This window comes from Tripterygium wilfordii, chromosome 1 (assembly GCF_013401445.1).
Source record: "Tripterygium wilfordii isolate XIE 37 chromosome 1, ASM1340144v1, whole genome shotgun sequence".
Taxonomy (NCBI): Eukaryota; Viridiplantae; Streptophyta; class Magnoliopsida; order Celastrales; family Celastraceae; genus Tripterygium; species Tripterygium wilfordii.
This window is the reverse complement of record NC_052232.1, coordinates 1788996-1927736: the sequence shown is the minus strand read 5'-3', so window position 1 is coordinate 1927736 and position 138741 is coordinate 1788996. Positions and strand designations below refer to the sequence as shown.

At 36.7% G+C, this 138741-nt stretch overlaps 19 protein-coding genes and 2 pseudogenes across 27 annotated transcripts; 9 read left to right on the top strand and 12 right to left on the bottom strand.

Moving 5' to 3' along the window:
• The first annotated feature begins 3006 nt into the window (after positions 1 to 3006).
• LOC119997574 lies at positions 3007 to 12045 on the top strand. Of its 4 annotated transcripts, none has more exons than XM_038844809.1 (8): positions 3007 to 3202; positions 5436 to 5896; positions 6842 to 7015; positions 7391 to 9430; positions 9524 to 9680; positions 10385 to 10500; positions 10855 to 10967; positions 11650 to 12045. In XM_038844809.1, exons 2-8 carry the CDS (start codon positions 5467 to 5469, stop codon positions 11755 to 11757), a joined length of 3138 nt encoding a protein of 1045 aa, XP_038700737.1. In that variant the 5' UTR covers positions 3007 to 3202; positions 5436 to 5466; the 3' UTR covers positions 11758 to 12045. The 4 variants fall into 4 exon arrangements, with proteins under 4 accessions (XP_038700737.1, XP_038700663.1, XP_038700881.1 ...); XM_038844953.1 differs by having other exon boundaries at positions 3008 to 3202; positions 5545 to 5592; positions 5682 to 5896; positions 7391 to 9680; XM_038844735.1 differs by having other exon boundaries at positions 7391 to 9680.
• A 1159-nt stretch (positions 12046 to 13204) lies between these two features.
• LOC120002941 lies at positions 13205 to 16697 on the top strand. Its single transcript, XM_038851808.1, has 9 exons — positions 13205 to 13283; positions 13385 to 13561; positions 13646 to 13869; positions 13959 to 14023; positions 15008 to 15220; positions 15463 to 15586; positions 15672 to 16003; positions 16087 to 16231; positions 16319 to 16697. Exons 1-9 carry the CDS (start codon positions 13274 to 13276, stop codon positions 16583 to 16585), a joined length of 1557 nt encoding a protein of 518 aa, XP_038707736.1. The 5' UTR covers positions 13205 to 13273; the 3' UTR covers positions 16586 to 16697.
• A 39-nt stretch (positions 16698 to 16736) lies between these two features.
• Positions 16737 to 17691, bottom strand: LOC120002948 (histone H1.1-like). The gene is made up of 2 exons (XM_038851818.1): positions 17492 to 17691; positions 16737 to 17406 (listed from the first exon to the last, which is right to left on the bottom strand). Exons 1-2 carry the CDS (start codon positions 17609 to 17611, stop codon positions 16891 to 16893), a joined length of 636 nt encoding a protein of 211 aa, XP_038707746.1. The 5' UTR covers positions 17612 to 17691; the 3' UTR covers positions 16737 to 16890.
• A 398-nt stretch (positions 17692 to 18089) lies between these two features.
• On the top strand, positions 18090 to 20393 carry LOC120015470 (40S ribosomal protein S15-4-like). The gene is made up of 4 exons (XM_038868280.1): positions 18090 to 18240; positions 18329 to 18477; positions 18582 to 18639; positions 19923 to 20393. Exons 1-4 carry the CDS (start codon positions 18238 to 18240, stop codon positions 20169 to 20171), a joined length of 459 nt encoding a protein of 152 aa, XP_038724208.1. The 5' UTR covers positions 18090 to 18237; the 3' UTR covers positions 20172 to 20393.
• A 1544-nt stretch (positions 20394 to 21937) lies between these two features.
• Positions 21938 to 23983, bottom strand: LOC119997734 (transcription factor bHLH92-like). The gene is made up of 3 exons (XM_038844920.1): positions 23558 to 23983; positions 23194 to 23481; positions 21938 to 22738 (listed from the first exon to the last, which is right to left on the bottom strand). Exons 1-3 carry the CDS (start codon positions 23867 to 23869, stop codon positions 22658 to 22660), a joined length of 681 nt encoding a protein of 226 aa, XP_038700848.1. The 5' UTR covers positions 23870 to 23983; the 3' UTR covers positions 21938 to 22657.
• Positions 23984 to 24592: 609 nt separating this feature from the next.
• On the bottom strand, positions 24593 to 30371 carry LOC119997724 (CRM-domain containing factor CFM3A, chloroplastic/mitochondrial-like). The gene is made up of 9 exons (XM_038844908.1): positions 29305 to 30371; positions 28389 to 28917; positions 28179 to 28309; positions 26603 to 26953; positions 26218 to 26374; positions 25843 to 26135; positions 25426 to 25485; positions 25242 to 25331; positions 24593 to 25148 (listed from the first exon to the last, which is right to left on the bottom strand). Exons 1-9 carry the CDS (start codon positions 30193 to 30195, stop codon positions 24855 to 24857), a joined length of 2796 nt encoding a protein of 931 aa, XP_038700836.1. The 5' UTR covers positions 30196 to 30371; the 3' UTR covers positions 24593 to 24854.
• A 137-nt stretch (positions 30372 to 30508) lies between these two features.
• On the top strand, positions 30509 to 33140 carry LOC119997743 (DNA-directed RNA polymerase V subunit 7-like). Its single transcript, XM_038844931.1, has 2 exons — positions 30509 to 30666; positions 32326 to 33140. The coding sequence occupies exon 2, from the start codon at positions 32339 to 32341 to the stop codon at positions 32864 to 32866; it is 528 nt and encodes a 175-aa protein (XP_038700859.1). The 5' UTR covers positions 30509 to 30666; positions 32326 to 32338; the 3' UTR covers positions 32867 to 33140.
• Positions 33141 to 33989: 849 nt separating this feature from the next.
• LOC120003226 (PRA1 family protein D) lies at positions 33990 to 36194 on the top strand. Of its 2 annotated transcripts, none has more exons than XR_005469313.1 (2): positions 33990 to 34689; positions 35753 to 36194. XR_005469313.1 is itself a non-coding variant. In XM_038852114.1 (2 exons), the coding sequence occupies exon 1, from the start codon at positions 34061 to 34063 to the stop codon at positions 34601 to 34603; it is 543 nt and encodes a 180-aa protein (XP_038708042.1). In that variant the 5' UTR covers positions 33990 to 34060; the 3' UTR covers positions 34604 to 34618; positions 35753 to 36194. The 2 variants fall into 2 exon arrangements, 1 of the variants encoding a protein (XP_038708042.1); XM_038852114.1 differs by having other exon boundaries at positions 33990 to 34618.
• A 4963-nt stretch (positions 36195 to 41157) lies between these two features.
• Positions 41158 to 42690, bottom strand: LOC120003219 (auxin-responsive protein IAA14-like). The gene is made up of 5 exons (XM_038852104.1): positions 42311 to 42690; positions 41942 to 42180; positions 41717 to 41855; positions 41494 to 41555; positions 41158 to 41421 (listed from the first exon to the last, which is right to left on the bottom strand). The coding sequence occupies exons 1-5, from the start codon at positions 42571 to 42573 to the stop codon at positions 41384 to 41386; spliced, it is 741 nt and encodes a 246-aa protein (XP_038708032.1). The 5' UTR covers positions 42574 to 42690; the 3' UTR covers positions 41158 to 41383.
• A 6987-nt stretch (positions 42691 to 49677) lies between these two features.
• LOC119999527 (auxin-responsive protein IAA4) lies at positions 49678 to 51073 on the top strand. The gene is made up of 3 exons (XM_038847178.1): positions 49678 to 49999; positions 50113 to 50412; positions 50510 to 51073. Exons 1-3 carry the CDS (start codon positions 49797 to 49799, stop codon positions 50583 to 50585), a joined length of 579 nt encoding a protein of 192 aa, XP_038703106.1. The 5' UTR covers positions 49678 to 49796; the 3' UTR covers positions 50586 to 51073.
• Positions 51074 to 54787: 3714 nt separating this feature from the next.
• Positions 54788 to 69103, bottom strand: LOC120003662 (alpha-mannosidase I MNS4). The gene is made up of 17 exons (XM_038852680.1): positions 68892 to 69103; positions 67204 to 67323; positions 67027 to 67119; positions 66064 to 66150; positions 64845 to 64935; positions 64262 to 64317; positions 63413 to 63485; positions 62055 to 62164; positions 61192 to 61242; positions 60615 to 60703; positions 60396 to 60477; positions 60190 to 60303; positions 58622 to 58701; positions 57518 to 57653; positions 56557 to 56627; positions 56197 to 56443; positions 54788 to 55679 (listed from the first exon to the last, which is right to left on the bottom strand). Exons 1-17 carry the CDS (start codon positions 69012 to 69014, stop codon positions 55428 to 55430), a joined length of 1875 nt encoding a protein of 624 aa, XP_038708608.1. The 5' UTR covers positions 69015 to 69103; the 3' UTR covers positions 54788 to 55427.
• A 928-nt stretch (positions 69104 to 70031) lies between these two features.
• LOC120013643 (rRNA-processing protein EFG1) lies at positions 70032 to 75069 on the bottom strand. Of its 2 annotated transcripts, none has more exons than XM_038865637.1 (8): positions 74872 to 75069; positions 73780 to 73900; positions 73549 to 73676; positions 73249 to 73387; positions 71829 to 71940; positions 71376 to 71439; positions 70941 to 71222; positions 70032 to 70339 (listed from the first exon to the last, which is right to left on the bottom strand). In XM_038865637.1, exons 1-8 carry the CDS (start codon positions 75007 to 75009, stop codon positions 70334 to 70336), a joined length of 990 nt encoding a protein of 329 aa, XP_038721565.1. In that variant the 5' UTR covers positions 75010 to 75069; the 3' UTR covers positions 70032 to 70333. The 2 variants fall into 2 exon arrangements, with proteins under 2 accessions (XP_038721565.1, XP_038721489.1); XM_038865561.1 differs by having other exon boundaries at positions 70941 to 71228; positions 74872 to 75068.
• A 998-nt stretch (positions 75070 to 76067) lies between these two features.
• Positions 76068 to 86254, bottom strand: LOC119981064 (putative ion channel POLLUX-like 2). Its single transcript, XM_038824079.1, has 24 exons — positions 86154 to 86254; positions 85825 to 85942; positions 85184 to 85302; positions 84797 to 85083; positions 83862 to 83933; positions 83655 to 83730; positions 83451 to 83549; positions 83206 to 83360; positions 83002 to 83106; positions 82714 to 82800; positions 81248 to 81332; positions 81013 to 81160; positions 80414 to 80490; positions 80244 to 80324; positions 78563 to 78748; positions 78376 to 78489; positions 77723 to 77815; positions 77503 to 77629; positions 77365 to 77441; positions 77194 to 77241; positions 77050 to 77119; positions 76891 to 76964; positions 76385 to 76495; positions 76068 to 76303 (listed from the first exon to the last, which is right to left on the bottom strand). Exons 1-24 carry the CDS (start codon positions 86187 to 86189, stop codon positions 76202 to 76204), a joined length of 2547 nt encoding a protein of 848 aa, XP_038680007.1. The 5' UTR covers positions 86190 to 86254; the 3' UTR covers positions 76068 to 76201.
• Positions 86255 to 88380: 2126 nt separating this feature from the next.
• On the bottom strand, positions 88381 to 89828 carry LOC120001709 (photosynthetic NDH subunit of subcomplex B 5, chloroplastic). Of its 2 annotated transcripts, none has more exons than XM_038850140.1 (5): positions 89550 to 89828; positions 89384 to 89444; positions 89108 to 89170; positions 88960 to 89018; positions 88381 to 88838 (listed from the first exon to the last, which is right to left on the bottom strand). In XM_038850140.1, the coding sequence occupies exons 1-5, from the start codon at positions 89802 to 89804 to the stop codon at positions 88608 to 88610; spliced, it is 669 nt and encodes a 222-aa protein (XP_038706068.1). In that variant the 5' UTR covers positions 89805 to 89828; the 3' UTR covers positions 88381 to 88607. The 2 variants fall into 2 exon arrangements, with proteins under 2 accessions (XP_038706068.1, XP_038706076.1); XM_038850148.1 differs by having other exon boundaries at positions 88381 to 88681.
• Positions 89829 to 94867: 5039 nt separating this feature from the next.
• LOC120001241 (CBL-interacting serine/threonine-protein kinase 7-like) lies at positions 94868 to 96433 on the bottom strand. Its single transcript, XM_038849465.1, has one exon. It carries the CDS (start codon positions 96359 to 96361, stop codon positions 95051 to 95053), a length of 1311 nt encoding a protein of 436 aa, XP_038705393.1. The 5' UTR covers positions 96362 to 96433; the 3' UTR covers positions 94868 to 95050.
• Positions 96434 to 101573: 5140 nt separating this feature from the next.
• On the top strand, positions 101574 to 104435 carry LOC119988987. 3 transcript variants are annotated; one of them, XM_038834452.1, is made up of 3 exons: positions 101574 to 101810; positions 102878 to 102990; positions 103891 to 104435. In XM_038834452.1, exons 1-2 carry the CDS (start codon positions 101682 to 101684, stop codon positions 102977 to 102979), a joined length of 231 nt encoding a protein of 76 aa, XP_038690380.1. In that variant the 5' UTR covers positions 101574 to 101681; the 3' UTR covers positions 102980 to 102990; positions 103891 to 104435. The 3 variants fall into 3 exon arrangements, with proteins under 3 accessions (XP_038690380.1, XP_038690306.1, XP_038690229.1); XM_038834378.1 differs by lacking the exon at positions 103891 to 104435 and adding an exon at positions 103503 to 103760; XM_038834301.1 differs by lacking the exon at positions 103891 to 104435 and having other exon boundaries at positions 102878 to 103362.
• Positions 104436 to 110148: 5713 nt separating this feature from the next.
• On the top strand, positions 110149 to 112468 carry LOC119991840 (3-ketoacyl-CoA synthase 11-like). Its single transcript, XM_038838369.1, has 2 exons — positions 110149 to 111088; positions 111555 to 112468. Exons 1-2 carry the CDS (start codon positions 110324 to 110326, stop codon positions 112344 to 112346), a joined length of 1557 nt encoding a protein of 518 aa, XP_038694297.1. The 5' UTR covers positions 110149 to 110323; the 3' UTR covers positions 112347 to 112468.
• Positions 112469 to 114928: 2460 nt separating this feature from the next.
• On the bottom strand, positions 114929 to 116706 carry LOC120002497 (3-ketoacyl-CoA synthase 11-like). The gene is made up of 2 exons (XM_038851270.1): positions 115960 to 116706; positions 114929 to 115666 (listed from the first exon to the last, which is right to left on the bottom strand). Exons 1-2 carry the CDS (start codon positions 116704 to 116706, stop codon positions 114929 to 114931), a joined length of 1485 nt encoding a protein of 494 aa, XP_038707198.1.
• Positions 116707 to 116741: 35 nt separating this feature from the next.
• On the top strand, positions 116742 to 117835 carry LOC120002486 (annotated as a pseudogene).
• A 2857-nt stretch (positions 117836 to 120692) lies between these two features.
• Positions 120693 to 122928, bottom strand: LOC119998578 (annotated as a pseudogene).
• Positions 122929 to 130625: 7697 nt separating this feature from the next.
• LOC120004071 lies at positions 130626 to 132904 on the bottom strand. Its single transcript, XM_038853306.1, has 3 exons — positions 131786 to 132904; positions 131501 to 131690; positions 130626 to 131421 (listed from the first exon to the last, which is right to left on the bottom strand). Exons 1-3 carry the CDS (start codon positions 132170 to 132172, stop codon positions 130871 to 130873), a joined length of 1128 nt encoding a protein of 375 aa, XP_038709234.1. The 5' UTR covers positions 132173 to 132904; the 3' UTR covers positions 130626 to 130870.
• Positions 132905 to 138741: the final 5837 nt, after the last annotated feature.

Genomic DNA, 138741 nt, shown 5'->3' with positions numbered 1-138741 from the left:
CATAAAATTCAAATGAATTTGTAGGCTGCACATATTTGAGATGATGCAAATAAAACTTATGCATACGATTCATGAAAACTATATATATCCCAACAAAAAAAAGTATCCCAACACCATCACAGTCTAGGTCGCACAGGTGACTCAACATGCCAACATGGAATTAATTTTAAAAAAAATTCTCTCTTTTTTATTTGACCCACAATGCCCTTTATTTCTTCGTACCCATTAGCCCCAATTTACCGCTCTCTTTTCATTAGGGTTTTTTGCAAAGCCAGTGATGTCGGCCGATTCCCACCCCCGAATTAACGGCGTCGATTGTCCCCACCAACGAAGGAGAATACGAAGTTGTCGGCGTCGCCGATGTTGATGGAAGACATCTGATGGTCTTTTTCAAAAACATGACCTATTCGAGAGAAGTTCTCCAGTAAACATCTCACAATACAATCATTTGCCTTTTGATCTCTCTCATGATTCCCGCAACAAGGTCTAATTGAGTCTTGGACTTCTTTTGTCAATTTGCTGTTAATATGAGTTGCTTACATCGAATTGTGATGTTCACTTGAGGTATTTAATAACTAAGTTAATATATACTCCATTCATATATGAAGACATTTTCTTGCAGGTAAAATTATTAACATTGTACTGATATGCTTTGAGAGTTTGAGTTGACCACGGCAGAATCGGATATAATCTGAGTAATTCAAAAATAATGTAATTATGTAAAAAAAAATGTAATTATAGTTTGATAATGAAAAATAGTGCAATTAATTGTTTTCAAAAACAATTTAATTAAAAACAATAACAAGTCTGTTTAATTCAAGACATTGTAATTAAAGTCTATGTAACTCAAAAAACAAGTAATTATAATAGCCACTGTTCCAGATTCTTATTACATTATTTTCAAAAATAATGTAATTAAGAATGACCCGATAAAGCATTCCGAATATGTAATTTTTCCAGAAATCTAACATGTATTTTGAAAGATAAAACGTTTTGAATTTTCGTTCAAAAAAAGAAAAAACAGTAATGTCATCACATGATGTCAACATATGTAGAAAAAAAATTAAACCAAGAAATAAGGATAATTTTGTCCAAAAACAACAAAAGATATATTTTCCATGTCACATGATGATGTGTCAATGCCACATAGATCGGGATGCTTTTGAGACAATGAGTCCGTTTGGTGGATAATTTTGACAGTAATATATATTGTAGCATATACAGTAGCAATATATGCTGGTAAAAAATGGTAGCAGATATGGTTCATGAAACGTTGGTAGGTGTTTGGTTGCACTTTTGTTGATAGCATAAATGGTAATAAAATTATTGTGTAAATTACGTGTTGGTGTATTTATGCATTAAAATTGAAACAAATTAAAATAAATTATAAAATAAATAACAAACCATTTATTTAATAAATACCTTTTATTTTATTTAATAAAAATAAAATAAAATAAAACAAAACCATTTATTAACAAAGAATTCTATTACTCGATCGTGCTTCCTTCCTTCTTGAGCTCTCCCATTATCTTCCACCAACTATCCACTTCCCCAATCAAACACTTAAATTATCCCTCAAATTACCAGCTCCCCCAGATCTAGTGAGCAACAATGGCGGTGATGATTTGTTCGTCTATCAATCCATTTGATCCGCGGTCTTCCGCAGCTTTAGGTGACAACAAGGAGGTTGAGTTCCAGATCGAGACTAGATGGGAAGGAGTTGGCGATGAGTCAAGGCAGGTCTACTGGTGTGTCATCCAGTAGTGCAAGGAAAAAGAAGAATGGTATAGAGAAGCTGAGGGTAGTTTTGTAAAAAAAAAAAATCAAATGGCAAGAAATTGTCTCAAAATTGTCCAATTCTCAACAATATGAGAATAACCATTTTATTGTCTTCAAATTGTCTCGAGTTTTGAGCTGTAAAATGACCGTTTGTTTGAGTAGAATAATTTATTATGTCAGAATAATATATTATAGTTGAAAAATGTTAACCAAACGGGCACAATATTTATTGGGATATGTAGTGCTACCGCACGATTTAGCATCGGATATAACTTTTCGCTGATGTGATGAATAGGCCAATCGGGGAATAAGACCAGTGAATCGGCTTAGTGGCTCCTGTCTTGTTTTCCTAATCTTTTTCAAGGAAGGAAGAAGCGTCTGGTGACCAACGATTCCTGATTAACTGGAAAAATCAATTATTGGGATTCCTACATAAATCATAAATGTACCGATATAGATGCTATTTAAAAAGTAAATAAGGTGGGCCCATTCCAACTTATCTAAACTTTATCGTAAGCATAGAAAACCCTTTTCATTTATCGATGTCAGTTAAGATCATATCAACTGTCAATACTGCAATTACTCTTCACCGTATTGCTTTAAGCCAAAAAAGAAAAATTCACGTACTATTCACCCTTGACCATTAGCATGTATTTAGGGGTGGTAAAATGGTGTTCGGTCTGAATGATCGAATTTATCCGATTAGAATTAAATCAAGTTTAGACATAAGTTATATATCTGAAATTCAGATCCAAACATAACATTTTTGTATGGTTTAAAATCGGGTCTGGATCCAAACAGATAAGTCTTGTTCGATTTACTTGTCCAGATCATAACCTGAATTAGATTATTGTCCGGTTTACTTATCCTGATGTAAATCAATCAGGGTTTGGTCAATTAAATACGTCCAAAATCTAATCTGTATTAGGGTCTGGACATATAACTATTTCATAAATTCGTGTTGTTATTCGACCCGGAACCGATCTGGCCCTGATTTTTTTTTTGTCACCCCTACATATATCCCATATATGCATGCGTCATCTTATTTTAGATTTTGTTTCTTTTGAATTTACCAGGAGCAATTTTTTTAAAATATTATATTTTTTGACTTGTTAGTTTGATTGGCATAGAATGTGTCCACGTGGCATCTCATGAACCTCATATCTGAGAATCTGGGGAGCGGCCATCGAGCTTCATGTAACGGCTGTACCCAGACGCACGGCAGTCTACTCTACTCCTTTAAGCCTGCACCTGCAGCCGACTGCCTCTCTCTCTCTCTCTCTCTCTCCTCTTCTCTCTCTTAAATTATGGGTTTAATTGATTTTTTGGTATCTCCTACCTGAAAGTAGAAGTAGTGCTGTTGTATTTGGGTAGTGAGAAGAAGAATCAAAGTCCCACGGATTTGGGAGACGAGACACAAAAGGTATGCGAATCTACATGAATTCTGCTTTTTTCTCTGTGATTTAATTTTTGTTTCTAGTTCTTAATTACTTGCTCTCGTTCTATACGATTCATTACGGTGTTCATATCTTCTGCATTTCATGCGAATTTCGTTCTTAGCTTTTAATTTTCCTTTTTCTGGCAGGTTCTGTTATTGAATTTTAATCACTTTTGCGTCATATTACTATTTTGGATTATCGAGAATTTTGAATAGAAAGTTAGTTTTGCGGTTTTAGTGTTGCCATTGTTCATCTGAATTATCGGAATCTGTAATCTTTCCCTACAAGGCTACAAGCCATGCAAAGATGAAAATTCGTCTTATTAGGGTTTCATTGTTTTTCTTCTTATTGGAAACATCGAGGGTTTCACTTGCTTGATGTGTTTTTCTCATGATTAATTAGTGATTTTAATTCTGGATGATAAAATTCGTCTTATCTTATCGGTTTTATCCATTGATTTGAAATGTTTAACGTGGTGATGAAGGTGCAAGCTTTTTTTTTAATTTGTTAACAAGATTGTAATGCACAATGGGGAAAATTTTGGCCAGACATACCTAGTTATTTGGGGTCGGCTACATGAATAAGAAATAGAAATTTTGTGGGTCCATATGAAATTTTCTTAATTACATCAGTTGGTTCAGTAATCACATGTCATCCACTATTCATATCCCATCCATAACCTTCTTGGATTTCTACCTATAAATCTGTACTTTTCCATACTTACTATGCACTAATCACATGTTGTTTATATCCTTCTTGGAGTTCCATCCCTTAATCCCTTCTTGCTCATATCTAGATGTATTACTTCTAGAAATATATGAACGGGATATGATTAGTGGATAGTGTAGCTTTCTACTGATATGAAACGTAAAAGGAATGGTGAAAGGAAATCCGTACTCTAGAATGTGTATGAATGTCATTATTGATCATGTTGTTATTACGTAAAACTTTGAAATGGAAAATTTTCAGGCTTCGGAGTAGAAAGCATTGTTATCGATATGAAGCCAAACTGAGGGTTTGAATCCTTTGTATCGTGTAACTTGCTTATCATTCCTCACACCATAAAAAGGAGGCATGTTTAGTGACTGTCCTGTTATTTTCTTTCGTTTTTCTTCCCTTATCTTTTGCTAGGTAGTGTATTCCAAATTTCTTATTCAATGTGCCCTTATGTGTTACTATGCTGATTGTGACATAAACTAATTTGAAAAATCTATGAATGACCTCTATCTTATTGAGAAAGGCAACTATTTCCTGACCGAACTTGAGAGCAGGAATAATTCCAACAGAAGCATTAATACATAGAGAAGTATGCATTAACCGGTGTAATTAAACGTTATGCTGTGATTGATAAAGATATTTTCCAAGCACTAAAAAAATTCATTAACACTAGATAGCATCTATCCCGCTTCAGGTTTGTAAGATGTGGGCTATGTGTACGTCAAGACGGTTGTAGTCGCATATGAGTGGTGTTCAATGGAGTTGATTGTGAACCATGTCACGATTGTTTTTTAAAAATTATGTGCTCTTTTCCATTCATGGGGATTATTTTTCCATGACATGTTTCTAGCATTGCCACCATATTTCTTTCGACATGTTGTCACTGAACTTAGAAACAAACATGTGACCGAGTGGTAGATTTGTAGGGGTACAACCTAAAGGTTACATGTTCAAATATTCCTATAAACAACATCTCCACATCTTATGTGGGGGTAAGGTCTGCCTATACCTTGTTTGTTCCCTACCCCGCCCATTACGGGAGCCTTGTGTACAGGCGCTATTTACCTATTTATAGGTGAACATGTAGCCCAACAATAGAGTTTTAGGGGTGCAACCTAGCGGTTATAGGTTAAATTCTTTGAAACAATATTTTTGCGTATTATGTGGGGGTAAGGTCTGCGTACATCCTGTCTATCCTCTACTCCGCCCACTGCGGGAGCTTTTTGTGCATGGAGTTGTTTAATTTATTTTTCTTTTTATGTTGTCCAGGAACTTGTTCAACTCTATCCCCTTGTCGAAAGAGAAATGTTTAGAGTGGGAATTATCATGTTCAAAGCTTTTTCCCAAACAAATTTGAGTGGGCTGTGTGAATCCATAAGAGAATGTTAGTTCATTAGAAGAGAAATTAATGTTAAATGTATTAAAAAAAAGCATCCAATCTTTTAGTAGCATTGTTGCTGAAACTTTTTGGATTAATATCGACCATTTTTCTGTTTACAGGATTGCCTGCTAAACAGTTAGTCTAACAAGGATGAATGTAGATAGTCAAAATATTGAACCGGTGACTGATTTGAGTCTTTCTTTGGGTTATTCGAATCAATGCATGCAGAGAAGATTGGACAGTGAATCAGGTGCAGGTGCAAATGCAGTTTCCACGGTAGATGTGACCTTTCTAGCGACTGATCCCCTATCTGAATTAGTTTGGTCTCCACAGAAAGGTCTGAGTCTTAAATGTGCTGATTGCAGCTTCTCTGAGAAAAAAGACTGTGTGTCGTGGGCTGCTGGTCCTAGCAATGCAGTTGCCACACCATATCAAACATCTGCAGCTGTGAAATATTGTGATGAAGGACCTCGTGAAGATAATGTCATCCCATTATCATTACCATATAATGAGAGGGGTGAAGATGCTGGGAGAGATACCCTTGCCCACCTGCCTAGCTCGAGTCATGAATACAAGACAGGTGAACAAAATTTTCTTTCAAGCAAACAATGGGATTTGTAATTTCGAATGATCCTGTTATAGAAGAAACAAATGAAGAATCATCACTAATCCTACATGTAAGGGAAAGTAACGTAAAATTTTAAATTCAAAGTAGAGGTTTATATATAGGTGAAGAGTTGGTTGAGTGGTTTATTGACAAAAAGAGTGGGAACTTGGTGTTTCAATGGTTGAAATTGTGATAAATGGGTTTCAATGAATTAAATAATTTTGGAAAAAATAGTTAATTTACAAATATCCAGCATATGCATTTTTAATTTATGGGAGTTGCATAGATCCATCTAATTGACGAAGGAACTCATGGAGATAGGCTCAATCATTATAATATACTAACAGTCTCCTCTAAACTCAACATGGTGATGTGAAGCCATCTTGAGCTTACAAGCAAGTTCTCAAAAGCTTAAGCGGATGGACGACATTTGGATTTACTTGGTTGAGATGGACAAAGTATTGAAAATTGTCGTAGTTCAGAGAAATTTAGAAAAGAGTAAAGCCATTACCAGATAATATTTGATTTGCAAGAATCCCGAAGGTCTCCAGAATCAAAGGAAAATATCAAGGAGATAGGTTATCAATTATGATAATGTATGTACAGATTTGTTAATATGTGCTGGAAAAATCATGAAAATATTTGTTATAAAAAAATTAGGAGTTAATTAAACAAAGGTTTTGCATAAATTGCACATTCTTTATCTTAGGCAGGAGTTCATGCATCCTTATTTTTTTCTTTGGAGTTGGAATGGTGTTTTACCTAAATCTAATTGAAGTTTTCTGTTATACTTTTATTTTAGATATGTACACGCACTCAGACGCACATAAATACATAAATATTATTCGTGGTATTAGGGTAACAGATTCTGTAGACTCAACTTTTTATGTCCTTAATACGTCTCCGTTTGTGTGGCAGGAAATGATGATAGTATGGATGAAAAGAACAAAGTATTTAGAATGCCTATTGAGCGTGCTAGTCAGGAGGACGATCTAATGAACGATAAAGGAAAAGAAATATTTTTTCCACTACTCAATTTTCAAGTGACCGAAGCATCGAAATCTAGAGAAAGCAATTTTTTAAGTTCACCAGGTGTGTGATACCAACTTTGCTACTTTGTTTTGTGCAGTTCAAAGACAAATTTGAATCAAGGTTCATTCCATTGAGTTGGTGCATCGTGAATTGCTTACTTGCTTACAACAATATTTAGATCATATTGCTCTACAACTTGGGGCATGGCCATTAGGCCGTCTATAATTTTCTGTGAGATGGAGAAGATTTAGGATAGTTCCTATGTGCTACAAGCACTAGATCCTTGCAGATTCTGAACCCTTATGCATCTTGTGCAAAGCAAGCCATGATTTATCATCGCTTCATTTAAAAAAAATAACAGTAAGGGGAGCCTTCCCATTTCTGTTCCAGTCACATTTGTATGCCTGCTAATCTGATCTTCTGCACTTAAAACAGATAAGCAATTGAAAGTTGTAGCAGAAAATGACCCATCGCCTGGCAAGCCTATTGGCGGAAGAAATGATATGGCTAGTGTGGATCAGCCATTAGAAATGGGAACTGTTTTGGCCTTGGAAGTCAACTCTTGGGATGACTGTGAAGCTTATGGTACTTCATCATTCAATATAGAGGCTCCAGGAAGAGGAGATCCCAAATCATCTTCTCTCATGGGAAAAGAAACTAATGATAAGACAAAGAGAACTTATTCTCCTTCTATTTGTCCTCGAGAAAAACTTGAGTCAACTGCTGAGAATAATATTCAATCTGTAATCAGTCAAAATGCTGGTGGGACGCATGAAGTCAAAATCAATTTGCAAATGAAAGAAGAGATTCTTCTGAAAGACAAGGATTCTGTTAAACATTCTTGCATGAGCAGTAGGATTCAAAAGCATCAAAGGAAAGGCAAGGCTAAGGCTTTATCTGATGTAGATGTTAATGAAAGAATGTCGAATGAGAATGATGACAGCCATGAGAGCGTTGAAAGCTGTAACAGTGCAGGGCTATTTTCAACAGGGAAAAAACGTTGGAGCTTTGAACATCAGTCGATTTCAGGAAGTAAAAGAGTGAAAAGGCAATTTGAAGAAAGTCCTGGCTCTTCATCATGCCTCAAACAGGACAGCTCCTTCCTGAATTGGATCTCAAATATGATGAAAGGGTTAAAATCAAGTCATGATGAGTCACCTTCACTTACTCTTTCCCTTACTCAATCCACTCACAGACGTGAGCATCGCGTTCAAAAGCTTCTTACATGCGACAGAACACAGGATCCTGGGAGTAAAACTATAGGTTTTCAATCTATTTTTCAGTCATTATATTCTCCAAGGACTAAGCCTCAGGAAACAACTATGTTGAATGGAAGCTATCAAGCAGGAGAAAGATCTAATGAAGCTGAGCTGGCTAATAAAGCATGTGACATTAACGCTAAGCCGATTGCCTGTTTTCGGTTAAATGATAACTTCTGCAATCAACTTATGCAATCAAATGAGAAGCCCAAAGATTCTGCATCAATGAGTGGAGAAGCTCCTGTAAGCCAGCTTAAGAGTATGCCCTTAAGTTTTTCTGCGAGTCAGGAAGACAGCAAGATGATCTCCGTGGAGAAAAAAACTTGTCACAATTTGACTACTGTGATGGAGAATGATGGAAGGAGCTCGAATTCCTCTCACAGTAAATCTAAAGCATTCAATGTTGACACTATTGACCCTGGATTGTCATCCAAAGTAAAACCAACTCAATATAGAGGTGATTCTTTATCAAGCTTGTGGATAACACGGTTAACTCCTAAAACTTCTGGTCCCCCGCAAACCTTGGATTCTTTCACCCTAAATAGAGTAAGAGCTCTTGAGTCGACATGTGGCACTATGAATTTTCCTCAATACCAAAATCGTATTTGTTCTTTCAATGAGAACAATGTTGTGGAGATTAAAGAGCACTGTGCTGAAGATCAACCAGTCATTGCAGAAAAAGAATTGGAGAATTATGTTGATAGTACTGATTGTTTCAATAGGGGCAAAGGCCCAAATGATCAGATGTTTATTTCCAAGAAAAATCACATTTCTCCGTCTACGAGTGTCAGAAATTCGAAGGCAACGGCTTCTGTCTTTTCCAGGAGATTAGATACCCTCAAACAGATAATTCCACTGGATGGAAGGGACAATGCCATTTGTGCAACCTTGACCTGTTTCTTTTGTGGCATAATAGGTCACCATTTACGAGATTGTCCACAAATAACGAATGCTGAGCTCCAAGATCTTCTGAAGAATACACATTCATATGATGCAGAAGAATATTCCAGTTTGTGTCTTAGGTGTTTCCAGACTGGTCATTGGGCTGTTGCTTGTCCTAATTCATCCTCAAGCGAACAATATAAATCAAAATATGGAGACTCATTTGTCAAGAATTACATTCTTAGAGAAACGCAGCTTAATATGAAAAATGAGGGAAGCCAAAAGCTGTTGGATGGTAAAGACAGCCAATTTCAAGCTACTGGTACTCATGCAGGTGGCGACAATGACTTAAAAACAAAGACTGATCATAATATGAACTTGACTTTGTATGATGTGGCCACCTCTGATAAAATGCGAACTGTTGCAGTAAAGAGAACCGATGCTTCAAGTTCTGGCGAAAACAAGTTGAAGAGAAATCATATTGTGCCACTGGGCAATGTTGTCAGCTGGCAGGTTTCAGATGCACCAAAAGGAATTTTTGATGCTGTGAGAAGCCTTCGTTTGTCAAGGATGAACATTCTCAAGTAAGTGGACCATACTAGCTAGCCTATCATTTGTAAAACAATTGTCTTATTTTGTCGTTGACAGGCCTTCACCTTCCATATTTCATTTTACTTGAATATAACAGTTTGACCCTGTTCTTGACCCGATATTGAGAAAGGTATATTCATTATACGCTTTATGACTTTTTTTTCTAATATCAAATTAAAGCCTTTGAGTCTTTGACCATGTTTGATGTTTCTGAGGTGTGAGTTGCTGGACCATATTGTCTTATTTGAAAACAATGTCATTACATGGTTCCAACTGTAGGACAAAATTCCACTACCTCATATTGGGTGTTGAGTAGAAAACATGGAAACCTAAGAAAAAGAAAAGAAAAAAGAACAATTCACTAGTGAAGGTTTGAAATATTAACAAATCTGTTGTGAATTGCCTCAAATATCTGAAAATGCTTCTGTCACACCCAATGGTTGTTGACATGTAATGATTACAATTATGAATTCTAGATTACTGAAGAATTCTGAATATATTTGTACTTTCTGTTTGATGGTTGTGAAACCATTAAACTTAATCTAAATCTACCTACATCTTTAACTCCATTTATATATGTAACATCTGCCCTTCAAGTCATTATTCTCGTTTAAAAAGCATGACACTTTATTTGCTCTGGTTTAAGTGATTCTGGCTATTATTATTATTATTATATTCTGTCTTCTGTGGGTATCAGATGGATGAGCTCCCAAATGCCAATCCCATCCCTTCATGGCTTTTTCCTGCGGTTGAGACTGGGGAAGTGGGAGGAAGGACTAGGGGGAACTGGATACTACGTGGCTTGCATAACTGGTAAGAGTAGACATATCCTGGTGGTTAACTTGTTGTGAGGCGTATATTTATAATGTAGATATGGTGATTTGTTAACAAAAAATTGAAAATATCTATGAGAAAACTAAAGGATTCTTTTAGGCATTGCTTGAAGGGTTTTTTTAATGGGTTTTGGTAGGTTAGTAATATGCCAACCCATACTAGGGAAGTGTTTTCTAGGTCAAAACCTTTCACTTGCTCTCTTCTCAAGGATTGGTTTGATGTAAAAGCCACCGAATACTTAACTACAAAAACCCATCAAACCCCATAACCCAAAACTCCCACGCAATGCTTTAATGTACTCTGATTTTTCAATTTTTGTCTCTTGAATTATAGGTGTACAGAGAGATGGTTCAACTGGGAATTCCAGACACTCTGTCTCTGTGAGTGTTGGTGGCATTAAGTGTTTGGTTGAGAGCCAATATATCTCCAACCAAGATTTCCTTGAGGTAAAAATATGGCACTGCTTATAAGTTAGAATTTCATTGAAAAGTAATGTTAAGTTAGATTTCACTGATCCAACATGTGAAATATATAATTTTATTGATATTTATATTGTCCATGCCACATATAGGGTTATATCTGCATGGATTCATTAGGTCAATGGAATCTTATAGATGTAAGAAGGTGTAACAACCTCAGTTGTTGTTATGAGTGCATGATTGCTCTAATGTTTTTAGTTTCAAATGAATGAAAGTGTGCACTTCCCTCTAGATTGAAGATCTTGTGAGGATGGTGATGCATGACAGTTATCTATGATAAAATTGAGACTAATCAATGTAGAGAAAACGGAGATGAAGTGTGAGAACTGTTTTAGATGGTTTGGGCTAGTATAATGTAGAGAGAGAGGTAGGACATTAGAATAATTGACAACATCAAATTTTGAGGAAGTTAAAAAAGACGAATGGCAAAAATGAAAGACATGGGTGGAAGTGATCAAAAAATGTGTGGCAAAAAAAAATTCACTTGGTGCATTGTAGTTGATTTCTCTTATGGACTTTTATATTCAAAGGCTTTGTTGATAATGACGACGACAGACAATTATCACTCGATGTAATTACTCATACTGAAAAAAACTAGTAGTATTTTTTTTTCCTTGACTGGTGTTTGCATCATACTCACATTTCACAGGATGAGCTCTTGGCTTGGTGGTCCATGATATCGAGGGATGGTGGTAAGATTCCTTCTGAAAACAATTTGAGACAGAAGGTGGAGGAGAAGAAAATGCTAGGCTTTTAGGCAACTCATGGATTCTGGGGCTGTTTGGTAAAATTTTGCATAAAGTTAATTTTAAATTTCGATTTGCACAAATGCAAATACAACAGATGATTACTACAAGAAATCTCAAACAAAGTTGAGGTTTCTTCTCTTGTATATAAAATTGTATGGTCTGTCTTCTCCTTTGTTTTGCTATTTACACTTTCAACAACAAATGTGAATTTCTGTAGTGGAGTGTATAATTAATGAACATCCTGAATGATAATAGAAGTTGAAAGATATTGACAATTTACATTCCTTCATGCTCAACTGTGGCATTTCTTGATAAGTCACTGCTCTGCTATGGCTGTTATCTTTTAAGTATTCAGTTGTCCAGGTTTTCCGTTTTCCGACTCCGAAAGAAGCAGAAAACTTGTGGTTTATGGGTTCAAATTCTTAAATAGTCACTCTTACAAGGAGGGTTTTTTTTTTTTTTTTACACTTCTTTATGTGTTGTTTTTTTTCTTTCTTTTTTACTTTTTTGCATTACATGGTGTGATGAGAAGATTGTCACAGGGATCTATTAGGTTACTACAATGCTAGGGATCTCTGTAATAAGTATCCTAAAAGCATCCCAGCAGGATATGACATGTATTCATTGGGTGTGGTGACATCATAGCAAGGGACCCATTGAAAACCACACCCAATAAATATATGCCACACATTATTGGGATGCTTCTAGGATAGTTATCCATGAGATCTTTATCATTTTTTTATCAAGTTATGGTTTGGCTCTGTTTTGCAGTTTGCACAAGCAAAACTCAAAAATTGATATAAATTCAACCAGGTCGCCACGGGCTATTATGAAAAAATATTTTTAAAGATTATCTATAACGTAATAAATCTCATAATCGCAAGTGAACCGTTGATTGAACGACAATCACATTGCATGTAAAGAATCATCCACTCATTGAGACGTGGGTTCGAATCTTATCCTTCCTCAAACTCATGTTTCAAAAAAAAATTAAAAAATCTCATAATCACTTCAATTAGCCACCACTGGTTGACACAAGAGATCAAGATTGAGAAAAGGAGAGCTTGAAAAAAAGATAAGCACCATTCCTCAGGCTTCTGCTTTTTGTAAGTTTTGGGATTAGGACAAGCCTGTTTTGTTTTCAAAGTTACATTAAATAATCATAGATTGAGTCACGTCCAATAATGTATTTATAAAAAAAATACTAATAAACCCCGCCGGGATAGCTCAGCCAAGGTTCGAGTCCCCAAAGGGGCCACTGGAGGCTTACATGGTCGTTAACTTTAGGACCCGTGGGATTAGTCGAGGTGCGCGTAAACTGACCCGGACACCACGATAATCAAAAAAAAAAAATAATAATAATACTAATAACTATAAATAATGCAAAGAAAGCATTTGCCGTGGGAAATTTGTTTTGTTTAAACTAAGTTGACCAAACTCTTTTTTCACTTTTCTCACAACATTATCTCCGACACAAGCAAAAGTTTCACTGATTCCCTCAGCCTTAGTACTTCTCCCAACATCATGAAGCAAGGTCTCCCTCTCCCTCTCTCTCTCTTTCTGATCTCTCTCTTTTGGATCATATGTTTCAAGACCAAGTAACTTTTCAAACTCTCCATTGAATTTTCTGTGCAGAAAAGGTAATGTTGGCACACATTCTTGCTGCCTCCTTTGTTGGACTAGTCGCTGCAGCTGCCACACATTATCGCCGGCGAAAGTCAAAACCTGGAAGAGATCAATCTATCATTCCACTCTTGGAGAGAAAAGAATCAGGCCGTGTTGCAAATCTTGAAAGATTTTCTTATTATGTTGGTCTGTATTACATCAAAACACTTGTCCTCCTTCACATCCTCTCTGTTTGTAGATCTGACTCTGTTTTTGCTTTATATGGTTCAGTTAGGCAAATGGGTTTTCAAGATCCAAGTGAGTGTCCAAGGATTTGCAAGTTGGCTTCTGATTATCTGAAGAAATCCAAAGGCTGTGAAGATGATATATATGAGTATTTTGCTAATGAACCAGAGGGTGAGTCTCTGTTTATGAAGCTGATTGAAGAGTTTGAGAGGTGTATCCTCACCTATTTTGCATTTCATTGGACTCAAGCTTCTCACTTGATAAGTCAGGTACATGTTAATAACCAAATTGAAAACTGGGTTTTGTTTGTTTTCTAAAACTGTGTGTTAATGGTGCTTTTTATGGATCAAAATGTTAGGTTTTGAGTGTTGAATCAGAGAAGAAGAAAACCATGCTTAAAGACCTTGTTTTGACAGCTACAAGGTACCCACCATTTGAGTCTTACTTAATTCTTTCTTTATGATCCACTTATCATCTTGTAATATTATATGTTTTTGCATTCATTATCTTTTTGTTTTTTTTTTTTGCTGAAAATACCAAATGGGTCCAATCAAGATTCCTTTTTTTTTTCAAAATTTTCGCCTTCCTTCCTTTTCCTTTCTCCTAATAAGTTCAATAATTGATCTGTCAAAGACTCAATGTAGAAGATAAAAAATCTACTTAAACTCGACATTCACTATCTGCTACAAATCACAATTTTCCAAGGTGAAATTGGAACGGTAATTTCCTTCTTCCATGGAAAAGTAATGATGGGTTTTACAGTGTTGCTTTTGCTTCATTTTCTTTCACTTCGAATCTTGAAGAGCAGCTTTATTATCGGCAAAAATATACATTTGGTCCCTCAACTATACCCTTGATTTCATTATCAACCCGTCTTGAACAATCTCATCTCATGTGAAGTAGCCCCAGTCAGACCATTATTTCACTTTATAACTATTTTCAGACTTTTTTTAAGGTTTTTTGTTTTTTCCTTTTAAGTTTTGGTTAACTGGATACCATACAAAAGAGTTTTATGAAGACAGAAAAATGAGAAAGTGAAATATCAGGACACTAACTCAAGTACTCAAGTGTGTTTGTTGCCATGTCTTGTTTCTTATCTGGTACTATAAATGCACCCATTAGCAGGAACAGTAATTATAATTATTAGATATGAATATCTAATCTATTTTCTAATTCATAGAATGTGAATCATTGTTACTAATCCAAATTATGAACCTTACCTCTCTAATTTGACTTCAAAGAAGTCATTCCCACATTGATCAGGACTGTATTTTTACCACTGAATTCTTTCCACTCTTATGATTTGAACCTTACTGATCAGAATGCTCATTAATTCGGGTTTTTTGTTTCTTTTTTATTCGTTTAAATTGATTATATGAGTCTGGAATTTGTTAATTATGCTGATAGGAAGCTGAGGTTTGAGAGGGTGACAAAGGATTTGAAGATGACAAGGATGTTCTCTACCTTAGTGGAGGAGATGAAAGCAATCGGTAAGGGTGACACGCAGTGTACAGACGTGATGGTGCCAGTGGCGCACAGTGAGAGGAGCCCTGTGCTGCTACTCATGGGTGGTGGTATGGGTGCTGGCAAGAGCACTGTCCTCAAAGACATCCTCAAAGAGTAATGCATTCTTTGTTAATCTCTCTATCATTATCAATGACAATGTTTTGCAGCAGAGAATTCAAAATCCTTGACTAAATGGAACTGAAACCATGAACATAAAAGAATTTTAACGCGTCAACGACAATGTAATGCCAAAGTCCACACCATGAAAGAAGAATTCCCATTTGAGTACAGTTGGCTGGACTATATATAAATGAAGTAACAAAAAACGGGTGCGTGTCTGCTTATGCAATTTGCAGATCATTCTGGTCAGGTGCAGCGGCCAACGCAGTAGTAGTTGAAGCAGATGCATTCAAAGAATCTGATGTTATCTACAGAGCCCTTAGCTCTAATCATGGAGACATGCTTCAAACTGCTGAACTGGTACATAATCCCTCACATTTCATAAAAGAGATTTTTTGCATTTCGTTGAACATTTAGACCAACATTTTATTTGATGCTAATTTAGGTGCACCAATCATCAACTGATGCTGCATCATCACTCCTAGTAACATCCCTGAACGAAGGACGGGATGTGATTATGGACGGCACACTATCGTGGGAACCATTTGTTAAGCAAACAATTGAAATGGCAAGAAATGTTCACAAATGCCGTTACCGGATGGGGGTTGGCTACAAAGTGGCTGAGGATGGCACCATTACAGAAAATTACTGGGAGCAGGTTGAAGAAGATGATCAGCAACTCAAAGAAAATGGAAAACTGCCAATGCGAAAACCATACAGAATAGAGTTGGTTGGTGTGGTCTGTGATGCTTATCTAGCTGTTGTTAGAGGCATCAGGTAATTACATCTCAAACATTCTGTGTAATGGTTTTTGATGTGGTATGGATAACGTTATTGCTACTGGTTCGGATTCTGAACAGGCGAGCAATAATAACCAGAAGGGCAGTGAGGGTGAATTCACAGTTGAAATCCCACAAGAGGTTTGCCAATGCCTTTCCAAAGTACTGTCAACTTGTCGACAACGCCAGGCTCTACTGCACCAGCTCTGTAGGCAGCCCCCCTAAGGTAAATGCTAAACCAAAAATCACTTTCCACTCTGTATGGAAATTTAATGAACAAAATAGTTCTTACCTCTCTTGCGTTAAAACACAGTTGATAGCGTGGAAAGATGGAGACAGCAAGCTGTTGGTGGAACCAGAAGAAATTGCTTGTTTATCTACAGTGAGCAGTGTCAACACTACGGCTGATTCAATATACGAGCTATACCCGGGACCAAGTCCAATTGACAAGCCTGGCTCAGCATGGCACGACAACATCTTGTCCCCTTCAAGATCAAGCATTCAACTCGAGCTCAAGAAGTGCATTAAACAGATTGAAAACCCAAAAGCCTTTAAGGATCCAGAAGTTTTCACAAAGTGATTCTGATGAAGGCCTTGAATTTGTATTGTCAGCTAATTACATATACTGCTGCAAAAGTTGATTGAACGATTGCTTGTGTAAGGCCATGAATGAAAATGTTCATTTGCAGAAACTCTTTCAAATTATCCACAATGAAAATCCTAAAAGAGAATTTGATTCAACACCAATTGCATTTCTGTGTAGAAGGAACTTTATAAACAGCTAGAATTGGAAAATTTTCCCTAGAAAATAAAACGAGAAATCTGGACTACACTGCATTCCATCAACACTCAAGCATAACCATACTCAACAACTAATTTACAACATCAATTCTTCTTCACCTTCTTGACCGGAGACTTTATGCTTTTGGGCTTCTTTGCCCCCTTAAGTGTTGTCTTCTTTACCTTCTTCACCGGTGACTTCACCTCCTCCGCCTTCCTCTTACCCAATTTGGGCATCAAATCAACTTTGGCTTTTGCCACAACCTTCGGCTTGGGATCAGCTTTCGCCTTAACCTCAATCTTCGCCTTGGAACCAGTTTTTGGCTTAGCCTCAGCCTTTGCCTTGGGATCGGCTTTTGTCCTTGCCTTAGAAGCGGTTTTTGGCTTTGCCGGAGCAGAATTCTTGGCATCACTAGTAGCAGTAGACTTTGGGGGAAGCTTGAAGGAGTTCTTGACCTTGATGAGTTTCTCTGCAGCGACGAGTTTCTTCAACTGGACAAGCAAAAGCTTCTTGAAATTCGGTGGTAGATTAGGCTTCTGCTTCTCCTCGATGAACTTCGCGATAGCAATCCGACTAGAACCAGTCCTCTCCTTCAACACCATTATGGCTTCCTTAATCATCTGCAACTCAACACAGATCCTATCACAACAACATCAAAGACAAACACAAAACGAAATAGACACAGATCGAATATTATCGCATTACCTCACTATAAGGAGGGTGAGACCGAGGCTTCTTCACAGCGGTGGTTGTTTTCTTCGAGTTTGGACCTTTGGACGCCTTAGTCTTCGCCGGTGCCGGCACTTCTAAGGCGGCGGTAGTCATGGCAGCAGAGATCCTGAACAGTAATTAGGGTTAAAGGGATGATTTGCTAGGAGTAAACGATGAATCTGTGACGAGAAAGACAGTTTGGGCGAAAGAATTTATTGGGGCAGGAGTGGGAGCAATGCGAGCTGTGATTGGTGGAAATTGGAGTACACGGATCGCAAAGCTCTGTAAAATGTTTTTAAATTTAACCCGTTGGATTTGAGACTATCTACGGCTCATAATAAATTGTTGCCGTAAAAAATGTGAACAGAAATTTTTTGTTTGAAATGAGAGCGGGAATTTCAGTCGTGTGTAGAGTTTGGGCCTCATATGGTGGGCCTTAATTGGGTTTAGGGCAAGGCATATTGGGCCAATTTACAGGTAAGGCGTGTTGCTAAACGGCAGCGCATGATGGTTCCCCATTTCGTAATATTGAAACGTTTTTGACCCCAAATAAAGTTTGTAATATTTTAGGTCCTAATTTGCAAACATTGTTTTACACTGACGTTAGGGCATCGCTGAAGCTCTTGATATAAATATCACACACACGGGGACCTAATTATCCTCTGCGCAAAAACCTAGCGGCCACAGAGTGAGAGAGGCATATCCAGACTGAGAGTCTGATTTCGGATCTTAATCCAACCATGGTGTGTTCGGATGTCATACGATTCCATCTTCGTTCCTATTTGTATATCTTTTGATAAGTGATTGCTGATATTGTTTTTGTATATATAGGCGGATGTTGAGACAGAGGTGGCGGCGACTGGACTGCCCAAGAAGAGGACATTCAAGAAGTTCAGCTTCAGAGGCGTCGATTTGGATGCTCTCCTCGATATGTCCACCGATGAGCTCGTGAAGCTGTTCCCTGCTCGTGCTCGCAGAAGGTAGTCTTCGATAATTACATTTAGCTTGGTTAATCTTCCCTCTTATTTCATTTTGTGATCAGAAATGGATTTAATTCATTTCCTTGTTGCGGTGTACTCCACAGGTTTCAGAGGGGTCTCAAGAGGAAGCCCATGGCCCTGATCAAGAAACTTCGCAAGGCGGTAATTATTCTTCTTATTTCACTGAACGATCTTTTTATGTTATGAGATCGTTTACAAAGAATGAATTAGGTTTATTTGGACTATGCCAATTATTTTGTCGATAAACCACAAAGGTCTTTTGACACTTACATTGTGATTTGTTTTTAATAATGGCCAACTCTTGAGGGTATTAGCTGGTGGAAATTTTCTTGATAGAAGTGGTTGTTAATTGAAAAAAGTCAATGCATGGTTTTGATGTTTGATCGAGTAGAGTAGTAAAAATTATTGTGTAATTTTTGGGAAACATTTGAAAAAATTGAATGCACAGTTTTGATGCTTGATGAGCAGAGTAGTAAAACTGAATGTTCTTTTTTTTCGTGGAAACCATTGAAAGAATTCAGTGCATGGTTTTGATGCTTGATGAGTGGAGTAGTGAAAATGAATGTGTTTTTACGGGAAACCATTTAAGATAATGCTTTGTTTAAGAGGATTTTATGTGGATAGCTGTATCATTTTATTTTCCCTGTGAAGAATGCTGTTTTCTTGGTTCTCTCTTCTACATCTCTGGCATGAATTTATTGTAATTGCTCTCTGTAGTCTGCTGGACCATATGACTTGTTGTTGAGACTTGAGATAATTATATGACCTCATTTGTTGGATATGTTTTCATTATATATTTGCATGATGAATGTACCATCCAATTTAATCATAATAACATAGGCTTCCTCCTCTTTGTTGGAATGAAACTTCTATTTCTATAAATATGTAAGCAGTATTTTTCCTCTTGAATTGATAAGACAGATAAATTCACTTGCAGATCACATGGTGTGAACTTTGTGACAAAACTACTGGGTTGCTAGTTATTTAGTTTATCTCCAGTGTTTTGGATGTGTTTAGATGTGTGCTTTAGCTTGGTTTTTCTCTGCTTGCTGAATAATAGAGAAATTTTGGATGCTTTTGATGTCAATTTTTCTTGTCACTAAGCAGAAGGTACTTAAGTTCAACTTATGTAAATTAGATTGAGTTCCACCACACCTGACTCATATATGGATTACCTGCCAATGAAACCATGCTTGATAAGAAATTGAGTGATTACTCTGGTGCATGCATCTTTAGTGCAAGTGCTGATTGGATTACTTTATTTGAATGGGGAGAGCATGGTTCAGAACTCACTAGTGCGTAATTAATTTTATTTCTTTTGAAGTTAAAGGATCATCTTATTTAATGGAAAGCTCTTTTGTGAATTATTTTGATAATTTTTATTAGAATTTCAAATTATCATTCTCTTTGATTTTCTAAATCAGAAAAGGGAAGCTCCACCCGGTGAGAAGCCAGAACCAGTCCGAACCCACTTGCGAAACATGATCATTGTCCCTGAGATGATTGGAAGCATTATTGGGGTGTACAATGGCAAGACCTTTAACCAGGTTGAAATCAAGCCTGAAATGATTAGTCATTACTTGGCTGAGTTTTCAATTTCATACAAGCCGGTTAAGCATGGTAGACCTGGTATTGGTGCTACCCACTCTTCAAGGTTCATTCCTCTTAAGTGAAGTCCTTTTGGCATTCTTGTCATTTTTTATTTCAAACTTCAATATCATGTTTGGGTAAACATTTACTTTGATGAAATTTTGTGCTACTGTCCCAGCTGATTGTAGGCTTATGAATTTGAGTTTCTTTACACTTTCAGCTCGTAGGGGTAATGTGCTGGTTTGAATTTGTTTAATTTCATAACATTACATTGACGTGTTAAATTTAGTAAGTTTTGGTCTGATGATGATGGTTTTGTATTTTTTCTCCTTTGTTGCATTAAGGAGCAAATCTATATGACAGACAACATACTGAGCCAACCGTGGCAGTTGGTTAACATGGACAGGGAAGAAATGGTTTTTAAGACGTCAACTCCCTTTATTTGTTGATAATTGTAAGGCAAAATAGAACCCTGCGAGATTGTGTAGTGTTTACTTTTGTATTTTGTAACTAAAAGATGCATGCATGAAATCAACGACGGCCAGCCTTTGTCCACAAGGAGATCAACCCTCGAAATTAACTAGTTTGATCATCCAGTAAACTGATGATACACCTAACTGAGAACAGAATTAAATAAATGCAGCTTGGTGATGGCAAAAAATTAATAATTGCAAGAATACATACATAGAGGGGCATGGAAATGGCACACCACACAGGCAGTGAGACAGGATGTAGACACAAAAGACAAAGCCAAATATATAACCTGGCAGTAATACTTCTTTCTCACCATACTTGCCAAACTTTCTCAGCGCAATGCATCGATCAGTTTAGAATATCTGGTACCTAAATGTTCAAAATTCAAATTCATCTTAGTACAGTCTTTAAAGAAAGACTAGAAAGTGCTTATCTGCATTTGAGGTAGTTTTGTCCGAGTAGAAGAGCCATCCCTGTGCATCAGTAAGATTGCAAATTTTTTCTATAAAAATATGAGACTTGTGCATGCAGATGAGAGAAGGTTTGCGTGATGAATATAATCCTCAAATAAGCATATTTAAACCCCAAGAAGAATTCTCGAAGGAAACAGCTTTATTAGACGTCAGAATTTCTCATTCCTGCAAGGGCAATTAAGAGATTAAAGTATGTCCAGCCTGAATCAGCATATTTTTCTTTTTATGTCTCCTCACTGTGGGCAGAATAGTAGAGCAAGTACAAGTAGATACGTTTGCTCGCAGTAATTGTGGACTCTCGGAAGAATCAATGACTTTTTAAATGCCCAAAATTCAACCCACAAAATGATTAGACTTCTGGAAAAGAAAAAAAAAATCCTATCTAGAAGTAGTACTATAGCTGAAATTGGAGGCCTAGTTGTGGTTGGAGGCCATTTTAGATTTTTCTTTTGATACAGGGAACCCCCGACTCAACGGCCCCTTCAGATATTTTGTGCTCCTATACACATCATACAAGAGTATCAAAGCAATATTTTCACCATTAAATTTACTATACAGTGCTTTGTTCTCTAACAATTAATCCTAAATCCCTCTGTCCATTTGCTCTCCCAATCATCCTTCATCATGTTAATGCTATTTCAATTCGTCTTTTACCTAAGCAGCTACTGCAGTCGGATAATGATCCAACCCCAATACCGAATAACTTAAAGCGGACAATATCTATGATGTGAGTAGATCTCGGGATTTTCAACAATTACTCCACTGAAACACCAATTTCACTTCTTTTCTTTTCCCACCCCATTCTCAGAAATTGAAAGACATATATCACATTAAAATCATTCTTGTGGCATGGAGACTGATAATCAAATAAAGTAGAACTATAAAAGAATCAGATGAAGCCCGATAATCAAAGTTAGAAATTGGCTTTCTCTTCCAATGTTCTCTTAGAAAACAATTGAGAAACTAAACCATAGCAACACCACGCCAGTTGAAATTAGAACAGCAATTAAGGAAAGGGAAATACAGAGTCAAATTGGGAATAATCAATCGAAAATCAAAAGAAATCGTGAAGGAAGAACATTCATATTGATGAAGCCCTTATTTTCCCCTCAATTACAAGTAGAACACATAAGAAGAAGAAGAAAAATCTAACGAATACCCATTTGAAAATGGTGTTTTGAGAATACCAGTGGTACCCAGATTCCTGAACTGATGAAGATGACCGTTGGGAATCCAAAAGGTGAAAGCAGAGCGTACATCGCTTCTTGTTTTGAAATGCTGCGATGGCGTCGAAAGAAATTTGACAAACGGTAACTTTCTCGATGGAGCTACCCACCGTTAGATTGAAATTGGATCCAAGGGCATAGAGTTAAAAAAAAATTTGACCGTTGCATTCCATTGAGAAACACACCCACTATTCCCATTTTGATTTGCTTTACAAAATATTAAAAGAATTACACAATTTCTCCTTTGTAGCTCTCGCTATTGCTTGGTGACTGGCTATTGCTGACTCGGTCAAAAACCACTTTCTTGTCGTTGTATAATTGTATATTACATTGTGGGCGCTCTTTCGTCTCCCATGCAAGAAATTCAAAGTTGATGACCACCCACCCACCCTCTCTTCAACTTTCTGGGAAATTCAAAAGAAGCTTCTTCCTTGCAGCATCTTTGAGTATTCTCGTCTTTACCTCAGCAGCTCCAATCTTTCAACACACAGAAAGAGACAATAATTAAAGCATGAACAAAACGTGCTCAAAGAAACTTCTACAGCTGACGTTTATGTCAGCTCTTTTCAGAACATTCCTAGCTGATACAAATGGTATGTTTGAATGGACTAATATTTCAAGCCCAACAACGACTTTCTGGCTGTGAAATTGTGTTAGCAGGGTAAAAAAAAAAAGAAAAAAGAGGAATTAGCTAGCTTTTCACCTCTTCGGAGCCCCTGACAACCCTGCAGTTTCCTGCAGCGTTGTCCGATCTGTTTAACAGTGTGAAACCCACGTTGTTTTTTTAATTTTTAAAAACAGATTGGACGGTGATACAGGAAACTGCTTGAGATGTGCAGGTACCGCCATCGGGGGCTTTTCACTGAGTGATGCTTAAGTTGGAATGAAACAATCCAAAGCATGAATTAAGGAATAAGAGAGAATTATTTTACCTCTGTTTCAATGTCCACTACTATTACAAGCTCCTGGTCATGGAGTTTTGACTGGATATTCCTAATTTTGAATCCCAAGCTCTTCAAGCATTTTAGAACCTCCAGCAAAGAATCAACCGCTGATGTTGGATTTGGCACACTTAGTCTTACCTTACTTCCTCCTCTGTTTTCTTCTATTGTGGCCAATTTTGTTTCAAGTTCATTGTTTTTTCTCTCCAGTGCTTCCTTATAGTTCTGCAGCTCTCGAATGCTCTTCTCCGCCATATCCACAATACCCTTCTTACAATTCTGCAATTAAAATCACCCAGTCAGACACTTGTGTCAATTTTGACAGAAACCATGAATGTATGGATTATGAACAAACCTTGGTTCCAGGAGGCAACATTGAATGCAGGGCTAGATAACCCTCTTTTTCTCTGTTTCTCCTTGTGCGCTCGCTCATCATGTGTCGTAGACCGCGTTCTCTTTCGGATTCTGGGGTTTCGATGATTCTTGCAGGAGGGGTCGGATTGCTTGTTCTTCTTCTCATGAAATCTATCATTCTCTTGTTCATATTGTGTCCCTTCACCACAGCAGTTTCAGTTGTTGTGGGCGTGGCCGTGTATGGCACAAAAGCGGTTTGAATCACAGGGAAAAGCTCAGACCATAAGAATTTATCTTCAGAGAACCAATCCATCTTTTCTGGTTCGCCGGGAATTTCAAAACTTCCATTACAATGGCTATTTATAATGATATTCTTGACAATGAAATGCTAAAACCGCACAATAAACATGTGATCCATTAAGATTGTAATGGCCTTCCACGACTTTTTCCTTGGTCCACTAGGACAACTTGCGAGTCCAAAGGAATCGTCATTGCCCATTAGGATTTAATTGGGAGTTGGACCCAGCCCTGATATATGCATTTTTTTAAATAGAGGAACCACTCACCATATCTTTTGAAGAATTGAGTGAGTGTAAATTTTGCGTCGTCAGAACAACGCGTACCATATTTACGACAGGTAAGACAAGACTGAAGCCCCATGCGGATAGGGGTCCAAAAGTAGAACAAACCTACAAAATTAGGATTTCACAAAAAAAATTCCAACTGATTGGTTATAAACTCCGACGACAGGTAAGACAAGGCCGAAGCCATGCGGGTATGACGTCGAAAGTGGGACAGACCCACAGAATTAGGATTCCACAAAGAAATATCCCCACGACTCTCGACCTTGGGCACAGTAGACCATAAGTTCGAAAAGATAACGAACTAGATTATCGCTAAGGCGTTGCTTGCCACAACCCTAACTGAGTATACACACAATGATCAAAATGCTTCCTTCTCTATGCTTCACTATCAATTGATGGATTTTGGTGATATTAGGATCCCATACGTCACAAAAATTGCCAAACATAAACCATTTAGTAACCTGGATTCTTCATATCAGAACTTGTAGCTTGACATTGCAAAGGTAATGGCAAGAAATGATGATAACAGTGATGGCATAGTTATCTACAGACAGACTGGTCTGATGCACACTTTGAATATTCATCAAAAAGCCTCCCTGTTCTGCTGGTGTGCACGATTCCTATTCTCCCTTTCTATTAATTTGACCATCGTCGCCACCTATTTTCTTTCATTTTCTCTCCACAAATCAGATAGAGAACATACGATTAGGAAACTTAGACGTTTTCACGTTCTACCTCTAGCATGTCGTAAGGAAAATTCGTTTTCAACTGGAGATTGTCAGTTGAGTCACCACTTCTATCTTCAACATCATTCCCCCCGTTGTATGTCTTAAGAGATGGCTCAGGTTCTGTTTCAGACTCTTCATGTTGCAAATCATCGTGATCGTCATTCTCATCATCATACGTACCTTGATCTTGCATGTGAAGATTGTTAATCGAGTCAATGTTTCCATCTTCACCATCAGTTTCAACATCGTATGTCTCAAGATAGGCCTCATCTCCTTCCTCCTAGAAAAACAGCGGAAAAAATATTGATTAAGGCGTTAAAATAGAAGGTATAATAGGCATAAGCACATCGACAGAATCAAGTAAAAAAAAAACCTCAGGCTCCTCCTCATCAGTGGAATAAGCAGAGTCTAGTTTGTCATACAACTCCACATCTTCTCCACCTTTCACAATGTCCATTTGTTCCTAGCAACAAAAATGCACAATTGGGGTAAGCATGAAAAATTGGCAATAGTATTATCTGCAATGGGAAGCGGGCTTGAAAGCTATGAATACGTACAAGTTCAGATTGTAGTTTCCCCACTTTGGAGTGCAGAGCTGACATATGGTTTAGGAGGGCCTGTTGCACAAGTCGTTTAATAAATCAGGAAATTATAAAATGCAACTTTTCCAAATAGTAAAATATTAAATGAAGACGGTTGATAAAATGTCCACATTAGGTCGTGCCACTAACGAGAACTTTTAAGAATAAACGGCCCGGAAATGTGTTTCCAAATGCAAGGTGATTGCTATCCCAACTCTAAATCAAATCACAATTGACTGATTAGTACCAGTCAGTTGCCATTACTCATTAGTGAACTTTGAAATTTTCAGATGAGGTGGATATGCTGATATCCATCCACATGGGACATACAACCTAGCTCTATGTGAATTTATAGGGCTCTACACTGATGGAATACACAGGATGTAGAGATACCTCGCGCCTCTGGAGTTCAATTGAACGTGCCAAGGCCTTCCTCTTCGTTAAGAGATTCTTTGGCCTCAACATTGAAGGTCGCTTATAGTCCTTTCCTCGGAAAACAAGTATGGCATATCCTTTAGACACTTTATCCACCGAAACCAAAACACCTCCACTTTCAGCTTCAAGCGCTAGTGCAATATTTTTGACCTGGTCAAAGGTTTTAACCTTCACAATGATCTTAACCAATTCTCGGTACTTCCAATGTAGGTGCATGTTCTCCACAGTACCATCAAAAACTCCACGCCTACCTGAAACCACAAATCACACCCCATAAATAACTAAAAGTTGGAAGAAGTCATGATCAAGTTGGAAGATAGAGAGATTGATTACCAAGAAGTAAGAAAGCTTTCATTCGCAAACCAAGCTTGCGAAACATAAACCTCTCCTCATCAGTAACGCTTTCCGTGTCAGCCTGCTTTTCAGCTGGTTTTAAAAAATCTTCAACCTTAGATAAGGCTCGCTCTGCTCTCATTAGTTTTCGTTCAGCCTGACATCCCAGAAAATGAGAGTTCAACCACAGGAATTCCCATGACATCAAATACACTATGGTTTGAAACATTATGCCAATTGATGCTTTAAGTTCTTTAAAGCAACTATATTGCAGACAATTTTACAAATCTAAGGTGCGAATTAGGTGCGTTACACCTACAGAAATATTTCTCATAATAAAGCCATTGATAAATAGAACGAAAGTTCCAGGTCATAAGATATTTACGAAAGCAAGTTTCTTCTGAAGCTTCCTGACAAGGTCTGCATGCCGAACCATTTTGGCATCTCTCATTATCTTTTCCTTATGATGATGATCCAATATTTTACCCCATCGCGCATCTGCATCTAAGGATTCTTCAAGAGTACCAGCCGTTCTAGATTGTTCATTTAAACCCATATTTGGCATAACCAAGGCTGATGCTCTTAAACGTGCCTGCTCCTCTTCATCTTGCATGGATTTCACCAATTTCTCCCTTTCCAGCAATGCTTCAGTGACCTCCCGTGATAAGAAATCCTTCCCTCTATAGAAGACCAAAAAGTCCTTGTTTCTAGAGAGCAGCATACCCCCTGTCAATTTCTGAACAGATAGAAGATTATATATTTGAACTTTCTAGATGGCATATCCAAATAACTAGTATGAACTTAATGCATTTTCTGATTAAAACTGACAAAGTAGCCATAAAATATCCAAATGATATGGCTATTAGTCATTGATTCAATCTTCATTCTGTTAGTCATTGACTCAATCAAGAAACGAAGATTCAAATACAGCCCTGGATCTCAAGCTGATTGCTAGTCACTATATTGAAAAGCATTTTCTAACTGATATGCGTACACCTATTTTTTGAAAGGGATAGACTTAGGTCGGTCATGAAGCAGAGGAATGTCAAACAATAAACAAGACATTAAATAGTACACTATTCTTCTGTGCACTGAAGCTTGACTATTTTAGTAACAAGAGAATACAATTTAAAACTCCATTTACAATCCGGGCATTATATGATTGACTGACTAGCACAATTAAGTTGAGAAAATGCCTCCCATCTAACACTCTCGAGTAAGAGCTAGGTCAGAAAGAGAAAATGTAGAGAAGGAATTGCAACAATAAAAGTTTAGCACATTTATTCTATGGCAAATATTTAGTTATCCTCGGATGAGGAATGCTTCAGAACTAGGCAACTTCTCTGCTAGGTTAGAATGGCAATCTTGAAGAGTCCCTCAATATCACTTTGTGCATCAGAACAACAGATACATTATCAAACTTTTTTAATCATTTATAGTTGAAAGAGGCTAAGAGAGAAGGAATAAGAATTTCAAACAAGATGTGTGGAAAATAAATGTTAACCACAAAAGTCATTCCTTAATAAGCACATGGCCGTATCATAGTGACAGAACTATTCACGGCCAAGTTTATGGAAAACATGAGCCCAAGGGCTCTAGGCACCTAATATTTCTCACATTGTCCATCTGCAGCATTTTCTCATAAATTATTCATAATTCATCTACAGCAATCTGAAAATACTATATAATGTTGCATTTGTCTTAGGGAAAAATGAAAAATGAATAGCATAATGTCAACTATATTTTCATTGTTGAAAAAAAAAAAAAAGAGACATGAATTGCTCCAAAGAATAATCACACATTCAGCAACAAAATTTTCTCTCTTTCCATAAGATGTGAAACTAAGACCTAGCTCAACCCCAACCAAGAATCGAAGAACGAAATCACATGCAACCAGGTCCAAAATGACCCAACAGTCATAGATATTGAGTCAGAATAGTAGAGCAGATGTCTTCCATTACCTTAATATCTTCTGCCATTCTCTCACTAGAAGTTAGCTGCACACCACGTTTGAGAGCAACTTTTGCAATTGAACTTTTTTCCCACAATTTAATCATGGCCACAGCCAAACCTTGAAGCTGCCTGCTTCTACCTGGCAACATAAAATTTTACATAAGCAACCAACTAAGCATCTTCAAAATTATATGAAGTTAAGAAGAAAGTTGCCATACCTAGGGCGAAGTGTGGAGGAAGAAATCTGGCAAGCCTTCGTAAATCTGTTGCCTCCTTTAGCCCCAGACTAGGTCGCACTCCATACGGAAGTACTCTAAATGGAGGCTGGTAACCAGAAACTGTACCGGGAAGCATATCAGCATCTACAGGTAATGGATCGCATCCCGACCAATCTGTGTACCTAGGACCCAGACCATCTAAAAGTTTGTCTACTTCATCCTCATACTTAACTTCTGGTGAAATTTCTTTGTTTACCTTTACCTCTGGCAATGATTTTGTGTCTTCTTTCCACTCAGCCTCAACAGTAGCTTCTGAGTTTGGCTGATGTGCATGCAAATCTTTAGAAGAACCAACTCTTGCAAAATCCTTGGTACTTTTACCATTAGAAGCTGGCAAGGGTCTAGTCGCTATTCCATTTCTCTTATGTATACGTTCATTTCGTTGCGCTGGAGGAACCTCATAGCTCACACCTCTATATAAAGAAACGGAAGCCCCAGACCTCCAAATTACCAACCCACCAGTTTTCCTCTAAACAGAATTACAGAAAGTGTTAATCAATGGATTGAAAACAAGAAGTTATTATCTCATTACCACTAATTTGAAATGAATATCACATTATAACCAAGTCTTATGTAATATTATCCTCTTAGAAACTGGATATATGAAATAATGACAGTATATTCCAGCATGAACAGCGGCGTAGCAGAGCAAATAAAACATACAAAAGAAAGCAAAATCTCTGCAGAACAAAATTTCTGCCTCCAAATCTTCCTTTGTTTCATGTTTAATCGGTGTACCCTTTTCTTTCATATAAAAAAGGTCAACAAGCCAGTGTCACTAACAAAAAAAAATCACTAACATCATGAATACTAAATTCAAACCACATTAGAAACTAGACAAAATTCAGAAACAAACCTCCAATATCTCGTGCATTCTCTTCATATCAAGAGCAGGGGCACCCTCAACTTTCACTCTTGCTATCTCTGACGTCTTCCACTTCTCATGAATTTTATTGACTACCTCCTGAGTAACACCCGCACCACCAACCTTTGTCCTGTTCTTTATCTGAAAAGTCAAGTACCTCAACCTCTTCAACTCAGATTCTGGCAGTGTCATTTCAGCAACTGAGAATCTTCTCTCCCTCCTTGCAGTCCATATCTTACCTTCCTCCTCTTCCTTGACCTTTGGCTTCTCCCATGGAAACCTCACCTCCCCACCACTCTTAAAAACACTCTCTATCCCCAATGGGGACTCCTTCGAAAACCCGCCACGTGTATTGGGCAACAATCCTTCCTCAACATATAATATATCCTCCACAGAACCTTTTTCAATCCGCCTCTCCGGGACCCCATCTTTCATCTCATTATCATCGTCTATGTATCCAAAATTCTTCAACTTCTCTATGATTTTCTCCATTGTACTATTACTACCATTGCCACCACCAGCACGAACCCCGCCATTGTCATTTTGATAATCTAATGCCAGCTGAGGTGATTTGGGACGGTTGTGTTTGTGGGGATTGTTCCAATTCGATAACCAATTGTTACCAGATACATTTGAAGTGGGGTTCTGTTGCTTGATGGTTTTGTTAGTGACAACATGCCCGGATTTCCTTGGTGGGTTTTGGCCAGGGAGTGAATTAGAGGTTATGGTACTATGAGTCGCATAGAAAGCATGCTTCTTGAGAGGGATAGAGCAACTGTACCTGAAGAACAGGAGGTGTGTGCCATTGAACCTGGAGAAGGAGCTTTGAAATGAGTCCAAGAAGTTCGTTGGGTGGAATTGGCGACTGGGAACTAGAGCCATAACGAGAGTATCATCAATCCAGCGAGTGAAATTGTTGAAAATTAAAACAAGTGCGAATAAGGCTGATTCAAGAAATTGTTGTTGAAGACTACTACGTAATTGAAAGAGAAATCTGCACTCCTCTTTTTCTGGTCTCAGGTTATCATCAACGGCTAAAAAGGGTAGAAGATATCAACAAGAAGTGAGCCAGAGATGCAGTTTCTTTCGGCCCAATTTTATAGTCCAAAATTATGTGCCTAAGATCATAAACTATTGGCCCAAGCCCATGCTCATGCCTTTATAATACACCGTTGGATTCAATTTGACCAGATCTCATATGTCCAATCTGTTCTTCGAAACATCCATCTCATTTGGGCTTCCTCCGGGCACCTTTGCCATCGACGGAATCTCAAACCCATCCGCCGCTTTCCCTGGACTCCACGTTCCACCGCAGCCGCGTCTAACTGCGTCTCGCGAGTCGTAAGCTTTCAGGTATCTCTCTCATCTTGTCCCAGTAGCAGTGCCGTGTGGTTTTGATTGGTTGGCGGAAATTGAGTTGGGGATGGCATTCTGAACTTGGATTTTTGTGGGTTTAAGTTTATTTGTCCAGTGGAGTGGAGATTTTATTTATGATCTATCTTGATTTGCGAGTTTGCATGTTTGGGTTCTGCGTGCTGTCCTCTAAGGGTTTGGTTGTTTCACTTACTCCTGAATTTTTCGATTCTAGTGCATGTGATTGGTAGAGAATGTTTCTGGCGTTATGCCGTTTTAGTGTGGATGAAAGAAGGCTATTGTGTTTATTGATTTTCTCTGATTTAACGTGGTGTTTGTAGACTGTCCTCTGTAATTATGGCATTGTTGCTGAGATTAGTCAAGTATTTGACTGTGCGAAATGCAGTTTAGATGGGATTAGATCAAGAACTAGTTCAACACATTGTCAAATAAAGTATGCCCTTTTGTTATGGTTAGGGTTTGTGGGGCATTTAAAGTTCGATGGTTACATGGGAGGGTGATGTATAGCTGATCTGGTTTAGAGTCTAGGAACTTTTCTATTTGGAATGGATATTACTTTTGTCGATGTTGATGATTCATAAAAGATCACATTTTCAAAGACTGACATTATTTCCTAATTCCTAGGTGCATAAGCTGTTGGTTGCATTATTGCAATTATTGTAATTGTGTTTACGCAACAAAACCTGACATTTAGTCTTCATTTTTAATGGGAAATAGGGTGTTTAACGTCTTAAATGAGCTTTCAATTTGACCTTAATTGCATTGGCAGTATCAGTTGGATTAAACTCAAGCCTAACAGCTAGACACCCTTATCTAGTTTAAACTTGAAAATAAAGTTGAATTGAACTTGAGGTCGACCTTGAGTTTGTATCAAGCTGAGTCAAAACATTTAAGGGTTCAGCATAGCTTGGCTAGATGATGCCATTGCAAGATACTTAAGTACAAACTGATGTCCTTGTCAATATTACTATTTAGTTTTTATCATCTACTGTATAAATTAAATCCCATATTGGTTCCATTAGGGGGTCATGGTTTTGGGCATCTCAGTCTTGCCTTCCAAATTTAAGGGTTTACAATATTTGGTTGTACATGGTTTGTTACTATAATAAATATCAAACTCTAGCACAAATTGTTTGCTGGTGGTTTTTTAAATACTATTGAAAGGCATGTGGGTTTCAAGACTGGGATTCTTTTTTTGTTTGCCCTAAAATCGGGTTATATCATTCTGTTGATGAATTTCTTATCTTTATAGCACAGCAGATGTGTAAAACATTGTGGAAGAAAAATTACACTCTAGCCAACCTGCACATGAACTGTTGAAGGGCTAGCTGGTGTGCTAAGAGCCTAGGACAACTTCTTAAATTTGTGATGTTGGTCTGTTCTCTCAATTGATTGGCAAACTAAGAGCTTTCTCACTGCTTTGTTTTAGTGGAGTCCATGGTCTATAGTTCTGAATGCCACTGTTGTTAATAACTAGATATGCTCAGAAGTTTTTAGCATTAAATACTTATATCCCTTTCTATACCCACCATCCATAATTTGCTTAAACTTTACTTTAGATGATTGACATGACATGATGGGTTATTTGTACATTCACTTGTTAAAAATAAGCAACTGAATTCTTTTGGGTTATGTCAGGTAGAAGAAGAAAATGTTTATTAGAGTACAGTTGCCTTGGAATGTGATTATTCCTGCTGAAAACCTTGATGTGGAAGGCCTGATGCTGAAGAAGTCAATTGTTAACCGTCTGTTAGATGAATTTGCTGGTAAGAAAGCCACCAAAGATTTTGGCTATTTTCTTGCTATCACAACTTTGGACAACATTGGAGAGGGAAAAGTTAGGCCGCAGACAGGGGATGTGCTTTTCCCTGTTGTTTTTAGCGCGGTCACCTTCAAAATCTTCAGAGGGGAGGTCATACAGGGGGTTGTGCAGAAAGTGCTGAAGCATGGGGTTTTCTTGAGCTGCGGGCCCTTGGAGAATGCATACCTCTCCAACACAAAAATGCCTGATTATAACTATGTAACTGGAGAAAATCCAGTCTTCCTAAGTGAAAAGCAATCTAAGATAGAGAAAGAGACAGTGGTTCGTGTCATGGTGATTGGCACAAAGTGGCTAGAGGCGGAAAGGCAATTTCAGGCGTTGGTAAGTTTGGAGGGCGATTATCTTGGGCCGTTGTGATTATCAGACTGTTAGTTTTTTTATGCAAAATATATTTTGTGAAGGAATGTTACGACGCTACTACTTTAAGAACTACTGGTAACTCCCATTTACTGTATTAGCAGATGATGGTGTAAGTTGATGGTTTAATGGCATGTGTAGATTGCAAATTGGAACATATATGTATCACTTAGAGAAGGTTTAATTTAGCACTGTTGTATGCCATTAGTCCTTTCCATCAATTTAGCTATATGCATGTGGTGGATCATTATCTCTGTCAGAAGATTTGAAAATTCACTACTCTTGTTGTATGTTTGTTCTCTGAAACCTGGGTGTGGTATGTGGTGAGACTTTCATGAAGTGTTTGATGGGGGTATAGGTTATGCATTATGATGTATAGGCAGTCAAGATAGACCTTGAGCTTGTTCTTCAATATAAACGACACAACCCTTGCTGCAGATTCTACCATGAATGTGAGTAATATATAGTCCTTAACAATGATTTGATATGAGAATGACATTCATTTGCATTAATTTTAACTACTCTTTTCAATCTAGTGCATGTAACAATCATTAACGACTCGAAGAGGGCATGGAAAAGATTCAGCCCCCGAATCTCTGTCCGAAGATGGCAATGTGATTTAAGAAATTAGGAGTTTGCGAGCGATATTATATAATTTCATGTTCAATTTGAATGATGGTAGATTTTTTGTCAAATGATTCTGAATAATATACGGTTCTTCCTTTTAAAAAATTAAGGCATAAAGCACTTACGAGCCTTTCTATTATATCTCATGTGAACTTTAAACTCTACTATTTTTTCGGGTCAACATTAAACCCTCCTATTATATCTCAAGGTGAACTTTAAGTTTTCCTACTTTTACAGGTCAACATTAAGCCCTTATACTAATTAATATCTTTGGATTAAATAAAATTTTTCTATAAAATAAATAATCTTATTAAGTAAAATTTAGAAAAATTATACTTTTTGTAATCCTTATTTTGTGCCTTTTTTGAGGTTACAAAACAGACACAAAATGGGTTTGGGATGCGGCCCATTGGAAGATTAGAAAGTCAAGCCCACTATGTTTACTGCTGAACCGCTGGTTTTTGATAAAGCCCATGACAATCTAAGCGGTAAACAATCCTAAAATCCGATTTGTCTCTCTGTTTCTCCCTCTCTCCTCTCTGAGAATTGTTTCTTGTTGTTGACTCGATGTCGAGCAATCCGGGTTTCTTCTCTCGCGTCAAGGAGGCCACCCAGTCTCTCGCTGCTGGCCGTCGTCCGTGGAGTGAATTCCTGGACCTGACCTCACTCAACCTTCCCTCTTCCGTCTCCGACGCCACAACCCGAATCACCCAAAACCTCACCCACTTCCGTGTCAATTACACCCTAATCGTCGTCCTGATTCTCTTCCTGAGCATCCTCTTCTACCACCCTCTAGCGATCTTGCCCTTCGTGATCGTCTTCTTGGGTTGGCTCTTCCTCTACTGCTTGCGCGATGATTCTGATCCTTTCGTTGTCTTTAATTGCAACGTTGACGATTCCGTTGTGTTCTCTGTGCTTGTCGCGGTCTCGATTTTTACTGTTTTCTTCACCCACACTTGGGCCAATGTGGCGGCCGCGGTTGTAATTGATCTCGCTTTGGTGGTTTTGCATGCTGTGTTGCGGAGTACGGACGATCTTGTTATGGAGGATTTTGTGTCTCCATATGGGGACTTGACTGATAGTCCGCGAGGATCTTATGCCGGTATTTGATTACGTGTCTCGAAGGTACTTCTGTAAATCATTTACGTAGCTGAGAACTCTTGGAACGAAAGAAGAAGTCCCTTTATGTTCAGTAGGTGGAGCTTAATTGAGATTCTTGTTACTTTGTTTGATATTGCAATTGTAGCATAATGACATGGTTTAGGTGAAAAGTATTACTGTGATTGGAGCGACTCTGTTCAGAGGTTAATTTTACTGGTCAGTGGTCCTTTTATGATATAGAAAAACTCCATTCGATTTTCATGAGTTGCTCTGGACAAGAAATGATATCCTGGTTTAATTTTGTGTTCATTGCTGAATTCTTCAGAAAATATTGATTTAATTTTCATGAGTTGGCAGAGTTGCTATCTCAGTAGTTGCAGCTTGATTGATATTCTTGACAGATACTGTATTGCAATTGTTGCATAGATGAAAATTTTAGGCTGATTTTACTGTGCAATATGGAGTGACTCCATTTTTTAGGTTAACTTTCTTGGTCATTGTATCATATGTTTTAGAAAGACTCGATTCAATGTTCATGAGTTGCTCTGGTCAAGAAATCATAGCCTGGTTTACTTTCTTGCTCATTGAATGATTTGGAAAGAGTATTTAATTTTAATACGTTGCTATGACATAGCCCATAGGAATCATTAGTTATTATCCTCTCATTGCCTTATATGTAGAAAATTTGGCAATCGCCTTTTCTATTAAGCCGGAGATTTGTCTAGGGTTGTCTTCAATTTGATTTTCTTGATTTGCTTTGGTCAATAAATCTTGGGTTGATTTCATCCCAGTATTTTATGTTTATTTCCCTTCTTTTTATACTGAGGCATGGCTTTGTAACTTTGTTTAGATGAGATAAAATCCAACATGTGTAATTTGTCTTTGTTTGTTAATATATGGCGGCGCATCAATGAGCTAATTTAGAAATGCACCGTTTCAGTGCTGATTATGCTGTGTTTGATATTTCTAAATTATAAGACCTAGAGTTTGTTCCATTTTAGTTCCTGCTGAATAACTTATCCCTTCAGTTTTGTTATGTAGAGTAATTTGGCCATCACTTTATTCTTTTAACCTGTGTTTTGTCTAGGAATTGACACAGTAAGTGCCTTAATTAGGACCCTTACCTATTTGTTTAACCTAGATTTTTTACTTTGGCAGATTAGTGATGCTTTTGTTATCTGGTCGTGGAGGAAATTCTTGTAGGTGTATGGTCCTTTGCCTCACTCTCGCCATTTCCACCACCATAACCACCTCCCTCCTCCCTAACCAGCCTGCTCACCCTCTGAGGATCCAACGCAAACCGGGTTCCTTGTGCCGTGGACTGGTCAAACTTCACTGCCTGCGGTGGGTGTCCTGCAGATGAGGTTTGTGATGAAAATGTTTTCTTAGAAGGGCTTGATGCCTTCATGCCTGAAATGTTGCATTAGAGGTTTTTTTTTTTTTTGTTATGAGAATAACATGTGTTCTCGTACAATACACATGTGCTTAGGTGGCTTACTTCTGTTGGCTAGAGTCGGTTAACTGTTCTGTTAATATGTGCTTAGGTGGCTAACTTTCATTAGCTAGAGTCGGTGCTTATATATGGTATATTAGCTAGTTAGCCGTGTTGCAAGTTTAGGTTCTGTTTGGTATCACTTTCAAAAATTATGAAAACAAAAAATAAAATATAAATATAAAACTGAAAATGAAAACATAAATTTGACTACTTGTTTGGTTGCGTATTTAAAATAGAAAATGAAAACATAAATAGATGAGATAGTCATGCGAGATGTCGTGAAGCTCTGCCCTTGATTTAAAGAAAAAGTGAATGCCCAAAGTCCGGCCCAGGCCAGATAAGACCCTGAAGCCCTCCTTGGGCCTGTAGACCACCCTGGAATCGACCTGACCCCGATGACTATCTTGGGCTCGTAGCCCAAGCTGGCCTCAAAGATGTTTTTGGGACAAACCCAACCCTGACGACTGTCCCAGGACAGACCCAGCCTTGAAGATCGTCCTGGGATCGACCAAACCCCGATGACGTCTTGAGACAAACCCGATCTCGAAGCCCGTCCAGGGATCGACCCTGGCCCGAAGCCTGTCCTGGGACGACCTCAACCCCTAAAATCATCTCAGGATCGAACCAACCTCGAAGATTGTCCCGGGACCGACCTAGCCCCAAAGACCGTCATGAGACCAACCCAACCTCAAAGAACAACTCGGGACTTATACCACCCCGAAGCCTGACCCAACCCCAGAGATCGTCCTAGGACAACCTAACCCAGACGATGGTCCCAAGATAGACCCGACCCCGAAGCCCATCTGGGGACCGACCTGGTCCCAAAGACTATCTCGGGATCGACTCGACCCCTATGACCGTCCCAGGACAGACCCGACCTAAAGATTGTCCTGGGGCATACTTGAGCTTGATGACCGTCCCAGGTCAGACTCTTCCCCGAAGTTTGTCCCGGGACCGACTTGGGCCTGAAGATCATCTCGGGATACAGCCAACCTTGACGATCATCTCGGAACAAACATTGCCCTGACGTCGGTCTTGGGATAGACCCTGCCCCGAAGATCGTTCCGGGACAGACTCGACCTTGATGCCCGTCCCAAGACAGACCCGGCTCTGAAGACCTCCAGGGACTGACCTGACCCTGAAGACCATCTTGAGACAGACCCGACCTTGACGACCTTCCAGGGAGAGACCTTGCGTCAAAGCCTGTCCAGGGATCGACCTGACCCCAAAGACCATCTCGGGACGGATTTGACCCGGAAGCCTTGCCCGAGACCGACCAAAGCCTGAAATTTTGACCGGGATAGACCCACGCCTAAAGCCCGAGTCGGACCCAACCCAAAAATGAGAAAATGATAGAAGGGTCGGTACGCATGTTGTGTGAGAGAGAAAGGAGATCGTCGTCTGTGTGGTGTTTTAAAAACTTTTGAAAACTTGTGTTTTGTGTTTTTAAAACTTTTTGAAAACTCGTAGGTTTTCATAGAAATGAAAACAAAAAATACAAACAAATATTATTTTTAATTTTTGTTTTCTTTTTTTTTGAAAACCAAAAAAAAAAAACAATTGTGATACTAAACAGGGTCTTACCTTAGTTTTTGTGATATTGATAACACTATAAAAAATTCTTCTTTCACTAATCACAACTTCCGCTGTACTCTCCTTAACGCCATTTCCATTTTTGTGCTAGGTTAGGTTAGGGACGTTGTCGATCATTATTTATTTATTTTTCCGTAGTCTTAATTAATGCCTCATAATATTCATTTTAAAGCAGACCCTAAGTGGCCCAAAATGAATAATGGGCCTGTATTGATGATGACCAGACTAGCATCCGAAGTGTAAGTCGACTATATGATTGGCTGGGGTATGCTCCAGTTTAACTACAGCGGGCCCCCCCGCTGTACTTGAGCCACACTGCCGATAATTTTTTTTTAAAAGGTCATCATTATCATTATGTTTTGATCAGTTTACGAGTTCAGATTATTTTTTTTTGTGCTGATCAAAAATTAAATTGAACAGAAAGTTCTAAACGGTTGATTATGGATTCGAAATATTCGACGTCTCTTTTATAATAAATCTGATTTTTTATTTAGGACATAATATATATTGTTAGACTCATAAACCCATCAAAATACATTGATAATATTTTTTGTAATTTTTTTTTATCTCCGGTGTAACTTAACTACAACGGGATCTATTGTAGTTAAACAACAACTTGACATTAGCCTAGTGGTTATATTGTTGAGCTTAGAGATGAAAGATTTCTCAGACTAGACGCTTGAACCGGTTTGATATAATTTCTTGGGTTTCCTAGGTTCCATGAGCTGATGGCACGGGTATGGTTCTTGTGAGGGGTAAGAGTTCTATTATGGGCCTCAGTCAATCGTATTTGTGCATTGGACTTCGGCTCAGGAATAAATTGATGGTCCACTGTGTGTACGAGATGATCATCTTGGGTTTAAAACTAGTCCAGGAGTCGCAAATAACTGTTGGGCTGGGGCATTCCGGTCTTCCAAAAAAAAATGTTGGTAGTTAAACTACATCAGCCCCGCGGCATCCCTTGACTATGCATGTTGGAAAGTGTGAATTTATTCTTAAAAATGAATTAAGTAAAAATGAATATTTTTTTTTTTGAGGAAAGTAAAAATGAATATTACAACAATATCAAATCCGTTTCTTGTATATAGGACAATTGATTGCATCAGTTGACATTTTTAGATTGGACCAGTACAATAATGAAGCCTGGATTTAAGGGTGTGGCTAAATGTTGCCAACTCTTCTTGTTGGGCACAATAATGTCTTGGGATCCAAGTGAGCTCCTTTTGATAACTATAGACTCTAGAGTAGAAAACTAAGTTGATAATATAATAAATAAACTTGAAAGGAACGGATATGAAGAATGAGGGTAACACCCAAGCCACTAGTTAAAATGATAAAAATTGTGTATATCATCCATCTTTGTGAAGTTGTGATCAGAGTTCGAATCCCCCTCTCGTTTCAAAAAATAAAAATAAAAATGAGGGTAACACCCAAATCATTAGTTAAAGTCATAAAGATGGCGTGTATCATTTTTGTGATTAGGGTTCGAATCCTTCTTCATCCGTTTCAAAACAAAAAAGAAAAAGAATGAGGGTAACAAGCTTCCAATTGAACTTCGTAACAATTGAACGTATTGAACCTGTATTCATGACTGTACTCTTGCATATTATTTTCAATTTTAAGTTATTACAAAATAAAAATATAATATACATGAACGGCAATAACATTAAAGATCAACACACAAGTTGGCTTCAGCTATCATTCCATTCCGTGACCAACTTGTACAAAAATAATATTTTCCAACATGAAGTTAAAACTAGATGCTGCCACAAGGCCCAAAACTCACGATCCAAGAAAAACTTTATTACTTAATTTAATTAATAAGGTCCAAAGAGATCATACCAGGGCTGGGAGGGGATCAATTATTAGTTACAATTCCCTTCCCTGTCAAAAACCATGTTAAATTATGATTTTTTTAAAAATGATATTAGAGTTAGTATTTAGGATTTAGGAACAATGAGTCGTTGGCTAAGATGGTGAACTTGACCGTGATAACTCTTAGTGTAAGTGGGAGGTTGTGAGTTCAAATCTCATTGATGTTTTGTTATCTGGTTGTGGAGGAAATTCTTGTAGGTGTATGGTCCTTTGCCTCACTCTCGCCATTTCCACCACCATAACCACCTCCCTCCTCCCTAACCAGCCTGCTCACCCTCTGAGGATCAATTATTAGTTACAATTCCCTTTCAAAAACCATGTTAAATTATGATTTGTTTAAAAATGATATTGGAGTTTAGGAGTTAGTATTTAGGATTTAGGAACAATGAGTCGTTGGTTAAGATGGTGAATTTGACCATGATAACTCTTAGTGTAAGTGGGAGGTTGTGAGTTCAAATCTCATTGCTGTTTTCAGTATCGTAATTTACAAGATAGACCATTGCTCGGCCTAGTATGTGAATGCCACCCTGCGTCATCTACTCATTGGGCCTCAATCCATGTCTCAACTAATCCATAAGGGGGTTGAAGGGTCTTCCACATGGCCCGAAGTATATCAGTCAGTTGTCCGATGGATAGTTGGATGAGTTCCACGTTATCAAAAAAGAATTTTGATTGGGATGGTAAAATTGACTACCGAAACTCCTTGCGAATGCAGGAGGTCGCAAGTTTTACCCCTACACCCAGCAATTTCAGCGTTATTTGCTTGCATGAGCCAAAGCCCATATATTGTAGGTTTAGTGGAATTAACTTTTCTTTGTGGGATTTGACCTCGTTCTCCTCGCATGAGTTTCGTTCTGGTCTTACCTGTCATTAGTATAGAGTGGATTGGATTAGCGGCTTGATTTTAGAGCTGGCCCAAGTGTTCGGTGGACATGTTGGATTAAAGAATTCTCGTTTAGCAAAAAAAATTTTAGGCTTCATTTTTTTTTTCAAAATATATTACATTCTAATATTATAAACATAAAAATATTCTATAATACATTTTAAAGCATGATTTAACATAATTTTGAGAGGAAATTGTAACTAAAATTGTAGGTAGCAATTGGAACCACTGTCCCATAAAATTCTTGGTGATGATCCATTAGTTATAAGTTCAATTTTCATAATATCATTAAATAAACACAAACATAACATGCTGTGTCAGTAACCACCTTATCATGATCGGCATTATAGAATTCCAACCACATTTGATTTTAACACCCTACATTCATACAATACATACATACATATATATACACACACACACACATGGTTATAAATGAAAGCCCCATTGGCATGCACATGGTCTTGTTCCCTCCTTCAGTTGGGTCAAGAATTTTAATATCTTCATCTCCAAAAACTGGCAAATAGAATAATAATGTACATCAAAAGGAGGGCATGATTGAGGTATATATATGTATATATATAGAATCTCTTGTGGTCCAAAAACAGATCAATGAAATAATTTATCAGAAACATATTCAAACAGCTAGCGAGGACAACAATGACAATTACAAATGAATAGAAATTATTAAGCAAATAATTAAGTTAAACAAAGCCAGACATAAAGCTAAGGTTTATTGCTTTTTTGTCCATTACAAATGTCCACATCTCTGAATTATATATCTATATACCACCATCATCAAATAAAAAATACAAAACATACATTCAATTAAAGAACACTCTCTTGCTTGATCCAATCTAGTTCCACAATACTCTCTAGGCCTTGTGGACACAATACTTATAAAGGACACGGCATGTAGATATATATATATATATGTTTCAATTCAGGCTCTGCTCTTGCATTTCTCCATGGCTCTTGGCGCTGCAAGTGTAACAATAATTTTGTGAATTAGTAATAAATATAAGAAAAATATACTTCAATATGTATACATACCAAGTCCAATTGCTTCAGATCCTTTCATAATGCGCAAGCGCTTGCATGAATCAACAAACATCCTGCATAAATTAAATTATAACCTAGGTTAATTACTTCACACACACACACACACAGACATATATATATATATATATATATATATTTGAGCAACTAGTAGTTGTAAGAAATATGAATAATTGTTTTGGGTTTTAATTTTGAGTTAGATGGAGGTAGTACTTACTCCCATGGAACATCGCCAACAAGCATCCAGTCACCATCCTTATCTTCGTAGGTTGGCACATAATCACTACTGTTGAGTAGATCCATCAACTTGCTCTCATTCATAAAATCTATCATTCCTTGTGCTCCATTATAATTACCTATTAATTCAACAAAAATCACGTATCATGACGACATTTTAATTAGGATTATTGATTAATTGAAATTAACATGTATACATACATACCCATAGTGAAGGAACTGAACATTTTGGCCAAGGCATCAGAGAGTTGTTGATAGCTTTTATACATCTTCAAGTCAACTTTGCGAAGATAAGGTGCTCCATCCATTGAAACCTTCACAAATGCTGCATTACATCCACCACTACTATCCTTCTCATGACTACTCTCCTCGCTAATACTGTTTTTTTGAGTCATAATATTCTTCCTGTAAGATCTCACTGGTGGCCAACCCACAACCTGTGCCCTGCAAAAATCAATCAAAACCCCCACTATTTATTAACTATATATATACTATACCAGTAACTTTGCGCTTGCTCAACAAGTTAGCTTATCGAGTTGAACTGGTAGTAAGAAAGAATAAGAATGGAACTCACTTGGCTGGAGGTTTTGAAGAGTCGTGGGTTTTGTCCTTTGAATTAACATTCTTGATCATCTTCTCATTCAGATCCAACATAGCTTCCTTGGATTCATGAAGCTTTAGCTTCAAGTCAACCGTCTCTGAAAACCCTCTCTTTCCGGTAACCTTTGTGATTTGATCACAATCACTAGTAACTTTACCACCACCACCAGGAAGCCCTAGACACAGCTCTGTCTCTTTCAAGTTCAAGTCTCTCTGGCCGACGATCGTATCCGCCATTTTCCAGCGATCTCTCTCTATGGATACCTCCCCAATCTCTTCTATCCTTACTTTGTTGTGCTGATGATGATGATGAGAAGTGTGAACTACCCTTCTTCTTTTTTTGTGTCCTCTAGCTAGCTAGTATACTTCTCTATTATATGACTCAATAATATAACTGTTGGGGGTTGTTTGTACAGCTGCATGTGTGTGATGTCGGATCTAGGCTTCGCAATTCATTTAAAATTGTAGAATCTAGAATTTGATTCCAATGGTTTGGGAGTTGTGTCACATCATAACACATTTTTATTTTTTCATTTTTAAAACTTGTCTGACTTTTTTTTCCACTATTAGATGTGAACTGTAGACTCTAAGGAATTATGGAACCTCCAAATCCGTATATGTCATACAAGTAGTCTTGTGATGTTTTGGGTTCTTGACACTTGTATAGATCTTGAACCGTTGGTCTTGGAGGAGATAAATCAAGTTGATAACATGGTAACGTGATAGGATATTTGGGGTGGCCATGGATATTGGTTTACCCTTGCCATAGCTTCTGAAGGTCAACTAGTGGAACATACTCACATGCATGACTTTTTTTGGCTGGTATAAAATTAGATAGTTTACACGTTCTTGTAAAGTAACATGATATATGTTTCCAATTTCAATATGCAATGAAAATTAATCTTGAACACCACACTCATATATGCTAGGTATAAAATAAACATGCCTATGATAACTAGTTATTTCGATTTTCTACTAGCGGCTTTAACTATAATCTTCGTTTTATTTATTGATTTCAGTATGGTACGACTCATGAATCATATGTACATAACATTTCATGTCGTATCATTTTCGTTAAGGAATAAAATTAAGGATCAACATTCTTCTATCGATATCATGAATTAATTACTATATTAATGATCAACCTTCCCTTCCCTTCCCTTCATTCATCTCTAAAGTCATTTTCGAATTCAATTCCAGCTAATTTAATTCTGCAAACAATTAATAACCACACACACAAAAAAAAATCTTTGTGGTCATGCATAAGAATATTTTCTTTTTCTTTTTCTATCTCCTATACTAGTATACTCTCCTTTCCGTGATTTAATGAGGTTTGCTGGGGTGTTGGGAAGGGAATGTGCCATAAAGCACGATCAAGTCTTAACTAATTCTTTTTATTTTTTATTATTATAATAAATAAAGAAAGTGTTTTCTAATTTAATTAGCTAAACTGTATAGTAGTTGGTTATAATATATAGTTTTCGATGAAGCTTCTTAAATTGAGTGTACTCACATGAATCAATAATTGATGCAAAATCTTATACAAGGTTAAGTTGGTAAATAACCAGCTGTTCATATCTTATAAATCGTTATTCCAAGACATTTTGACAATGATATATATCATTCCCAAAAGATGGGATAATGTATTTACACGTACTTACCTTCTTTGCTCCATGACAAAGTATTAATACGATGACCAATGAGAGGTGGTTCGGTTGACAATCGATTGAGTTAGGCATATGAATGCTCAATGTTCGATTCCAACTACAAACATATTTTTTTGTGATATTTAAAAAAAAAAGTATCAATATGATGAGTCCAATTTAAATTTTAAAATTGGAAGGTGATGCATTGGCGTATCAATTCTATATGGAATGAGATCGCAAATAAGACAAGTCTGCTCGAGCATATGGTGCTCGGACGCATTGGAAAGTCGCTCGAGCGGATCAGCGTGCCTCTTACGTTCAATCTCGAGCGAAAGGTGTAGCCGCTCGAGTAAACATGTGTGCTGAAGCCTCCCGTATGTCTTCACTAGCCGCATATCTTTCCACTCAATTGAAACTTCACAATTGCGTGTGCTTTGATTTTCTTAATGTCATAAATACATTTATTTAAAATTTGAATCTATTTAAGGTTTTTATCAGAAATTCACACCTCAAACAACCAACTATATTGTCCGTTATGAGGTTTCCGATTTCTATAGATACATCGGATTACCTTCATGGGTTGATTCCTCTCAAGCCTAGCAAATAAGCTAAACTCAACTCACTAAGCTTTGAGAAAAAGACATTTGTTTGTTAGGAGTGGACTTTGTCCATATTAACCCGTTTATAGAATTGTGTCTAGCCAACGTGGGACTTCTATGTTCTTAAAAGTTTCATTTGATTATTTACGGTTGTTAACTCTCATTAGAGGTCAATTCTTGTTGAATTAATAAAAAATCATAAGGTTTTCTCTTGTCCTACTTTTGTTAAGTTCTTGGTGGATTAAACCAATAAAAACTGTGTTCGCAATCGTGAATTTCTCTTTATTTAATCGCGCACTTCGTCAGAACGATTGGTTTTCAACATCCTGGATGAGCTATTTGAACTCTACCCCAAATGAAAGCATACACAGAACCAAAAAAATACGCCATTATCCTGTTAAAAGAATAAAGGGATGCCATGTATTTAGAAGCACCGTTTTGGGCTACAAGCCTTTTAAAGCCCATACAAGTAGGCCCATTAAGATAAAATCCAACCATAGCCCATTCGTCGCCATAGGCTTCAAAATCCAAAACCACGTGGGCCCAATACGAGCAAGACTAGTCAATACCATGGAACATTTTCCTCACCAGATGCTGCAGCGAAAAGCGGGTCCCAAATCTCTCTTTATTTCCGTATGGGGTCCCACACGGTTTGCAGTTCACCACTGAAGCCACGTAAGGTCGTATGCACATGCACATATATATGTACGTGGCTTCACCAACATCGCGTATCATGAATTGGCAGACCAAACTATTCTCAGTGAATCCCGGAGCTGACCTTGCCTCCCTGACTCCTTCTGATCACAGATATAGGTGGGACCGGGAACTCTACTGCAGCTCCCGTGTGATCAATATAAGGGACCCACAGAGCGCAAACACGCTTGAGTCTTTTCATCCAAAACTCAAGAGACAACCACGAGTTTATGAATTATTTAAAACATGTGAATCGGTCTATGGATTATGTTCTTGTTTTTTCCCTCTTAACAATTAATAGGTTTAGAATTTTAGTTCTTATCCTACACACAACGAGCAATTGATCGATAAGAAAATCTGACTACCTAACACGTGAAAATTCAATGTCCGTTAAGAAGTGTTCAAACATATGAGTCAACTTCTTAATAAAATTCAAAGAAATGTGAATTTATAAATTGTGAAAGTTTAGGTTTGAATTTAATACATCAGTTCTGATACAGTCTTATAATTTGTTAATTTGTCATGCAATTCAATAAATGAATTTGTTGAGTTGGGTCATTACACGTCATTTATATCATATTCTCAAAGGCTAAAATAATAACGCTTGAACAATTACAAATTAAGCCAAAATGAATTTATAGTAGAAGCCTTTTGTTGAGAAAAATAAGAGTGACCAAGGTGTCACTTATTGAGCATGCACAAAAGCTCCTTGCACTGTTAAGAACAAAACAAAACAAAATATATCACATTGTATATATGAGCAAGCCCACCCCTAACATTACAACAAAGCACTTTCTTAAGCTTAGTGAGTGTTGGGTTTTGATTCTCAATGAGCTGGGTTCCGACCTGTAGTAGCTGAGTTCTGGAGGAACAAAACCATGCGACCCGATATATTCACGGGAACCGAATAACCCAAAACAAATAATATTGTTGATATAGGGGTGTGGATTTATGATAGGCACTGCCACCTAATATCATCAATACACATTCTGTGGAGCAACAGCTTGTGAAAAAGAAAGTAGGGGCGCATGGGTCGGGGTCATCATGTAAACAGTACACACACAACTAGGGTTTGATCCAAATATAGAGACATGCATGATTGAATAAAGATATCGGAGCTAGTGGTGGAGGGTGCACAAGGCAGCTGCCAAACCCTGGTGGACCCTAATACTTTGTGGAAAAGGTGGTCCAAACCATCGACCATGAATAAGAGCTGCCCACGGATTTAATGTCTAGAGAAAAAAAGAAGAAAGTTGGGTTTGCTTCCTGTATGTATATATGTGTAATGTGTTGGCCTGTTTTGGACCACTATGTACTCAAACAAAAGGTGTGTTTGTCTTTTTGTCTACTATGATTTGCATTCTTGCAAGCAAGAAATTTCCCCCTTTTGTTTTCGTAGCTTTAAGACTTCACTTTAATTAGCTGTAAGTATCATTTCTTGGACATATTACCCTAGCAATGAACCAAGGTTGTTCATAATGTCGGTAATCAACATTATTTTGGCATAGTTAATTAGTATCTTTAGTAGACAAAAAAGTACAAGATTAGCTGCCCTAAAAATGGTATAAACACCGACAAATGCCAAAGTCAAAAGGGATTGAAACATTGTTGGCCAATTCAACCGTGTGCACGTATATATTATCCTCATTCGGGTTTTTATCTCAAAAAATTAGTCTTAGTGAGATGAATATATGAGAAAATCAAATGAGAATCCACTACGTGTGAATGGGAAAACAAAAAATCCTAACAGACTCATCATACACGTCGGTATAATTGAACAATAATGCGTCTAGCTCAAAAAACCTGACGTCTTACGTATGGTCTTAAAAACCAGATACCTTCTATTAAACCTAATTGCATGTACATGCTTTAATTATATAGTTATGCGAGAGAAAATTAAGGTCAATTTTGTTAAATATTTTTAAAATACCACATCGAAAGATGTTAGTAAAGTAACCCTCTTTATAAGGACAAGTCCACCCTTAACTTGTCAATTATGCCTTTGATCGATGTATCCACAAGACTAGAGATGTGGATTTACAACAAATACGCGCTTGCTTGTGCGCTCAAAATGAGAATCAAACCAGCAGGCTAGGGCTTCCATAGAAAGAAAGAAAAAAAAACAAGCAGAGATCGATCGATGGAACAATTTAATTTACGAAACCCTTGCACCAAATGTCGATGTGTCGACCCGAATTTGGGTTGTCATCGCCATCAGGCATTCAAGTTTGATTTGGACTCATCATACAATAACAAACGCAAATTGCCTGATTAAAATCCAGTCAACAAGCCATTAATTAATGCAGTCTATTTTGGTATTAAGATATATATTGACTATATATTTGACTGGCATATATCGAAATCATTTAAATAATGCCAGCCTATATATACAACAAGGAATACTGATTAAAACCTCATTGAATGAGTCGCTAGCAAACATAAGTTGAGAATTCTTGTGCACCACAAATGCATTTTCAACTTGGTTTTTAGATGGGACATGACATATATATATATATATATATATATATGTATATGTATATGTATGTATATACATAGCCCAGTGTCCTCCAACGTGGACAAATATGTGACTCGATCGATCTAGAGAGCTATGATCGAATTAAAGCCATAGAATTGACTGAAATCTGATTTATTTGTTGCGCACTGTCCTTGTGTTTTGGAGTAAACCAGTACTGAAGCTCTCAGGCACCACACAGCGAATATATGAACAGCTAGCTTTTGATTGGTTTTCCATTCTCATGGCCACATATAATGTGGCTAACTTTGTGGATTTAATCAATGTTGCTATCGTTGATCTGCTCTATTTATTGGGGGGGGGGGGGGTGTGAAACAAAATACTAGTCCAACCTGATCTCCTTGAACATGAACAGAAACAAAGTTGGAATAGATCTCTCGGCCTGGTAATAAAGAATAATAACAAAACCAAACCTTTTAATGCCCACGGGTGGGTGGGTGCATGCATGACCTTGGATGTTGATGGAGATAAACTGTGAGATATAAAGCCATCCTATGTTAGTTGTGTGGGAGTGCGAGTAGCATAGGATTGGAATTTGGAACCCTTTACATCGGATATCTGAGGGTTCTACAATTCTTAGAGTGGATGATTGGTTTAGGAGATATTTCACGTCACGTTGATATTTAATGAATTATTATATATTATTAGAAGAGACAAGTCATTTTCATTTTTTCTATGCACTTTAAAAATTTACAAAATGAGATTAGAAGTACGTGATTGTCTTCTAAAACAATTAAACAAATCTTTAAAATTGTTCACATTTAGGGTTGCCCTTTTTTTTCCTCTCTTTACATAGGTCCCACATAGGACAATACTCCTCACAGTCGCACCCCAACCTCCCCTAAATAAATTCCATCTCCAACCCCCATACGATTTGAACCCATGTCCTCAAAGGTCTTGAGTGGAGTAACCTACTGGCTATCCCTCAATTCCCAAGTTGTCCTCGTGGTTAAAAGCATGGAGTAATTTTTTTTTTTCAACTAGGATTCAATCTTTTCCGAGAATAAGTCCTACAAATGGATCTTCTGTGAATTTGCTGCAAGCTAGATTTATATGATTTGTGGATTATTCAGTGAATTCAATTAAATTACTTTCTTTTTTGTAAATAAGGCTCATATGGGAAAATCATAGTTTTAACTTTTTAAAAATCGTTTCATACAGTCAATCAGATAATCAAAACTGTGAACCGACAAAACCCTAATTGCACCAATTTTTTTTAAATTATGTATGTTGGTAGAATACAATATCTATGTACTATATATCTAAATATATATTAATTTATTATTTATTATAAACCAATAATTCAACTTTAAAATCGTATCGATTGAATCTCGAAAACTTTAAACCTTCAACATAGACGATTTGACATGCAATACGATTTTAATAACTATGAGGGAAATACACCACACCCCAACCCCCTCAATAAACATCATCCCCAACTATCCATAGGTTTGAACTTTGTACCCAACAGCCTAGCAAAGTAGCATACCAACCAGCCACCCCTCAATTCCTATCCTATAAAGTTAGCACATGTATGTAGGAGATGCCATTTCCATTGAAAAATTAAAATTCCTAGACATTGTAGGTCCCCCATATGGGCCATGTTTGCCTAAAGACCCAACAACCGTGTGGAGCCCCATTCACATGGGAATGCTTTCCAAAAACGTATATTGACCGTGCGGAGAGGGAGGGTGGTGGGTCTTCTTCCATATGGGCGGCTGAGCCTTTGTCCCACTCTTGTCCCCCTAATTGCCTCAAACTTGCTGCCTCTACTGCCGACAATCTTCCCTTGTCTTTGTCCATAATTCACGCCTTCACACGACTCTCTTAATTTCCTTTTTAAGTAACCCCCACCACTCTTAATTTTCTTCATATCAGCATAAAACTCCATTCACATCTCTCTAGTTCTTGGAGATTTATTTGTGGAATTTTTGAAGCTTGAGGAAGAAATCAGGAAGGTTTCTTGTGTCCGTGTGATCAAAGATTGTTATGGAAGGTGGTGGTGGGTTGTTTGAGAATGATTTGAATCTCAAGGCGACTGAGCTTCGATTGGGGCTGCCGGGAACTGAACAGAGCGAGCAAGAAGCTCCTTCTATTGCCAAAACAAACAAACGGGTGTTGCCCGGGGAGTGTGAGCAGAAAGGCACATCTAGTGTTGGACGAAATGACTCAGAGACCGCACCTCCTGCTAAGTAAGTCGATGATTTTGCTATAGTTGTTTGCAATCGTTTACCTGAGCTTTTGTGTTTATATCTCTTAAAAAAAGGAAAAGGCTGGGGACTAATTTGTTTGTTAATATGTGCAGAACACAAATAGTGGGGTGGCCGCCAATCAGGTCCTACAGGAAGAACAGTCTCCAAGCAAAGAAGGAGGATGAGGCATCTGGGATTTATGTGAAAGTTAGCGTGGATGGAGCTCCATATCTTAGAAAGATTGACTTGAAGCTTTACGAGGGGTACCAAGAGCTTCTAAAGGCCTTGGAGAACATGTTCAAGCTCACCATTGGTGACTACTCGGAGAGGGAAGGCTACAAAGGATCAGAATATGCACCTACCTATGAAGACAAAGATGGTGACTGGATGCTTGTTGGGGATGTGCCTTGGGAGTAAGTTCTTTAATCCTTTCTCTTTCCCTCTATATAATGATTAATGATTGTCTATGGATCTGTACTTACAAAGGCTTTTGCTTTGTTTTTATTACAGAATGTTCATATCATCCTGTAAGAGATTGAGAATCATGAAAGGATCAGAAGCTAGAGGCCTTGGCTGTGGAGTATGAGAAACCCCCACAAGTACTGCCAGCCACATCTAGCAACCCAGAAAAAGATTTTTCCTATCAGGAGAAAATCGTTCGGTTGGGTTCTCGAAGAAGGTATTTGGGTCATCAGTCTCCTCTCATCCATAGTTTACTGTATTTGCTGGGAAAGTTCATCCAAACAGAGAAAAATAGAAGAAAATCCAAGAGATGTCCCCTTTTTTCTTTCACTACAGTTTGGCAGTGACCGTGTCCCACATGTTAAATCATCGATGTCTTGTTTTCTCATGATATTCAACCATAACTCCCTTGGAATACTTGGTGTTGATTTGTGTAAATGGAGAGAACAGGTTAATGTGACATTATTGTCCAAGTTTTGGTTATGTATGTTTAATACAAAGAAAAATTGATACAGTATTCAATCTAAGTATTTGTGTATGATTCTTTGATATTCAAGTTGTGATTTGTGTACCTAAATTGTTTTGAATTACATATATTGAAGGTTGGTCTGAGATTGCTTATGCTTATTTTTTAGCTCCTGTATAAATTGTTGAGGGATTTGTGATGCCTGATGCCTGATGCCTTCCCTTTAGGGGTGGAAAAAATCGGTTCCGTGCTTACGAAATATTTATATGTCCGGATCTTAATCTGGATTGGATTTCAGATGTACTTAATTAACTAAACCCGGATTGGTTTAAATCCGGACAACTAAATCGGACAATAATCTAATCAGGGTCAGGGTCTGGACAAGTAAATCGGACAAAATTTCTGAGTTCGGACCCCAACCCTACATTAAACAGGACAAAAATTTTGTATTTTGACATAGATTTCGGACGTATAATTGATGACCAAACTTGGTTTAATTTGAGTCGGATAAATTTGATCATCCGGACCGGACATAATTTTGTCACACCTTACCTCAAATGAAAGAATTGGTCAAGAGGCATTGTGTAAAGTATCAATAATCATGACATATTCCACCTCCACATACAATTCCTATATACTACATAGGTCCATTTGGACGCCAAGCCTGTACAACAAAATCTAACATAAAATATTTTGACCAACAATGAAGAATGATCAAAGGTCTTAAGATCAAACTTTGTGCTAATAAAGGATACCTATCCTCATTACCACTTTCATTTGTTTTGTAAAGCAGCAAAGTAGATAGGAAGATGGTAGGAAAGTTAAAAAAAAAAAGCTTGTCGCGCATGGTGAAAACAAGAGAAATCCAGGAGATCTCCATCTATATGATACCTAATTAATCAGACCTTGGACCAAGACATTATATATAGTCAAATTTCATAGCTAAGAATCAATCATGTATATATATATATATATATGCCAGAAAATATTTAAACCAGTAATTCTTCGCCAGAAACCTTTTTTCGAGCAATGAAATAATATGGGAATTTCTATACATTGTTTGAGATAATATATTTTTTGGCAAAGTCTGATAAGATCAATTTGATGCCCACAACATAAAGCAAATAAATTTATGTTATAATAACCATGAACTTTTGCAATTTTCTATCAATATATAGTGTACTGTAAGGTATGCATTATAATTTTTTTCCCCTTAAATTGAGCAATAAAATATATTCATAAACCAGCTTTCCATGTGATCACAAAAGTAGAGGTTCATTGTATTTGAGTCATTGTATTAATAATAAAGAAAGCATAAATGGGAGTGTGGGACTAATCCAGGCAGATTTAATTTAGTTAATCAGAAGATAACCTTTTTTTATCTTTAAAAAGAATCAACTTTATCATCAATATCCTTTATACACCTAATCTCTAAACTTTTTTTTCTCTTAACTTCATCCTTTCACTATTGAAAGATATCTATTTTGTCCTTAAAGTGATAGTAGCCAGAAAAAAATCCAACGTGATATCTATTTGGCATATTTGAATAATTCTAATTGACAAACTTTAACAAATATAATATCACTTTTAGTGATTAAACTATACAACAAAATAGTGAGAGCATTTGGAAATTTTGTGAGAAAACAGGTGCAAAATTTAAAACAAATGGGTGGACAGGTGTAAAAATTACACCAACTTGGAAATCATTTGAGGGACGATTTTAAGAACAAAAAAGTTTTAAGTACAAAAATGAAATCAATGGTACAATTGAGGGACTAAATGTATATTTTTATCATATCCTTTCTCTAACTCTAAAAAAGTGTTGAAAGGTATGCCCCAACACAAAAATCTGACATGATTCCTGGACTTCAGTCTGAATTTGATTCACTTGTCGGTACCATATATGTTTGGGAATCTGACACATTTACACCTGCTGCATCTTGTTTTAAAAGATTACACAAGAAGTCATTGAAAAAAAGGGGAAAAAGAAGAAGAAAAGGACGAGAAATTACACAACAATTCCTCTACATTTACTTGTATCATCAAAGCAATAAAATGGAAAATAACATAATCTCATGATTTATCAACAATAAAAAGATTATAACATGGAAATTTGTTTTAAGATACAAGGTATGAGTAGGGGTGGACACAAAGAGGACCAATTGCCCACCCTAGATTTTTTTTTGGCTATATATAATTTTTAAGCTTTTTGTCCCTAGTAAAAAATCATCATTGTGGTTGCTCTAACCCAACTCTTACACCCTGATATGCCATTTGGCGCAGCCCAATCTTGTGCCCTCTTCTCTTTTACCTCTCGTCTTTCCCTCCTACGCCCTAGTCAGTCTCAAACTCTCAATGTTCTGCTTATATATGTGTTTCATGCCTAAATCCTTCTAATTCATTGGCAACTTTTGAAAAACAAAAGTTGATTTGTTTTTCCCAATTTTATCCAAGGGACTTCTCTGATATAGAGTTTTCGACACCTTTATATCAATTTGATACTTTTGTCATTGATGTGTGCTTTAGCGTTGATTTCTCAGAATTAAAAGAAATCAGTCATCTTTCTTAAAAAATGATAGATATTAGAAGACATAATGTATACACATTGATTTATAGACTTATGAGTTTGATATTGATTCTATCAGTCGTAATTGCTATAGTATATGGATCATTTTATGACATGAAAATTGTTAAGAACTGGTTTCAAAATTGAATGAGCAACCAATGATTAAATGATAGTTTAATTGCATATATTGAAAAAAAATATGTTTTTGATACTATTCCATATGAAATCATCACAAAACAATTTCAAATTATGAAAAATCAAAGAGAACATTTATAAATTAACTTTCAATTATCCATCACATATCGTTATTATATAAACATTTGATTTTTAGTATTATATTTCCGTACCCTCGAAGACATAATTAGGGTAACTAGTCATGTCAAATTCAAGTTTTATAGTAGCAACAGATATAAGACTAACGGTTGTAGATCCATTGATCAAGTAATGAAATACTATTTTAACTTCTTCCCCTTCGTTCTTTTTCTTCTCTTCAACTTCTTTATTCTTTGTTGAACTCAAAACTCAATATATATATGTATGTATATAACTCAATCCTAAAAGACCTCTACTTGTGTTAATTTATTTAGTCTCACGAAACCGAACCCACAAGTGTGCGAGAGTGTTAAGTGTTATGAATAAAATCCCGCATCAGTTGGGTGTGACTTAACCGAGTGGTTTATTAAACCAAGCCACCTCCTTACTTACAATAAGACCTTTTCCTAAGCCTAGTGAATTGGGCTTTGACCTAGTGAGTTGAGTTTTGACCTGTAATAGTAGCCAGTAGAAATAAAGTCGTGCAGACTCGATGTATCCACGAGAACCGAATAACCCAAAGTGGAAAATATTGTTGGTGTGTATGAGGTATGAATTTATGATATTAAGACTTGTATCCAACCTCGGTAAGATGTAAACTACCGATGTAGTTTACAAGTAAAGATCAAATTCTTATCAACCAACGGGTCCTTTTTAAGGACAAAATCATGCGAGTTTAGACCCAAAACGGACAATATCTCTTCAGGTTATTTGGGTTAGATTTATGCGGTTTGCAACAAGTCTTGCAGTATCAAGAATCTTGCTGTCCACCATCTCAGGATAATAGCGATGATCATTCATGGCACTATTGATGGCATGAATAACTTCTCTTTTGACTTCCCTTCAACAACAATAAAATCCTCGTCTTCCATCATAATTCCTGGCTACTACTCCCATTGCCCATGCAGTGCCGCATCTGTGAACCATACATACTGCCTCTTCCTGCTAGTGATACCGATTGATATCCTAAAGAAAAGTCTACTTTAAAGACAACGCAAAATATATAGATTTTGTAGGACTCTGCAGAAAATTGCATGGTCTAATACACTACTTCACCATCCTCAATGAGAGAACTTATTGATAGATATGGATCAATTCCTGAAACCAGCATCTGACCTGTCTGTAAAAGTTCAAAATGAATTGATCAGATAGCTTAGCTGACGAAACTCAGCCGAGGCCCTGTTGATAAATGTACAACAACATTCAATAAATTATTCTTAGTTACACAGCCCCAAAGGGCAAGACTAATGCACACAGCCTATGCGTCCCCGCCTCAGGAGCAGCATAATCAGCACTAGAAACCAATCCTAGTCATCCTCCAATTCTGTGTTCCTATCTTCAGGCTCCATGCTCACTCTATAAACATTTGCCGAATCAGTCAAACTCGAGGTTGTAATCTTCAAGCCACAAGCGACATCCAGAAGAGAATATCAATTAGTTTCATACTTTGAATAACTAGCCCAAATCACTGTAACATGTCAAAAACTATCCATCCCAATGAATGTCATGGACCATCATCAGGAGAAACTATAGATGGCTGAGAACAGAATATGCTGAAGCAGAACTAAAAAGGATTACTCTGGTTCCACTGAACTCACGGACACAAAGCATTGCCTTCCTCATTATTGAGGATTACTCTCTGATCCTTTATCAATGGATTCTGGAACACCGTTGTCATTGTTTCCATCAGACACAGAATAATCAGCACTTTGGTCAGAAACAAGTAGCACAGAATGGCTTTGAATTACAGTCCTTTGTCTCTGTTGTGTGGATTCTCTGTGTTGTTTGGACTCATCCTCTTCTTCAGTTCTACTAGTTGAACCAAGATATTGTATGCCATATTTCTGCCCATGAGTCAATCCTGGACAACGTCCCTGAGGAAAATACAAAAGATTTATAGATAAAAAAGGTACTGAATCTAAGCAACTACAGTTCATACTTCACAAAAGCCAAAGCATCACAATGCCACCTCTACTATTTGTTCGCTCCCCTAAGATTCTCTGGATCAAATGCGTTACAATTTAACTTACACATGGAAAGCTCCGACACAAAGGCATGAAGGGGAATATATTCCCCAGAAAAAAAGTCACACGTGCACAAAGGTGCAGTGGTGACAGTGACTTGAATGAATTCCTCAATGTGTTTCAATACTAAACAATTGACCTTATCGAGGATGTGTCATTAATCACATGGTTTTTCAACTTCTAAAGATGGGTAATAAAAGTATTACATGGAAATTTTGAAATCAAGAAAATGAAAAAACTGAATTCCTTATTTGAATTTCCAGATATGTAATAATCTTTCAGGTATTGCATGACTTGAGATTACAAGGGGAATGTAAAAAAATATAACAGAATCCCGTCACCTGCACAATCAATATTCAACACTCACCTTGATTAACCCTGATACTGAATTTGCCTTGAAAATTGAGGAATCTGGTGGAGATTCAGAGGAAACCCAGCCTCCATAGAATGTTCTACCATTAGTTTCTTTAGTATCATTTGTAACATCTGACGGATGAGGTTCCTGCTTTGAGTCACCACGGTTACAGTAACCACCAATATAGGAACCATTTCCCCAAACTGGAGATATCTCTGGGGTTGTAGGCAATAGGTGGCCCTCAGTGCTAAAGATATACCTGAAGATAGCAGCATAGGCACCACATATGGAGGAAATAAGCCAAATCGCTCACTTGAAAGGAAATTGGATCCACCGTTCTGACATAATTACTATAGACTAGAGCAGACTTACTTGTATGGCCCATTCTCTACAAGGTTATCTGGACCCACAGCCAAATCAAAAAGAAGCCACAGATACTTAACCTAATAATGTTGATGATGAGGATACCAAGCAATGAGAAAACAGAGGACAGTTAATTAATAAAATGCAATGAAAAGTTACAGATACAGAAACACAGAAATTCGCAGAGAATAAGTGAAAATGGTAATAATTAAAAAAGGCATGAAGAGAGTGTTCCTAAGTCATTCTAAAAACGACCTGAAGTAAATTCCAAACGCTTGAGAAAAAGCCATGCATAAGTCGTAAAATGAGACTTGTAGAGAGTTCAGATGCCGATACTGAGGTGTCTCTTGGGTCAGTCTAGATAGAATCAACCACAATTTAGAAGCTCAATAGAAATGCACAACCATTTAGCCCTGCTTCTTGGTTTAGGAAAGGGAAAATTCAACCTAAGCCAAACTACCCAAGTTGCACCACTAATCTAACTGACCTTTGGTAGCATCTGTATGGCTTATAAAAAGAACATTGACGCATACAAGAAACTGAAACAGCTAGTAATACGGAAATCATATTTAAAAAAAATCGTCATCCCCCCCCCCCCCCACAAAGGAAAATAACAAACTAATGTCATGTCATCATTACTACCATTCTGAGTGCAACAAGGTTTTTCCCCAAATCATTATTCGTTAAAATTGAATGGCAAGGCCAACTATCACACATAATGAAGCAGGAACAAAAATCAGCCAAGATGTTTTAAATAGTAGTAAAAACAGCCAAATCACATCAAGCATACCGGAAAACCATCTATGCAGAATGAAAATAATTTTCTTAAGCATTCATGTCCATAGGTTTTGATAAAGTTTTGAAAGACCAATTAGTTTAAAGGACTAATCCTTTTTTTTCTTTGAGAACAAAAAGTAACTTTGTTAAAGAGCATCAAGGAGTCTATTGGACTAATCTAAATCCCCCTTACTGTTTCAGCTAGGAAAAAGCTCTCCATGTGATCTTCCTTCTTTTGAAACTCAACATCTGATATATGACAATATCCACAAGGGCATCGAGCCCCATTCTGCAAACTAGTAACCATGTCCCTTCCAGCATCAAGATATCTACAAAAGAAAATTTTACGTAAGATGTAATTTGCAAGAAAGCCATAATATGGCCAAACAAATTTTATCCCCGTTAACAACAGAAGGTATCCCCATAAAATAGGATAAGTACCAGCAACGATACTTATGCAAATTTTCAAGTATTGTTGGTTCTTCGATGACAAACTCAGCTTAGACTCTGGGAAAATTTTCTGAACTTTCGATCTTTAGGTTACTTTTATCTTCCAAAAGGTTTTCCCTTCCCCAATGCCTTCAACAGTTTACTTTTTTCCCCCAAAGAGGAGTGGTCATTACAGGAAAAAAAGAGAGTAAAAGTTAGCGGTCTAGCAATGCTGAAGTGACCCATATCTGGAATCAGCAGTGTCTTCAAAAGTAACGTCCAGAAAAAAAAAAAATAATAATAATTTTGAGGAGGGGCACGAAAAAAAAAGGCAGGAATGTGATTGATGGAGCCTAGAAAGAAACCAAAAGAAAAAATAAATAATTACATAAAAAGCGAATATAGTAGTGATTCTGATCAAGACCTTGAAATGAAATCTCTACAAACTCTAAAGTCGAGAATTAAATCAAATATTTGAAAAACCAGGATACTGATCTGGCATAATTATTTAGACATCACTAGTTATACTGTAAGTACAACTCTGAAAAAAAAGTTAATCTCATCTACTTATCTGTTGTTCTTTTGAATTGTTTCTAAGAACAATTTTAAAAATGGTTTGCAGCCGTGGCAGTTTAGTGAAATAGCTCGTTTCTTTATTCAGAAACTCTTAAAACAGATCTATTGTAAGTTGTAACTCTCTTTCTGAAAGAAGTCAAGCCAAGTCTGATGCTAGATATCGTTTATTCTGTTTTAAGAAGTAATATGCTAATTCAGTTCCTGAATCTTTGCAGGCCCCCAACCCTCCATCCATCATAAAGAATTTAAAGACAAAAATAAAAAGCCAGTAAAGACAAGCAAATGTGCTTACCTGGGATCTCTTGTAGCTTTGTATAACCAGTATGTACTCTCCATTAACTCTGGACGCAATGGATAACTTTTTTGCCCATGCTGAAAACAAATTTAGGACACAGTTTCACAAGATTTAGAATTTTTATAATGTAAAGATTGATGGAAATTATAATCATGAAAAGTATAGTATCGTTGACCATTAAATGAAAGCAAGAAAGAAAGGACTTAATAAAAATTGAGTAATATGATAGCTGAAAAAGATAAATATTGATGTCGGGACATCAGCCCAAGGACATTATTTTTTTTTCTTTGAGGGGAAAAAACGAGAAGCGCATTAGAGCACGAAGGGAGTGCAAGTGTGCAACCAAAAAACAATCATTTGCAATAAATGATTTCTATGATTCTATCACATATCATGGATAGTATTTTCATCCATATTGCATGTTCCACTGCACAAAAAGCAAAAGAAAGATACCCATCTGTCTTTCAAAATATTAAAATGAGTATCTCAGTCTTCAAAAGCCCTGTTGCTCCTCTCTTTCTACATAAACCAAGAGATGAACAAGGGAATGGCTTGAAATAGTTTTCTCCCTTTGCTTGCTCCCTAGCAGAACCTCCAACTCCAAGCCTTTAGTTCTTCACTGAACCAGTTACTACCCAATTCATGCATGCAAGGCCCACATGTCTTAACTTACTGACCCAATCACAATAAAGATTCTTTATTGGATTTGCAACGGAAACATAGATTGGCCAGAATAATGTTGCATATTTGAAGGTTTTAACTTGAAATTTATAAAGGACACTAAAAACTGGAGGTCACAATTGCAAGTAAGTATGTACAACTAACAGTTTATTTTTTCCTTTTTGTAAAATGGGAGCAATTATTGATTCCATCATCACACCATCAAAGCCTTTATTCCAAATATTTTGGGGATGTCTAAATGAATCCATAAGAAAAATTATTGGGAAATTTTCCTTTGCTATTCGTCCTTGCCTATAGCTTCACTCTCACTCAAGAGTAACGACTAATCCTAGAGAGTCCATGTCACTATATAGCACTTTAATCCATGTCTTTTTTTTCTCCCTCCTTGAAATATCTTATACTTGAATTTTCTCAACTCATTGCACCACTGAACCAATACCATTATGATTTAATAACCAAAATCATCTTGGACAATTTTCTCGGTTCTTAGCGTTGAGTGGCGTACCTCTACCCCGAATAATCTTGTTTCTTATTCCTTGTATTGCTACACATAGGAAATCAGAAGCAACCATTTTCATTTGTGTTACCTTCATTCTTTAGTTATCATGTATTTCAATAGCCCAACAATCCATTCCTTACATCACTCTGAGAGAGAGAGAGAGAGAGAGAGAGAGAGAGAGAGAGAGAGAGATGGGCTTCACTTACATTCAGTATTTTATATAATTCCCACATACTAGGGCATGGGTCCTTTTTCTTTTTTCTTTTTCACTTTTTGTTTTAGTTAAATTCTTAAGAAAATGAGTTGAAATAGAAATCATGATAAGACATTAAAAATAGAATGAATAAAATTTATCTTGGGTTTCAGGAAATTATGATATAGATACCTGCACGGTTAGAGTGGCAAGATTAAAACCCTCAGGAGTGAATCCATATCTTTGCCAGACGCTAAAGAAAGCAGTATGTGTTCGGATAGCAGGATCAATGTCACCAGCCAAAACCTTCCCAAAAATATAAAATCAAGTTCATTTTGAAGATCATATATAATGCATTAATGCTATAAACAAAAAGGGAGGAAAAAAGAGGGGGAGACCTGAAGGCCTGGCCAGAAAGCCTGCAAGCTATTAAATAATGGCCAGACAATGGCAGCAGAATCCATATTCACCTCAACGTACCTAAAAACACGTTTTTAACTTAATATCTGGTTCATGGGAGTTTTAGTATGAAAGAGGAAACCAGAAAAAGGAAAGGGAATAATACAATTTTTTGCAAGAAAATAATATTGGTGACACTGAATAGCCACAATCTTTACCAAGGATCATTGTAAAGGTAATGCATAGCAGCAGCATAAGCCTCTTGAAAGATGAACAGATACTCCTCATCTCCAAACAATAAATAAGCCTGATACAATCAGATAATTTCAGAAAAAAGCTTCCTGGGATGTTAATGAGCTTCAGAAAAAGCTTCCTGGGATGTTAATGAGCTTCTTTGGAAGCAAACAAATAGTCTATCATATTGCATAACTCGCATTCATTGTAAACAGAAAAACACAGATTTGATGACATAGGAAAAAAAAAATACTTGAGCATTCCCACCATTAGCAATAAGGCCCAACTTTAGAAGTCATGTAATTTCTCTCCCTTTTTTCATTATTATTTCGAGAATGTGGAACCTCTCCAAGATTGGCTTTATTATTTATAATGAAGTACAATTTCAGCAAAGATATGCTCATGAAAAAATTATCCAGCATAAAAGAGCATAATGTATATAAAAAAACGTGGTGACAATCACCATATGGTGATCATGCCGTGACTAGAACAACCCCAACCACTTTATTAACATGGTGATCATACTGTGACTACAACAACAATCCCAACCACTTTACTAACCTTCAAGAGATACTCATAGAAAGAGTCGATACTTGTCCCTATTCCGGCATCCTGCAAATCATTGAAGAAAATTAAAGCAGTAATTGAAACAAGAAGCGAATAGAGTCTTCCACAAAGTAGGAAATATGATCATCTAAGAGACATTATTGCATTATAGTATGATGAGAAAAATTTTAAGTTTTCAAATAGCAGTAAGTAACAGCAACAAAAAAAAGAGTCAAAAATAAAAAATAAAAAAAATGTTATTTGATCATTATTCATATCATGCATCTCATCCAACAGTACATCCAGAAAGACAATTCTGATATAATTTATTAGAGGAATGTATGAATACTGAGAACTTAGTCCACTCTTGTTGTCTTTTTACCCAAAAAGATTCTCATATAACCAGATTAAATAGAGCACAACGAGCTCTTTAAGAGACATTCCTTTGTTAGAACACACAAAAAAGGCTCTTTAAGAGAAGAAATTAACACATCAAAAAAAGGAAGAAAAACAACTAGGGAAAACTGAGAAATAGTCATAAACTATCATTGGGGGCACGGAAATTCAAACAGGCATTCTGAAGGGTGGCATTATTAACTTCACCAGGTCAAAGCTATAAAATTATCAAAGCAAGTCCTGAGACGATAAATGCATGAAAATTCTCTCATACAGAGCTTGTTCCAGACTATTGCAAGAAAAAGGGAGAGAAAAGATGACCTAACAAAGGAGAGCACATTGTAAAATGTAAATCCTTTGAAGATTTAATTATTTTCCATCGCGCTTGAAAGGAACCGCATGACATTGCAATGTTGCTCTTATAAAGACAATTTAAAGTTGATGCCTTCTATGAATCTAAACCGTGTTCAAACAAATGTTACCTTTTGTGTCCATTCACCAGTAAATACATTGATATGAGCACCGACTAAGTTTAACCTTGAACGACGAGCCCATAGTCCACGTACTGCTTTCTTGGCAACTTGATAAAAAACTGGAGTTCCACAAAGGTGAGCAATCAAATATGTACATATTTGCCTCAACAAGGAGGACAACAATTAAACAACGCTTTAGTCAAAACAAAGAAAGTAGACAGAGGACATCCCACAGCAAGGAGCAAGATGCAAAAATAGGCAACTTCAATGACAAAATTAGAAACAAAAGGTGGCTCCTAAAATATAATACATCAGAGTAAAATATGCAGTTACTGAACAACTAAAATTACAACTGAAACATGATATCATTGCTAGCCTGCTCAAAAATCTGTTATGACTTATGAACTTCCACCACCGAGTCATTGAGTGAAAAAACCATATCTTGACAATTGCAGCATAATTAAAGAAAACTATAAAGCTAAAGGCCAAGCCAAGTGACCCTTTCAGTGAAAGGGGAAAAATAAGGGTATGACCACACTGCACTAGTTCCATCACCAACCAGGAAGCAGTAACAGACAGACTGTATATCCCTATGTGTTGTAACAACCTGTATCTTGACACATTCATCTTCAGTAGTCTGAAGGATCTAGTATCTTTTAATTTCATTTTAACAGAAACAAAAACGAGGATTCAGTTCTTGATAATCTTTCTTAAATATTCAAAATGGTAAAAGATATATAGACATTTTCCGAACTACATCAAATCATAGTACAAAATAAATTTATTTTGTTACACATGCTATTAAGGAGCCTAGTCATGCTCTCAACCAAGTCCGCTCCAAGCCAATAACTTGTGGAGAAACTTGATACATAGTAGCACTTGAAAAAATGACTGCTGGCAGTGGCAGTGATCATTAAACTAACGATCTGCTCCTAACATGTAAGCTATTGCATGCAGCCATGCAGGTCAGAAGGGGCACAAATCTAATATCCCCTTTCCTAATTAACTAGATTCTACTTAATGTACCAAATAGCATAAAGGATGCACAAACTGCTAGCATGACATGCCTTAAAAGCAAAAAGTTTAAAAAGCAATAGAAATACAAGATAGAAGAGAATCAAAAAACATCAAGCAGTAATTTAAGTAGTTTAAGGTCAGACAAACTTCAAACCATTCAAAGCACACAACTTGGTATAATTAATAAAATGCCTCCACAAGATTCCATCAGACAATGTACTTCTTTTTATACAATAATCAAGACTGAAAGGTTGTTCTCCAAGCAAAAAATTTAAATTCCAGTTCTAGTTCAAAGACAGATGAGGAAAAGCAAGGCATTTTCCAGCAACGAAGGTACTATTGATACTCACTAGGATCATTTGTCAAGCGGCTAAGCACCCCAAATTCCAAGGTCAAAGTCCCACCACCAGCCGTTGATGTTATCTAGACACATAAACATTTAGGTTTAGAGGCCCAGATAAACATTCAATGTAGAAAAAGAAGAAGAAGATAATCAGCCCAATTACAACACCTAATTGTGGAAAAGTAGCTGGTGATACAGGAACGATACGAATCTCCTTTAATTTGCTCTGACGTTAATTGTTGTCGGACCCTTCTACATATTTAGATTAGGTGGTTTCACAGATCATTGGGAGTGTAGTTAGGAGTCAATTCTTCGTCTTGTTTGGTATTGATATATCACTTGTAAGTTACTAGTAACTCCTTTATTGTTAGGATAAGAACACAATTCCCACCTCAGATTATAAGTTCACTTCTTCTCTATCTTTCTATTCACAAATTTTTCCCTGTAAAAACCTCAAGACACTAATCCTCTTATTCCAACTTGTTTCTTAACTTCTTACAAGAGGGGGAAAAACCCTTTTCCAAAACATATCAAATTCAAAAGTTAAAACCACAAAACAACTCTACGGCAGCCCTTATTTTGAGTCCTTTTCCTTAATGAATTACGACTATTGCTGCAAATGAATCCTAAAATATCGTCGATGACCCACTATATAGATTGTGTAACAGCCTCCAAATGCTAATAAACGGCTTTTCAATATTAATAAACGGTTCGCATCATACCACTTGCACTTGGGGAATGATATGTGGTGGAACTTTAGAAGTATCATTCTAAAAGCCAACTAGCTAAATGCACTAGCAAATAACGCAACAGGAAAATATTGGCAATTGAAATGGAAAGCCAGAGCGAGGCTTGCCTTGCTTTCATGTTCATCAACTCCATGCAATAGATTGACAGATCCATATGGAATTCCTGCAATAGGACATAGCTCAAAATGATAACTTTATTATCGTACAAATAGAATATATCAAATTTGGAAGAAACATTAGAGAAGTTCCTGAAATAGCAGGTTTTTTAAGCAATTGAAACCAAATAGGTTGATGTTCAGCCATAAAAAAAAGACAGAGCTACATATGAAACTTTATTTAGCTACAAAGTGCTGTATGTAAACCTAATTTCTGCAACCAAGAGCTCTCAGTTAAGTTCTGACTATCAATCTATGTAAAGTTAATTTTAGATATTATACAAGTGATGAAACAATACCTACTAATGCAAATTCCCAATGTTGCAACTCCAGTCTATTTCCAAAAGTATATATGTATTAGCATTTCAGTTTTGAGAAATGGTAATTGTCCATGCCATGGAGCTTTCAAAGGGATGTTGCAGGGGCAGTGACTTCTGGGGGATTTTAGTTGGAGAAAGGGATGGAGTGGTTGGCTCCAAACGTTGATCAGGAATGAGAATGATATGCAGCAAAGTTCAGAATCCAGGAATGATACCTGTTGGAGTGTCAAACGCAGGCAACAACCTATGGGCCAGATCGACAGCTAAGTCGAGTAATTGATTATCATATGATGGAATTCTCATACCCTGCAATCAAAAGGTTAACCACGAAAATCCAATTAAAATTTCAAAATGGTATACATCAATAGACATGGAGAGATGCCAAAATATCTCTAATCCAGTAGACATGTGAATTTTTTATTTTTTTTTGGAAAAATTAGACATGTGAAGTCAAATGATATTGCTACGTATTCCAAGATAGAGACTAAACAGAGATTATCTAAGTGGACAAAAAGGTAAGCTGGATACTTGACATCCTTAGAAGCAAAAATCTTCATTCGAAATTGCATGAGGCTTAATCTATTTGCAGGCGTGAATCCATATTATTGAGGCGTAAGCAAGTTCACAAAAAATTCACTCGGATATTGGATAGAATGACAGGATAGAGTCTGAAAACTCTAACTGCTGCAAAAGCATCACCAAACGTAAAACAACAAATGGTGAAAAGCTTAAGAAATTAATTCAGGAAAAAGGAAATTTTCTTGATAGCACATAAGCCAAAACAGGATAGATCACAAGAACTAATTCATATTACTTGTTCTAATGGATAGGTTTCAATTTCAGTTATAATCTGGATTATTTGGTAAGGGTATCGATTACAACAAATATACCTTCATAAATGGGTTCATGTGACACAACTTTTTTTTTTTGGTTTTTTGAGAAATGGGTTGATTAACTTTCCCAAGACAACTTGAGTGTTTACAAACCCACCTAACTGTGTGATAAACTCTAATTGCAACCAAAATTGACTGACAGAAAATCAATTCAATGAAGCAAAGCCTCAAAGCCAACTAATTTGAATTAGCTTTGAGAATCACCTCACAAAATTCTGGTCTACCTATACCAGTAAAGCCTCCACTATGTCGTTATCAGAGCCTGAAAATTTATAAGCCTGGTAACAGGTTTAATTTGATGACTTTCCCATATGAATAATAAAGTAACAGAGAAATCTATAACTTCAGATGCTTTTATCAGAAAAGTAATTAAGCTCAATTCATATGGGAAATATTATTACAGGGTTACTGGTTTAATGTGGGCAGCACAAAATGGCGTTGTTGTTGTCACCAAGAAGTCATATCATGTTATATCATGCATTCATGTTCAATAGAAGTGAAAATGAAGAATATTTGTTTTGGGACATATCAAAAAGAATACCGTAGCATAATCACTTGCAATAAGATGAGCAGAGAGTAAACCACCGAGTACCCTGATGGACGTCTCAAACAAAGACACCGTTTTATTCTGCAAGTTGGATGTAAGAACCAAAACAATTAGATGGAAAAAATAGAGCTTGCAATAACTAGAGCAGCGTGTGAAGTCAAATAAAATAAATATAAATTTATTGATTTAGTAGAGTGTTAATAAGATTAAGAAAATACAGGATTGAAAGTAAAATCCAAAGCCTAACAACAAATGATAAACAAAAGCTCAAGTGTAGGCCTCCTCAAATTGGACTGGCTCATTTGGTAACGTGTAATTATATCATGATGTATATTAACAGAAATGGAACAAACCAAGAGGCAGCCATAACAAAAGAGGATTCAGACTCCAATATTTAATTGGTAGGTCAAAAATTAGTGGAACGTCCACAAAGATGGATAATTGGATATATATCTTATATGAAAAAAGCACGCGCTTGGCTATGTCCACATATGAGAGTAATGTGCGTCCTAACAAAGGTAAACAACTTCTGTGCACAAGACTCCCACAGTGGACAAGGTCGGAGACGTGAGTGTCCTAACAAAAAATAATAAAATAGTAAAAAATGCGAGCAATGTGTGTTTTTTTATTTTTGTGCCCGCATGGGTGAGCATGTGACTAAATGGTAGAGTTCCAAAGTGTAACATAGAGGTCACAGGTTCAATTCCTAGAAATAATTTCTCCACATAATTAAGGTCTGCATACATCCTACTTATCCATGACCCCGCCCATTGCGAGAGCCTTGTGCACAAGAGTTGTTTATCCTTTTTCTTTATAGGTGTGAATGTGAGCAAGACAAATTATATCCCGAGTAAAACACAAGATCTTGAAGAACAAAATACCCCAAAACCTTCAAGAGATAAAATTAAAATCCATTCCAATAACAAATTATCAACAACAGAAAAATTCATTACTCACTATCTCAAACCGAAGATTTTTACCAATCCATTCAACAGATAACGTGAAGCGCTCTCGGTCACCAAGTAAAGCCAAAGTATCTAAGGAGTCGATCTGTTACAATATCAAGATAGTAGTATTATATTATAGTTTAATAACAGAATGCTGACATCAAATGGAAATATAGATTCATCTTACTAGAGTCAAGGCATAACCACCAAGTGAATCTTCTCCTGCACACGACAAAGGTCTTAATTCATCGAGGGGGAAAGCATACTCCATATATCCATCAAAAGCATGGTAGAACATTTCTCTCACCTCCAGCATAAAAAAAAAATGTATCAGCGATTCAAAAATCCAAGAAAGAATGAAGTTTGCAAAGCTGGCTAACAAAAAGCTTCAACAATCCCTCTTCTAAATTACTATCATTAGGAATCACAATAAGTGACAATGTTACAGAATTAGGATTAAACTCTTTCTATGTGGGTAGCCATGACAGTTAATCAACATGAACATTGTAGGTAAAACTATATCTCTCCGGTGGCCAAGCTACTAGAGTGTACAATTCACCCACCTTGATTGCAAAAACGATACAAAGCACCAACCAAATACCAATAAAAATGCAACTGGCAGATAAACTAAGGTGAGTTCGTAAAGCCAATGACCTATAAAAAATGGCTATCAAAAATAACTATCAAACATCTTCTGATAAATTAAAACTGTCAGAATTTGCTGCCTTTTTTTGTTCCACCAAAGGCATTAATTGCTCCTTGCTGCTACGCAGGCAAAGGAGAATGCAAGCAAGACAAAATCCATCTGATCCTCCATATCTCTCTTCTCTACTGAATGCAAGCTAGATCCCAACTATGGGTGGGCATGATTTTGTTAGCTAAAAATTAAATGCACAATCCATCAACTTTTTGCAACACAGTTTTCTGAATTGGGATGGAAAATAATTCAGTCACTACTGTTTGTCAAGGGTAGAACATGGTTGGTAATGACCTCCTTAAATGCCTTTGAAAATGTCCAAAATGGTTGAAATTTTGAGTGCTCGCTTCGCATATAATTAAAGGGCTAAACAAAAACATGGAGAAGTACAGCAAGACAAGTATAGAGAGATACAGAGAAATAAATAATTCTCTATATTTGAAAGCATTGGTTGTACTGGAATTTTAAGGTCTCAGTGGTTTCTCTCTATTTTTCCACATTATATTTCCAGTAGTGAAATTCACCTGCCCATGAACATAAACAATTTTGCCAAACAGCAAAAATACTGTAGTCTTGTGTTTGAATGATATATTTTCCCCATTCTCTACCTGTTACATGCCGCCATGTAATATTCCAAAATTTCCAAAACAAAAGCAATGACCCTTGATGTCAAGTTCTGATCACACTCCAAGAATGTAACAATAAATGCACCACTAACCAGTAGATTTATGTGATCTTTATCAAGATTTACAATGAATCCAAGAAGCACACAGAAAATGTTACAAACTTCTGTTATAAACTCTTCTTTTACTTTCAGTAAATTTCAAGAATCAAGAAAGAGAAGAAAAAAAATAATGTTATCTTCATCCTTATATCAAATCAACACAAGATCTTCCATAAGAAACAGCACCATCGTCTTGATTCAATAATAACAGGCCTCCCATACAGTGCACTTTCAAAACCACGTGAATTGCCTAAACATTGAAATTCCTGATCATCCAAGATTTCATTCACATTTAATACTCAAAAATTAAAGTTAATGCATATTAGCGGATCAAAGCGAACAACTAATGAAACACACTCGAACTGAAATTAACTCTAATCAAATGATGAACCAAAGAAATCATTGGGAGACGCATATTCAGATAAGATACAAGATTTCTGAGAGTGGCGATTACCTCGTCTCGCAGTTCCAGGGCTTCATCTGGAGTGACGCCGTCGGCGAGGGATGTAGGAGCCGTTGAGGCCCATGACAATAAGGAGAGGAAGAGGAAGTAAAGCCAAGTCTTCAAATTTTCCATTGCGTGATTTGAATCCTCGTTGTCTAGTTTGAGGCAACGTTAAACTCTGTTCTGGGTTTTGGGCTTTTGCCTGCTCTCCCACCGGTTCACCGCTGCGATTATATTCCGGATATTAAAATTATTAATTAACTAATTAATTAACTAATTAAGGTAGTATTTATATATTATATGGACGGCAGTATCATTTGCAAACGTGTTTCATGAAATGTAATTGGTGGAATTGATGTCCACAACAATGCACGAGTTATAGTTAATCACTTGTTATTTTTTTTTTTTTTGTATTACATGATATGGATCAGGAATCCACATTACATGATTTTATATATCGTTATCGTTATTGTTTGCATTGTTTATTTTGGGTTTGGCTCAGCACAATTTTAATCAAGGGCAATCCCACCATCCCTTATAGACAGGCTTAGGAAGTTAGGATGCGGTGGCTGGACCGGCTGAGCTGGTTGTTTATGTTACTTTGTCAGTTGTCGCCGCCCCGAAAGCACTGATCCTCCTCCACGGTGCATTATGCCTTGCATAAGGCCTTGGCCCGATCTTGGGCCTTCGTGGGCTATTGTGATAGTAATAATTGTAGAAATATTAACGAATTTCTTTACGAGGGTGGCTGAATGTTTGCTTCAATTGTTGGGGATTTATCCTACACCAATATCATAAAAAGTTAAAAACCGTGTCGAACATCAACTCGGACAAAAAACTATAACTGTTTACTAATTCAACTAATGGGTCATCAATCCACCACATGTCCAACCACTTCACCAGTTTTACGATTCAACCGGCCGGCCGACACGCTCCGACTTTTAGTGTCCTACCACCGGTTTAAAAAATAATGTGGGTAAAGAAATAAAATTCAGCATATTACTTATTTAATACATTTTAATTAGCGTTATGTTGTTTAATGTTTGCAAATGGTGGGACCCCCTTCGTGCCCCCTCTATAAAGTTCTTTTGCAGTTTTGCTACGTTTTTAAAAATAAAAAAAATAAAAAAGCCAAAACAAAAGAGAAGCTCACTGAAACCAACACAATTTTCCAACATTGTACAATGAACAACAAAGGTTTACAAAAATAAAAATAAATAAAAAGGTCAGATTTTTATGCTACTCAAGACTGAATCAAACAGACAGTCAAGTATAAATGAATTACCGAATAAAACCTGGCATTACTCAGGAACTCCAGGATGTTTAACCAGAATTAATGAGACAAGGAAATTTTAACTCTTCGCATAAGAACTTCTCATACGATACATATCTTATGCTGATCTGATTGGTTTGATACTGACAACAACACGTCTCCGCAAGCTCCATTCAATTCATCCCTGCATACAGATTGGGAATATGAAGATAACCATCAGAGGCTTTCACTGATCTTTATATTTTGTAGAAAGATTTTGCTATTATAGAAAGAGAAACACATTGCTGAACACATTCCATAAGAGTATAAGACAATAGCTAAACTTGTGGAAAACCAACGGCCCATGGAAGATAACAATGATAGAATGCATTGCCGCACCCAATTGGATGACTATGGGAGTGACTATTTGTGCAAAAACAGAGAGAAAACAACAAATGCCCATACGTTAACACATGTCTACATATATACATACATGCATAAATACATACTGACAGACCAACCTAACACATGACTAATAACTACACAGAGACGAGCGCTACTTGTGACAGTACATCTCTTCAAACTATCCATCCTAGATGGATGACCGAATGCAAGGGTAGTACATTTGTTGACAAGGAAGGACAAGATAGTCAACATATGCCATACATAACCAATAAAACTACTTGAGTGACAATTCTAGAGTGAGGCCAACTAAAACAAACAGTATGATGTTCTAAGAAACCATATTTAGACAAAGGTTAGACAGCACTAGGAGCAGAAATATTAAAGAACTACAACATTCTAACCTGTTGCTTCTTCTTCTTTGGCCTCCTCTTCCTTCGTGGTTTGTGCGCATCAGAGTTGGAACTTAGATTACTACTGTGACTTGTCCTTGAACTTGAAGAACCACCTGCTCTAAAGGAAGACCCAGATCTGCTATTTGAAGCATTGCCAGTTGTAGAAACTTCTGCCCTACGTATTGAGGAATTTCTGCTCGATGATGGCCCAAACCTTGATAGAGGACGTGCTGAATTTGCAAAGGAATTGGAAGATGACCGAGGAGGAGGCATTAGAGCTCTAGCAGAAATCTGCCTCTATAAAGACAATTTAAAAATGAGTGAAAGAAAACATGCGGGTAAGAATGCTTAACAGCTGTAAGACTTCTCTTAATAAAGATAGCTGCAAATTTTGCTCCTAGAGCAATGTAATGCTCAAATTAGACATTTAGACATATATCTCACCTGATTTCTTTCATCACTTGACATGCCAGATGCTGCTTTGCCAGAAGTACTAGAAGCCTGTTCCCTGTGAAACAAATAATCAAATTCAAATACACCTTTATCAGAAAGGGAAAGTTCATAAGTTATGAATTTACTCTGGCATTATATAAATAAGATCAAAAAGGAGGCATGGTCCATGATTAATTGCCAAGGAGAGAGCTTGCAGCAATGAATTCAGAATAGGAAACTCCTAATTCAATCTATTAAAGTGCCAACTACATCACATACTCGCTTTTAAAAGAACTTTTATATGCTCAGACAATACGACAGCTTACTCCATTATAAATTAATAAATATAAGAGCAAACTACGAAGAAAATGCAAATACAGTCCTCAGATCACAACCAATAAACCACAACCATCAAATAAGAAATATAGTTCCTGAAACTTGCATCTTCCCTATAAAAATATATACCTTGTACTCTTGTCAGTCCACTCGTCATCTGCATCTGCTTCATCACTTGAGCTTCCTGTTACGAAGAAATCATCCTCACTCTCCAGAAGCCCATCATCCTCACTCCCTGTCTCTGTCGGGGATTCCAAAAAAAACAGCAGATATATTAAGGATAAGTTAGTGTGAAGACTTAGAGTACAAGACAATAATGCAGAGTTCACACACCCCAAACCAACAGTTTAAATCAATAATTGCTTTCTTTTAATACATCTTTGCCTATTAAGCCAGGCAATTCATAATTACCCCAGAAATAATTATTTCTCTTTTAAGAACCAAATTTTATGTGAAGGATTGAAAAGTTTTTACTCAAAATTTCACTTCTACACATCTCATTCATGTTATTTCAATATCCATAAAAAAAAATTAAAAAAAAAAACTGCAACCTTTTAGTCAAGGAGGAATTTGGTATTTGACCCCAAGAAATTTTCTTAGAAAAGATCAGAGAAAAGTAATTAGAATGAGCCACAAACCTATAAATCTCACAGCGAACTTAACAATACAAGTTCACCGATTGCCATCAACCAAATTCCCCTAGTTCAGATAAAAGAAAGAGTGTTTCCAAAATATACTGAAACCAACTAAATCTCTACAATCTAATTGCACAAATGACAAAACCCTCAACATCAATATGCCATCCCTCTTTGTTCTTAAGTATTCTGTATAAACGTAAAACAGAGACAAAGGGCGAGTCAAGAATGGAATGAAAGCCAACCAGGTCCAAACAATCAAGCTGTCAATAATAGCAACAAAAGGATCTGATTCTCAAACTCTGCCAGAAACCATAATCTTCCTCAAACTCTGCTAGATATCAATCATATCATATCATAATCTTCCTCAAACACTGTTAAGTACATGCTTATCGAGATGGTTCACTTGCCTGTCTAACAATATCAACCTTATCAATTACTATTGATTTTTAAACCTTACATTCTTCATAAAATTTTCAATAGTTCAAAAAAGATTCACCAAATTATAATAGCAGTGCTTCGTTACTGATATAGCTAGGTATACTCGATCATGAAGCCCCAGGAGACATCAGAGTACAAGCCCAAGTCTACCGGCTATCAACCATACACCAATCATTTTAAAACTGCTGATTCACAATGTATTAGCTTTCTGCTACTGACACGAGTTATTTTTGTTTCCTTTAGAAGCAGCGCTTGACTTGTGATTATAATTAGCCCAAACTAATTTGTGTTTACGTCATTTACAGATTTTGGGATTAGATTTTGTTATGGACTTATAGATAACATCCAGCAATCTGTGTCTATATCAGGGAGTGACAGCAAGTGTATCCACTAATATGTAAAATAAGTTTATTTATAGAATGCAACAAGGCAAAATTCAGTAAAGAAATAAAGCAAGGAGAAGAATAGAATACCTTCTAAATCCTTCCCACTGGCTGCAGCACCAATTAAATTAGCTTTTATCTGCTTACGCAGTTTGTTTCTCCTGTCAACTATATCCAAGTCATCACCTCCAGTAAATAAAGATACATACTTCTCATTCTTGGGGAAAAACTGCAATTTTAAATGAAACATGTCAACTAGGCCTATAATTCTCATAAGATTCGAAAATGTCTAGTTCATGTCAAAGTTGTTTGTGGTACATGCCCTATCATTGAGAAATTGATAAAACAATATAAAAATAAATATGTAGAACTTGATGAACAGTAGCTCACCCTGACATATTCAAGATCTTCTTTCAACTTAGAGAGTTGATCAGCAAGCTCTGCGTCTTGTCCCTGGCCAGAAGAAGTACGTTGTAGTTTCTCCAAACGTCTTATTCTTCTTTCTATTTTTCTTCTCTCTATAATTCATAATGAGTCAGCTCACCCAGGTCTAACAAAATGTACATTTCACATCATAAGAAAGTTCCAAGAGGTAAACACGTTAGTAAGATATGAATGTACCATGAAACTTAATCCTTAGATCTCGTCGGAATATTTTTCCCAGATGAGAGTGGATTTCATGCTGCTTCTTGATCCCTGCTAACTTTTTTTCTTGCGCCTCTCTAACTTCAGGTGGAAGATCCTTAAAGAGACAACAACGAGTCAGAATTTATTGGGCAACAACAATATGACTACATGCCCTACCCACCCCAAACTCCTCTCCCAAAAAAAGAAGACACACAAAAACCCCCAAAAATAAAATAAAATAAAACTAAAATAAAAGGATAAATAAGGAAATTAGATGAGTTCCCAGCTAATAATCTCAAAATATTAAATGGAGCAGGAATAAAGACTTGCAATCAAGAATTGACGGCATCAACATCACCTTGCAAAAATTTTGCACTCCTCGTCTCACGAAGTCCACAAATTCTGATATATATTTTTTGAAAGATGAAATTAATTTTATCGATGACGGGTAACAAAAAGAAGATGTCCCCTATATGCAGACACAAAAATCTACCCCTGTAGAGTATCTACAATCCAAAGCGTCTGTTAACATATTATTCCATTCAGAAAAGAGATCATATCAAACAACAAGCATTCATTAGCCTCTCTATAGTCAGATTACTAATTAAACGAGAATGTAACCATGTATCCTTTATAAAGCTTAGATTTAATTTTAAATTTTACTAATTCTACAGCCACAAATATATGTTTGAACTAGCGAAAGAGAAAAAGAGAAACTATAAATCCAACGTTTCCCCTTTCATGTTCTTGTGATCATCATCACTGCAAGAACTAGTCCCAGCATTAATTCATTCCGCATACTGGCTGTTGTCGGGTTTCTCAGTCGCTCAATGCCGCCTCACAGACATTCTACTTCTACCACATCATAAACCCTCTATTTTTAAACAATTTCACAGTAATGGACATGTATGTATTTAATCTTCCCAAATAGCTACTACAAATTACAAATCAACCGTCAACGGGACCTTGAACAGGTAGACTCCGTAAAACCCCACCCCCTCGCTACGAGTTTATCCAAAATTGTATCAAATGCTACAGGAGAACATAAAACCATGGAAAGCGGGGGGAGGGAAGGGGTTCCAGTACCTTACGGAGCAACCGCTGGATGGAACGAATCTGATTCTTGAAGGAGACGGACTTCGATTTCTTCTCTACTCCTCCTCGCCGTCCCAGGGGTTTCTTGCGCTCTGCCACCCGCCGCTTGCCGTATCCGCCATGAGCCATGGCTTCTTCTGCCTCCTAAAAAAATTCAATCCAACAAATTATTTTGGTAAATTTCCGACGGCAATGATATATTTATTGCTTCTTTGTCTTCTACTGTGCTATTAAAGCTTCGCTGTGGGGCTTTGTGGGCCCGACGGACGTGAAACCGATGATGTGCCAATCGGGCCCCTCCACCTTTTTCTTTTATTTACCTTTCAGTTTTGTCCCTGATTGCCTGAAATAATTAATAAAATAAAAAAAACAATTTTAAGTCACAAAATAAAGTCAATTAGATTTTAATTCTTCGTAATAATTCAGAGGAAATATTGTTTTTGCTAATCTAATTCCCAGAATTTCGCTCGAATCTTCCTCTTGGTTCTTCAATTGGGGACAAAATTGATATATTTACATGCATTCCTGCATGATGAATTGTGCTACTCATCACCTTTGCTTCAAAAATTTTCCGAGAAAGTATAAAGTTATGTTTGATTGCCACTTTAATCAAAGAATGATAATGGGTATTACACTACTTTATTACCACTCTTATGTTAGGTTGATTTTGGAAGCATTGTAATAGGATGGTTCTTACTTTGTTGGTGATAATGGTCATTCCCACCTTACCCTATGAATAGTCATTCTCCTCATGGGAATTGTAACTATTGCATTTTTACTATTATACCCTTATTAATAAAAGGTATAAATCAACAAACATTTCATTGTCATTCTATCTCACACATATTTTGCATACCAAAAATAATATTATAATTATACTTATTGGAATATATTTTCTTTAAAAATTATATTACATTTTAAAATCTTAAAATATATATAATAATATTTTAAAAATATTATAATATAAATGTTTTTATCATATTATATTTTAAAATATATAAAACATATATAATAATATTTTTAAAAATAAAAAATAGAAATATTTTAATCATATAATATTTTAAAATTTATGAAGAAATAAGGATATTTTAATCAAAAAATAATTTATTCCTATTCCATTCCAACAAATATTTTGCATACCAAACGTTGTAATCCATCAATAAATATTTCTACCACAAAACGGAAACTAGTCCAAACTTTGTTAGATTTTGGCTAAAGTACTTATGAGGCAGTTTCTTAAACATTACAATATATCATCAATCAAAGCCCATAAACAATTAAAACGGTGGGGCAAAATTGATGAAATAGATACTGTACAAATTTAAAGTATGATGGGTTGCTCTCCTTCAAGTTCAGATATAACAATTAAAGAGTCTGTCAATTGAAGGGAGAGAGGTTCGGATTTTGGAACTGGGTTAATAACCTGTAATAGCAAATAGTATAGTAAGGTATCAATCAGATATTTTCAGCAAAACTCTTCAGAGCCAAATCTAAGGTTTTATACCTTCTTGTTGTCTTTCACATAACCTATGGCCACTTCTCTCCGTAAATACGCCCTTTCAGTAAGCTCGGAGAACGATGGATTCTCCCCTTCTTTCATATAAAGGTTAATGTCCTGTAAGAAGAAACAACAGGTAAAATATATATAGTGGGTTACTTCTTAGCTATACTAATACTTTCCAAGATCAAGGGTTGCCAGTACCAATTTTTTCTAGTTTCGATAACTATGTAAAAGTGATTCTATTAGATTTACTTCTCAGCCTCTTTTGATGAAAGAAAATCCCTTCTTGCCAAATATGATTAGTTAAAACTTGTAGAGGAATTGTAACAACATGCTATGTTCCATAGCATGACCAAATAAGATTTTTGCTAATGAAACTCAAGAAAGGATCAAACTTTAAGCGCTGCGCTACCCTATCATTAGTCCTCTAATGGCAAACCAAAGACTGATAGAAGTATCTTAAGGACTACCCATCTGGATAAAACTAAGGGGGATAAATCAGGAGTTACCTTCACATATATTTCATCACCCTCTGCATTCAGAATGTCTTTCCACACTTCATTCAATTCGCTGTTCTCTGCCACTGTAATATTCAACAGTTATTACCCTGTATATACGAGCACAGCAATAATTAAAACACAGGTTAGCACGAGAGTAGAAAAATAGACCTTGAGCTGTTACAAGGCTCATTACTTCTTCTACCGCAATGTAAGTCAGGGACGGTTTGATTCTTGTTATCTGCAAAGAGTACAGAAGTTCAACAAAATGACGAATGTTTATGTAACAAACAAGTTGGCTGAAGAATATAGTACTTGTTTGCCCAATTTTGAATCAACAATCTCGGCAACTAGATTTTGCACCTGCAAAACATTCTTCATCTTAGTTTAATTTTGAAATTACTGAATTCAAAAGTCATTCTTCATAATCAGAAATGAGGATTTTGCAATGGGCCGGCCCACCTATTCTACTAGAACCAGACTCACATTTATTCCAAGTGTATTGCAGATACTTTCAGCAAGAAGAAGAGAATAAGCTGAATGCTTGTCTGCCCTGGACGGATCTGAAAAATGAACTGTTAATACAAGATAACCTTCAACAACTAAAACATCACACATCTTTACCTCCAAGAAGCCATTCTCGATCAGATACAACAGCAATTGACAAGGGAATATTCGCTCCTTTATTGAAGGAATTTTGCATATTCACAATGGTTTTCTTTAAGGTGTCATAGTTCATGGGGTTTCCAATCTGCATCATATGGAAAGAACTTAAACTCACATGGAAACAGAAAAGAATTTCCAGGGGAGCAAATAACATGCTCTGGATGGAGTGAGAGAGTACCCTGTGGAAAACCGTAATGTTTTTAAGTTCGCCTTTTTCAGCAACATCTCTTGAACTGTTTCTCTCATCTAATGCTACATCTGATAATATTTCCTGCATGTGCATGGAGTCCAATGTTAAAAACTGTGTGCATAAGAACATGAAAGTTACGAAAAATTAAATCTAGAGTTTCAAAAGTCAATCTGATGTCAATTTACTGGTGACTGGACCACAGTAAAACCCCCGTATCGATAACTAAAGATTTCAGCAATCTGGCTAAAATGATCAAAAAGAAGATGCCGGAGCCACAAGCTTTGGCTGACAATCCAAGTACTCTTCGGATGACATCCAATCAGCGGGTGACTAACCTAAATATCTATTTACTATTATGTATGATTTCTCTAAACTGGTAATTTTTTTTTGCTCAAGTCTTTTACCTTTTGGCCTTTGTTCTAATTTATTTCTTAATAAAAGAACTATATACTGGATTACTGATCACTTCATGACTGAAAAAAAAAAATCTTCAGCACGCACCTATGAGGAAAGTGGAGATATAGGCAGTCTAATTTAGTACACCTCAATTGTGATAAGATGACAAATTTCCATCATTCTAATTCTATCAACTCATAACATAGATAAGAGGCAGTATGAAGGTGTCAATAGAAAGAACATACAATTACACTGCCAGGTCCAAGATAATTATCATACTCTTCAATCATTTCTACCATGTCTGGTCGCCACCCAAGCAAAAGAATGCATTCTGTTGGTCCTTGACTCCAATCTGATGCCTGTATTGAACAGGATAACAATTCAGACTTGAATTACCAAAAGCATATTGTTTAACTCTGCAAAAATTTGTACCTTTGACCCCGGTTTGTCGGGGCGTTTAACTGTATTTTCAAGTCGTGTTTTTTTAAAATCTGCATCATGATTTGTATCCCCGTGGTTTTCTGGAACTTTCAGGTCAGAAATAGTAATTCCTTCGGCAGCATTAGAGTATCCAACTAGTGGTAAACTTTCCCCATGAATAGGTCCAATGAACAATACCTACATGATGACAGCAGTACACTGTCAGGAAGTGCATATGTAGGATTACGGAAGAAAGACTAAGACTAAACAATTAGTTAAGCTGAACATTTTGAAATAATATTGGTGAGAGATCAGAAATTGGACTTCAAGTTTTTTATAAAGTTGAATCCATTGAACAAAGAGAAGATGTCTCATTCAACAGTGGGTTTTACCATGACTTTGAGAAGAATAGGAAAGAATTTATGAGAGTTAATGAAGACGCAGTTTATTGTTTGCTCTCCACTCCCCAGAATAACAAAGTCGGCCAACAAATTAGTTTCCACTGTCTGTATCTATTCTCCCACAGACTATTTTTCCCTTTATTTCTGTCATCATTTCAGTATCTAAAGAAGAGGAAGAATTGAACTCTTCGAGCGCCCTCCCCCACCCGCCCTTCTAAACCCAGAACACTATTCAAGCACTCAACATCCACATTTCAGTTAAAAACAGGCACCAGATACTGCTTTACTATGAGAATCAGCTGCATCATTTGAGAGATGTTGGCTAGTGCTGCTTGGCCATTCTAATTAAAGTCTTGCACCACTAACAATTTACAGCATACATTTTTATTATAACAGTCTTCATAACAAGTAATCTCCTTTATCTTCCTTTGGGATCAAGAAGATGCAAATTTCTTACAGTGAACACTCATCAGGAGCATTTGATCAGACAATTTGAAGCAACATACATAATAACAATAACTATCTAAGTACTTATAGAGGAGCAGTTCAGGTTACTCTTTCCAAAATGTTTTATAATTGAGCAATAAGAACTGGTACATAAAGAAACCAGTTCAGCGTTATTTTTCCAGTATGTTGCATAACTGTACTACTCGTGCTATCTCATATATATAACTATGCAACGCCAATAGGTAGAGAAAGAAACCAGTTAAATTTGTCATTTTCAATATATAGCACGATTACGCATATGCTATCTCTTCCTTTTATTTCCCATGTGTTATAATATGGTATAATATTAACTTGGAATCAGAGCGAGAGGTCTTGGGTTCAAATCTTAGCAACCGCAATTTAAACCCCCAATTTATTGTTGCCCCAAGTGTGAGCCTTTGTGAGAGCCTTAGTGTGTGCCTCCTTTATTGTGCACGTGTTGGGCCATCGGATTGTCCAGCCCACACGTGAGAGGGAGTGTTAGAATATGTTAAAAATGATGTGAAATGCCCCAACCCAACAAGTTAACTTATTGGTTTGAATGACAAAGTAACTAATCTTAACCCCATGCATTTGTGTGCGTGGAATTGGGATAGTAAAAACCGAAATTTCTCCAATGCTTTTTTTAAAGTTGTGTAGAGAATAGTTATCCATACAGTCAATTAGACACACTTCCAGGGTTTTCCTCATCATATATATTCATGCAAGCTTTTGATCTTGCTAAACGCCATTAAGGTGGTGGTCTTTTTCTCTATTTCAAACAAGAAAAGAAAACAGTAAGTATCTCAATAAACATATGCGCATACTTTGTCATTTTCCTGCAGGACTTCATTGTCATTTGGATGAAAGTAAATCTTCCCATTCCGATAAAGGCCACAAACAACTATCTGCAATGATAACCATTTCAAGTAAGATATCAACATCACAAGACTGCATGAATTCCACAAGCAGAAATTACATTAGACAGCTGTATCACCTCTTGAAACCCACGTCTTAGCTGCCTATACCTTGTTCCCTCTAGTTTAGGAAAACTGCAAAGATTAAATATGTTTTCTGCAAAGAGTAAACAGTATACAAATCAGTCTTCTCGTATACAAGAAATCAATAAAAAATGCACCACTGATCCTGATACTGACCCTGATGGATTTAACCAGCGGGCTATCATTCCTTTACTACGAATTGGTTTCTTAAACAAAGAAATCCAATATTAAAAAAAGAAAAAAGAAATCTGAGATCAAAGCCTTGTAAAGTTTCAGAGGAGTGAGATGTTTAAGTGCTAGTTATTTGAAAATGTTAGCTAAACAACATAATACAAAGCAGAATTGGGTGCAAATGAAACACTGAAGTCGGTTTTTTCTTGTTGTCGGAATGTGAGAGAGATCCTGGGAATGACAGCGGAATCTCAATATCAGTTCCTAAGTTAGTTTGGCATGGATGTGAAAGAGATTGTTGGGGGTACCTTTTCACTATTAAAAACAGAGTCTCAAGCAGGGTTTTTGCGGAAGAAAGATTTCATTTATCTACCTCTGGAGCAAGCAACCTAATAACAACATTGATGGAGAATTCACATATTACTTTGATAATTAAGCAGGTGTCTGTATATCTTTATAAGCCCCTTTTGCAGAGAGCATTGAGCAAATAACTTGGATGCACCATTTTCAACCGGCGCTACATTCAATCCTGAAATTGACTTTAAGAGTTCACAAGTTTTGGAGTTTGAAACCTGCATTTTGAAGGACAAAAAAAATCAAATTCACTTTATGCATAGTAAGAATTATGAACCATTTTAAAGTATCCAAGACTAACACACCTCAACAATGGTAGGGACTAATTCCATATTTGAAATAGGTTGAAGAGCCAGGACAGATAGAAATGCATCAGTATCAACTTCATACCTGATCAATTGTAGATTTGAAACCAACATACATCTCTTCAGAAGTAGTTATAAGTACTTATGTGGGTAGAAAACCAATAGAATTATAATGCACCAGCAAGAATATTTCTAATTCACAATTGCTGTAAATCATATGTCCTCAGAGCCAACATCCCTTTGGCCTTCCCTGCATTTTTGCAGATGATTCTGGGTATAACTAATACTTGCATAGGCAACTACGGTTATTATTGAGTCACAGTCACCGCCATTCATCTCTCAAATGGCTGTTAACGACCAACTTCGCAATAATACATATATTCTATCATATGTTTTCTAATTTGCCACGTAATATGTTAACCCTTCTGGGTCATAAAATAAAAAAGGAATTACTTGATTAACAAGCCTGCGGTGGTCAAAGTGCGTTGTAAAGGAAACCATATGAGACAGCGAGAAATTGCATAAGGTCAGACCTTATTAAAGCTTATATATAAGACTCCCATAATATTTAAAAAAACTTGGGCAGCCAAAAACATTGACGTATGGTAAAAAAGCAAGAATCAAAAACGTATGGTAAAAAAGTAAAAGCATCAAATATTTCTGATATAAATACATTAAAAATCATCGGTGTTGAGCATTTTTCTTTAATTGTTAAACTTTTTGCATCATTAAGGGCGAGCATGGAAATAACTGATATCTCATTTAAAAATGAGCCAAATGACACCCATTACTATGAGAAATTAATCTAAACATGTCTTTCCCTTCATCTCATTCCTGGAAACAACCACTCCACATATTATGCAAGGGAAAGATATGCGTACATCTGCATGTCCCCGACCTTACCTATTGTGGGAGCCTTGTGTATGGGAGTTGCTTATCTTTTATGTCTTTTGCTTCTAAAAGTAACTTCACGAATGTCAATCTGAAGAGAAAGTTTCAATACATCTTGGGACGGACATTCACCTCTCCTATTTGACAATCAATCATCATAATCAAAACTTTACTTTCACATGAATTCGCAAAGGAATTAGTCACCATTTGTTCCAATATAAAGCTACCATCTCTGTTTTAATTACTCCCACCTATGTCTTCTCTGGCCTCCATGTCCTACTTGAATTTTATTATCTTTTGGCATCAAAGCACCAGCATCTCTACATAGTACATGTTCGAAACTTTCATTTACACCTTTACATCATTGTCTTTGATAACAGCCTTGTACCGAGCGTCACTAGCAATTTTACTGCTCCTATGGTAAACTTGGAGTTCAAAGCCATCTCATAGTACTCAGCAACAAAATAGCTTCAATATACCTCCAGACTTAAAGATTATTGACAATAAAAGGTAAAACTGACCAACTGAAAGTAAGAATAAAGAAAATAAGATTTGCAAGTTGATCAAGCTCTTACCGATCCCCCTTTGTTGGAAGTATAATTATGGAACGTGCCTTATTGGCCGCAGCTCTTTCAAATGATTTTGTCAAGCTAAGACTGCAGCTGAATGAGTGAAAGCATAAAATGTAAGAAGTGGAAGCAAATATAAGGGTTTTGTTGAGTTTCATAATGACAATGCCTTAATGTAATGAAAGAGATTTTACTATGCATATAGTATTTACAATTTGAGAGCAGGCAACTTTTCTGACGTATTAACAAATCTAAAGGTTTGTTGAACAACTCTCTCATACACATACAACTTACCTCTTCGTAAGGACATCAATATGGTTTAAATCTTTGCAGATATTTTCAGCTAGCTTGTTCATCTGCTTCCTTGGAAGGTCAGACATAAGAAGTATTTTCTGCCTCCTATAAACACATGCACGTGTAAATTGAAATCAATCACAGAAGATATTTCTATATCCAATGCTGAAACGCCAAACATATGGCAGTATGAGAACCTATTACCTAGCTGTAGCAGTGCCTAAGCGAACGGAAAACTCATGATATTTGTTTAACTGCTTCAGTATGAAAGTCAGATGACTGTTTATTCCACAGATAATAATATGGTCAGTCTCCACAACTTGCATATGAACCCCTTCCCTGAGCTTTTGCATAGTATTCTGCCCACACAAGAGTCTTATGGACGCCAGTTGCAAATAAGTGAGCTTTAGTATGTAACTCAGTAAGTAGCATTTCTTTCAAAAACCTACCTTGAACTGCTCTGTCATTGTGCTCAATAGTTTAGAGTAGAACAGTATTCCCCATATAGCAAGAATAAAACCAATAACACGCTCAATTCGTGTTCTTTGCTGCAGACCAACATATGTATATGGTTCTTAGTGCTTATAATCCTGTTTTTGAAAGAGAATATCAACCAAGCGAAAAAAACTGAGAAAATTTATGGAAAATCACACTTCTAGATGTGTCTCTGATGAACAAAGACATGCCCAAGCTTCCCAGAGGCAGTCCTCCAGAGAATGAGTATGACCCCTGCATCATGCAACATATGAGAGATCCAGATGAGCAAACAAGAATGAGCCTATCATGCATCAAGAGTAAATTAAGGGGAAAAAAACCAATTACCAATAGACCAATGCAATATAAGAAAGATTGCAAGTTACCTGAACTTTTTGAAAAGAAAACCCCCTATGACAACAAAAGAGAAGCATGATATAAGGAGCACTAAAGAAAACCTAGAAACAAAGTAAAACAAATGAATCAGCAAATGAAGGCTAACATAAGGAGAATTTTCAATTTTCAGAAAGAAATTTACGAAGCATACGCGAAATGTGAAAGCTGCATATGGAAACCAATATGGATAGTTTTCCAGGTTGACAGGCATAATTTAGCTACAAGTAATTCTATTGTTAATGCTGACTTAAATGGCACAGATATCAGATATCAATATGTAGATCATTGCTCATTAACATCTGTTTAGGGAAGATAATAATGTTTTATCATTAAGATCAGACCTTCTTTCTAAGCCTTTCTTTTTTGATAAGTCATGCTTTTTTTCATTATTATTACCATGAAAGGAGATGCGAACCTTGCCTTGGTTTGAGTCCGAAGGAGTAGGCTTCCACTAGGACAAGAGCTTCTTGTTTCCATTTTTCTAAGTCTAATTCATATGCAAACGAACTGAAACTAAAGCCGATGCTGATCGCATTCTAGAGTCTACCCCGAGACTGGAACCCTAAAAGACAATTAAAACCTGGCACTGCCATTCCTTGAAGAGCTGCCAAGTCTTATCACATTCCCAGATGAGGAAAGTTCATAAAAAGTAGTAAAAGCCAAAACAATCCCTAGAAAATCTTCAAAGCACATTAAAAAAATAACAGGAACCTTTTAAACTTAATTACACATCTATGTTCAAGGAAAAACAATATAATGTCATTATGCTTTAAACTATAACTACATTGTATTGATGATATGATGTCATTCAGATAACGTTTAGTCTAGACTTCAATTAAATGACACAGGCAAACCAAAACATTTGATAAATAGATTAACTAATTTCTTAAGATCAAGAAAGAAGAAAATGAAATACTTTGCTTACGTGGAAACATTTCTTTCAAGTTGGATGTCATATAAATATGATAACCGTGCAAGGCTCCATCTAATATCTTGAATTGAAGGCACGGAAATATCCAACTTTAGAGGCCCGGGTTTATTCAAAGAATTAGATATACAAGCAAAAGATGAACTTGAAGCCCCAAAACTCTCAACTACACAAGGAAGCAACTCTTGGACCATCCTTGCCAATGAATTTACTAAACTTAATCGCATAAATTTGAGTAGGAAGTGCAATGACACGGATCCAATAGCAAGATTAGATAGGTGAACCTGCCAACACAAGAGATTACACTAATACACTCTCAACTGATGATAACAGATTGTTTACTTTTTTCTTTATCTGCAGTTACTTGTTCAAGTTAATGCTCACCTGGTAACTACTGAACTGGTTCAATTTAAAGAATTTGACAGTCAAATCATTTGAAACATCCACACATGCACTACAATCCATCTTACTCCCTGCCCTCTGAGAACTAGCATCCCATTTCGCTGCAGGAAGAGATACAAACAGACCAAAAAAAATAAAATTTATGGAATACGACAAGGAATTTAACTGTAGCAACCACGGAACTAGTAGTTAAAATTTAAACCATTATCCAGAAATCGATGTGAGGGACATCGTAACTGCAGCAGTGGCCTTGACACACCTTACTCAGCAACAAACATACAGCTAAAGTGCATAGTACATTAGGGCTAAATCCCTAGCCCGTCAATATTGGAATTAAGTTCAGAGATCTGCTGAACACTTGTAGCTATATATTATGGTCAGCATGGAGGAAAAACAGGCATCAGTACACGCAGAAGCCAGAATAAAAACAAAATAAGAGTAAATCAAATCAAGAAGTGGTGAATACAGCCCAATCCAATAGAGCAAACAAAGAGAACCTCAAATATTTATTAACTTGGAATTCAATTTAACAAACAGAGTTTATACATTGAAGATATATAGGATCACCAAAAAGAACATATTCCTTGACATTTAATCTCTTGGTTTAAAGTTAGTAAGCTGACCTCCATTGTGTACCCTGAATTTACTTGCACGAAAAGCCGAAGACCTATTCCACCAAAAGCCACATGGCATTAGATTCCTGAAAAGTTTTATTTCACGGCGAAGCTCTCGTAATACGAGCTATAGAGTAAATACACGGCATTAGACTCCAATCACTCAATAAACGTTTAAGAAGAAGTAGAATAAGAAGAAACGATCAAGAAGTCCGTCGGAAACTGATCCGGAGAAACACCATTTCTAAATTCATGCAAACGAAGCGGCCGAAACATACTGAAGAGTAATGAATTGAATGTGCATGAATGAATGAAGTGCGAGGAAAACAGAAGAATACCTCATCGTCGGGGGAACTCGAGGTGGTAGAAGACATGGCTGCGAGCTCTGCAACTGAGTCAGTAGCATGGCGTCTTTTCAGAAGCGACGGTTCAATGTTCAACAGATGAGTATAATTTTTTTTTTTTGTGAGGGAAAAGGGGGAGAAAAATCGTAGGAGCCGGGGCAGATTTGGAATATTAATTTCAGCATGCCGAAAACGTGACACACCAAGACAAAAGGGATAATATTGAAGCGATTTGTATGGCTGGCTGTCACTTTCAATTTCTATTACATGAGCCACTGATCACTAGGATGGAACATTTTTATTTTATTTTATTTTTTTTATAAAAAATTTAAACCTCAACACTTGATTCTCTAATAACAAATGTTACATTTAACCGTTTAGGGTCACGTTAACAGTTTAGGAATTTACAAAATCGAAGAACAAACACCAAACTAACACCGGATAACACCGAGATGTACCCATATAACACTATCTCCGGCTAAACTTGAACAAGATTCTTGGTTTCCCATTCATCAAAAAAAGACGTATCTCCATCAGATCTAGAAATCTCATCACTGTGCACCACATATGCGTCGGTAAAACACACCTCATAATCAGTGTTATAAGGAATCCACGATAGCTAGATGAGAAGAACATGATTTCATTACCATAGGAGATCGTGTGGTGAAAAAACCTCATTTCCGTAGAAGACAGTGCGATGAAACCTTATGTATTCTTTATTGTAGATTAGATTTACCAACTAGCAACAAATCAGAAAAAACTAAAAGAAGAAACTATAAAAGGTGTCCTCTTCCTTGGAAAAGAACATTTTTAATTAATTGATATTTTTTAATTTCGCGATATGGATGGAGATGGCAAAAAAAAAATGGGTGATATATATAATTTTTATATTTTTGTTTTTATATTTGTTATTTCGTAAGAGAACTCATTGCTATAAATTATTTGACACAGACCTTATTCAACACTGTCATGCAACGATAGTCGAGCAACGTGTTTTATGTGTATGTGTTTTTTTTTCCAACTAGTTTGTTTTCTTCCATATGCAGAGTCCTATCACTGTCTTTAGTTCTTTACTCGTGCATTGAAAGGTCTGTTAGATGAGAAATAAGTGGACAAACTAAATAATTGCATGCTAAAGTCACAAACAATATATGTCTACCATGGTAGGCCTTTTTTCAAGGATCTAAGCAAGCAATGGCAACAGTCATTACATTCATCAATCCATGGAAGTCTCTTCATTCCCATCCGGAATTCCATCAATTTTTGCCAACAAAACCTTTCCCTCTCCATCCACAGCCTAGCTCCTTGCCCGATACAATTAGTTCAACCAAAACCACCCCAAATGAGAAAACATCCATTTTTGCCCGATACAAGTTCCAACTTCCAACAATGTGCATTGTAATGGCATTGCATCCTGATAATTTTGTCAGTCCAGAGTTTGCTATTTTAATCCTCATGCTTGAATCTAATAGAATGTTGCTGCTTTTGATGTCCTTGTGCACAACTTGTGGCCTTGTGTGCTCATGGATGTATTGCAGACTGATAAGTATCAACAAATACTAGACCCCCAAAATGAGGGAACAATTGTATAATTGATCTTGATTGTGTAGGTTTGGAGTGCTGGTTTGCTGGTTTATGAAGTGCAGGTTGCTGGCAGAGCAGGAGGTGTCCGGACAGGTTATGTCCAGACACCCAACAAAGTGTCCGGACAGATGAATCCCAGATCGTGCAGTTTTTTGACAGAGGACAATCTATCCTCTTATACATCTTAGTAACAGGTCTATCAATACCACGTCGTATACAGGTCCCAAAACAAATAAATAAGGAGGTAGGGTGAGCCGAACATGTTAGTCAAGGAAACTTTATGAACAAACAGATAAAGAAGAACAAAGAAAATAGTGGAATACTATATTGAACCGATGATACTTGAAAAGTCACAAATAAGGATGTCTATGTAGGCCAAGCCTGAACATGGAAAGTGTATTATAGTACTGCTGGTGAGTGGTGATATGTTCCTCACCAAGAAAAACTAAAACTTGAAAGTTATTTATCTTCCGGCTGTTCTGTTTACTTTGCATTTTAGCTTTGCAATACGGCAACCAAAGCATGATTCAACCAGATTGCAAACCAAAATGCAGGTTAGAGACTTAGAGTTCAAGCATTTTGATAGAACTTGCTAGCAAAAGTTTGATAATACCTCAGAATAAACTTTATAGTCTGAATCCCATGCCAGTTTGCTTCATAAACAAAATCATAGGAGAAGAAACACGTCTTGCTTGTAGAATTGGCCATTTCCTCATTTCATTGGCTATACAACATAGAAAAGTTTGGCGTACAGAAAATCTGAATTATAGAAACTGAATTCAGTAAAGGAAACACTATACCGTCCATACTCGTGTTGTCTTTAGAGTTACAAATTTACAATAACAGTTCCATTCAGACAGGAAATCATCTTTTCATTATGTCATCCGTCTTCAATGTAATATCCCAGAGGTCTCCATACTTGTCATTGAACTCCCATACTGTCAAGGTGTTAAAATCATTGATTAACTTGTCACGAGCTCCCCTCTCCATATTGTATATATGGGGTTCAAAGTTGTGGGGTTTTGCAGGTTTATCCATCTCAATTATGCAGAATATTATCGTAAACAACCCTGCTCCAATGAACAAGTACTCTCCCTACAAGACAAGATATGACAGAAAAGTACTAGCTACATAAGGCACTTTTACTCCATCAATAATGGGATTTTAAGAATTAAATCGTACGTATCAAGGTTTATTAATCAAGATTCGAAATTACCGGAGCATTGAAGTACATCCCGGCTGCAATTGCTGGAAGGAAAAGCCATGACATGATTCCTGCACAAATAATTGAAGTCAATCAAGTCTAAATTTTTTTTCCATGGGCCATAACTTCTCTCTCAAGGGTCTCTCACAATTCATGATACCTTGAAAACCTGTAGGAGGCTCACAAGCAGCATATTCTGCAGACAATGCTTCCCACATTGTTCCTGAATGAGAATATCAGCACAATACAAAAAATGACGAACCCTAAATCAATTGAATTAAATCATCGAAGTAGCCAATAATCCAAACACCCATTTGACACAGAAATTGCAGAATCTCCGCACATTATTATCAACAAATTCCAATGACAGAATATGAGGAATAAAACCCAAATCAAAATCTTCCACAACTGGAAAAAAACCCAAAAAACAGAGTACCTGTATCCTCGCCTTCGACATAAGAATGATACCCGTCCCACTTCCCGTACTCAAACTCTTCCTGAAATCAAAAACACAAATTAGGACGCTTAAAACAGCACAAAGAGACATTTGCACGCATGTGTTTGTGGGTAAAACAGTGGATATAAAGCATATATGATCATACAGGGCCAACAGTGCGAGTTTCCCAGCGATCAGTTGGATCTTCGTCGATGTCGGGTTCAATCTCATGGAATCCTGCATTCAGCCTCGGAAGGCTGCCTCTAATACTACTACTACTACAAGACTTTCCATACAATTTGACATGAATGGGATTTGGAATTGCTTGTTTCAAAACGTTAACCCTAACCCTAGTTTCAGAATCTATGGAGTTGATTTTGGGGATTGAATTGGGAGCGAGAGCTGAGAGTGAGAATGCCATTTCTCATTCAGATTTAGCAGCTTAACGCTTCTTTATAAACCATCGATGCGCGCCTTGTAATTTCCCAACGGTTTGGATAACATTTTAGATCAATGTCTGTTACAAAAATTAAAACGACAGACCAATGATGGTGTTCCACGTTTTGGAAGAAAAGGAAATGCGTGGTATCCTTCTACCAATCCACCACGCTCAAATACTCGCGCGAGCTCGCATAGCGTTCCCTTCCTTCTCGCCTTCCTCAGTTTAATACGTGTACAATGTTGATAGGGGTCGTCATTGGGCCGGCCTGACCCAAAAATATAATGCCAAAGTTCGGATTGACCATTTGAACTTTGGGCTGGGTTTAGGATGAAAATGACAGCCCAGGCTCGACTAGGCCCAGATGAGTTGGGTTTCGAATTGGGCTACGGGCCTTTGGGCCATACTTCGAACAAATGAGCCGGGCTCAGTTTGAAGAAGTGAAGATAGAACGCTAACTAACCCAGACAAAATAATGTATGCATCAGAGGACATAGTGAAGACAGTATGCCTAACTAACCCAGACAACACTAGTATTCCACTTTGTATCCATGTGACAAATGTACAAATATGGAGATAAATAATTAAATATACATATAAACGCATGAGTGCACCCAATAGGAAAGAGAGGGAGGGAGGGGTGATGTATCTTTTTGGTGAAACTGAAGTCAGGTATCATATTTCGTGATGCCATAAATTGACGAACTGTTTGTATTTAAAGAATTGTAGAATTACAATGTAAGAGATTGTAGGAAAAAGATTGAAAGGTCCCATTAATCGAGAATATAGAAAATGTAGTATGTTTAGGGCTTTGGGCCGGGTCGGCCTGATCTGACAAAAAATTAAGGCCCAAGCCCGCCTATGAGCCTTCTCGGGCTTTAGCTCGCGGGTTAGGCTAGCCCTCGATCTACGGATCATTTGGTGACCCCTAATTGTTGACATAATGAGATAAATTACATTTGTTTTATTTCATTGAACTCAGTTGTTTTGTCATGTTGAACTCAATCTCACATCGCTTCGTGAAAACCAAGAATGTGGCTTATAGAATATTGTCCAACCTCAAACACTTCAGAGCCCTTTTAAAATACAAAATTGCGTGAGTCTTGACTCAGAGCAAACAATATCTCAAGTATATTGGATTGGGCCAAACCTCTCTCACCTATTACTACTACATGTCCATAATATTACATGTCCATAATACAAAATGATCCCCACACTTCTCCTCATGCCACCTAGATTATGGACATCAAAATTATGGACACATATCATTTTGGTTTCTCCTCTCATCCTTCTCAATTTCTTCAAATTATTTCATAATATCAAACAATATGCTCAATCTTTTAAAAGAAAACACCTCCACCTATTTGGGTCATCTTTTGGACCTTTAAGATTTCCTTATGGATAGAGCACCCCCACAAGGTGAGGGGTACCACAAGAACCATAACCTATATAATACACTTATTGAATCTCTCATAACTAAGCCTACAAGTGTAGGTGAGTGGTAATAGGTAAAAGTCTCAGATCGTTCGATGAAAGTCAAGTGATGTAATTTATAAAATATTGTCCAACCTCAAACACTTGAAGACCCTTTAAAGCACAAAATCGTGTAATCGTGTGAACCTTGAACCCAAAGTGAGGTTAGGTCAAACCTTTCTCCTTCTCCTCTTTTTTCTCCTCCCTCTCAATTTATTTTTATAGTATGAGTTTTGGAGGATTTTTTTTTCTAAATAAAAAAAATGAACCAAAAAAGGTAAGTCAATCTAGTTCTTGTTCTGAAATTATTATCATCTATGTCTTACTCTCAAATATTTAGGGATTGAATTTATGAATAAAAACCATTTTGAGGTCACACGAAAGATTATTTTTCTCCATTTTCAGTCTCACCTCATCTAGGTCATCAAGCTTTTATAACTTTAAAATAAAAGCAAACCAATAAAATGTAACATTAAAATAAAAGCAAACCAATAAAATGTAACAGATGCATCTAAAAAGGATGCAAATTGCAAACCCATAAACAACTGAATAAGCAATCATAAAAAAAATAAAAACAAAGAATGAACGATTTCGATAAATAGCGGACTTAAAACTTATCGAAAATCAAATATATTACCCTCAGATGGATCCCACTTACACCGAACATCAATCCTTTCCATCTTTCTATATATGTATAAACACCTATGCCACAATGGCATCCCCATGAATTCCTTACAATCCAACAATCAACACCATATTTAGTATGGTGTCGTACCCAACAAGAACTATTTCATGATTAATATCTATTGCTTGTGAGTCGTGATAGATCCCTGAACATGTATAGCACTTTAAATTTATTTTAAACTATTTAAGAAGTAAAAAATATTATTGAAACAAAACTCAAAACCCGCTCTATCATAATGAATTATATATCTCCATCAAGGCATTGACCACGCTTGGTTGGTGCAAGAACAATTTCAATTAGTTACGAATTCAAAACTTTCCGAAAGTTGGATATAAGACCATTCATTCACCTCCCAACACTCACGTTTGATCTTTTAAATCTTTACGCATAACCAACGAGGCACCAGTTCCCAAGAATATTTTTGCTATCCAGCATTTATGCCATGTACGGTATCGTATACGACCAAAACTATTTTATAATTAGTCTTTAGCACTTTCTAACTATATAGATCCCTTGCTTGTACACATGTATAATTTTTAGAATTTTTTAAGCTTTTTAAGAAACTTAAGATATTAATGAAATAAAATTTAAAACCCGCTCCATGCTAATAAAGTGCATATCACCAACTACCCGCACCAATTAGCCATTTTGATTTTCCTCTGACTTTTTTGGTCTATAGGTGTCTTTTGTATTTGATTGTTCTATAAGGAATCGTGGGTACTAGGTGTTTCATAAAATTTATGTGAGAATAATTGCATCAAATACAAAGTTCTTTTTCTATAAGTGGTAGGATTTGGATTGTGTCTTTTTCTCCCTACCGAAACTATTGCAAACGACAATGAAACTGACGACACTAGTTTACACATAATCAACGGTTTTATGATATGGAATAGTGACTAACGATTGAAATCATATATTGGAATGCCCTTCCATAGTTGACTTGCGTAATGGCCGTTGTGGGGTTCAGTTTTCAGAGTCTGTTTGTACACAACAGTGGAGAAGGTAATTAAGACACATCCCGGATAAATATGGTATTATTAAAGTTGTGTTTCAATATATAAACAGCGCCAGTTACTTATTAGTGTTGAAGACCTCGTATTAATATCCCCTAGCCTTGGTGTTGGTTTTCTACGTGTTGATTTTGCATTGATTGTTTTTTGGGTTCTTCAATGTCACGAACCGTTTCACCGTTTGGGTTTAATATGTGTTTGTATCTTGTATTTTACTATTCGATCTGAAATTGATTTCATTTTTTATCCCTTTTCCGTTTTCAATTTCAATTTTCCCTTTCCTTTGCAGTTGCATATGTGTTGAAGCGTTCAGTTTGCATATATGTTGCTCTTTCTCAGCATTCTTGCTTACATATTGCTATTAGGTGTGTTATTCCATCTCTAGTTAATTGCTTTCTATTTCTTCTTCTCTTTTCCTGACAGCGATCCTATGTATGACTGGATTTAAATATTTAGATGGATATATAATATCTTTCAACTAGTTCATTGACTCTTAGTTTTTGACAAGATTTAAGTACTTGTGATTTCTCATAGTGAAACCGCTTTATTTTGCTCTCTGTGCAGCCACAAAAGTTTCTTACAACTTTTTTACCGGAAGATATCCTGCTGAGCTTATTATTTGACAGCATACATATTGTTTTTGGCCATGTAAAATGCAAGAGAAAAGTTTTCCAGCAAATTTTGAGAACATAAAGCAAACATTTGAAAATTGATCTCTTCGTGGTTCACTTTTTTTGTGTTGACAATATTTTATGCTAAAAGATTGCTACCAAAATTTTAAATGTCTAAGAAATTCTACACATTGTTTGCTGAAGCTATACTGATATTTAGTCTTGGCGATTTACTCTCCCAATCTCATTTCCAACTCTTCAGGCCTCTTGCAGAGCCGCATAGACAATGAGTTGAATTCTTCAACGTGGCATTTGCTTTGATGTTTATAGGTTTTGAAGAAAGAAATAGATGTTCCTCAACTTCAGTCGTATGGCTATTGCTTGTTCAGAGCCCTTCAAGCCTTCATAAGCAGGCAAGAATACTTTTGAACAATAGGGAGCTAGTAGCTTTATATTGAGTATAATACCTGTTGCTTTTGTAAGCATAATCAAAACGTCTTTGAGTGTTTGGCTACATTTACTGGAGGCTCTTATCAATATTTGATTTTGCGTTGGGAGGTCATCAGATGCTAGAAAGCTTGGAATTGGAATGAAATACTGCTAAACCACTTTTGAAATTGTAATTAAGCTGGTGAGCTTGAAGTCAAGTGGGTGACTTCCTTCACTAAAATACTCCTTTCTTTTGCTATGAGTTTCAACATTGAAATCATTGGAAATGCAAAACTATGCCCCAAATTGTCTTATTTTTAAATTTCTTGGAATTAATCTAGCAGGGATGGTTCAATTGAAGATTTTCCTCTGTAACCTGAGTATGAGTAGTGCCTTTGTTTCCAAGATGGGAGGTTCAAAGAGGCGTCAGGAACCTTCAAGGAAATGATGAATTCTGCTATTCAATTAACCTCATGATTGTCGTACATTCAAATCACTTGGGACTCGTTCTGATTAAGTGTGAACTTTCAAAGCAAGATGTATGCAAGTTGGAAGTAACAGCGAAGAGGGTTCCTCATCCTGGTTTGCAGCAGTGGATTTCAGCTCTCTTCTGTTGTTGGGTTGGATAATGAAGATGATGCCTGGCAATGATTTGTAACCCAAAATTTGCGCCAAATGTTCTTATAAGTTCTGAATACGGACAGAAGTAAAATGTGTTAAGTGATGTATGTATAAACGGTAATGCAAATGTCATGGCGAGATGAGCCGTTTATCATTACGATTGGAAATGGAGTCATGTATGCTGCTGAGGCATATTGCTTACTTTCGTAATGAACATTGAAAACACAATTGGTGGAGTCATAATTCAACTTAGTTGGGAATTTTCATTTACAAGATCAAAACAGCAAAATTCACTACCACCCTAGAACACAAATCATACCAGTACAAGTTAACATGGACGATTTTCTCTTTTCAGAGTCACAAAGAAGAAAGTCAACTACAAGAACAATGTTAAACATTTCAAATTGCAGCAACAATGGCTTCCTTGCTGTGCCATGAAAGAACAACATCCTCAAGCCCCTGCTTTAACTCCCACCACTGTTTGTCCTCAAATTCCTCACCACCGTCCCCAACCACCTTCATCTCCACCAACAACAGTGACGGAGCCATCTCCAAGACCTCCACCGCCACCACTGCCCTCCCTTTCCCCAACCCAATAGCCCCACCCTTCCCTTCCTTCACTCTATAACCCAATTTCCCTCCCACCTCCTTCACCCTCTCCATCACTCTCTCCAATGACTCCCTCGACGTGAACCTCTTTCCTCTCCAGTTATTGCAAGTCGCCTCGAACAAGCCCGACAAATCGAGCCCCGACGACAACGATATTATATCAAAGGCGTTCATGCTAGTCACAATGTTTTCTAGCTTAGTACTAGGCTTGGTTGCTTGATCCATTAAGCCGTCTTGGCTTGGCAGTTGTAGTGATTTCTTGAACCAAGAACTCTGCATTACGGCTTCTATGCTCATTCTTGTATTCGGATTCGGATCTAGTAATTGATAGATTATCGATCGCGCCGACCTCGATATCCAATCGGGCATTTTGTATTCTCTCCGGTGAACCTTTTTGTACATCAAAGCGAGGTTGTTATCCTCGAAAGGCAAAGATCCTGCAAGTAATACATACAAGATGACTCCACAAGACCACGCGTCAGCTTTTGCCCCGGCGTATCCCCGCCGGGCTACAACCTCCGGCGCCGTGTACGCCGGCGTACCGCAGGCCGTGTGGAGCAATCCGTTCTTGAGCTGCTCAGGCAAAGCCGAGAGACCGAAGTCCGAGACCTTGACATTCCCGTTCTGGTCCAGCAACAGATTCTGCGGTTTCACGTCGCGGTGAGCAACGCCGTTCTGATGGCAAAAGTGGAGAGCCGAAACGAGCTGCTGGAAGTACATCCGCGCCGAAGATTCCTTCAATCGTCCGCGACGGAGGACCTTAGAAAAGAGCTCGCCCCCGGAAGCGAGTTCCATGACGAGGTAGATCTTGGTTTTCGTCGCCATGACCTCGTGGATTTTGACGATGTTCGGGTGGTGGTGAAGGCGGCGCATGGCGGAGACTTCGCAGGTAATGCGAGACTCCATGGAAGGATCCAGCGAGAGGATACTCTTGTCGATTATTTTGATGGCCACCGGAGTGTTTTCAGCGATGGATCGCGCCAAATAAACCTTGGCGAAACTGCCTCGGCCCAACAGGCGGCCCAGCTGGTACTTGTTGAGAAGTGTGGAGGCGGATGGTGGTGGAAGTGGAGGCGGTGGAGGTGGGGCCCCAGCCGTCATGGGTGCGTAAGTTGTGAGGTCCGGAAGGCACGCAGATTGAACCCACAGAGTGCACGGGACGGGTTGGTGCGGGGTGAGAGGGTTTCGCTTTTATAGCTGGAGAGCAGCAGTCAGTGGGCACAAGATTCCAGGTGTTTTCCTTCATTTGTTTCCGAAATTACCCTTTTTGTCTTCTTTTTCATAAATATTAAATACACAATATTTTCTGCTACATTTTAGGGGAGGCATTAATTTTGTATAAATTTGGTTTTAAATACTTGGAAATTAATTATCGGTGGCTAACACACCTTATGCATTATTCAAATGGTCTGAGATATTTTTAATTCTATTTGTTCAGCAACAAATATGTTTTTTTTTATTAACTCTCGTAAGATGTTAATATGATGATCGCGTTTGTATTTTAAACAATGATGATTCATTTTCAGGTGACGCTTGGTTCGTGAAATCCAACTTTTCAGGAATATGAGTTTTTCCTTTTGTCAATGATTTCTATGTTTGATTGGTAGAATCATTGGAATTCTAGAAAACTGAATTTTACCAAAAGAGAAATTTCCCTTTCCCATCCTCATCTTCACTTTTTTTTTAATTAAATACTTATAATATCATTTTGAAAAACACGTAATTTGGACATTGTTCCACAATCATGTATTTTAAATATGTTTTTTTATTATTTCATTTCTCATTAATTAAATATGATCACATAAAACAAAAAAAAAATCTATTTTTCCATTTGTACAATTTTTAATTTAGATATTCAAATTAAAATATTATTTTAAATTTAAATATGTCATACAATGTAAAATAATTAATATGACTAAAGAAAACAACAATAAGTATAATTACAATACGATACAAACATTGACAAAAAATAGAGTGTCAAAAAATAGCTTTCCTAACATTATTTTTTCATTCTCATCTTCAAATCCGTGAACCAAACGAGCCATATAGTTAAATCAACCTCTCAAAAATATATTCAAAAGAATTGCACATATCCCACTTGTTTGGTGAGGCGTCACTCACAGCAAAACCGCTGTGCAACTCGCTAGCGGTTGACACCTCACCAAATGGAGGCATGCTGTCAACCGATCCGTTGGCATATAGCCAGTGATCCGCCATAAAAAAAACTCCCAACAGTGGAACAGAATTAGTGTAAGAACACGAGTTGGAATGAGCCTTTTGTAATGAAAAAGCACAACCGTGCATTCACAATTAATATGGATCCGTTCGATAGAATAATTTGATTGATTTTCAATGCAGCAAACAGACACTACGTAATCTCACCGCGTATGTAAAGCTAGCACATAATTAAGATATATGTATTATCACTAATCCCCATTGAAATGAAAGTCGAACGAATATCATTAACTTTGGTGATATTTTTTTCTGTCCATTCAAAAAAGGGGAGACTCTCGTGACCAGATTGATTTGTGTGAAAAGTGGGGTCATGCATCTTTATTACAAGCACTTAACTGGCCATCACTAACAACCAAACAAAAAAAAATATCTCCACAAAAAAAAATATTTCAAAGGCTGCTGCTACTTTCCACGCAACTTGCATGGTGCAGTCAGATTAGCAGTAGCACCCCTGCACCTCCACCTCAACCTCTCACCGATTCACGGGGTCAAATTGAGGAGTTGTGAGCGACTCTCATTCTTAGATACAATTCCCCTTTAAAATCATATTAAATTATAATTTTATGTTTTAAAATGATATATTAGAGTGTTAGAGTTAGAAATTAGTATTTATAATTTAAAATTTAGTGTTTAAGATTTAGAAAACAACGAGTCGTTGACTGAGATGATGAATTTGATCGCGTTAACTTTTAGCGCAAACAGGAGGTCGGGAGTTCAAGTCCCATAAATATTTTCATTAGCATAATTTGTGACATGGATCATTGTTCTGCTTAGCGTATGCAAGTATCACCATGCGTTATCTCCTATACTGGATCTCGTTTCAGGTCTCAATTAGTCTATAGGGATTGCAGGGTCTTTCATGTGACCCGAAATTATCAGCCAATTTTTCAGTGGAGAGTTGAGTAAGTTTCACGTCAAATTTTTTTTTTTAATAGGGGATAGTAATTTTTTAAACATAATTTTGAGGAAGATTAGTATTGACTTATTACAACTGGCGTGGGTGAGGTCAAAATAGTGACGTAGAGTGAGGGTACATTTGTAATTTAATGCTAAGAAAGTCACCGAGCGGCCGAGAACTCACGAGAAGTTTGTGTTGGCTGGCGTAAGATACGAGGTCGCACTCTCTTTGTTACGTAATTTGTGGAGGCTGTTGCGCGCGCATGGCAATTGGGTTGAGCTGCACGGATGAGAACTTGCCACGTCATCGAAGGGTGACCTGTTTTGTTAGGTGGAGAATGGTAGGGTCCACCGTTGAAGAAATAATATAGTGAGGAGAAAGCTATGTAGGGCAACAAATTGAGGGCACACAAAAAATGACAAAAATAATAAAAATAATTGAGGTTGGGGGCTTTGAGGTTGTTTTAGACTTGGAAGTTGGAACGCCAAGAATCAATAATCAAGTAGAGCATATACTATATAGAATATTCGATAGAAAACAAGTCAATATTTAGATCGAGTAAAGATCCACATAATGAGAAAAAAAAATCAAACATCTTTGGTATGATTTAGACATATTATTTTCTACTCAACTTGCCTTTTCATTTACTATTCTTCGAGTGTGTATTGGATATAATTTATTGAGTTTGTATACTAATCCACAAACTACACATGTTAGACAAACTCATAAAAAATTCACGTGTGAGCTCATGTCTCCAAAAATGATTGAACTTTGATAGAAAAGTATGATTATCATACACCTTTAACACCATGGTCAACATCATCATTACTTCAGAGTGTCAAGTCATGTGTGTTTATTAGATGTGCTAAATGATAACATATTGTTATGAAATGTTTATCACCATATTATATTAATGTGCCTCAAAATATATGTCATATCAATTAATATAATCATAATTAGTTGGATCAAATTTCCTCCTTCCAATGGTGAAATCAAATTAAAATAAAATCATTTTGTTTTAAGAAAAATAGATAATTTTAAGATAATCTTTCTCTTTGGTTGTTTAAAAAAGAAGAAGAAGAAGCAAGACATATATATATACATTATATATTTTGAGTGTTTTTCCTTTTGAAACGAAAAATAATAATATACACAACAAAACAATGCTATTAGGTTATAATAATATTAAGAATTAAAAAGAGAGAAAACTAAATAAAATAATGATTTGCAAATCTAATTGATGGCCCTTCCAATCTTAATTCGAACTATTTCTCACTTTTCATTACAAAACTAATGGAGGGGGCCATTGCGGTCACTAACTTGAGAGAGCTAACGTCCATTGAAGTCAATATATTGGATGATTGGATCTTGCCTAAATTATTAGGTTATAATAATATTAACAATTAAAGTGAACAAGTCCAATTGATACGCGTACATTTTATGATTGCTATGCTTGATTAAATAAAAAGTGCTAAAGCTTAACTTATACTAATCATGAGTTCAATATTACTTTTGACATATAGTGGGAGATACGCAATTCCTTAATTGCCATTGAAAACATGGCCGCCCGATTTTGTTGGACATGAATCTTTATAGGTTTATAGTTGAGAGATTTGAGTGCAACTCTTCATATTAATACCCTACGATTTATCGAGTTACTTGAAGGAGACTCAAACGATCTAAATTAACCACCCCACTAATTGAATATAATTATCTTGTAGAGGAGGAGTAATGAAATGACAAATTTCTCACAACATATTATAATATTAGTGAGAGAGAGAGATAGTAAATATGTCCTTAGTGAGTCATTAGGCAATCACATTGCATGCAAGTGATCACTCACCCATTAGGTCATGGGTTTCTAATCCTATCCCGTCCCCAAACTCTTTTGGGGAATTAAGTATGATGTCTTCATTAAAATTCCAAATGATGATTTTTAATACCTAACAATCAAGAGCAAACCATTGATTCCTTCATCACTAGAGGAAATTAAGGTGGCTATAGAGCACAAACCTAATTAACAAGGAATGCAAATTAATTAATATTGATTAGCGAAGCACTTACGTAGGTATTAGTTTACCTTTGATAAACAACTAATGCTTCTATATATGCTGAAAATATCGGAATAAATTTAGTTGTAATGAGACAACAACTAGGCAATGTAATGTAGTTTTCAAACAACAACTATGCATTAATGTAGTGTATATGTATAAATGTTTGTCATTGAGTTCGATTGGTTGGATGGCACTGTCTACTTGGACCAATAACAAGACTTCATTAGATACAACTCATACAAGTATGCCTAGTTGGACGATTATAAGGAGAACATTTTATATGCATATCAGCATATCGACATCACATTCTCAAGTTTCTTTTTAACGTGCAACTGATATGATTAGGCTAAAGATCTCACATCGGTTTAGAATAACTTAGTTGGGTGGTTCATGAGTAAAACCTAGCACCTATCACATTGAAAAGTGTTTTATGTGCTTATCATTGGTGACAGCTCATGAAGAACAAATCCGTGTTGACTCGTGACTCACAACGGACAATATTTGTTAACATATATAGATAATTTCAGTTCCTAACCATCAATAACCCGTTTTGCTAGAAAAAATCCCATCGTAGATTCGCAGCTAAACGTGTTTGTGCGAGAACATTATTGAGATGGGTGACCTTCTGGGAAGGCAAAGCTGTATAGATCCGATGTATCCATAAGAATCGGGCAACCCAAAAACAAACAATATTGTTGATGTGTATTGGGCTGAAAATTCTAATAATATTTTCAATGTGTTTGCGTGATCATCTGAGTTACTGTTATGTGCATTCGTGATGCTAAATGCAAGTCATTGAGAAAAATTTACTGGTCTGATCGTCATATTCAGGTTTAGGCGTTATAGGAACCATTACGTTTGGTGTATTCTGGCCCTGGCCCAGGACCAGGCCCAGACCCACGTATTTTATAGGCCCAATAGCTAACCAGATCCGAAAAAAGGAAGACCCAGATTTCATTGCAAAGCAAGTACGCAACTACTCAGTACTCACTACTGCAGTGCTGGGCCACTTTGAAGGCCCAAAAGCTAAGTTAGAAGGGCCACATGACCAAAGCCCACGAATGTATACACGTCATCAACATAGGCCTCTACGTATTCAAGTTCTGAATAGCGCAAAGCAAGACAACTAGCCAAGCCCGCCGCTTTTTCTCATCTCGGTCTGCGTCTTTCTTTTGTTTTTCCCGAGGGTTTTGAACTTCTGGAACCAGAGAAGAGGTCGGAATTTCTCTAGAAAATGTCTTATTTGGGAAGAGTGAAGGGAGTTCTGGAGATCTCCAAGTTTGGGCTGTATGTGAGCATTCCGATCTTTCTTATGTGTACTTTGGCCAACAATACCGAAAATATCCAGAAATTCATGGGAAATGTACTCTCTCTCTCTCACTCTAATACGTTCATATTTTTGAGATTTCATTTTCGATCGCGATGTCGATGATCACACTTTGAATTTGTGATTCTTGTTAGCTGATTTACTATATTAATATTGATATGTTGTTGTCTATGCTTGGGCGGAAATCAAATGTGCGACAGGAATTTCTCATTGGTCTTGCCAGAATCATAAAATTGATGTTGTTCAATTGCTCGGGATTTTGTTTGTTGCAGTAATTTTGCGAGCATTGAATGAAACTTGCGCAGAGTAGTTGAAGTTCCGCTGCCAATCAAGGAATCCATTATTGTTGCTTACTTGCTATAAATCTATTGGCAGAAGTGTTAAGGGATTCCAAAGTTTCCGTGATGGACTGTACTGTTTGTATGTATGCTATCATGGTTTTGTTCCTTCAATCTCAAGTCACTGGTTTTAGTGTGTCTGTTTGGATTGACATTGCTGCTTTTTGAAGAATTTTGCGTCCACTAGTTAGTGCCAACTTGCTTTTGATGGGAGATGAACATACTTGACTTCTATATAGTTTTGCCTGGTTAAATATAGAAGCCAGCCAGAACATAGTGAATTGACATTGTCATTGCTGTGTAAGTTATTTAGTGGGCGGAAGCGCCTTGGCTACTAAATCCCACTAGTCTTGCGAGTTAAATAATTTCTTCGTCTAAATGCCCGGGGGTTCATCACTCTCCCCATTGAACGTAGGTGTCAAAGATTTTGAATAATTGAAACACGTCTAAGTACTAGTTTTGGCCATGTTGGTTTCTTTGAGAATGAGGTATCAAATGGAATGATATGGGTTTAGATAGCCGAGACGTGATACCAAAATTGTTGGGTGCAATTTTAGGTATATGAAAATAATGGATATTGCACTGAGAAATAAAGAAGAAAAGTACTTTATTTCCACAAAAACGAAGCACAAGCTTTGTTGCACAGAATCTTTGATTGGCAGTGGAACTTCAATTACTTTGCATAAATTTCTTAATCTTATTTTTAACTCCTGAGTTTTTTCTTTGGTTATTAAATTCTAAATCAGTTCTACTTCTTTTGTGTAGCGTTGTTATATAGTTTATCCCCCGGAGGCACCAAGGCCTCAATCACCAGAAGAGTTAAGAGAGATGGCACGAGAATTTGCTCGGAAGAAGAACATTAACTAATTCTAAGGGCTGTAAGTTACTTTGTGGATTTCAGGATGGATTTAGAAGTAGTTTTCTCTGTATGATTCCCTAATATGAAGCATAAAATTTACCCCCTTGGTGCTTGAATAAACTTTTTTTCATTCAAAAAAAAAAAATATGAAGCATAAAAAGCTTAGATGCATATTCTAAGAATGTGATAAATTTTGAGTTGGATATTGCACATTTATGTTTCTGTGATATGTTCACATCATGGAAACTGCCTCTACAGACTCCAGCAGCATTATGGGAGTTTGTGCACCATTTGTTGTTTTGGGAACATGGAATTCGACTGTTTGTGAATCTAAATTCATGTTGATTGAATCTATGCACAATTAGTGTATGGACATCTCTTTTCCAGGGTACATTTTCTTCCTTCCCCCCTACCTGGGTATATTCTCTTCTTCATTGACAAAATGATATGACCTATTTTTGCCATGGTCCTAGCTGACTAGTTGTTCCCTAACTTAGGAAGATTACATAATTAGCATTCATGTTCATGCAGTGAAAGTCCTATGCTGAAGTTAGTGGTATGTGGACCTTTCATTGGAGATTGAGAAGATGACTGAGGACTGCAGTCTGTTTAACCATGGAACTTGTCTTGTTCATCGAAACTCTATTTTATATGCCACAAGTACTTAGCATCTTGTTGTGCTGGAACCAAATGAATACTGAAAGCATGTGACTGATAGATATTACTCTGTGGAGCTATCTTATATGATCTTATTTTACAGAGATAACTTTGATTTCTTTGTATTTCCAACAAAGTTCTGATGGTAGTTATTTTAGTTTAACTTTATGAAAGTTTAAATCAATAATCTCCAGCCCTTAGACTAATACTTTGGGATGCTTCCACCAGAGATTTTACCATAAACTTCTATTTCTTCTCTTAGAATTAGCCGCAAGGAGTGGTGGAATTCTTAGGTCTAGATGGCTGGAGGATTTGGTGGGATTTCTTTAGAATGACACGCAGAGTGATGTACAATTGGCTGCCGCTTGGCTATTGATTAGTGCCATTAAGCCCTGTGTTGGAGGAGCTCTTTTGGTCAAGAGCAGTGGTAGAATACTATGGAAAAACGGTTAGGTTACTTCTTGTTGGAATGACTGGCTGGAGACTTCACGAGGATGCCAAACCCGTAACGGGAGGAAGGCTGCAACAGTCTTCTCTCGCCCCTTGAATGGTATTCAAAATCATCAATGATTCTTCCTGGATTATTTGGGTGAAGACGCATATAACTGGGTAGAAATGGTATGCCTCTACTTAGCTGTTAATCTTTTTTATATTTAGTTTATTAGAATCGTCAGTATAAACATCACTGACACAGTTCATTGTAGCATTTATACAAATGCTACTTGCATGTATATATGTAACGCACAACAACTCCATTGCCATTTTTAAGTTGATAGAAAGTTTGGTTTAGGGTTTAGGTATTGTTTCCATTTTTAAGTTGAGAGTTTGGTTCACTTTTTTTGAGTCAATTTTTAAAGTTTTGTGTTCTTAGGGTTATGTATTAATTTGGCAAAATGACAGCATAATTAACTTGAGAAAGATCCATAGTGTAAACATTAAGAACAAAAATCAAAGCTTCAAAAGGGGGAAATTGATTAGGACCCAACAACTATTATCACAAGTGGAGTCAAGATCAAGGTTTACAATTGCATATATCCTCCAATGAATCAAATTGTTAGAAATATTTTGAGCAAATAAATAAAGTTCAAATGGGGATTTTTCTTTATTGAAATGGTGCAAGGGAACTCCGTCTGGGTTTTGCATTTCTTGTCTTTCGGTCTTTCCAACTCTCTATTGTCCCAAACCTTAAGGCCCATACTTTTAAGCAACCAATCTAAAATAGAAGTTTATGGTGGGTTGGAAGATTGAGCACACTTAATACAAGAATGGGTAAAGTTTGTTGAATCAACACTCGTTCAAAGCAATTTTCTTTAGATGGAGACAATCATGAGTTGATGACTTCTTAAAATGGTCAAAAGGAGCATTTAGGCTGATAACCTAGTTGGTGAATTTCTTTAAGATCAAACTATATGGCTCAGGAGGTCATGAGTTCAATTATCACTGAGAGCAATACTTCTGTAGACACACTTTAGCCTTTGGCTCAACTTATCTTGTTGTCAAGTTGGAAACTTCTAAGTTACCCGAGTTTAGATTCATATCGGATATCCAAATAAAAAACCTGTATGATATTATTCTCGGTTAAAAAAAAAAACAAAAAGAAAAAGAAGGGTGCTTGCTCTTGCAATTAAATTGTATCTATCTAACACCTATTACCAACTCATACTCAATGGCCAGTCCACCTCAATATTCATTAATTCAAGACTCTTTTCTATGTTCACACTATTATTAATTGTACATCGAGGCACGCATGGTTTCCAGTTGAAGGCCAACGGGAGTTGAAACGTGAAAGGTATGGACCTAGGCTCCTGTTGTTAATATTACAGATGAATTAGGTAAGGTTCTTCATCTGGTGATCAGCCGCCTTGTTTGGGGCTTAGTGCCATGGACCTGGACTCCTATGGTTAGTCCTTGACCTCTTCTTGCTCACTTGCCTTTTCCATTGTTGCCTTAACTATGTTATGTGTGGACAATGTTTATAATATATTAATATATTGTGTTAACGCATATGAATAGTTTTGTTGGATGAAAAAAGATGGGAAACAAAAGTGAATTAATGATTTTTTTTTAAACGGGAGGGGGAATTCGAACCCTGATCATCAGGGTGATACACATCATCTTTATCATTCCAACTAATGATTCGGGTGTAATTAATGATTCTTAACGTGTGAGAGTTAATTGTGTTTGGAAATGATTATAGTAAAAAATAATAATATAACCGCATGATTCATAAGAAAATGAATTATATTTTTTTAATAAAAATTTCGAAAATTTTGTTATGGCTAATAAAAAAAGTAAATAATTCCCGTTCACAAGGTTTAGCAATAAATCACGTCGGAGAACATCAAAATACATACAAATTTTACTCCCACATGATATGTAGGGAAGTTGTTTTCAAGAATTGTCGGCACTACTCCTTTAGTAAATTGATTACAACTTAGCAAGTGAGTCGTTGGTTGAACTGTAATCACTTTGCATATAAAGAATCATCCATCCATTAAGACGTTCCAAAACCCTGTTTTAAAAAAAAAAGTTTGAAGTTTATTTACCCAGAGCGGTCAGCTCGTGACAGTCGGACACATTAATTGCTTGGATACAAGTAGTTTGGCTAGCAAGTTCTCGACGGTTGCGGAACCAGTAGGGCAGGAGATTAGTACATGAACAATAATTCCATTTAAGAAACTTGTCACTAACACATTATTGACTCGTTAGTTGCGCCATTAACAGACCAGAATTTAAAGCTTTCAAAAGTTGTCCTCACAACTGGACCATTAATACTTAGATGATATTAATTACGGTAGCACTTATCATCCCTAAAATTATCATCCATAATCATCCCTAAACATGTGGCATGCCACACATATGAAAGCTGACATGGCTAATTGAAAAATTCAATAAATTCAAAAATATTTGATAAAAAATCGGGCTTTCTCACAAATATCAAAAAGGAATTTTTTTTTCAAATGTCCATTTTTCTCGCACATGATTTGAAAATTCAAAACATTTTCTTTCTCAAAATTCATGTTAGATTTCGAAAAAAATTACATATTCGGAATCAGCATGTAAAACTCTTTCCAACAAGACCCATTGTAGATATATTTTACCCGATCATTCTTAATTACACTATTTTATGAGATCAGTGTAATAAGATCTGAAACACTACAAACAATGTAATAACAATCTGGAACACTACAAACAATGTAATAACAAACAATTATATTGTTTAAACTTTTTATTACATTGTTTGCTGGTTTTTGGTACACATGACTTGGCTGAAGCAAGAGTATGTTCAAGCTACTGCAACCTATACCAAGTGGAATTTTCTTGTTTGATGTTTCTTTTTGGCCCGAAAATTTTCTCAATCTTTTTTGGTTTTCATTTTGTAGCCCCATCTTGTTCTTGGAATCATTGAGAAATTCTATTATTTATTACATTATTTTTGATCAACACATACCTTAATTACATTGTTTCAGCCTCTCATTACATTGTTTCACTTCTTATTACATTGTTTAAGCCTTTTATTACATTGTTTGCTGGTTTTTGGTACACATAACTTGGCTGAAAGCATTAGTATGTTAAAACTACTGTAACCTACCAAGTGAAATTTCTTGTTGGATGTTTCTCTTTGGCCCGAAAATTTTCTAGGTCGTTTTTATTTTCACGTTTGTAGTCCTATCTTGTTGTTGGAATCATTGAGATATTCTATTATTTTATTAAATTATTTTTTTACCATTACATACCTTAATTACAATGTTTCAACATCTTATTATATTGTTTTACTTCTTATTACATTATTTAAGCCTTTTATTACATTGTTTTCTGGTTTTTGGTACACATGACTTGGCTGAAAGCATGAGTATGTTCAAGCCACTGCAACCTACCAAGTGGAATTTTCTTGTTGGATGTTTCTCTTTAGCCCGAAAATTTTCTCAATTATTTTTGTTTTCACTTTTGTAGCCCTATCTTGTTCTTGGAATCATTTGAGAAATTCTATTATTATATTACATTATTTTTTATCATTACAGACCTTAATTACATTGTTTCAGCCTCTTATTACATTGTTTTACTGCTTATTACATTATTTAAGCCTTTTATTACATGAACCATCATAACAAAACAACAAATTCCTACCTAGAGGAGTCACTTTCACTTTGCATCGTCTTTGTTAGACGAGATTAAGCTCCCAGATTCAGATTCAACTCAAAATACCACGAACTCACTAAATCAAAGGAAAGATGACCCTCACTCTGGACCCTCTTCGTGAAAGACTGTACCCATCTCCGTGAAAGTCTGGTTGTCTTTGACGTCGGACAAGATTATATAGAAGAAACCCAAGTAGAATAGATGAGAGAGAAATACTTTGACAGAGAATGAAAAATAGGCCGGCTAACCCTAGTTCACAAGCGTGAAAAAATTTCCAGCTTTTTTTGTTCCCCAAAATTTTTTGTCTATTTTATCTATGTGGCGTGATGATGTGGAATGGCACATCATTATGTATGTTTATGTATAAAAACTTTATGGAAGTTAACCATTTTCGAATGGAATAAGGGTCTATTTGACAGTGACAATGTGTTTGCACCTGCTAAAAACTCGTTTTTGGCTTGAACGCATCGCGTTCGGATAAAAAAAAAATGATTGAGCGGTGCATTACGATATCATTGCACCACAGTGTCATAAGAAACAAAGATTGAATGGTTGAATTACTTACTTACTTTTCATCAATGAGAATATTACAATATATATGTACAAACGTGAAGATCAATATCTCTACATCTAAGCCTATATCTTAGCCTAAAGACTTGTTATTCACAATTAGTGGGCTTTGACTTTATGTACAATAGGAAAGTAAGTAATGGAGAGTATATTCTAATTAATGTAGAGATCATATCCCGTAATACTCCCCCTCAAGTTGGGGAGTGAAGATCTTGAAGTCCCAACTTGTCACGTACCATTGTAAATTGATCTTTGCCCAAGGCCTTCATGAATACGTCAGCTAATTGAAAGCGCGAAGGAACATGTGAGGGATTGATCATTCCAACTTGTAATTTTCCCCTGACTATATGACAGTCAATTTCAATATGTTTTGTACGTTCGTGAAAAACAGGATTCGTTGTAATGTGCAGGGCAGCTTGATTGTCATAGTAAAACGGTATAGGAGTTGTTTGTTGAACCTTCAGATCTTGCAATACATAACGTAGCCAAGTTAACTCTAGACATGTGTTAGCCATAGCGCAATACTCAGCCTCTACTGATGAACGAGAAATAGTGGCCTGTTTTTTTGACTTCCATGAAATGAGTGAATTACAGAAAAAGATACAATATCCTGTAACTGACCTTCTCGTGGTGCGGCAGCTTTCCTAGTCCGAGTCACAAAAAGCTTTTAAAGTAAGTTCATTGTTGGCAGGAAAGAATAGACCCTGCACTAGGGTACCTTTGACATATCTGACAACCCGTGACAACCCGTAATGCAGCATCCCAATGGGGTCTTCGAGGTTGTTGCATGAACTCACTCAATGCCCGCACAGATCTATCGACTAGTCTCCTGTATTTTGCTGGATCATTCAGTAAGTCTCCATCTGTAGCGGTGAGCCTAATGTTTTGCTCCATTGGAAATTTCTCTGGTCGTGCATTCGAAAGTCCTGTATCTTGGAGAATATCCAGTGCATATTTTCTTTGGGATATAAAAATACCTTTCTTTGAAAAGAGAATTCAATCCCCAAAAAGTATTTAAAGTCTCCAAGATATTTGATGCGGAAACGCGTGAGAAGAAACTTTTTGAGACATTCCATCTCTTGGAGATTATTGCCTGTGAAGAGTATGTCATCAACGTAAATAAGTACGGCAATGAATGATGTACCTTGAGTTTTGGTGAAAAGTGAGTAATCAACTTTGGACTGTTGATAACTAGCTCTTTGGATTGTAGCTGAGAAGGTGGAAACCCAATTTCGAGACACCTGCTTGAGTCCAGAGTTGAAGTTATAGAGAGCTGCTTCCACTCTCGTTGCCAGGAGCGGAACAAGTATCGAATATTAGAGGGTCGGAATTTTGTGAGGGGATTCGGGGTAGCTCTATGTAACTTTGAGAGTAGCTCCAGATCGGGTCTGGGTCTAAACCCGACCCGTTGTGGGTTCAATAATGTAAACAAAACTAACTCAAATTGCAATCAAGAATTATTCAAAGCCATGATAATAATATTAGATTTAAATTAATTAAGAGTGCCATGTAGTTCACCAAAATGTGTGAAATCAGTCAACTTTTGACACCCGTGACCAAAAAGCATTCACATTCGAAGGGGATGGCAAAGTGGAAAATAAGTAGGTAAAAGTAGGTCAAATGTTTAGAGAGTAAACGGCTCCCTCAGGAAATCCCGCTCCTTTCCCGGTCGGCAAATTGAATGCACACGGCGGTTTAACAATTAAAAGTTCGTTGGGGTAGTTGCATCTTCCCACCATTTCTTCCTCCCTTTAAATTCATACTCTCTCCCACACTTTCTTGCAAGCCAACTCAATTTCTTGTACTTCTCGCTCTCTCTAAATTTCTCATCTGGGTTCTGCTTTTCTTACCCAAATCTTTATCTTACCATTAAGTTCATTCTTCTGGGGTACTTCAATTTTCTTTCCTTTCTCAAATCCCAATCAAAGACTTCAACTTTTTTGGATATTTAAGGTGGGTTTCAGGGTTTCTTTTTTATTTCAACAATGGCAGGAGAAAATAGGCAAAACCCAAGACCAGAATCCTCTGAAGGAAGGGCAAATAAGCTGCCAAACTTTCTCTTATCAGTCAGATTGAAATATGTGAAATTGGGTTACCATTACTTGATCTCTAATGCTATGTATCTCCTGCTGTTGCCACTCCTACTGATTTCTTCAGCTCATCTTTCTACGTTCACTTTAAAGAATTTTATGCAGCTATGGATCCATTTAAAGTTCAATTCTGTCTCTGCAACTCTGTGTTCTGGTCTTATTGTTTTCTTGGCTACTCTGTTCTTCACAAGCAGACCAAGAAAAGTCTACTTGGTAGATTTTTCATGTTACAAGCCTCCTGCTGAACGTATATGCACAAAAGAGGCTTTCATGGAGAGATCAACACTTGCTGGGTCCTTCACAGAGGAGAATTTGGCCTTCCAGAAGAAAATTCTCGAGAGGTCTGGTTTGGGTCAAAAGACTTACTTGCCCGAAGCAGTGCTGCAGATCCCACCAAATCCGTGTATGGCAGAGGCAAGAAAAGAAGCAGAGACCGTTATGTTCAATGCAATCGACGAACTCTTGTCGAAAACAAGGGTTAAGGCTAAAGATATTGGGATTCTTGTAGTGAATTGCAGTTTGTTTAATCCGACACCGTCTTTGTCTGCAATGATTGTGAATCATTACAAGCTTAGAGGGAACATAGTAAGCTTTAATCTTGGTGGTATGGGTTGCAGTGCTGGTCTTATTTCAATTGATCTTGCCAAACAACTCCTACAGGTTTGTCACAGTTCTTCTCTATTTTTGTGTCCATTTTTTTGGGGGATCAGATAGAGGGCATGAAGTAGTTCAACATTAATTGCATGAACCATTTATTACGGTGGTTCTGTCATTAAATTTATGGTTGGCACAAGCACTGTTGGGGTATTTTTCAAGATTGAAAATACTAAGAATCCCAGTGTTTTATGTCACACTTATCCCAAATATTGAGATGGACACACATAATCTATGTAAAATTATGGGTTCCACATAATCTAAATGAAATAGTGTGCGTCCATCTAAACAATTGAAATAACTGTGACAATAAACGTTGGAATCCATAAAACTGTTGTTTTAAGATAGACCAACATGGGTTTTGGACTGTTAATGAAGCATCGATGGAATCTATAAAACTATTGTTTTAAGATAGACCAACATGGGTTTTGGACTGTTAATGAAGCATTGTGTGTTTTTCTTATTCCAATAGGTGCATCCCAACTCTTATGCTTTAGTGGTAAGCATGGAGAACATAACACTGAATTGGTATTTTGGGAATGAAAGATCTATGCTTGTATCAAATTGCCTCTTCAGAATGGGTGGTGCAGCAATCCTTCTCTCAAACAGATCATCGGATCGCCGGCGATCCAAGTACCAACTCATTCACACTGTCCGCACACACAAGGGTGCTGATGACAAATGCTACAATTGTGTATTCCAGCAAGAGGATCCAAACAAAGAAATTGGTGTTGCCCTCTCAAAAGACCTTATGGCAGTGGCTGGTGAAGCACTTAAGACCAACATCACAACACTAGGACCATTAGTCCTTCCAATGTCAGAGCAACTTCTTTTCTTTGCAACTTTGGTTGCAAGGAAAGTGTTTAAGATGAAAATCAAACCATACATTCCGGATTTCAAGCTCGCTTTCGAGCATTTCTGCATTCATGCTGGAGGAAGGGCAGTGTTGGATGAGTTGGAGAAGAATCTTGAGCTCTCAGAGTGGCATATGGAGCCATCAAGAATGACACTTTACAGGTTTGGAAATACTTCTAGTAGCTCGTTGTGGTATGAATTGGCTTACTCTGAAGCTAAAGGGAGAATCAGGAAGGGTGATAGGACATGGCAGATTGCATTTGGTTCAGGATTCAAATGTAACAGTGCTGTGTGGAAGGCATTGAGGACAATCAAACCTGCAAAAGAGAAGAATCCTTGGATTGATGAGATTCATGAGTTCCCTGTTCATGTGCCTAAAGTGGCAGTCATTAATGGTTCTAATAATTGAAGCCCCCAATTCATTGTTTACTCTTTCTAGTGTAGTTGATTTATAAATGATTGGTGTATGTAATCATACTGTTGACGCGATTTGATTCGGATTAATAGGCACAATTGAAGATTTATATAGTTCCCACAATTTTATTTTTTTTAACTTGTGACGCAAGCTGAAACAACAAAAATATCAAATCAACCTTTAATCAAAGGGGAAAGCATCTTTAAAGACTTAAACAGTGGAATTTGTTAAAAAGAGAGTAGGGTTAATGGTGTAGTGACTAGTCTTGATCCCTACGTCGTTCTGAGTTACCCGGTCAAATTTCGCGCGATTCTAACAATGTGGCATCTTAATCCTACTAGGCGGTTTTCTTATAAGTATCATGACAGACCCAGACCGAAAATACTTAACAAGATTGGATGTCAGGTTTAATCTATTACGCTTATCGAGTTTAGCAAACAAAAAGAACAATAATTAACATTGGGTTGGGTCTGATAACCCAGAAACCGACCGGTGTACACCCTTAGGGCCATGTTGTTTGGCAGAGCATTTTCCACAATGTTTCCGCTAAGCGAAACGCTATCGGCTGATGCTTTGCCAAACAACACAGCGTCCGTAGTTGATCCGTTAGCATCAAATAAGCTCCACATCCGAGCTTATTTGATGCTAACGCTCAACATTTTTTTTAATTTTTTATTATGGGTCCCACAGTCAGCATTATGTCTTTTAATTTATACATAAATTAATGTGAGCCCCATAATTTTAATAATATATATTTAATACATTTAAATGTAAATTATATTGTTTTTAATAATGTGAGGCCCATGCTCAACTTTCATTAATTATATATTTTTAGTTAAAATAAAAAATATTAAAATTTTATTAATTAATAATTAAAAATATTTATAAATTAATTTTAATAAAAATTATATTTATTAGATTTAATTTAATATAAAAATAAAAACTAATATTCAATACTTTATTTCAAAAATTTTTCGTTAGCATCAACTTTTACTTCATCAAACACCTCACAACATATTTCACAGCTTTAAACTCAACATTTTTTTCACAGCTTTTTCGCTAACATTGAAAATCAATTTTTCCTCTCTATCAAACAGAGCCCTAGTTTCAAAGTTTAACACCTGCGTGGATTAATGTTTTACAGAGTTAAATGAGGAGGGTTAAAGAGGGATGAGTGAGTTCACCTTACTTGGGTCGTAAAATAGAGAATTAGGTGTAGCGAGTTAGGTGAAGGAGAGGGGGAAATTCCCGGGTGCCGGGGGTCTGTTGTAGTAAAAATTACAGCAGACCCCACTGTAGCTCTTTTGGAGCACAAAATTTTTTTATTTAATTTTTAAAAATCATAAATGTGTAGTATTCGGTCTAACGAATCCAACGGCATATTTTTTGTTTGAAACAAAAATCAAATTCATCGCGATTGAAACATCGAATGTCTTGTGTTTATATCCGATGGTCTAAAATTGTCATGTATTTTTCATGTTCAATATGATTTTTGTTTCAAACATAAAATATATCGTTGGATTTGTTAGGAATAATACTATACATTTATTATTTTTAAAAATAAAAATAAAATTTTTTACTGACTTAAAATCATATTACAGCGGGACCTGCTGTAATAAAAATACAGCAGGTCCCCGCCACCCGGAAATTCCCCAAAACAATAAGACTGCAATGATAGCAATCATGCCTGTAGAAGGGTCTTGGGCTCACTGAAAAGGTGTAGACTATTTTTAGCATTCAACACCGTCACCAGCACAAGCCTTTAACCCAGCACTGAAGTCGCGCTTTATCCCCTTGTGTTCATTTTTCCTCGAACATTGAACATCATAAGACCCTTAATAATCTAGTTGATTGATAATCGCTGATTGAAAATGTGCATGGAAGTCATTCATTCAGTCCCATCTGCAGAGAAAAACAAGGTCCATATTGTCCATCAAGAAGAGGACTATTCACTCTCTCGCAGGCGTTGGAGTCTGTTGGACCACGTACCCTAGAATGTGGATGTATCTCTACTAAATTGATTTTGAATGGACTTTCAGATGTGCCATTGCCAATGACCACCTAGTATTATACCATTCACTTGCTTTCTCATGCACATCTTTTTCATTACAGATTACTTATCAATGCAGAACTCATTCATGTTTGTTTTTTCTACCAGGATACCTTACGGTGTTCAACTCCTTATCATCAACAATGCGTTTTCCTGGAGGAGAACATCACGTAATAATTTCGTAGTTAAACGTGCTTCTGTAAGAGCACTATTATTACTATTGGGATAAGAGATCACTTGGAAGGTAAAGCCTTGCGGACCGGATGTATACACGAAAACCGAACAACCCAAAGTGAACAATATTGTTGATGTGTATGAGCTAGATTTCTAATAGTAATATCTTTGGTCTCTACCAAATATCTTCGATCAATCAATTTAATGCAATAAATGGAGTGATTAACATGCTCTTCATTATAATCTCACCTAGATACAGCTCCAATTGGAATCTGACATTAACGAACTCACACTTATTTCACAAGCATTGTATAGTACTGCTACATAGATAATACACCATCATTCTATACATCTAAGAAACATTAATGGGTGAAACCTTCGGAACAGAAACAGGAAACTCATCAATCTCATCAACCCAAGGATTCTTCTCTTTTGCAGGATCGATGGTCTTCAAAGCCTTCCACACAGCACTGTTACACTTAAATCCAGACCCAAACCCGATTTGCCAGATCCGGTCACCCTTCCTAATCCTTCCTTTGGCTTCAGAGTAAGCCAGTTCATACCACAAAGAACTACTTGAGGTATTTCCAAACCTGTATAGAGTCATTCTTGATGGTTCCATGTGCCACTCTGTGAGCCTTAAATTCTTCTCAAATGCTAACTTGAAATCTGGAATATATGGCTTTAGTTTCATTTTAAAGACCTTATTTGCCACCAAGGTTGCAAAGAACAAGAGTTGCTCCGACATTGGAAGGACTAAAGGTCCTAAAGTTGAGATGTTGGTCTTGAGAGCTTCTCCGGCGACCGCGAGAAGGTCTTTTGACAGCTTGGTGCCTACTATTTGGGCTTCATCCTCCTCTTGGAAGATACAATTATAAGAGTTATCGTCAGCACCCTTGTGGGTGCGTACTACTCGGTTGAGTTGATACTTTGAACGCCTGCGATCAGATGATCGATTGGAAAGGAGGATTGCAGCTGCACCGACACGAAACAGGCAGTTTGTGACGAGCATTGAACGGTTGTTGCCAAGGTAGAAATTGCGAGTGAGGTTCTCTGTGCTCACTACTAGGGCATAAGAGTTGGGATACAACTGAAACAGTGACGAGAGAGATTAAGTCTGTACATAAATAATATAATACAACGCTGTTTCACATGATTTCTTAAAACTCCCAGATTGAATTTTGTATGTGTTTTGATTACTACATAAATAATTAAGAAAAGACGTATACCTTCCTATCAGCTTAAACTTAGTTGTAAACATACAAATGCATGAGCTCAAATACATGCTTCGATCATATCAACCCGAACACAAAAGTTTAATCGCAATCACATGTGCTTCTCAACAATAACAAAATACTAAATGAAGATCTAGAAAAAAAAAACCTGTAAAAGGTCTTTGGCAAGCTGAATAGATATAATTCCAGCACTGCAGCCCATACCACCAAGATTATAACTCATGATGTTACCTCTAAGCTTGTAGTGATTCACAACCATTGCAGAGAGAGACGGAGTCGGATTAAACAAACTGCAATTCACAACAAGAATTCCTATATCTCTAACCTTAACACAAGTTTTAGCCAAGAGTTCATCGATTGCTCCAAACATCACCATAGCCGTCTCCTTTCTTGACTCTGACATAGATTGGTCCATGGGGATACGTAATAAGCCTTTTGGTCCATAAGTGGCCTCACCATACCCGGACCTCTCAAGGATCTTCTTTTTAAAGACTAAGCTTTCCTCACTGAATTTACCAGAATTTTTAGCTATCTCCATGAATTGTTGTCTACTGCACTTATGAGCAGGTTCAGGCTTGTAACAAGCAAAGTTCACTAAGTAAACTTTTCTTGGACGGCTCATAAAGTAAAGGATGGCTAAAAAAATTGTAGTAAGTGACCAAATAATCACTGATGTGAAATAGAACCCAATAAGGTTCCACAGCTGATTTATGTCTTGAAGAGTGAGCATAGAAAGAGCAGTTAAGATAATGCTAACCAGTGGCACAAGCACAAGATAGATGACATTGGTGACCAAGTAGTGGTAACCAAGCTTCACATACTTGAGTCTAACGGATGGAACTTGATCCATAGTTATTTTCATTTGTGGGTTTTGTTTGTGCCCATTTGCAGCCATGGTTGAAGAACAAATTCAGGACTAAAGTGAGGGCTATGGGCGTGTCAAGCTTTGCAAAGATGGAAGGTATTTATACTGTCAATAGTTGGGACTTGGGAGCGACTTCTAACAACTCCACCTAAAGTTTTAATTAGCAACTAGGACATACGAAAAATTCCTCTCGATCTGTCTGTGTTTTATTAGTCGAACACAGAATCAAAAAAGCTTAAGGACCAAAGTAAACAAATATCATTCAACATTTAATATTTGGAAATTTCCATTGATATACGCCTTATAGATTTATATTTTTTGGAGGGAGACACACAAAGACCCCACCAAAGTTCTAAATTGAAAGCTCAATTGGCCACCAAAACTTTATATTAGAAGCCCATTACATTGATTATCAAATTAAACTCTTATGCTTTAGTGGTAAGCACGGAGAACATAACACTGAATTGGTATTTTGGTAATGAAAGATCTATGCTTGTATCAAATTGCCTCTTCAGGATAGGTGGTGCAGCGATCCTTCTCTCAAACAGATCCTTCGATCACTGGCGATCCAAATATCAACTCATTCATCCTGTCTGTACACACAAGAGTGTCGATAATAAATGCTACAATTGTGTGTTCAAACAAGAGGATTCAAACAAAGAAATTGGTGTTGCCCTCTCAAAAGACCTTATGGCAGTGGCTGGCTGGTGAAGCACTTAAGACCAATATCACAACACTAGAACCACTAGTCCTTCCAATGTCATAGCAACTTCTTTCCTTTGCAACTTTGGTTGCAAGGAAAGTGTTTAAGATGAAAATTAAACCATACATTCCGGATTTCAAGCTGGCTTACGAGCATTTTTGCATTCACGCAGGAGGAAGGGCAGTGTTGGATGAATTGGAGAAGAATCTTGAGCTCTCAGAGTGGCATATATATGGAGCCATCAGGAATGACACTTTACAGGTTTGGAAATACTTCAAGTAGCTCATTGAGGTATGGTAGATTACATTTGGTTCAGGATTCAAGTGTAACAGTGTTGTGTGGAAGGCATTGAGGACAATCAAACCTGCAAAAGAGAAGAATCCTTGGATTGACGAGATTCATGAGTTCCCTGTTCAAGTGCCTAGAGTGACAGCCATTAATGGTTCTAATAATTGAACCCCCAATTCATTGTTTACTCTTTCTAATGTAGTTGATTTATGAATTGTCGTTTGTTTAAAAATAATTATTGGTGTCTGTAATCAGACTATTGACACGATTTCATTTGGATTAGCAGGCACAATTGAAGATTTATATAGTTCCCTCAAATTTATTTTTTTAATAACCGAAACGACAGTATCAAGCTTGTCTTTGGACAACCTAATTGGTCCTAAACTCGGGCTGAACAAATATCTACGCACTACCTACCCACAAGTTGAGCGGGCCTTAGGCCCCGCATGTGGGCATTGAGGATTGATCTTCGCTCGAATCGAACTGCGGACCTCCCGCATGCTTAATGTTTGGCCACGGTGAGAGATTTTCTTTAGACAAGTTGTTCGACTAGTCTATTTCCATTAGGCACATATGTTACTTTTCCAGCTTATCATGGCTGTTGTTGAGACAAAATTCAGATTTTAGTAAGGGCTTACAAGGCTACAACTAAAGTGATGCTTACTTATCTTTTGTGAATCATATAGAAGTGGTGCTTCTAGGTGACCAATTAAATCATTGAAATAAGATTGGAGATTTCTGCAATGCTTCTGCGGCATCTGTAATACAATTCACACAGACAATCTGTCGAACACCTCGTCTGTTGTATCTTTTATTCGAATTCAGTTTTTCTCTACTCCAAAGTCCTCTCCCCAATCAAAGAGAGATGAGTGTCCTGCCTAGTCCCGAGTTAATGGGCTTGTTGTTGGGCCATAACAATAAGTTTGAGTACTACTATTCATTTTACTTGTTTTAGTAGTTAAAGCCTTAAAGGCGTAATCAGGCCAAAAAAATCCTGCCCAACCCAGTAAACCAACCCAATATGGTGTTTATTGTGCTAGCCCGTTACTGATTTTATTGGACCGGGCCAGACCAGAACCGAAAATAGTTAACAGGATTGGATGTCGGGTTTAATTTATTGTGGTTATTGAGTTTAGCAAACAAAAAGAACAGTAATTAGCACTGGGTCGGGTCCTATAGGTCCCTTAACCCAGAAATTGGCCTGGTGTACACCTTAGGGCGACGTTGTGGAATTGATTCAGCAGCCCAGTGGCACAGTCATGGACCGTCTATGGTTCAGTCATAAATAGTAGGCTCATTAGTTTAAGCCCCCTTTTAGGCCCTGTACATGCTGGCTGACTGTTAGAGTTGGGCTTTAGTTGGTCAAAATGTCAAGACAGCCTACTAGATTTGTCAAATTAAGGACAGATCCATTATCAAACATGATTTGGTACTCCTTTTTCATCTTAGTTCCCTTAGTTGCAAATGTGGCGCAAGCACCCTATCTAGTTTCAAACTTTAACGCTTGCTTGGATTGATATTTTACACCGTACTAGCACCAGCCTTTAACCTGCCATTGAAGTCGCCCTTTATCCTCTTCTGTTCATTTTTCCTTGAACATTGAACATCATAAGACCCTTAATAATCTAGTTGATTGATAACTGCTGATTGAAAATGTGCGTGAAAGTCATTCAGTCCTATCTGCAGAGAAAAACAAGGTCCATATTGTCCATCAAGAAGAGGACTCTTCACTCTCTCTCAGGCGTTAGAGTCGGATGGACCACATACCCTAGTATGTGTATGCATCTCTACATTGATTTTGAATGGACTTTCAGATGTGCCATTGCCAATGACCACCTAGTATTATACCATTCACTTGCTTTCATGCACATCTTTTTCATTACAGATTTTGGTCACTTCTTATTAATGCAGAACTCATTCATTTTTTTTGTTTCTACCAGGATACCGTACAACGCTTGCTTGGATCATTTTTGGTGCACAGCTGTTATGATGACAACTTTGAATCAATCCTGGGATCAAAATTAAATATCTGTTAACATATATAGATAAATTCAACTCATTACCATCAATAACGTATTTTTCTAAAGGAGAACATCCCGTAGTAAATCTACAATTAAATGTGATTATGCGAGAGTACTATTGAGATGGGTGACCTCTTGGGAAGACAAAGCCGTGCATATCAGATGTATCCACGAGAATCGGGAAACCCAAAGCGGACAATATTTGGGGTGGAAATTGGTCAGTTATATTACGATAGAATACCCGGTCTGAAATGTCGTTTTTTTATATACTAAAAACCGGTGACCAACTGTTAAGAAATTGTAATATATGAATACCACCCAAAGATGTTCGGTTTATACGATTGGTTTTTCGGTTTTGGGCCAAAAGTATGGGCCTATTACAATATAACTCAATGATAATACAATATAACTCAATAATCCAGTATCATTGCTAAGTAAGTAAAAAACTAAAAAATTAATAGTCATTGCAAATAGCCCATGTCAAATACTCAAATGGCCCATGAGGCTTGATCGCTTGAGACCTAATGCAACGAAAATGGCCCTTAAGGCTTGACCGATTGAGATCCAAATAAAGACAATGCCAAGCCGATACCCACTCTAATACTTTTGGACATCTAGATCCAACAAAAAAATACATGGACATAAAAATACCCATAAAATGATCATTTACCTTTCTATCCCCAACCTCTTTCTTTTCTTCTTTCTTCTTCGTCTATCTCTTTCTTCATTTTCTTTTTATTCTCTCTTTCTTCTTCAGATCCTCCCGTCTGGGTCATCTGTTGAGCCTTTCAAATGTCCTTACGGAAGGACCACCCACAAGTGATGGTATTTGTAGGGCATTTCGGATATCCAATAGGCAGACTATCCACAAGTAATCTTAACCCATACAGTTCACGTGTTGGGTCTAATAACCCAACCCATAAATGCTCGGGAGTGTTAACATATATAGATAAATTCAGTTGAGTTCTAATAATATCTCGGGTCTCTACCAAATGTCTTCGATCAATCAATTTAATGCAATAAATGGAGTGACTAAATGCCCTTCATTATAATCTCACTTTAGATGCAGCTGTAATTGGAATTTGACATCAACGAACTCACACTTATTTCACAAGTATTCTATAGTACTACTGCTACAGAGATAATACACCATCATTCTCAGCTAATAAGAAGTACACACATCTAAGAAACATTAATGGGTGAAACCTTAGGAACAGAAACAGGAAACTCATCAATCTCATCAACCCAAGGATTCTTCTCTTTTGCAGGTTTGATGGTCTTCAAAGCCTTCCACACAGCACTGTTACACTTGAAACCAGACCCAAACCCGATTTGCCAGACCCGGTCACCCTTTCTAATCCTTCCTTTGGCTTCAGAGTAAGCCAGTTCATACCATAAAGAACTGCTTGAGGTATTTCCAAACCTGTACAGAGTCATTCTTGATGGTTCCATGTGCCACTCTGTGAGCCTTAAATTCTTCTCAAGCTCATCTAGCACTCCCCTACCCCCTGCATGAATACAGAAGTGCTCAAATGCTAACTTGAAATCTGGAATATATGGCTTTAGTTTCATTTTAAAGACCTTATTTGCAACCAAGGTTGCAAAGAACAAGAGTTGCTCCGACATTGGAAGGACTAAGGGTCCCAATGTTGAGATGTTGGCCTTGAGAGCTTCTCCGGTGACCGCGAGAAGGTCTTTTGACAGCTTGGTGCCTACTATTTGGGCTTCATCCTCCTCTTGGAAGATACAATTATAAGAGTTATCGTCAGCACCCTTGTGGGTGCGTACTACTCGGTTGAGTTGATACTTTGAACGGCTGCAATCAGATGATCGATTGGAAAGGAGGATTGCAGCTGCACCGACAAACGAAACAGGCAGTTTGTGACGAGCATTGAACGGTTGTTGCCAAGGTAGAAATTGCGAGTGAGGTTCTCTGTGCTCACTACTAGGGCATAAGAGTTGGGATACAACTGAAACAGTGACAAGAGAGATATTAAGTCTGTACATAAATAATATAATACAACGCTGTTTCACATGATTTCTTAAAACTCCCAGATTGAATTTTGTATGTGTTTAGATTACTACATAAATAATTAAGAAAAGACGTATACCTTCCTATCAGCTTAAACTTAGTTGTAAACATACAAATGCATGAGCTCAAATACATGCTTCGATCATATCAACCCGAACACAAAAGTTTAATCACAATCACATGTGCTTCTCAACAATAACAAAATACTAAATGAAGATCTAGAAAAAAAAACCTGTAAAAGGTCTTTGGCAAGCTGAATAGATATAATTCCAGCACTGCAGCCCATACCACCAAGATTATAACTCATGATGTTACCTCTAAGCTTGTAGTGATTCACAACCATTGCAGAGAGAGACGGAGTCGGATTAAACAAACTGCAATTCACAACAAGAATACCTATATCTCTAACCTTAACACAAGTTTTAGCCAAGAGTTCATCGATTGCTCCAAACATCACCATAGCCGTCTCATTTCTTGACTCTGACATAGATTGGTCCATGGGGATACGTAATAAGCCTTTTGGTCCATAAGTGGCCTCACCATACCCGGACCTCTCAAGGATCTTCTTTTTAAAGACTAAGCTTTCCTCTCTGAATTGACCAGAATTTTTAGATACCTCCATGAATTGTTGTCTACTGCACTTATGAGCAGGTTCAGGCTTGTAACAAGCAAAGTTCACCAAGTAAACTTTTGTTGGGCGGCTCATAAAGTAAAGGATGGCTAAAAAAAGGGTAGAAAGTGACCAAATAATCACTGATGTGAAATAGAACCCAATAAGGTTCCACAGCTGATTGATGTCTTGAAGAGTGAGCATGGAAAGAGCAGTTAAGGTAATGCTAAGTAGTGGCACAAGCACAAGATACATGACATTGGTGACCAAGTAGTGGTGACCAAGTTTCACATATTTGAGTCTAACTGATACAACTTGAACCAAAGCTAATTTCATTTGTGGGTTTTGTTTGTTCCCATTTGTAGCCATGGTTCAAGAACAAATTCAGGCCTAAAGTGAGGGCTATGGGCGTGTCAAGCTTTGCATAGATGGAAGGTATTTATATTGTGATGCAGATTGAGATTGCGATATTTCTCTTAAATATTTTATTTTGGTATTTTAGGAAATCAATTGTTTGTAAATCAATTAGTATTATTTTTCTAGGAGTCTAGTATCTTTTTAAGTATTTGTTTCCTATTAGAAGTGTCTAGGGTTTCATTTAGTTTACTATTTAAGGTTATAACCCTCATTGAGGAATTTCAGTTTTGGGAGTTTTTGATTGAATAAAATTAAGAGACGGTTAGTATTTTCCAATTCTTTGGTATTCGCTAGAATAAACAAAGTTTTGAAACCTTAAATCTGGTATTCGTGTGTCGAATCAACAGATTTAAGTAGACTTGTTCCTGGTATTCATGTGTCGAATCAACAGGTCCAAGTAGGTGCTCTTTCCACCACGTCGTGCTGCATCATATTGTCAATAGTTTGAATTAGTAGCTCAACTGGGCCCATATGAAAGCTGCGCAGTGTTGTCAGTAATAAGTTAAATTTCCATCAAATGCTCCCAAAAAGTTCCAAGAACAACATTCTCAAGACACTAAATGGAAAATTTACGTCCTTCCATGGTGAATTTATAATTATTTATTAACTGTTAATTGCACGAGATTACACTGCAGCTATAACGGCAAAACTAGTTATGTCTAAGATCATAATAGAGACAACAAACAGAGAAACAATCACGGTTAACCAAATAGAAAGCACAGGACATCATATACGTGCATTAATTATCTTTCTTTAACCTAAATTACCTAATTTGCTACACATCATTCTGTGTAGCCTTTAGATGCTTAAACAGAGAAGAATACCAAAATAAAGGTCTACCAGTTTTGATGGGGAAAAAAATGTTGTGGGGGTGGGCGTGGGGGAGGACAAAAACTAGGTAGAATTAGGACGCATATTTATTTCAGCTTTAAATGGTATGGACTATGGAGTACAACATCAAAAACTTTGGCTTTCTTTGATCTAAATGTCCTATTAAATAAACTCAAATTTAATTTTGCCTAACCCACCAATATATGAAAGTATGAGCTAGTAAAGTCTAGTTTAATCAATTGCATTTATTGTCAAGTCGATCTCCTTAGATACTTCGTTAAATATCACTACCTTTTCTTTCAAACAAGATTGACTATATTGTTTTTGAAATATATACTTCATGACCCAACGATATCCTAGATATATTTTTTTGAATGTTCAACTACAGTTCAAGCTACTTCTATCCTTTTTGCTTGAAAATTTTATCCTGCAAAATTTAAAATTGATCATCCGATGAACTCTTCCTAACAAATTCTCTAAAATAATCATTTCTTTCATTTTACAAATTCTCTATCCAATAGAGAATAACTCACTTGGGATCAGTGGCCGATCAGACCATTTTTTTTAAAGAAAAAGAAAATGCACTTAAAAATACATTTTTTTTCGTGTAAGGAAAAAAATACACTTAAAAGAGCCTCATTGTTCTTCTTTAAAAACTTCCTAAATATTGAGAAGAGCCCCATTAGCATCAATGCCATGTTATATTAACTTCACTTAGAAGAAATTTTATGAACTTTATATGACCAAACAATCCTTTAAAAGGGATTCCCAACACAATAATATTTATCTCTTTTTCTCTTTCTCTTTCCAATATCTGTTTGATAAAAACAGAAATTCTTTAAAGGGACAAACTAAGTTGAAGAAAATAAACCAAAGGACACAAATCTTTTGGGGTTTTGACTTTTATGTGTATTTCAAGATAAAGTCTGTCTCCATGATGAAGATTCGTCGATAATATCATTTCCGTGTATAGCCCTAAAAAAAATTAGCAGGGGCAATGCCGCGGTCCCCAGCCAAAAAATATCGGGCAGATCAAAGTGATAGTATTAGTATTTTAATATAAGGCCACCCTAACATTTCTTGGCTTCACCCCTGCTTTGGTGTCAAAAGATCGATTTCCGTTCAAGAGCAACAACAAATATTTGTTCAAATATTCCATTCAAAAGAATATGTAACCACATATGATAAATAAGCTATAAATTTTCTAATCAAACCTCGGTACTTGATGAAAAAACTGTCTTCATCGAACAACTAGCACTTTACGCGATCAATGGAGGATGTGAATTTGAAATCACATATAAGGCGAATGATTTGTGACTGTACCTGCTCACAAATTCGCATAATCCGCAGCAATATTGCAAAAACTACCGCAAAACATGATGAACAACAAATAGGGAAAAAAACCTAATTAAACCCAACCACACTTTTCAGTTCATCCTAAACGGCAATAGACTAATGGAGTGATAAAATGAACGAGAAAACCTGGTCAGGTTCATCGTCATCGTCGTTGAGGGAGTCAGAAACGGCCGCCGAAATCAGGAGACTCTGCAACCTATTCTTCACTTTGATCGTCAATTTCGTGGCGCGCGGTTTTTGTTGCTGATCTGCTTGTTCCTTCCCCGCTTCGGACGATAGAAATTCGTTTATTGGAGTCCATTTTTTTATTTTTCAGCCCTGAAGAAAAATAAATTAAATTGGATCGCCGTCTTAAAGTCCAATGGACTATTAAAATATAAAGCCCAAGTTTGAATTTAATGGAAGCCCATTACTTTGGTTGTCAATTTCGTTGGCTTTTTCTGTTGCTGTTGTTGGTCTACATAGAGCTGTTGGCCCATTTATTATAACAATTTCAATTAAGAATGTTGGGCCATGAAGTCTGGCTTTTCATGATAGCCACTTGTTAGTGGATGCTCCATCAAATTTTTTGCAACTTCGTTTTTGGAGTTATTTGTGCATGCAATTATATAGCAATATAACACCTAATAATAATTATTTAATAAAATAGTATTTGACGCTACTCTGTCATTTGTACTAGAATTTAACAATAACGCTAGCATCATATAGTGTTGTTTTTAAATTCTAGTACAAATTAATGACACTTTTCCCAATAACATCATTTTGTTAAATTCTAGGATAATGCATGATCCTCTCAAAAAGTGACCTTAAAATACCTCAATCTAATATGGAGTGTTGGACGTGAAGTGGACATTACATGTGTGTTTTTAATCAAATGACTATTTTAATACCACATAAATTTGGGGTCACATTTTGATAGTCTATAACATTATCCTAAATTCTAATACAAATGACGTTATTCTGAATAGCATCTTTTTCGAAGATATCTTCATACATAAGCTAGAATAAATACTATAACAATATTATTATAACGATGGTTGTTTCCAAGATTGTTGTTGCTTAAATTTCAAAAAAGTTTAGCTATCAAGTGGAACTTCATTACAATAATTCAAGTACAAGGCAAACAAACTAAATGGTGAATAATATAAATAAAGACAAGTCCAAAACAAATAAAAAGAGATATATAGATTGTTGTTGAAAGCTATCTTAATTATCTTAACGTGTTTCAATTCCAAATACTTGTGTTGCATCTCGGCCAAGTTTGCTCTATCTTTCTACCCTTTTACAGCTTTTTATATTTGTTTTTGATTTTCTCATTGTTTTGTTGAATATGCCGATATATACATATATTTGTTGATTGCATCATATATGGTTCATTGTGTTCAAAATCTATCTAATTGTGAAATTCATCCAATAGTTTGATTCATTGATTGATATATTATTGTATATCTCACAAAATTAATTTGAGAAGTACACATGTCCTTATGCTTGCTAAACAACAAGATCGTAAATTTTGCTTGCATTTTTAATTGTAATATTTTATCCAGATTTTATTCTCATCTTATTATTACTAGCTGATATATCTCATTGAGTATTTTGCATATTGCTTAATCTCATATTCGACCTAATCTAATCTGTAAGATAAAATCAATCCAGTTTGCTTGACTTAAGCTTTGACTACAATTGTGATTTTCATATACATTGCATACTTAGTGTTTGTGTGTATAAATTGTGTAAGATCTAAGTTGAGTGTTTTGTGTAACTTTGTATTCGATTGTTTTAAAGGGGATTTGAATTTGGTGACACAATTCACCCCCTCTTATATAGCCTATATCTTTCATAATCTTCGTCATCATTTCTCTATAGAATCTTGTGAATCGACTTCAATCTCAACTTTCTCTAGTTTATACATTATCGTTTGAACCTTTCCCACAACTAATTTAGCAACGTATCTATCATCCCTATAGAAAATCGATTATAAGAAGAAAAAATAGCAATGAAACTAATTGAGACACAAGTTTTACAGTATTAGTTCATCCATTTGATAGCTTGATTGGTATGTAGTGTATGGAGCGGGTTGGCCTCGTCTTTGTGAGTTATAACATCTAGATCCGCTTCATAGGAGACATTACGTTTGTTGCCAATAACCTATTTTATAACTCGATTAATAAGGGTTTAGGGAATTAACTCACTTACTTTCTTCATTTACTCTTTAATCAAGCATTAGCACCATTTTGTCTTACAGGATATTTAAATACCAAACTCTGTTAGATAATTGTTGTACGAGTTAAACCCAACACAATATGCATGGTAAAAGATAAATCAAATTAACAGTGGTAAAAGATAAATCAAATTAACAGAGTCACATACGTGGAATGTAGAGGTAAAGTTAAACCATCGATTTTAAAGGATAACAACAACAAACGAAAAGAAAGTAGATTTTTGAAATAACTTAAAACTAAAGCAGGTAGCTAAAATGCACCTAAGGAGAAAAAAACTATTACAGATACTTCTCTCATTATTGGTGATGATACAAAAATTACTCTTTGAACATGCAATGTGTATTGAGTAAACTCATAGATCCGTAAATAGAACAATCATAATAAATCCACACCCTATACACACCAACAATATATTCTGCTTTGGATTGTCTGGTTCCCAATGATACATCGGACTTGCACGACTTTGTTCTTCTTTAGCTCAGTTACTAAGGGTCGAAGTCCATGGGTCAAACCCCAACTCACTTGGATTAGGAAAATATTTTGTTGGTATGTAAGGAAGTGAGTTTATCCTTATAATTAAGGAATGAATTTCCATATATTTCGATGTGATACTTGATAGTTTCATGTATTGTCTCGATAGAAATCAAACCTACGACTTTCAAAAAGTAAAGATTTCCCTCGTAACCAATTAGGTTAGAAGTTGCTTCCTAAAAATGAGAAAATACCCAAAGAATTTTGTTGATCCCCTCACAAAAATTGTGAACTTGGGGGTCCATACTTCAACATTTTGACAGTCCTCTCTCGTCCCAATCGCACCGGCTAATAATCAAAGTAGAGTTTACATTAGTCAAATGAAGACATTTAATGCTTGCTAATGGTTGAGAATAGCCCTTGAAAGCCATTCTCTTATTCTACCAGGAAATGCTGAATTTACTCTTATTTCGTACGGACAAGGCAAGCAGAGTAAATGAAGTTCACAAGCAATCTCCATAGTCCATACATATCTCAAAGTGGAGAGGGAGAGATAGAGAGTCGGTGGAGGGTTGCTTTCGTAACAGGGATTATTATTGTCAAAATATGGGAAATTGCTTTTATTATTATTTGGGCTTTGTACAAACACAAGGGAGTAAGAGACTCCAGTACTCCACCATCAATCTTATCTCCAAAAAAAAGAAAGAAAAAGAAAGCGACCCTACCCCCTTCAAATAACTAGACAAGTAATTAATAATAGCATATACAGGATATAATACGTGCATGTTTGGCGGGGCGGCTCCTCAAGCGGAGCTGCTGGCTAATGCCATGTCAAACGAGCAAAATACTCCAGCGGAACCGCTGGCTAATGCCATGCCAGCGAATCGGAGCTTCTTTTGAGGCGGTAGAAGCGTTTAATTTTTTATTTTATTTAATTACAATTTACATATGGGTCCCACAATATCATTACACAGTTAATCTATTTTAGTTAAAAAAATAATTTATATTAGTATTCTACTTTAACATTTTATCTCTTTTTTTTATCTCATGTTACATAAAAAATAATTTATAATTTTAAAATATTATATTTTATAATAAATCATTAATATATTTTTTTAAAATATAATTATTATTTTAAGATAATCATTTTAAGTTGGATATAAGAATATTTAATAATGTATACTTAAAATTAATTTTAATAAAATTAATTTTATTTGATTAAATTTAATATCAAATTTTTGTATAAAAATCATAAAATATAATATTTTAATATTTTAATTCAATAACATTTCCGCTAACATCAGCTTTTAGTTCGCCAAACACCTCATAACATATTATACAGCTTTAAGCCAACCTTTTTTCTACAGTTTTTCCGCTAGCATTGAAAATCAATTTTTCCGCTCTACTAAACGGACGCTATATGTATATATATATATAGATATGTGCACACACCATAATGGATAACTAATGGAGTAGTCTAATTAACCTCACCACAATGATTATGATTTGTAAAAGAAATTAGAGATATTTTCCTTTAAAATTAAAAGAACAGTTTTATTTGTAATAATGAAAAGCCTGTTTTGTGCACCAAAATTATATGCACAACTGTTCTAAATCACAAGTTAAGGCATGCTTTGTTAGGAAATTTAAAAAATCCACCCCTCATACAATTAATTATATTGTAAGTATGATGTGTATCACCCTGGTGACTAGAGTTCAAATCCCCCTTCCCATTTCAAAAAAAAAAACTACATTGTCTATTTTGGGATTCTGGAAATCACAAGTTAATAAATGCTTTGTTAGGAAATGTAAAAAAATCCACACCTCATACAATTAACTATATTGTACGTATGGTGTGTATCACCCTGGTGACTAGAGCTCGAATCTCCCTTCCCATTTAAAAAAAAAAAAAAACACTATATCGTCTATTTTGGGATTCTGATTCCCATGGATACATCAAATTACTCTCACGAGTTTGTTATTCTCCAACCTAACAAATAGACTAAGCTCAACTCACTAAGTTAGGAAAAATGACTAATTAATTATAAAGAGGTTGATTTGTACTTATAAAGATGGAATAATACTCCACGCATCTTACCGATACGGGATAAGAGGAAATGAAACTTTTGAAATGGTAAAACCAAGCACACAAGCTCTCCAACTGGACCATGTGCCTTATAAATACTTTTGATCTCCAGGTGTTTTAGCTCCTTTTACTAATATAATCGTTCATTGATTATGATTTGTTTCACATGTTTTACTCCATAGCTTATAATAATTCAAAAGTGTCTTACCCCTTTCGAGATAATATAGACAGTCAATGTTAATCTCGTTTGAAATGCAAAATCTTATCCAGAGAAATGAGATTTATTTGACCGAAACACGATGGTCAAATGTGTGTGATCGGTCAAACTCCGTGTCCCATATTACAAGCTTTAACGAGTCCAGGATTTTGAAACAAAAGAGGCGTGATTAATTTATCAAAACCCAAAACACAAGAAAAATAACACGAGAGAATATCATTCACGCCATTCCATTGAAGGGGACGCCGATCGAGATACCACGAGACTCTGTCAAAATGTGTTCATAAGACAGGTTAATATCATATTTGGTCATCGAAAGATGACCCGTATTTCAAATTGCGTAATGACAATCAAAATGTGTCAATTTGATAATCCAAAATTAAAATGTCTTCCAAAAAAAATAAGGGAGCAGGTTTTCACTATTTAGTACAGTCAACTTGTTCATGAGGCAAGTTACCAAATAGGCGATTGCCTGTCTTAAGTAGTGAAAAATTATCTGAGGTGTCATTTTGGAAAAAATTTTAACTTTGGATTTTATCAAATTGACACATTTTAATTGTGATTGTGCTATTTGAAACACGAGTCATCTTCGATGACGAAATGTGTTATTAAGTGTTAACCCTACACAAAAACAAAGTCTCAACTCATCCTCCTTTGTTCCTTTGCAGAGAAACATGACCGAACAAAAGCATAAATCATTTTAATGATTTTTAATTTGCCATTTTTATCATTTTAATTTGTTTTCTTACATGATAATCGATTTTGCTGCTCTTTAATTACAGTAACAGCTAACAGGGCACTTGAAAAAAAAAAAAGGAAAACACAAAAAGGAAAAAAGAGAGTGTGTCCTTCACTCCTTCCTTTGTAGTTTGTACCCGTTATCCGATTATTCTATTTTTTAATATACCCGAAAATTGAAAAATAAAATCCAAAATTTTTTTTAGGGTATCTCTTTGAGAAGAGAAGCCAATCCGGTGACTATTCTGGCGCCTCTTTCACAATTCCTTGGTTTCACCGCCGGCGGCTGCCACTCGCAGTAATTTTTCACTTCGGTTTCGGTTTCCGTTACCTCTCCTATTATCATGTCCACTTCTCCGCACTCACTTGCCCACTTCCTCCCCTGAATTTCAATTTTTGTGTCCTTGGAGGCGGCGGTCTCGTTTTCGGAGGAAGAAGAATTCTGGATTTCATCTACGGCGTCGTTTTGGGAGGCTCTGGTGTAGGGAGACAACCATTTGGCACGTATGTACTCAGCTTTTCTCCAGGGAGGAAAGTGCATTCCCTTCTTCTTGAGGCTCTGTTTGGCTGCCTCGGACACGATCGATACGATCTGCCCTAGTCGGTCCGGTTTACCGACGAAGATATACGGCACCAATTGCAACATCCCCTTGTAAGAACCAGTCGATCGGGCTATTTCAAACTCCGATCGAAAATCAATGTCCACCAACAATCTCTCCCCTTCCACGATCACATCAATATATTCGTATTCACCTGTACACAATTATTTATTTATTTTTTTTTTTTTTGGAGGAAGATTAGAAACATTGTTTTGAGAGAAATTGAGAGGTACCTGCAGGAAAAGAAGGGGATTTATTCCATTTTGATTTGCAAATTGAGGAATCGTAACCGATAGAGAAGAGGCTATTGGCTACGATCCTTCTCAAATCGTCGTTTCGCTTTTGATTCTTGTTCTTCTCTACGATCATCGCAGTATCTGCTAACAGGTTTCTCTCGACTACACTTGGGCAAGGAATCAAAGTCTGTTCAAACAAAATGTTCACTGAACATCAGTTGATTTCGCTTTATAAAAAAGTTACTGAATTTACATAGGCAAGAAAGACCCTACAAATTTTACCTTGAGTAAGTCGCAGGCATCACCAGATGATCCGCCGATGATCACCTCGCCAAACGCATCAAATTCGTCATCTGAGCTGTCGTTGCCGTTTCCATTGAAACAATTGCAGCGATTTCGGCCACGAAGCTGCTTCTCGTTGTTTTCTTCGATGTAGTTCTGCACCATTCTCGCCAAGCAGACGGAGCTCGGCTCGAACTCTTGCGTAGCTGTTCCATATCTGACATACTGTGTTTGATCACCAACACCGGGCTTGTCAGCCGAGGAAACTCGAAATTGCCGGTCAAAAAGCCTCTTGAGTCGAGATTTCAACACAGGTTTAGCCGTTTCGGATAGGAAGTGCGGCTGATGATCGAAATCGATTGGCTGGATCTTCATAGGGAAAGGCATAACTCTGAAGACGATGAAAGAAAGTGACGAAAACCTAAGGTTAAAGGTCAGAGATGAATTGAAAGTTGCTAATTATACTCGGTTGAAGTGCCAGTGTCAGTTATGCTCCATTATTCAGAGCTTAAAAAACCTGGATTCCCGTCTAAATTCACAGACACACACAGTGAGTATTCAATGACTGATTCACAAAATACATGAACCAGAAACGACGCAGTAACACTCGAAATCAATGCAAGTTATGCAACGGCCCTCTCACAAACAGATTCATGCACATTTCCATTCTGCCTGCTCTATAAAAGCTGCCAAAACTCTCTTCAGCCAAACACTTTTATCTCCGATCAGTCCTCAATTATCAAGAGGAACACCGCACACCGATCAAAAAAAGTCATTCCGGCCACAAAAAACGCCAAAAATATCTAAAATCCACAAAAACTATCTTGCAAGTAAAATCGGATACCTTGCTCTACCGAGTATGGGCAGAAAAGCAAGAAAAAAAATCAAGGGAGAGAATCGAATACGTTTTAGACTGCAAATTAGTCGAAGATCGCTTTTCTTGGCTTAAGATTTTTCGTGGAAGACATGGCTGCGATGATCGGGGAGACGAGCATTGTTTGTAGGTATGAAAGATATGATCGCCGGAATATTCATTTCTCAGGCGAGGAATTGAAATTCGGCGAGAGATTAGTAAGGCTTTCTCAGAGGTCTTTGGCTTGTCGAGAACGATGGAGAGGGCAAGCGCTGGTTTAGTCTTTTATAGGGGGAGTTGAAGGGTGATGTGTCGATGACGTGGATTTAGAGTTTCCACGTATTAAATCCTACATGGTTTAGTTTTATCCTACACGTGTCCTGCTTGAAAACTGTGGACGGTCATTATAATGACTGAATTGTCCCAACATTGTGGTGTTGATGGCTTTGATGGGTGTGGAGAAGCACGGGCCTAGCATTTGGCAACACGTATCTTCTTCTCATTGGGAATTTTTTTTTGGTCGTTGGGGGATCGGTATTCGGTTTCTTGAAATCGGTTTTTGAATGCACGAATCTTTTTTAGCCGTTCGATTAATCAGTCTATGTTTTCATACAATCCCGTAATTAGAAATGTGTGCACTATGAGAAGACTATCTTGCCGACACAATTGCAATTATTTACGAAAGTGTCACATTCTTGGTTTACCTATGCCATACCCATATTGATATGGATTTAATTGAAAGCGCACAAGCGCACAAATCGCATAAGTAATAAAGAGGTGAGTAAATTATCGTTTCCACTAGGGATGTGTTGGCAATATAAATCAATATCAAAATAGTAACAACTATGCAAATTGGGGAAAGGTTTTGCGGCTCGTTTTGATTTTTAACTAAACTAATTAAAAAAAACAAAAACAAATCAAACACAAGTGTAAAATCAAGGATGGAAAGCACTAGGGTACTTAACGCCACCTCACTTATCCAATTCAATTCTCTTGGTCCCTTAATCCCTAATTCCTCTCTCTATAATGACAATCGATTTTCCAACCTATTCAATGTTCTATTCCTAGATACATCAAACGTATTTTCAATATAAATCCCTGTTATTCCTAACAATCGGATTAATATATCAAAAACCCATTAAGAACTATGAAAATCATTTAACGATTGCATAAGTCACAAACCTATATTCCTATGGTTCATGCACCCTATGTCATCTATGGCTTGAGGCAAAACCTAGATATCTCCTTCCGGTCTCAATCTAGGCAGCAAATCAATTGAATGATGGCCAAACATCCAAAAACATTAATCACACCCATAGATCATCAATAGAGAGAGAGAAATCAAGAAATAAGTAAACCAAGTTTATTGAATCTTCAAGGTTTGGTTACATTAAGACCCTAGTAAGAAATCTAGCCACTCATGGAAGCAAAATACATCATTAAACAAAGGAAATCAACCATAGAAACTAGGATAGAAAAGGAGAGAGAAAACCCCCTTGTAGACCCTCTTCTTCTCCAAGCTCCAATGGTGGCCTCCAAACTCTCCAATGGTGGTAGAATGAAATCCAGCTCCCAGAACTCCCCCAAAACCCTATTTTATGACCTTTTATACTTCCTCAAACTCTTATGTCGTTTTCAAAACAAATTGTGGTTGTTTTGGCTTAAAAACAAGTGAATTCAGAATTTTTTCGAGAAACTGCGCGTGCTGTGAATAGTACCTCCGATCGATTGGGAATATTTCCTATCGATCGGAAATACAATCTACCTCCACGAGTTTTTTAGTGTTTTGGCAAGTCCGATCGATCGGGAATGTCTCCGATCAATGGGAAATCAGTTCTGGAGTCCAAATCTTCATTTTGCACTCTTTTCCTCCCTTTTTTGCCTTGACACCTACAATATGCAAATACAGTTTTCTTAGGCAATATCAACTCTTAATCAACTCAAAATGGGATGAACTTATGTGTAAAGGATGCAAAAATGTATGTATATATTCGGCACATCACATATCAATACCCTTCAGTATTTTATTTTCAACTAATATTTGTTAAAACAAAATCCCACAGCGCTTTGGTACTAGCTGTTGGGCTAGTAGTATATTAGATGGGGTGTTCCCTTTCTTTGTAAGTCGATTTGCAAGGGAAATATTGAGACCCACATTTCTTTACAATATTTGACTCGCAAACCCCCACATTAGAGGAGAAAGTGCATTTGAAAGTGTCAGCCTCATCTCGTAGTAGTCTTTCTATTCCTGTAGGTCCAGATTGTTGGAAATTAACGAACAAAACTCGAATATAAAAAATATGCGGAAACAAAGAGAGAAAGAAGACACAAGATTTAACGAGGTCCGATACAATTTGCCTACGTTCTCGGGCGAACAACAACAAAGAATTAAACTTTGAGCCAAACATCACATAGGCTTCCCCATCTACATTTCAGCAATCCTCTCTGCTTTTTTTTTTTCCTCTTTCATATTTGTCCATGTTTGTATAGCACAAAAGGACTGCAGCAAGTAGCAAGCGTTGAGTGGAGCAAGGAAAGTCTGGCCCTAGTGCTGTAATCCATAGTCTCAATCTAATGAAGATCAGATGGTACATTACATCTCCCCAGTCCACTTCATTGTTTCTGAAAATCACCTCATTTCTTTCCTTCCATATGGACCACCTCAAAAACATATATAAAACATCCCATGTTTTAATCCCTCCCATTGTGCAAACATATCAGTTTTGTCCACACCTATTAATGACCTTTGTATCCTATAATTCCAGGCAGGGCCAGCCGGTCAGTGCATTCATTAAATCCATGATTCCTGATTCAGGAAAAGATGTTACAGAAAGGGCACCGATTCTCTCCGGCTTGGAATGATGCCTTTGTTTTCTTTGCTTTGCTTTGCTTTTGTGTGTTATGACTTTAATGTGGCAAGACGGTTGATGCCACACTTAAAGTGAACTTATTTTGATGATGTCTATTGAAATTATTGAAAACTCGTCATGATTTTAAACTTTTTTTTTTTTTTTTTTTGGGATCATGGCTTGTTATGACTTGATTCTTTTAACCCCACCCATCTCTCTGTTTTTTTGGTAACATGAAACCTTGGGTTACATGAAAGACCCCGCAAGCTCAAGGATGGAGTTAGGATTTTTTGTGAGAGGAGCGAAAAAATGGCGAGGTGTTTGAGAGGAGTTACAGGCGTACAACGGAAGAGGCAAGGGAAGAAAATAGGCAATTTGATTCACAGAAATTTTGTAAATAAGCCAAATTGTGAAATTACTGAAATACCCCTAAGCAAAATTGCAAAAGTATAATTATCTACACACTTGTAGATGAGGAAGAAACCTAGAATCACTGCTTACCAGCAATCATATCCAATATTCCAGGCTTCACACATATAGTGATTTGGGTGATGTTACAAACACCAATTATATATTATCAAAGCTTAATTAATCACATAGAAGGTTAAGCAGTCTAGATGTGATGTAGAGCTATAGATGATGATATTGTATGACATTAGTTTATATAGCATTCATTATTTTTGATAAGATTTATATATACCATTAGTTGTAAATTGAAGTAATTATTGATTGTTGATGCAACATTTGTTTATATAAATTCTTTCTACCGGGAAAACTCAAATTTAATTTGTCATATTAGTATCCTACTTGTTAAGGTATTTAGAAAAAAAGTGAAAGATCCTAATACACATCTTTTTGGGTAATCGAGACAACAACATATAAATTTGCGTTGAAAATCCTAAGATACGATAATACACGCAAAGTTAATAATACGCAAAAGAGATTGATAATACTAAAATAACCTCCATTGAAGTCTTGACACGTGACACGTAAAACCAGCCTCCCACCAAGTTAAGGAAGTATCCTCAGTTACCGATCAATGAAGAACTAAGAATACCAACTGGGGAGAAAACATCCGAACAGTCAACATATGGCACGATATCCAATGAGAGTGCATCTTGGTAGGACTGAGAGGTCCCCTCTATGTAATACTGTTATACCAAGCGTAGCTCCTCGGTATATCTCATGGTGACCAAACACCTTAAGAAGATCGAGAGTTCAAGACGAGACGGACTCCACTTAAGAAAGAAATCATGATAGGATTCACCTTCCTGTAAATCTGCTTAAGATATAAGGGAGATGATATTTACTTCTATCAAAAATAAAATCATATAAAAGGGGACCCCCACTACAGGTAAACGATCCCAACTTTTGCATTCCTACACTTTGCTTTTTTTTAAAAAGAGATCTCTAAAAAGACCTAGCACTCCCAATTGATAGTTAAACGATCCCAACTTTTGCATTCCTACACTTTGCTTTCTTTTAGAGAGAGATCTCTAAAAAAACCTAGCACTCCCAATTGATAGTATACCGACTTGGGTGTCGAAGAGGTCATCTGAGCACACCCTCAACCCCCCGGCTTACGTGTTATCTTGTACGAACCATCTTCATTAGCACCGATGATAGCTTCTGATGTCAATTCTACCACATGATACGACGTCAGATTGAAAATTGTTTTGAACATCAACAAACATATTCACTCTCCCAATTAAAATAAGAGTAAGGAAACCTCTGTCTTTAAAATAGCCAATAATCAACTTAGTGTTTTTTTTTTGGCCCATTTTTTTTTTTTTAATTCAACCAATTCAATGTTGAACAAACTTTAATTATAATTAAACTTATCCATCCAATATTTTTAGGGAGGATGTGAACAACTCTTGAGGGAATAAAAAATAAAAAACAATAGTGTGTTTGGGTTGAAGATGTTAACATCAAAATTGGGTTATCAAAGGGATCCAATTTAATTGTGATAATGTCATCGCATGTCAAATAAAATGTCTTGACATTTTTTATATTTCTTGTTATATCATAAGTATATACATTGATGACACAAGTAAGATATGAAGTTAAGTAAACATGATCCCACAGGTGTGAAGGATTCATTTGTTAATTTTGGGTTTGATTTGAACTTTTTTCTTCAATCAAACAATGAGTATAGTTTGTTTCTTTTTCAATGAGGTTTAGGTTGCTGTATAAATATAATAATCGGACAAATGTCTGGTTTTATGATGGGACTTATATTACTATAAAAAAAATTAATCAGAACCATGAAATAATGGATAAAGGTGACAAAACTATGTTTGGTTGGAATGATCAAATTTGTCCAACCCAGATTAGATCAAATTCGGGCAAAAGTTTTATATCCAAAATCCGGGTCCAAACATAAAATTTTGTCCGGTTTAAAATCGGGTAAGGGGTTAAACACATAAATCTTGTCTGATTTTTTTATCTAGATCCTAACCCGAAATAGGATATTATTCGGATTTAAACCAATCCAGGGTTTGTCAATTAAGTACGTTCGAAATCCAATTCAGTTTAAAAACTCAAACATGTAAATATTTCGTAGACATGTGATGTTATCGGAATTGAAACCGATTTTCTTTTCTACCTACTAGCCTAGTAGGGGGTCCAACTGTGATCATATCATCATATGTGGCAAGTCACATCTTCTTCATTTATTTTGATGAAACAGAGGTTATGTCACTAAACTCAATAGATCAATGCTAGTGAAGCAGGCAAATTAATCATCTCTAGGCTTTTCTTTTCAAGTCACTCTCCAATACCATTTTTCAACAAGTTGCTGAGTCATTGTTTAGGTATAAGTATCTCTCTTGGCCATGATATCATTGCAGCCATTGTGGGAGAGAGGAGGGGAATATGTGAACTTGTGACTTGCAAACCCTCATAAATATTCATAAGCCCATTAATTCCATTTGATGTTACAACACCCAATTTTTTTTTTCTTCTATGTAAAATCAAGCAATCCAGTGAGCCACTCAGATCTCAACACCAAAACCATTTTGTTGGATGGAGAGAGATGGTGAGACCTAAATTAATTATGAAAATCATGTCTAATTAGGTAGAATCATATTATGTTCATATTGTTGACTCTCACTGAAGATACTAGCAAGGAAAAAAAAATGTGTCATTTCTTTCTCGTGATTCACAATGTATGCACAAAAATCCGTCTACATACAAATCTACTCAACTGGAACCGGGCCCATGACCTAAGTTCCATTGACAACTAGTCCATG

Bases quoted from the DNA above. Each gene is read 5' to 3' on its own strand.
- LOC119988987 (XM_038834452.1), top strand. From the start codon at position 101,682: ATGTCTTATTTGGGAAGAGTGAAGGGAGTTCTGGAGATCTCCAAGTTT. The intron at 101,811-102,877 runs GTACTCTCTCTC...TCTTTTGTGTAG, and splicing joins TCCAGAAATTCATGGGAAAT to CGTTGTTATATAGTTTATCC.
- LOC120002941 (XM_038851808.1), top strand. The intron at 13,562-13,645 runs GTCTGTATTACA...TATATGGTTCAG, and splicing joins AAGATTTTCTTATTATGTTG to TTAGGCAAATGGGTTTTCAA. The intron at 16,232-16,318 runs GTAAATGCTAAA...GTTAAAACACAG, and splicing joins CTGTAGGCAGCCCCCCTAAG to TTGATAGCGTGGAAAGATGG.
- LOC119997743 (XM_038844931.1), top strand. From the start codon at position 32,339: ATGTTTATTAGAGTACAGTTGCCTTGGAATGTGATTATTCCTGCTGAA.
- LOC120001241 (XM_038849465.1), bottom strand. From the start codon at position 96,361: ATGACGGCTGGGGCCCCACCTCCACCGCCTCCACTTCCACCACCATCC.
- LOC119997574 (XM_038844735.1), top strand. From the start codon at position 5,467: ATGAATGTAGATAGTCAAAATATTGAACCGGTGACTGATTTGAGTCTT. The intron at 5,897-6,841 runs GTGAACAAAATT...TTTGTGTGGCAG, and splicing joins GAGTCATGAATACAAGACAG to GAAATGATGATAGTATGGAT. The intron at 7,016-7,390 runs GTGTGTGATACC...CACTTAAAACAG, and splicing joins CAATTTTTTAAGTTCACCAG to ATAAGCAATTGAAAGTTGTA.
- LOC120015470 (XM_038868280.1), top strand. The intron at 18,478-18,581 runs GTAGTCTTCGAT...TGTACTCCACAG, and splicing joins CCTGCTCGTGCTCGCAGAAG to GTTTCAGAGGGGTCTCAAGA. The intron at 18,640-19,922 runs GTAATTATTCTT...TTTCTAAATCAG, and splicing joins TCAAGAAACTTCGCAAGGCG to AAAAGGGAAGCTCCACCCGG.
- LOC119997724 (XM_038844908.1), bottom strand. From the start codon at position 30,195: ATGGCTCTAGTTCCCAGTCGCCAATTCCACCCAACGAACTTCTTGGAC. The intron at 28,918-29,304 runs GTTTGTTTCTGA...AATTCTGTTTAG, and splicing joins GAATGCACGAGATATTGGAG to AGGAAAACTGGTGGGTTGGT. The intron at 26,136-26,217 runs GTAATCAATCTC...TTGTGGTTTCAG, and splicing joins GAAAGCTTTCTTACTTCTTG to GTAGGCGTGGAGTTTTTGAT.
- LOC120003219 (XM_038852104.1), bottom strand. From the start codon at position 42,573: ATGGCGGATACGATCGTCGGCCAGAGAGACTTGAACTTGAAAGAGACA. The intron at 42,181-42,310 runs GTGAGTTCCATT...TGATTTTTGCAG, and splicing joins TCTTCAAAACCTCCAGCCAA to GGCACAGGTTGTGGGTTGGC. The intron at 41,422-41,493 runs GTATGTATACAT...TTACACTTGCAG, and splicing joins ATCTGAAGCAATTGGACTTG to CGCCAAGAGCCATGGAGAAA.
- LOC120003226 (XM_038852114.1), top strand. From the start codon at position 34,061: ATGTCGAGCAATCCGGGTTTCTTCTCTCGCGTCAAGGAGGCCACCCAG.
- LOC120003662 (XM_038852680.1), bottom strand. From the start codon at position 69,014: ATGGAAAATTTGAAGACTTGGCTTTACTTCCTCTTCCTCTCCTTATTG. The intron at 67,324-68,891 runs GTAATCGCCACT...TTTATGCTGGAG, and splicing joins CCCTGGAACTGCGAGACGAG to GTGAGAGAAATGTTCTACCA. The intron at 61,243-62,054 runs GTAACATTTGTT...AATGATTTGCAG, and splicing joins CTGGTGAATGGACACAAAAG to GATGCCGGAATAGGGACAAG.
- LOC120004071 (XM_038853306.1), bottom strand. From the start codon at position 132,172: ATGCCTTTCCCTATGAAGATCCAGCCAATCGATTTCGATCATCAGCCG. The intron at 131,691-131,785 runs GTAAAATTTGTA...TTGTTTGAACAG, and splicing joins ATGCCTGCGACTTACTCAAG to ACTTTGATTCCTTGCCCAAG. The intron at 131,422-131,500 runs GTACCTCTCAAT...AATTGTGTACAG, and splicing joins ATCCCCTTCTTTTCCTGCAG to GTGAATACGAATATATTGAT.
- LOC120013643 (XM_038865561.1), bottom strand. From the start codon at position 75,009: ATGGCTCATGGCGGATACGGCAAGCGGCGGGTGGCAGAGCGCAAGAAA. The intron at 73,901-74,871 runs GTACTGGAACCC...TGTCTCTTTAAG, and splicing joins TCCAGCGGTTGCTCCGTAAG to GATCTTCCACCTGAAGTTAG. The intron at 73,677-73,779 runs GTACATTCATAT...TATGAATTATAG, and splicing joins TCTAAGGATTAAGTTTCATG to AGAGAAGAAAAATAGAAAGA.
- LOC119991840 (XM_038838369.1), top strand. From the start codon at position 110,324: ATGGCAGGAGAAAATAGGCAAAACCCAAGACCAGAATCCTCTGAAGGA. The intron at 111,089-111,554 runs GTTTGTCACAGT...TTATTCCAATAG, and splicing joins TTGCCAAACAACTCCTACAG to GTGCATCCCAACTCTTATGC.
- LOC119999527 (XM_038847178.1), top strand. From the start codon at position 49,797: ATGGAAGGTGGTGGTGGGTTGTTTGAGAATGATTTGAATCTCAAGGCG. The intron at 50,000-50,112 runs GTAAGTCGATGA...TAATATGTGCAG, and splicing joins GAGACCGCACCTCCTGCTAA to AACACAAATAGTGGGGTGGC. The intron at 50,413-50,509 runs GTAAGTTCTTTA...TTTTTATTACAG, and splicing joins GTTGGGGATGTGCCTTGGGA to AATGTTCATATCATCCTGTA.
- LOC119997734 (XM_038844920.1), bottom strand. From the start codon at position 23,869: ATGGATTGGTTCTCTGAAGATAAATTCTTATGGTCTGAGCTTTTCCCT. The intron at 23,482-23,557 runs GTTTGTTCATAA...TTTTAATTGCAG, and splicing joins TGTTGCCTCCTGGAACCAAG to AATTGTAAGAAGGGTATTGT. The intron at 22,739-23,193 runs GTAAAATAATTC...GTGTGTTGAAAG, and splicing joins TAGTGGACATTGAAACAGAG to ATTGGAGCTGCTGAGGTAAA.
- LOC120001709 (XM_038850140.1), bottom strand. From the start codon at position 89,804: ATGGCATTCTCACTCTCAGCTCTCGCTCCCAATTCAATCCCCAAAATC. The intron at 89,019-89,107 runs GTATCATGAATT...TTATTTGTGCAG, and splicing joins GCCTCCTACAGGTTTTCAAG to GAATCATGTCATGGCTTTTC. The intron at 88,839-88,959 runs GTAATTTCGAAT...CTTGTCTTGTAG, and splicing joins GGATGTACTTCAATGCTCCG to GGAGAGTACTTGTTCATTGG.
- LOC120002948 (XM_038851818.1), bottom strand. From the start codon at position 17,611: ATGACTACCGCCGCCTTAGAAGTGCCGGCACCGGCGAAGACTAAGGCG. The intron at 17,407-17,491 runs GTAATGCGATAA...GTTGAGTTGCAG, and splicing joins CTCACCCTCCTTATAGTGAG to ATGATTAAGGAAGCCATAAT.
- LOC119981064 (XM_038824079.1), bottom strand. From the start codon at position 86,189: ATGTCTTCTACCACCTCGAGTTCCCCCGACGATGAG. The intron at 77,816-78,375 runs GTATGTTCTTTC...ATGCACATGCAG, and splicing joins TTGGACCTGGCAGTGTAATT to GAAATATTATCAGATGTAGC. The intron at 77,630-77,722 runs GTACTCTCTCAC...CATATGATGCAG, and splicing joins ACATTACGGTTTTCCACAGG to ATTGGAAACCCCATGAACTA.
- LOC120002497 (XM_038851270.1), bottom strand. From the start codon at position 116,706: ATGGCTGCAAATGGGCACAAACAAAACCCACAAATGAAAATAACTATG. The intron at 115,667-115,959 runs GTTTTTTTTTTC...TCACTGTTTCAG, and splicing joins TTGCCAAAGACCTTTTACAG to TTGTATCCCAACTCTTATGC.